This window comes from Vombatus ursinus, unplaced genomic scaffold, assembly GCF_900497805.2.
Source record: "Vombatus ursinus unplaced genomic scaffold, bare-nosed wombat genome assembly UNPS02014802.1, whole genome shotgun sequence".
Lineage (NCBI taxonomy): Eukaryota > Metazoa > Chordata > Mammalia > Diprotodontia > Vombatidae > Vombatus > Vombatus ursinus.
Genome location: NW_020954580.1, coordinates 1,558,288 through 1,702,466, shown reverse-complemented (window position 1 = coordinate 1,702,466; position 144,179 = coordinate 1,558,288). Strand labels below are relative to the sequence as shown.

Genomic DNA, 144,179 nt, shown 5'->3' with positions numbered 1-144,179 from the left:
CCAAAGGTCAGAACTAGTACCAACGGGGTAGAGTTACAAAGCAGATTGACATAAAGGAAAAAAAGAATTAACAATTTGAGCTCTCCAAAATTAAAATAGTTTGCCCCCTGGAGGTAGCAGGGGCCGTTTGAGCAAGGATTGAATGGCTTCTTGTTAAGGATGCTATAAAGGTCAGTCCTTTTATCAGGTATTGGTTGAACCTGATAGCCGCTGAAATCCTTCCAGTTTTTGAGATTCCAGAAAGCAGCCGACCCAGGAGCCAAAGTCCAATCTTCTGACTATGGTTACATTATTCTTCACTATGTACTATGTTGCATCTTGCAGAATGTGAAATTGTGAGTACATTATTTAGGGCAGAGCACACAGAATCAAGTGATCCAAATGGGACCGTATGGACTTTGACAAAAAAAGTCTAGCTGATATGAGTTACATATTTGGAGTCTTCTGTTCTGTCAACCGGCGAAGAACGGTTTTAGTCATTTCATCTTAAACGTTAAAAACTGAACATAAACTCACATGTAATTTTCAACATTGGACTATTACTGTTCTTTGTTACCTTTCTTGGGTTTTATGACATTTTTTATCATGTGAACATCCAGAAAAGAGAGCTGAACTTGGAACCACAGGTTCTGAGTTCAAATCCTGACCCTGCCTCTTACCTTTGTGCCCTTGGGTATGTAATTTAGCCTGTCTGGGCCTTGGTTCTCTCATCTCTAAAATCCCATCAAACTCTCAGTCAATGATGCTATGATTGAGAAAAAGACTGAAATTCAATAACTCTCTCATGCCTGTTGTTTCTGATGCCTAAAGTAATTCCATGAGGTCATTTTCCGAAGATGTTAGAAAATTTATGAAAAACTTCTGTTGAATTTACTTTACTATCCTTTTGATGGGAGCCAGCCTAGGAAACTTAACAGAATGCCGGACTAAATCAGCCCCCAGGTTTTAGTCCCTGTTCTGCACGGTGCCTGGTATATTTTGTTCAGTTGTTTCAGTCGTGTCTGATTCTTTGTGACCCCATCTGGGGTTTTCTTGGCAGAGATCCTGGAGTGATTTGTCATTTCCTTCTCCAGCTCATTTTACAGATGAGGAAACTAAGGTAAATTGGGTTAAATGACTTGCTGTCTTGGCAAAGATACTGGAGTGATTTGTCATTTCCTTCTCCAGCTCATTTTACAGATGAGGAAACTGAGGCAATGGGGTTAAGTGACTTGCCCAGGGTCACACAGCTGGTAAGTGTCTGAGGCCAGATTGGAACTTTAGAAGATGAGTCTTCCTGACTCCAGGCACAGGGCTCTGTGAACTATGGCGCCATCTAGCTACCCTCGTGCCTGGCACATAGTATTTATGTGCTTAATAAATGCTTGATGATTGATTGATTGATTGTTGTATTAAGTAAGTCACATCCTCTTTCCAGACTTCAGGGTTCTCCTCATTTGTCAAATGAACTACATGGTATCAAAGATCTCTTCTAGCCCTAATATTCTAAGATTTTAGGACACTGGATAAAAAACATAGTATGTTGGCATCAAGCCATCCCAGAAAAGAGGATTTGCCAAATGTAGCAACCATACGAGGATTTATTAATATTACATTTGACTCACATTAGCACATTTGGATATACAGTGAAAGGCTTTTATTACCAAGCTGTGAAAACATTCTAGTTTGCTTTCACACATAGAAGGGATTGTCTTAAGTGAATCACTGGAGGGATTCTCTTCCATGGTTCCTTAATTCTTAACCGGGAAAAGACCAATTGGGAGAAATGGACCCAAAGAGCTCAAGAATGAATTTAGTGGTGAGGGCCTTGGTAAGACTAGCTTTTGAAAAGATCACTTTGGGTAATGAGCTTATTTATATTCAGCAATTTTTTTACCTGTCAGCATGAACATTTATTGAATTAAACATTCATATTATACATAAGCATTTATAAATCAAACATTTATGAAGCATTTATTATTACAACATTTATAAGGTGCTTTGCAAACCTTAAAATGCTATATAAATGGTGATGATGATGATGATGATTGCCAGCCCCTTTCCCAAAGGACTTTGAATTGTAATTAATATGGAAACTATATAAGAGAATGAAATAGTTTTTCACACTGGTTTTCACACATGGTAGTCCCCTAACACAAAGGTGTCATATATGGACCAGTGGGCCAACAGAAATGCAAGATTAAAATGGAATTGGGAAGTATTTAACAAGATAAATAAAAATACAATAAAACATAGACAACATGACATTTTACAGCTAAGTCAATGTGCTGCTGACAAGGATCTGTATGTATTGATTAGTGCCCACCCCCTTTCTAATAAAGCTGGATACCACTGCCCTAGTATTCTCACAAACTTAACTAGATTTAAGAACATGGTGAAAATAACCTCCTTGGATACCAATAACATATCGCCTGAGAATTGAATATGTTCCCAGGGGGAAAGAAACTGAATAAATAAAGATACAGGCTAATGCTGCCAGAAAAGATATTCCCTTGCCCAGTTTTGTAATTGAAAAACTCAATATGGATTGTTCTCTTTCCCATTCTCTTTTGAGCTCAGATTTTGGCTTACTTGGGTAAATTTTCCATTTATTCATTTAAAAAAAGAAGTAGCATAGGGATCGACTTTTTAGTAATGACATAAAGATGGAATGAAGGGTAATAATAATATTAGTAGCTAACATTTTTATAGTACCTACTATGTGCCAGGCACTATATGAAGCACTTTATAAATATTATCTCATTTGGTTCTCACAACAACTTTGGTAGGTAAGTGCTATTATTATCCCCATTTTACAGATGAAGAAACTAAGGCAGACCAGGGGTTAAATGACTTGTCCAGGGTCACACAACTAGTAAGTATTTGAGACTGGATTTCAACTCAGGTCTTCCTGACTCTGGTTTCAGCTCTCTAAACAGCACCCTAGCTGCTCCCATACCATATAGGTAAGATGTTTCTGTTTATCCATTTCCCTTCTTTCCTCTCTGTCATACACATTGCTGGCTTCCTTGACCCCAGCTCTCTACAGGTGCAGAAATATAGGAGTAAAGCCGAGGGTAATTTTGAGATGGAAGAGTCTTGAGAGCAGTGACCTGTGATGCTGTCGCCATCTGTTTCTGCCTCAGACTCCCGATCCAGCAAATGAGGTTTCATTTTATAGCCTTAGTAACCATTCTACCCGAGTCAATACTGGATTGCAGGTTGGTAACCTGCAATGGAAACCTTAGGATGGCTACACAGGTTAAGGAATGGAAGGAGACAGGAAGTAAGCTACCTCCCTCACAATTTTGTAGTTGTTGTAGTTGTTCAGTCATTTCAGTTTTGTCTGACTCTTCATGACTCCATCTGGGGTTTTCTTGGCAGAGATATTGGAGTGGTTTGCCATTTCCTTCTCTAACTTAGTTTAAAGATGAGGAAACAGAGGCAAACAGGGTCCAGTGACTCGCCCAGGGTCACATAGCTAATAAGTGTCTGAAGCTAGATTTGAACTCAGTAAGATGAGTTGCCTTGACTCAGTGTAACACTTGTGAATTTGGGGATAAGATTCTTTTCTTCTCTAGACTACAATATTTGAAAATAATTTGAGAAGGTCCTTACACTTTGAGAACAACCTTTTAAATACTGCAGACTAGGTCCTATCAATAAGTACTAGATTTTTATTGTTGTGTCCCTCTTCCAAGTCTCTCAAAGTACTTTTCCTATATCCCCTGAATCTTCATAACAGTGTTAAAGAGAAAGGAGGAATGCAAACAGCATTTTTCTTATGCAACAAACTGGATTTTTAAACTTGAACGTTTTAGGTTACTGCTGTTCAGCTACCACCTGTTTGCAGGGAAGCCCTCTTCCACCTTGTTGAAAGGAGAAGGCACAATTTCTTCTTTCAATATTCAGTCATCTACCAGGAGACCTTGGACTTACCCAGGCTTCTTACTTACTTATCCAGAGGCATCAGTTCTACCAGGACCCCCCTTTTCCCCACCTGGAACATCACCCTTCAGATTGGAGTTCCAGAGCCTTCCCCTTCTCCTCTCACCTGCTTGATAGAGTGCTGATGGCATTAAGAAGACCTGGATTAGACAAAGAAGATCTGCATCCAAAATCCACCCCTAGAAACCTACTGACCGTGTGACTATAGGCAAGTCACTGCCTCAGTTTCCTTATCTGTAAAATGGGAATACTAATACCTGTAGTACCTACCTCTCATGTTATGGGGATCAGAGGAGATAAGTACTCAAATCATTTGACAGACATTAATGTGTTGTGCAAATGTTAGCTAACATCATTTTTTTTTTTTACTAGCAAATGTATAAGCAGCCCTCACATTCATCAGTATCTCCATCAAAAAGTATTTACTAAATGCCTGGTTTCCAGCATGAATAGAGTACTTAATTTGGAGTCAGGAAGGCCTGTGTTCAAACTTCATCCCAGATACCTACTAGCTGTGGGAACCTGGGCAAGATACCCTCTCTGAATCTCATTTTCCTCATCTGTAAAATGGGAATAATAAATGCATCTGCCTAACAGGATTGTTGTGAGGATTAAATGAAAAATTGTATGTAAAGTACCTTATACACTTAACAGTGGTGTGTAAATATGAACTACTATTATTAAGTGAAGGATTAAACAAACCCCAGGTTCAGGCACTTGGATCAGGAGTTCTCTCTACCCCATCGGTTTTGGTTAATCATTTTTGGTGTGCATTTCTCAACTCGATCACCTAAAGACAATAGCAGTGGATTTTTCATGAAAGCCTGTTGTTTTGAAGCATTAAATTTCTGTGTTATATTTCATGTTCTTTTGCTTGTACTGAGTTCACTGAGAGCTCAAGACAAAATTCCCTGTGCTTGATGTATTATCTTAATATGGCTGGACCCCTGGGATAAGAAAACATTCACAGAAAGGCGAATTGTTGCCCATGGTACACAAGGTCCTGCTCTTAAGGAAGCAGTTATCCTTTGTGATCTTGACCTTATGACCCAAGCAGTCCTCAAGTGACTTGTCTGTCCTAATCACTGGCTGTCCAGCCTGGGCTTAATTTGTTCCATGATTATTGAAAATGTTTTGAAATGTCTTGACAGTACATGATCCCACTAAAATTTTCTATGACAGAAATGTTGTCTTGTTTAGAAAATATGTTCATTTATTCCCAACAGTGATAGCCTTGATCTTTCCAGAGACTTTTACAGGAATGGGGGAGGGCATGGTGCAGAGGGAGGCTGACTTAATCTGGTATATGATCAACATATTCAGAAGTCTGGAAAGAGTAGTCTTAAGTTAATTCAACCAGTGGCTGTCGTGTGTAACACACTGTGCCAGACACAAGCTAAAATTAAACAGCCATTGCCCTCAAATAGCTTCCGTTCTGCTGGGGCTTCTGCATAGTGCAGACATGTACTTGAAAAAACAAACAAACAATAAGGGTCACTATTCAAATGAACACTTCAACAATTCTTCAACAATTTGTGATTTCATTGGTTGGGGGTACACCCTCTACCAATGCAGAGCTAAACTCTGCAACCTAGAAAAAGACTTTAAAGAGTTGGTGCAGGGGGAAAAACCCTGCAGCCAAGTATGGTCATCTTGAGGTGACAGGCAAACAACCTCCCACTAAATGCTTGTTCAACTCCTGTAGGTGGACCTGGCAATAATAACATTTGCTGGTACAGCTTTCTGATTTTTACCTCTGTTCCACAATGAGTCATCAGTGTAGGACTTGAGTGGAGTGAAAGAAACTGGGGTCAAGAAAACCCCAGAGCTGGAAGGGACAGGGGGCAGGGATTGTTGATGGAGCATTTAAGATTACTTCGTATTATCCAAGACTAAGGTATGATGAGTTGGAAAACTTGGCAGAGTCTGACCTATACCCTAGGTTTCAGAGAATTCAGAGAAAGGTTAAATAGGATCCCATGACCCCAAATTCTTCAAGAGTTGGGGAGGAGGTGGGGTGGTCAACTTAGGATGGATGAAAAGCTCTCAGAATTAGAGGATTACTTAGAGCCAGTGCAGCTTTGTCAAGAATAGATGAGGTTAAAGTAGCCTTCTTTCCTTTTTTTTTTTTTTTTTGACAAAGTTACTAGTCTAGAAGATTAGGTTCATGCTACTACTATAGTTTACCGTGACTTCAACAAAGCTAACAAAGCTTCTCATGTGTTCCTTGGACAAGATGGACAGATGTGGACTGGGTGATCATACAATTAAATAAATTTGGAACTGCTAGCATAATTGGATGCAGGTTGATATCAACTTGTAGAGAAGTCAGTCATAGAGTACCCAGAGATCTATGGTTGGCTCTGTGTGTGTGTGTGTGTGTGTGTATGTATTTCACATTTTTTCAGTAACTGAGACGAAAGCATGATTGGCATACTTAACTATATTGCAGATGACACAAAGCTGGGAGACATGATTAACTCAAAAATATGTTGCAGACTAGGATATTGGGTCAGATCTAAAAAGATGATCTTTAATAGAAATAAATAGAAAGTCCAGAAAGAATTTCTTCATTCCAAAAAATCGACCTCACAAGGATAAGATGCAGGTGGTGCTCATTTTTAAAAGATTTAGGAGGGGCAGCTAAATGGTGCAGTGGATAGAACACCGGCCCTGAAGTCAGGAGGACCTGAGTTCAAATCCATCCTCAGACCAAACACTTGACACTTACTAGCTGTGTGACCCTGGGCAAGTCACTTAACCCCAATTGCCTTAAAAAAAAAAAAGATTTAGGAGTTTTAGTGAACTACCAGCTTATTACAAGGTATAAAGTGGGAAAAGTTTCCTTTCTTTGTATTTCCAACTAGATGACACAGTGGACAGAGCACTAGGCTTAGTGTCAGTAAGGCCTGAGTTCAAACTTGACCTCAGAAATTTACTAGTTGTTTGACTGACTCTGGGCAAATTACTTAACCTCTGTCTGCCTCAGTTTATCAACTATAAAGTATTGCTATAATAATAGCATCTACTCTATAGGGTTCTTATGAGGATTGAATTAGATAATATATGTAAAGCATTTAGCTCAGGGCCTAGAACAGTAAGTCCTTCATAAATGCTTTGTTGACTGACAGACAAGCCAATGTGATCTTAGGCTTCATTGAGAGAGAGAGATGATGTTCATAATAGGGGAGGTGATAATTTTCTGGACTGCTCAGATAAATACTGCTTTGTGATGTAGTTTGAAATCTGGTAACACTATATCCCTTTCATTAGCACTTTTCCTCATTCCTCTGAGATTTCCAGAATTTTTTTCTTCTAAATGAATATTATTATTGTATTTACTTGGTAATCTGATTAGAATAGCATTAAATCTATAAATTTATTTAGGTAGTATTTTCATTTTTGATATATTGGCATGCTCTAGTCATAAGCAGTAAATACCTCTCTAATAACTAAATCTCTTTTTTCTGCCGAGTGTTTTGTAGTTGTATTTATACAAATCTCTCATGTGCCTTGGTCAGTTAAATTTCAGATATTTTATGCTCTTTGTTATTATTTTGAATGGAATTTCTCTTAAAATGTCTTTCTGATTTTTGACAGCACTGTCAAGAAATGTGGTGATTTTGTGGGTTTATTTTGTATACTGTACCCTTGCTGACATCATTAATCCTTTCACTTAGTTTCTCTGCTCTTTTATGAGGTTGTCCAAGTACATAACCATGTCATCTGAAAACAGGGATGTTTTTATATTTTCTTTACCAACGTTTATACCTTTGCTTTTGTTCTTTTGTCTTATGACTGTTGTTAGCATTAGGTCAAAAATAGTGAGGAAAGAGAGCATCCCTGCTTTACCCCTGATTATACTGGGAAAGTACCTAATAGTTCTCCATTATAAAACTGTTAGCTCTTATTTTAAATATATGCTTTTGATTATGTTAAAAAAGGATCCTTCTGTGCCTACACCTTTTAATGTGTTGTTTTTTTTTTTTAATGTAAATGAATGCTAGATTCTGCCAGAGGTCTTTTCTCTGTATCTATTGAAATAATCATGTGGGTTTTATTCTCATTATGCTTACATGATTAATTGTAGTGTTTTCCTAATGCTGACCCATGCTTACATCCCTGATATAAATTCAACTTAATCATAATGAATTATTTTCTGGGTTTACATAGTCTCCTCGCTAGGATTTTATTTAAAAAATTTTACACCAATATTCATTAGTGAGAGTGGTCTATACTTCCCTTTTTCTTTTTCCTTTTTTCCCTATTTGGGTATCAGTACCTTATTTATCTCATAAAAGGAGTTTAGTTGAGTGTTTTCCCTCACTATTTTTGACATTTTTTTTTAGTTTAGATACTAATTGTTCTTTAAATACTTGATTATATTTTATCTAATGTGGGGTTTTTCCCCACTTTGGCAATGTATTTGTGGCTTGCTCAGTTGTTTGTTTGCCTGAGATTGAGTTAAGTTTTTAAGTTCCTATTTTGTTGGTTTGCCTATTTGCAGTTTTTTTTAAAAGAAGTTCATTAATTCCCTTTTAAGTCTCAGTTTTGCTGATATGTAATTTTGTATAATTCTTTTTATTTCCTCTTTGTTGTGAATGAATGAGCTTGTAATTTGGGTAATTTAATCTTCCTTTGAACAATATTTTAAACTCAGCAGACAGAAATTGATATGACTCTTCAATCAATCAGTGAGCATTTATTAAACACCTAAAGTATGCAGTCTCTGTGATAAACTCTGGGTATACAAACACAATGAATGATGTAATCCCTCTTCTTAAGGAGCTTAAGCTCTAACAGCAAAGACAAGAAGTACATACATAAATCCACACAGAACAAATCCAGTAGGTTCACAGGAAAGATTCAGAAACCTGGAAAAAATAGACACATTAGTATGCCAGAGAAACAGTTCTTGGTCATAAAGAGATGGTAACATGGTCAAAGTTTCCATATCATATTATCCTAGCAAAAGGATTCTATAGGATTTTCACTGAGGTCTTAGGCCCTTGGGGTTATAACCAGCTGAGCACAGTGAGAGGTTGTGGTTTATAGCTCCACAGGAAAATTCCATTACATACAAATAAACATATGCTGCACACTCCAAAGGCTGTTTGGTAAAACTCAAATAATGCTCTATGTTCATGGGAAACTACATGGGTCAATGCAGAGAGAATGCCCAAACCCAGAAAGATCTAAAGGAATATGTTTAATTGATCCAAATGATTCTGAGATTGCCATTACGAGAAATTAAAAATAGGAAACCCTAAGTTGATCTTAGACACAAAACCAAAAAATCTGTAGGCATATTCGTGGAAAGCTAATAATGTTCATGATTAAAAGTGACATATTTAAGAGAAGGAAATAATAAGTAAACAGAGGACTCATCCCTGGCTCATTTCCAGTGTCCTTTGACTCTGCCCTCCTACCAAAATGTCTTTGAAATGCTTGTTCTAGAAAGTATTGACTGAGTAAATTCTTTGTGTTCACAATCTAAGCCACATTTGGAGGGGCGGGGGGCCGGCACGGAGGATTAATCATTCTCCCTGATTTATGTTCTGTCTCCCACTAAAAACAAGGCTTATGTATGACCATTCATAATTCCAGAGGACTGATGCTGAAACGTACTAGAGAGGTAATGGACTGACAGATTTAGGGTACATAATTTTATACATATACATATGTACACACACATACATATATGTGTGTATGCCTGTGTATATACATGTATATATATACACACATAATTTTATGTATAATTTATTAAATTTATATACAAAAATATAAATTTTCCACATCAGTCATTGAGAGAATTTATTTTGCTTGTCCATGTATTTTTGTTTTAAGAAATTTGCTTTTTTTTCTTCTATTAAAAAATGAAGTACAGGGTAGGGGAGAGAGAAAATGGATTTCTGCTGAAGACGTGAAACATTGCATGAACTTTCAAATAAGATCTCTGTATTATTAGTTTTACTTAATTGTTTTATTTTGTTATAAGAGGCCTTGCACAAAGCAGGAATAACCTGTAAACACAATCTTCAATATTTATGTGTTTACTTTTCATGACTTCAAGCATTTGCATGATTTTATTAGTAATTTCATTTTTGTCTTGGCAGCTGCGCATATTCGCAATTATGAGCAGTAGAGAAAAAAATGAGAGGGGCAATGCTTGCAGGTTTGTGGAGTAACTGGTATCCTACTGGGTGCTTCACTTGTCTTGCTTACCCTCCTCTTGTAGAGCAAAGAGCTCCCTATGCATTCAAAGTGTCGTCAGAGGTGATATCCAGGTCTTGCCAGTCTTGACATCTTCTGATAGCAGTGTCCCTTGCTTTTCAGAGGACAGCCAAGGTAGAGAGGTTCAGCAGTATAGTATTATCTGAAGTCAATGTTTTTGTTTTTGTTTTGAAATGTTAGCACAGCAGGTCACAGAATTCTAGGGAATTACTAATAAGAAAAAAATGTTTTGCATGTTACCAATTTTATTTTTTGTACTGCATTTTAAGGGTTGCTTTATGGTTACTTTGTTAGGAAGAGTCATATTCTCAGAATTGGTGTTTTGTTATAAAGAATTGTATGTATTTTCAGCAATCTTTAGTGAAAGATTACAATTTTTGATGTTCATGGGAACTTAACCCCCTATTTCTCATAGGCTCAATGTATCAACATTCATGTTTTTTATTTTTGTGCCATTTTTAGGGAACAATAGCCCCGAGAAAGTTGAGGATTGACTTCATAATGCAAAAACAAAACACATCAATAAAACTGAAAGTGTAAACAATGCTCATGTGTCCTATTTATTTTTCACACTTATTGATTATAGTCAAATGGACTCCAATTGTTCTACTTAACTGCCCTTCTTCCAGAATAATAAACCTCTAGTCATTCTTTGGAATAGGAAATTCTGCTTATTTGAATTATTCTGTTTTGCTTTTTGCCATGCTGGACCATCATTTCTTGTTACAAGCTACTCAGTAGTTCTGAGGCTACAGAAGGCAAGTGCTCCTGAAATATATCCTAACAGCCTACCATGCTTCACAGGTGGGTGGCAACAGCATGGGTGCAGAGTGAGAGGCAGCACCCAGTACTCTTGGACACCGGACATCTCCAAGGTGTGGCTGAGAAACCAGTTTCATTGGTTGAATGTCTAGGTTAAGTCCATTAATTTAAATTTTAGCCCATTCCTTTTATTTTGCAGGTGATTATGTATATAGGCCAGGTCTCCAAAGATATTCTGAAGTGGCCCCGGCCCTCCTCCCCTCCTGTCGTGAAACTAGAAGAGAGGTTAGCTCATGAATTTGGGATGCCATCTACTCATGCCATGGCAGCAACAGCTATCTCTTTCACATTCCTCATCTCTACAATGAACCGATACAAGGTAGGAAGCAGCCCTACTGATGGTCCTTGTGATACTGAGGATAAAATTGCAAGAATCATAGAGTAAATTTAGAACCGAAAAAGACTTTGGAGAATACCTGCTAAGCTTCACAAAAGAAGAAACTGAAGTACAGAGGACTTGCCCTTCACTTTGGGAGAACAGATTTTCATTTCAGAATTTTCCCTTAAAAATGGCTTGAGGCAGCTAGGTGGCAAAGTAGATAGAGCATTGGCCCTGAAGTCAAGAGAACCTGAGTTCAAATCCAGACTCAGACATATACTAGCTATGTCACCCCGGGCAAGTCACTTAACTCCAGTTGCCTCCTCCCCCCCCCAAAAAAATGGCTTGAGTGAATTTGAGATTCATGAAACAGTGACTAAGGGGGATTGAACACCCACTAAAGCACTCAATAAAACTTTATCTTTAAGTATTATTGTTCTCAATCTCCTAGCCAGGTCCACATTTTAGATTCTAGTTCTCTTGGTATTTTTTTTAGAACCACCAGATTTAGGAAGTTTTGTAATCTGAACAAATGGTCCCCAAGGTTTGAACTGAAACCACCGAATTTATTTGGTCATGTCTCTAGCCAGAAGCAGTTAAGCAGCCATCACCCTGAACCAAGGGTTCTCAGGACCCTCCTGCTCTTGGTGAGGGATTGTCCATTCTAGTTGATGGCTTCAAAGCATTGCTGAGGAAGGAACTAAATGGGATTAAGTTTACAACATATTTGCTAAGAGATTAATAAATATGATAGGAAATGTGTTAATTTTTTATGATTATGCAATAGCTTGAATGTTAATTATGCTAAAGCATCCTTTAACAACTTTACAAGATTGCCTCACTTTGATTTTTTTCATTCCTTTTTATTGATATATTTTGTTTTTTACGTAATCTTCATTTCCAAATACACACTCTCTCCTCCCTTACCCATAAACTATTCCTCGTAACAAAGAATAAAAAAAAAGAAAAGTGTGTGTGTGTGTGTGGGGGGAAATGTAGCTCTGAAAAACAAGTCAATATATCATCTGAGTCTATAGATGCAGTATTCCACACCCATAATCTCCCCACTCTTCCCCTCCCCCCATTAAAGGGAGGGAAGTGCCTTTTCTCAGCACTTCTTTGGCTGGGGCGGGGGAGGGGAATCTCTTTAACAGTTATATGACAAAGATAAAACAGCCATTTTCATCCCCCTCCTTTTAGAGAACCATTCCTCTGAACTGTGTAGACTGTCTAGAGATGACATTTTACTCTGCAAATTTTAGACCTCAGTTAAATCTGAATGAGATCCCATTTTAAGAGGATTTTACCCCACCCCCCAAATCTGGGGACACATTTTAGTGCTATTTAACAATTTACTATGCTACTTAAATCGGAGTGGTGGTTTTTTTTTTATTAGAAAACAATAAAACGACCCCCAGGCATATAGGTACATAAATGTTGGAGGTGCCAATGTCTGCAGCTGCTCTCAAACTTCTGACATGAACATTATCTGAGAGAGTTGAGGACAAGAGCTACTCATGGATGAGGCACCAGCATCCTCAGGCTGCTGCTACAAACCAGCCTCCATACTGCTCAGAGTGAGTTTTTGTGAGATTCAAGCAACAAAAAGGAGACTGTTCTCAGGGCACAGAGGATGAGTGGGTCTAACTTAAGACTACACTGATCCTTTTTTTTTTTTTTCAATCAATTTTAGTTCACATGTAGCAAGGGCATTCTGATTCTTTTTTTCTTATATGCACTTTTTTTTATGATAAATAAAATTAGCCATTTAGTTCTTCTAGCTTTTCTCCTAATAAACAGATCTAAACATATGCAGATGACATATCCAATGTCAGCATTAAATGGCTAATTTTAACATTAATGTGGCTAGACATCCAAAGCTCAATTTTAGGAAGACACCTAGCTCCTCTGGAACATTGTCAGCCCTGAGTGAGTGCAATAAAGGCCAGGCAATTATTAGCTCTTTGAGCATGTGGATGATATCTTTTCAGGTACAGTTAATGATCAGACCCTCCTTTTGTTCCTTACATGGACCCATACCTCACTAGTTGGCTAATGTTGAAATTGAATTAAATCTAGGGCAGCTAGGTGGCACAGTGGATAGAGTACCAGACCTGGAGTTAGAAGGACCTGAGTTCACATCTGACCTCAGACACTTACTAGCTGTGTGACCCTGGGCAAGTCACTTAACCCCAACTGCCTCCAAAAAAAAAAAAAACTGAATTGAGTCTGGACTCTCGCCATCCAAGTTGTACACATGTATGTAGTTTCCTGGGTAAGGCCTACTCTTCCTGGATCATCATTATCATCGTGCTTTAAGGTTTGCAAAACACTTTATATTCATTGGTTTGGGGTCTTCTGAGGTAGATGCTATTATTATCCACACTTTACAGATGAGTAATCTGAGGCTGAGACATGTCCAGGTTCACCCAGTTAGCGCATTATTCCAAATCAGAATCCCCAGTCTTCCCATCTCCAATTCCTCACTCCAGTCATTGCATTTCACTGCCATTCCTATCACATTTGGGTGCCACCAAAATATCAGCGAATATTACCAAATATCACCAAAATAACTGCTACTCAGAACTTCTTGGTGGCAGTACTGTCGAATCCCTCATGCCTAACTTCCTGCGAGCCAAGACAATAGGATTGCTCAAAGAAAAAGCAGCCATGGAAATTCCATTTACTTCATCTTGGCAGCTTCAGACTTGAGTCTGTTTTCTACTCTGTACCATTTGCCATTTACCTTACCTTTCCATTTACCATGTACCTGTAGAAGTACAGTGCCATAACTTCACATTTAGACATCCTATCCCTTTACTTTCTTCAGTTTTCTAGTTCTTATCTCTGGGTCTGGATGGAGAGGTTGTTAGTGTGGATAGCGCTAGATGGGGGCCAGGAAGCATAACTCACTGGGATGTATTTGTGTATATAATGTTGAAATATTAATGTGAAATGCCATGCAGAATCTCTTATTTCTTCTCTCTCTCGTTCCACAGTACTCCTTTGCACTGGGACTAATGCTGGCCGTCTTATTTTCTACCATGGTATCCCTTAGCCGGATTTATACTGGCATGCACACAGTACTGGTAAGGATTTGTTCTCGAGACTGGATCTGAATACTGAAATGCTAGATTAGCAGGATGAATTCATCATTGCTATTCAAGCTATTTGTATTTGTAAAATTCTTTTCCAATGTAATTCTTCATCCCATCAGCCCTGTGCTGGGTCATTTTGGAGGACATACATATCCATGATAACTAATTCCTTAGATGATGTTAATCATGTACTATATTATCATCATCTCCATTGGTACTTGAAAAGGAATTTTATTGATTTCCTTTTCTTTTCTTGGCCTCTCCATCACTCTCTACTTGTTAACTTACTCCCGGCCATTACTCCTCCATTTTGAGCGCAATTAGGGTTAGGGTTAGGGTTACGCACATACACGTGCGCGCGCGCACGCACACACACACACACACACACACAGACCGACCTCCTTATAATAAATGAGTACAACCAAGCAAACCAAATCACCACCCAGGCCATGTCTGAAAAATATGTGGAAAAAACAAAAATAATGATACAAACATGGTAATTTTGTTATTGCTCTTTTAAATGTAAATACATTTTTAAAAAGCTAATGGTTCACAGTTTTATATACAACCTTCTTTTTATCTTGAAATGTTTATATTTCTCCACGATTTAAGTTCATAATAACAAAGAAAATTACAGAAAAAAGTTACTTTAAAAAGTTCGTCGCAGCTAAATGTGTTCTTCCCAACTTTGTGAAAAGTGAAAATTGCTTTTGTCAGGTGTCATAAAAGGTGGAGAGAACTCTTTTTCTAATTAATTTTTCTAATTAAAGCCTTTTGTTGATGCCCAGAGTGGGTGGTAGGTAGTTAATTCATATTTGTTGAATTTAATTGCTGACTAGTGCTGGTTATTGTTGTTATTGTTGTTGTTTAGGGGTGGGGGAGGTGGGGAAGGTGGGAGGAGATGGGAAAAGAGACTTTTTATCCAACAGAAGCTGCAGTACTTGAGTGGATTCTGGAAGAAAGGGGTCTGTCCAAAACTCTTAAAGCAGGAACCAAGCAGTGATGGGCATAAAACAGAAAATGACTTGAGTAATATGGGGTGCCTCAGATGAGACAGGTCAAGGATCTTGGTGAATTCAAAATACCAGGAAGAGGTTTTAGAGTCTTTCTTTGTGTGGCTGCTGAACTTAACTTTGAGGGAATCAATAAGGGATGTTGAAACAACTGGAGTCATTTCTGGGGTAAGGGTAGCTCCAGTCATGGGAATGTTGTCTGATCAACACTAGGTCCTAGCATTCTAGATACTGCACAATCCTCTCCTTCCCTCCCAGTCCCATCTCACTTTGAGCTAAACAGGAAGAGGCAGAATCCAGGGGGAAATTGGCGGGGAGCAAATTCTCAATTTGTTACACTGCTGTGTTGGAGCGTAAAGAGGCTGCTCCGAAATGTGTTTCTAGGCTTAAGTATGGAATTAAATGGAATTCTCTTGGGTTTGTTGGCATTTTTTTTTTTTTTTGCATTTTTCCAGGGTGGGGGGAGCTATTTTGAATATCATTGGGTTTAAATTAAAAAACCATCTTATGAATTCAGGTTAAAATTCAACATTAAAGTATATATGAGAGGCTACAAGCCTGAATGAAAGTACATATAAAAAACCAATTCAATAGATTTGCAACAAAATATTTTCCATAATGGGATGGTTTCCTGGAGGGTAGAAATATCGAACTCCTCCCTTGACCTTAATATACCTACTCTGAGGGACAATAGTCTCGAGGAAAGTCTTAGAAGAAGGAGTGAGGGTGAGGGTCTGATTTTCCTGCATTATTTTTCAACCTTGTCCCCATCAATTCCAGGCATAGGCTCAGCTGATACCCAATGATAAGGGCCCAGACTATTGTGATAATGAGTGAACCATATCTTAGAGCAGCAGAAGGGAAAGAGAATTGATTGGAGCAGTGATTGAAAGATTTAAGTCTGGGACTTGTTAACAGGACAGAGTCAAATGTTAGCTCATTACATTTCTATAGGTGGTATGGTCCAAAGAGAACTGAACTTGAAGTCTTGGGACCTGGGCTTGAATTTCAGGTCTGCCATTTTTTACCTGTGTGACCTTGGGCAATTAACCTTCCAATTTCCTGATCTATAAAATTCAGGAGTTGGATTAGAGGGCCTCTGAGTTCCCTTCTAGCTGTACACCTGTAATGCTCTGAATAATTTAAAAAAAAATGAGGAATTAATTATAGTTCTCCATAGACTTCTCTCCCTTTCCCTTCCGCAAAGGGAGGTTTTACTAGAACACCTGACAGTGACTAGGCAAATATAAGGCTATCACCACATCCCATGGTATGTTCTTTGTGAGTACAATAGTAGAAAGAACCCTAGATTTGGAGTCAGAAAATAATAATAGCTAGCATTTATATAGCACTTTAAGGTTGGCAAAGCACTTTATATGTTAACTCACGCTAACTCCTTACAACAACCCTGCAAGGTAGGTGCTTTTATTATCATCCTCATTTTACGGATGAGGAAACTGAGGCAGAGAGGTTAAGTTATTTGTTTATGGTCACACACCTATTAAATGTCTGAGGCAGGATTTGAACTCAGGTCCTCCTGACTCCAGGGCTGGTGCTCTATCTACCAAGCCCCCTAGCTGCCCCCTATATCTTGCTCGTGTATAGTTATTTGCGTGTTGTCTCCACCATTAAACTGAGTTTCTTGAGAGTCAGACTGGTTTGGGCCCTTTTTGGTATCCCCAGAATTTGGCAAAGTGCCTGTCACTTAAGAAATGCTTGTTGACTTGCTGTGATCTGCCAGGGATCACTTATCTAGTGCCTGAGACAAGATTTCAACTCAGGTCTTCCTGATTCCAAGTCCAGCACTCTCTCTGTGTCACCTCCTTGACCATCTTATGTAAAACTGCCTTAAATGCATTCATGGCATTTATCTAACCAACAGCCACATTTTGCAGGCCTTCAAACAGAGGCTGAACCCACTTGTAAGGTATGTTAGAGTGAGGATTTATTTCAGGTATCAGTTCAACAGGATGACTGTTGAGGTCTCCTCCAATTCTAAAAATTTGGTGAAGCTAAAAGGGAGCCAGGGATATTATTTTTCTACTGGATCTTATTAGTGAATAATTGACTGGTAACAGGGAGTCATTATCAATTTATTTTCGACTTGAATTGGCTGAAACCCAGCCATATTTTACTGAATGCCTTCCTTATTCTCTGTAGGTAATTAGAGTTATTGGGCTAGATTATTTGCTGTAAGTTATGTGTGTATGTATATACATGTGTGCCTACAATATACACATGCACAAAATATACGAGCATGTGTCTGTATTAAATTGTGTGTATGCATACACATACATGCATGCATGTGTGTACACATGTACATGTGGATATGTATATATCTGCATACATGCACATGTACATGTGTGTGTGTGTGTGTGTGTGTGTGTATTTGTTTGTCTTGGTTGGAATCAAAGAAAACAAAAAGTTTTCCAAGTACTCAACTACCTATACATTACACAAAGCTTCATTCTAGGTCAAAGTGTAGCATTTTGATGTGTGTGTGTATTTTTTCCCCAATAAGCCTAAACCTACTCAGCCTAAGTTACCAGTCACTACTGACACGTTGAGGGCATGGGGAATGGGCAGGAGAGGGAACAGCGGGCTGTGTACATGCTACCCTATACTTAATTTCCATTTAACTTTTGAACTACTACTCTTTTGAGGGCTGCCAAGATTTTTTAAAATTGTGGTTCCCACCATAAATTATCATCATATTATATGGACTATTTTTCTTTGACCCTGGAGGGAAATGTATTTTTCTTTCTGTTTTTTTCTAAGTTATTGATTTAGCAATTAGTGCTTCCCACACATTCCAGTGACTATTTCTTAGGGAGCATGTTGCTGAAAAAAAAAAAAAAAAAAAGACGGGTCCCATAATTGTTATATCCCTTCCCAACATAAGAAATTGGGAACAACAACTTCCTAAGAGAGAAGTGATGGAACACAGAAGCCTGTTCCTCTGGCTCAACTAGGATTATAGGCTACTTTAAGAGGCTAAGACCTGGGTGTAGTCCAGAGCAGGAGGTGGCAGAGATGGTACAAGGCTGAGCCATGAGTTGATTGTGATTGCAGGCTGCCTGCCGTCCACAACTTGAAGAAACCACTTTGCAAGTCAATAGCAAAGCATAGAGTCAAGCTGAGACATCAGGCTAGAACTGAGACCCAGGGTCTAACCATACAGGAGCCAGAGATCACAAAGAAGTTGAGATCCCAGTCCCGTAAGTAGCCGGGAGACCAGAAACGCACCAGGTATCCAGGACAGAAATTAATCAAAGTTGACCCCAATCAGGGAGCTTCTCATGCTCTTCCAGCTATAGCCGGAATGAGGGAGTTTCCACGGCGTGCCCAACCCAGCCCTGAGATTAGAGAGCTCAAAGGTTGCTTCATTGTAGCAACTTGATACACCTGGCAGATTCTTACTTTTGACCAAGTGTTTATATTGATTCTTCCAAGCATGCTTTAAATGATTTGCTTTTTAAATTTTTTCGGTACTATCTTTTCAGCTTTTCCTTTGTTCAGCATGCCTGCTTATCGGGAGTATTGAATGAATACCTGATGAGTAAATAAATAAACAAAAACAAAGGTAAATAAAGATGACAAAATGCAATGCATTAATAAGTTAACAATAAATAATTGATCAACCCATGATTACCATGTATTATTCATTATTGGTATTCATATTCATCAATTTATTATTCTTATTCTTTTGCTCAGTCATACCAAAAACACACAAATCCAAAAAGCAAAAGCATTTAATTAAGATAAGAAAGAGCATAGATAAGAAGGAAGAGAATCCTGCACTAAAATAGCCTTTGTTCCCATACAAAGGAATGCAGTCTCCTATACACTACAGTCGGAGGCTTCCTAAAGCACAGATCTGACCATGCCATCCCCCTTTCCCCCATTCAATAACATCCAGTGGCTCCCTATCATCTCCAGGGTCAAATATAAAATCCTTTGTTTGTCATTCAGAGACCTTCATAACCTTTCCCCTTCCTCCCTTCCCAATCTCCTTACACCTAACTTCCCTTCAGATTCTTAGCAATCCAGTGACATTGACATTCCTTAGACACTGTTGTGCCTGTAATGCTTTATATCCTGACCCGAGAATTTTCACTGGCTGTCCCCCATTCCAGGGAGGAATGTTCTCCCTCCTTGTCTCTATCTCCTGGCTTTCCCTAGCTTCCTTCCAGGTTCTGCAAAATGCCTTTCCCATTGCCTTCCATCTAAGGCTATCCCAAATCTATCCTGTATATAACTTGTTTGTCCATAATTGTGTGTTGTCTTTCCCATGAGACTGTGAGCTCCTTGAGAGCAAGGCCTGTTTTGGGGTTTTTCTTTTTGTTTCGGGTTTTTTTTCCCCTTTCTTTGTGTTTTTAGCACCTAGCACAGTGCTGGGCACATATTAATAAATACTAGTTGATTGATTGACTGGAGTTAAAATCTAATTCCCCTTTCAATTCCTGTGATGTTTCCTTATAATGGAAATGAAAGGGCATTTCAGAATTTATTCCCGGGGGTGGATACCTAGAATTCAATGCTTTCTATTTTTTGGAATCTTTCCAAGGATTTCCTTGGGCTGGGTGGAGGACAATGGAAAGTTGGAGTCATCGTGGTCCAGATTCAACACGCTGCAGTTTGGGACATGTCACTCTATGGGCCTAGACTCTGTTTCTCTGTTCTGTCTATAGCTCTACCTCTCGCCTTTCCTGTCTTTGCCGTTCTACTATACATTTTTTAAACCTCGTCTTGTAGAGCAATCTCCCAGCTGTCAGAGTCCACATTACCTGATCTTACCATGATAGTGGCTTATGCACAGTCCAAGTATAGGAAGCATATGGAAGACATAGTCCAGAGAACTTCTCCCAATGACCAATGTTAACTCAAATCCAATTATTACGGGAACTGAAATCCTACAGATATGCCCTTTCCTTATGGCAGAATGCTACTACTGGACTGTTAGGCAACCAGGTCAATAGACGTTGTTATTGGATAGCTAACAGCCAAATTGGCCAAAAGCATAACCTCAGACTCTGTGGCACTTCAATAGAGTTTAAATTTTTTTTTTCATTTTGAACTTAACCAATACCAAATAAAATGAGTATTTCCCTATAGATAGAAGAATAGAAAAGAGAACTGTACATGAAATCACAGGTCTCTATTAAGTAGAGCTTACTTGCCTTTTTAAGTATGACAAATTCAATTGTCTTTTTAATCTCCTTTTGGCCTTTGTTCTCTTCTATGCATTTAAAAAAATGGTTCATCTTTTCTTCCTCCCTTCCTTTGTTCTGTTCTTCCTTTCTCTTTCTCTCTTTCCCCCTTCCTACTTTTCTTTTTTTCTCTTCTTCTCTCCTTCCCCCTTTGTTCTTTGATCCTTCCCTTCTTCACTCCCTCCCTTTTCCCCTCCCTCCCTTCCTTTCTTCCTTCCTCCATACCACCTCTCTCTGTACCTCCAGTTAAAAAAGAGAAGAAAAGAAAAACATAACCCTTTAAACAAATATGCGTAGTCAAACAAAACAAATCCCAACATCAGCCATATCCAGAAATGCATGTCTCATTCTCCATCTTGAGTCCATTAAGTCAGGGATAGAATCCTCCATCTCTACTATAGATTGCAAACCTGTCGAGGTCAAGGATTTTTTTCTGTGCTTTTTCTAACCCATTCTCCTCCCACCAGCACCAAGTACATGTTCTGTTCATAGCAGGCTTTCAACAAATGAATGATTTTTACAACCATAGGTATAAAACAAGATTATTTAAAATTATCAAACAAAACGAAGAAAAGAGGGAAGTTATCCATTCTTTTCTCACTTTTAACATCAAGAAAAAATTTCTGTTGTTGTAATCAAAATTTTATATATAGTACGGATCTTAGTTCAAAGTCCCTTAAGACTTAATTATATTTTAATATACAAATGTTTTATTTTCATATTGATTTTAAAATATTGCTAACAATTCCTTGGTCATTTCCAAATGAGTATTTATAAAGCCCTAAGCACAGTGAATGTTTGGCACATAGAAGGTGCTTAATAAACGTCTGTTCCTTTTCCCCTGCTCCCATCTCCAGTCCTCTGTTTTTTCTCCTTTTTTTTCTCTCTATTTTGTCGAGTCAGGTTTTACATGACACCCCCATTGGTGTGCCAAATAGCCATCACCGGAGGAAGCAAGGCACAGATTGTACACAGTTCTTTTTATTTAAAAAATAAAAAAACTTTGTTCTAAAAATGAGAAATAAAAACCCATTTTACTTATTAAATATCCCTAAGCCATTTTGAGCAAGCAGAGTACAAAGTACAGAGCAGTTCTGCAATACATTGTGAATATGAATGACATAATTGAGAACCTGGCTCTTTGTCAGAGAGTGAAGAGTGATAGATTTCCTTTTTGGGAGAAAGCGATGAGAACTCCCTGGTACTCTGCTTCCCCTACCTCCATCTAGTTAGCAGTGGGGAGGGGGTGGTGTTAGATGGTCAGACATGAACCTTTTCTTCTTTCTTTTGATGAGGGAGTAAAGCGGGAGGTTATAGAAGAATCTGTCTTACGAATCAAGAACCATGAGGGCCTATAAAAGGGTGTAAAGAAACAACTTTGTTTTGGTGGAGGAGGGATAGGTATAAGGAAGTGCCTTAGAAAGGAAAGAGAAGTTTAGGGCAGGGATTCTTAACTCGAGATCCACAGGAGGAGCCTGTGGATAAATTCCAGGAAGTTCATGACCTTGGATGGAGAAAAAAGGTAGAATGTTTATTTTCACTAACATTTGGTTTCCTGTGTAATCCTATGTATTTTGTATTACTCATTTAAAACTCTTATTCTGATATGGGGACCATAGGCTTCAATAGACCCCTGTAAGGGGTACATGACAACAAAAATATTAAAAACCTTTGGTTTAGGGAATTAATTAGAAGAGGAATAATTCTGGGGTTCTGGGACATAGGATCCATTAGGTTATTCACATATATTAATGTCTTGAAAAAAGTAAGACAACAAGCATTTATTTAGTGTTTTCTATACGCCATTATGTTGAATTTAGAAGTCAGATTCTTCAAGACTCAGCTCATGTAATTTCTTCCATGAGGTCCTTTCTGATCCTATTCAACAGCAATAGTCTCTTTCCCCTCTCCAAAATTACTTTGTTTTCTATATATATTTATATTTATTATTATTATATCTATGCATATTATTTCCCTCCAGTGAAATATAAACTCCTAGACACAGTGACAGTTTTTGTCTTCTTGCCCCCTTGCCCAGCCCAGTGCCTGGCATATGTATTAGATGCTTAATAAATACTCATCTTCATTTATACTATATCATTTGTTTCTGAATGGTAAGGTTCAGAACACTCTGGGAAACAAAGTAGTTGTTGTTCAGTGATTTTTCAGTCATGTCTGACTCTTTATGATCCTGGAGTTTTCTTGGCAAAGATACTGGAGTGGTTTGCCGTTTCCTTCTCCAGATCATTTTACCACTGAGGAAATTGAGAAACAGGGATAAGTGACTTGCCAAGGATCACACAGCTAGTGTCTGAGGCAGGATCTGATGACGAGTCTTCTAATGCCAGGCCCGACATTCTGTGTACTGTAGCGACACCTTGCTGCCCCAAATGAAGTAGATCTACTTTCTTATTCTTATTCCTAAGGACTTTCCTGATCACTCTTGGAAACCATCCTTGGAAAGAAAATCATGATCCCATTTTTCCACGGATGCTTTGCAGTGAATCTGTACTTATCTTCGTTCTATTCTGCCAGAAAGTAACCTCAACAAATACAGATGCAACAGTGACATTGATTGGATAGTATCAACAAAGTCAGGAACCTGAGGCAGGTGGCTCTCTAACATCCAACACTCCACCTATCACTGACAAATTCAGAGTTCTTAGAAAGGAATGTGTGGCCTATTGTATTCGATAACTTATGTTTCCTCCCACACCTCTTCAACCCACCCACCACCCCCATTCCCTTCCGCCTCAGGGCTGTTATGGTGTTCACTGACTACCATTTAAGACAGGGATTCTTAATCTGGGGTCAGTGGACTTCTCTTTACTGGATCTGTGGATAGATTTCAGGGAGTCTATGAACTTTCATAGGGAGGGCAAAGAATTATACTTTTATTTTCATTAATCTCTAACTGAAATTTAGCATTTCCTTCAATTATTTTTAAATTATTATTCTGAGTAGTAATCCATAGGCTTTGCCAGACTGCCAAATGGGATGAGGACTGTTTGATGGGCCCCTTTGAGGATATAGCATTCTCCATCTACTGTGAGTAACTCTTGGGAGTATGGTAATATAGGATTTTGGATTACTCTGGGATTACCTCTGTTGCATTTGGGATTACATCTGTTGTAGTCGTAGTATTATAGTTAGGTTCTAGCAAGTGGGGAAGATCTCCCCGGGTTTCTGGGTAATTGGTTCAAGTCAGTAGATATATTACACTCTAGCAGAGAGACCTTCACATGTGCCTTCACATATCTCTTCAGATATGTCTTCACATATATCTTCTTTGAAGCAAAGTTGGGCCATTATAGTTTCCATTAATATTGTTGGAGATATTGTGTGTGTTGTTTCCCTGGTTCTGCTTACTTTACTTTCAGTCAGTTCATGTCTTCCTATACTTCTCTGTATCCATCATATTCACTGTATCTTAAAAGACAGTAACATTCTGTTACATTCATGTGTTGCAACTCACCAAGCCAACTGATGTCTACCATTCATTCTTATACCTCTAAGAATGAAGAAGACGAGTTCTTATCTTACAGGTGAGAAAACTAAGACAAAAAAGACTGGCCTATAATCACCCAGTTCTAGAGTTAGAAGGTCATATAATGCAATATGTTCATTTGACACATTTTATTGGAGGAACTTGAGACTGGAAGAGGTAATGAGACCTGCTTGAGACTGCATAACAGAGCTGATTTGAGCCTCTGGTCTCCTTACTCTCAGCAACAGTCTTTCTGCTATATGACATTACTAGGAAAAGGGAACCTTGAAGGTTTCCTCACTTCCGGTATGGTGCTATATTGACAGGTCTCTGGAACAGCTAGAAGTAGAACATGATGGGTATCATTTGAAGAGGAGAGAAGTTTTGTGAATAATGAATACTGGCAATTCTGTAAAAATGTGACTAGGAATTATAGGACTCCAGACAAAAAGTCTTATTTCCTTCCGAGTTCTTTCCCCTCACGTCACCAAACTTTTTCACCTACCTGAAATATCCTCTGGACCAGGCCAGGCTGGACATTAAAGAAGATACATCAATATCTCAGCTCTTTGTATTTTTTTTAAAGCTGATCCCTGAGACTTTACAATCAGAAATTCCTAAAAGTATCATTCAGAGGAAAAAAAAAGGAAAATTCATGGGTTCCACATGTTCAGGAATAACTGCAAACTCATTCTCTATTAGCTTTTGTCATTCCACGTTTCTTCACTTTATAGCCTTATTTTTTATTCACTCAGAGAATTAAGTTGCAGGATTACAAATTGAGCCTTAGGGGACCATCTTTCAGTCAGTCCAGCTCTGCCCCCATTTTGAATCTGATGTGGAAAAGGATTCTCAGATGCCGATCCACTTTCCTTTATTAACATGAAGTTCATCTTTGGAGTTTACAGTCTGTAGAGTCCTGTGATTTTAAAAAAAAATGTTAAACTTATTCTTTAATTTTAAAAATATTTTTATTTAAAGTTTTGAGTTCCAAATTCTATCCCTCCTTCTTTCCCCTCCCCCCTCTTTGAAATGGTAAGCAATCAGATATAGATTATACAGTGTAATTATTTAAAACATTTCCATATTAGTCATTTTGTACAAGAAGACTCAAGAAAAAAATGAAAGAAAGTGAAAAATAGCATGCTTCAGTCTGTATTCAAACAATATCAGTTCTTTCTCTGAGGCAGATAGTATGCTTCATCATTAGTCCTTTGGGATTGTCTGGATGGTCATATTGCTGAGAATAGCCAAATCATTCACAGTTCTTCATCAAACAGTATTGCTGTTACTGTGTGCAATGTTCTGCTGGTTCTGTTCATTTCATTATGCATCAGTTCATGTAAGCTTTTCCAGGTTTTTCTGAAATCATCCTGCATCCATTACAATAATGTATCACAGCTTCTTTAGCCATTCCCCAATTGATGGGCATCCTTTTGATTTCCAATTCTTAGCCACCATAAAAAGAGATGCTATAAATATTTTTGTACATATAGGTTCTGTTCCCTATTTTGGGGTATCTTTGGAATATAGATCTAGCAGTGGTATTGCTGGATCGAAGGATATGCGCAGTTTTACAGCCCTTTGGGCATGGTTCCAGATTGTCTTCAGAATAGTTAGATCATTTTACAACTCCATCAGCAGTGCCTTAGTGTCCCAGTTTTGCCACATCCCCTCCAACATCCACCATGTTCCTTTTTTGTTATATTAACCACTCTGATAGTTGAAGTGGTACCTCAGAGCTATTTTAATTTTCATTTCTTTAATCAATAGTGACTTAGAGCATTTTTTCATATGACTATAGATAGCTTTGATTCCTTCATCTGAAAACTACCTGTTCATATCCTTTGACCATGTATCAATTGGGGAATGACTTGTATTTTTGTAAAGACTCAGTTCTCTATATATTTGAAAAATGAGGCCTTTATCAGAGATACTTGTTGAAAAAAATTTTTTTTCCCAGTTTTTTGGCTTTCCTTATAATTTTAGTTGCATTGGTTTTGTTTGTGCAAAAAAGTTTGTAACTTTATATAATCAAAATTATCTGTTTTACATTTTGTAATGCTCTTTATATTTTCTTTGCTTCTAAATTTTTCCCTCATCCATAGAGACTTGGAATTTTTGTGGCTGGTAGGAATCCATAACAAAAGTCTGATGAAAGGACTAGAGAGGCTAGAGGTCACCAACTCCACCTGGGCTTTGTGGTTTTGCTGAAAGTCGATTTGCTTGGTCACAAGAATCATTGCTGGGGTCAAAGAGAAATTTGTCACCCCAGCTCCACATAGCATCTTTTGCATTTCTGCTGAGTGAATTCCCCAGGATGAGGTGAAGAATGCAGACCAACAGCTCCCAGGTATGCTCCCTCACTAGTTACCACACTACCAGTGGGGAAGATGATACATGTAAGGAACATACTTGTGTTCTTCCATGGTCACACACATAGAGAACACATGTATCTGGAGAGCACGTAAGACAGGAAAGTCATGCCTCTGATGCTTCAGAGCTGCTGATATTCTCTGATGATGGGATCAGGCAAGCCATTTTTTCTACTGTGTTGGGAATCATCTGTTGCTCTGTTCTCTGATGGTGGGATCAGGTAAGCTGGGTTGTTTTTTTTTATTACTGTGTTGAAGTCATCTGTTACTCCGTTCTCCTTGTCCTGCTACTTTCTGTTCGGGTTCTTCACTGAGCTCTGTCTACTGGCTGTCTCTGCTACTCTTTAATACTCTTGCTGCTTCTCTGCTACTATCTGCTGGTCTTCAAATGCCTTATGGCCTCTTTCCCCAAATGGTAAAGGGCTTACCAGCTCTTTAGGTTGATAACCCCCAGGTGTTGTCTTTGGCTTTTTAATGATAGCCAACCAGGGGGAAATGCCTTTGGGCATTAAATATGTCTTTTGAACTACTATTCCTCTAGTTTAATATTTACTTAATGCTTTACATATATTTTCTGATTTGGCCCTCACAACAACCCTATAGATAGATGCTTTTATTATCCCCAATTTACAGATAAGGAAACTGAGGCAGAAATTAAATGACTTGCCTAGGGTCACACAGTTAAGTAAGTATCAGAGGCAGGATCTGAAATCAGGTCTTCAGGACTCCAACACCCACCCTCCATTTTCTACATCACAACTGCTAGGCAGCCCACAAATAACAAGGGCAGAGCAAAGCTTGCTTCAAGAAAACACACAGATTCTATAAAGATTTAAGTGATCTTCTCAAATTTAAGTGGGCACAGGGGACTTTAAGCCAGAATAATCCAAAAGACTGGCATTGCTATGATTTCATTGATTGTGGCCTGTTTAAGAGCTTATTTGATCTAAAGTCAATCCTACAGACTTGTCAAACACTCTGATTCAATAAAGTTATGGCCTGTTGGTATTAATGAGAATCAGGGGTGGGGAAAACCTGCTGCCTATACTTGTTAGACCCTGTTAATGCAGAGTCAACCAGTAATCATTCCCAAATTGCTGCTTGCACAGGATATTTTAGAGTATATGGTGAAGCCTAATATATTTTGAGGATCTATGATTTCGTTGGTGTGAATGCCCCCATCACTCGTGACCGTGTTCACTCTGCCACTTGGTAGATAATCTGGAAGAGTTACTGAGGCCAAAATAATACATCATCCTGTAGCCAACCTGGTGATGGCCCCCTCCTCTTGCAGCTGGTCTTTGGATGACAGACAGAATGTTGCTGGGCCCTTCTCGAAAGCTTTCCAGAAAGATCTATCAGAGCCTGAAGTCTTATAGGTTCTCTGCATGTTGCAACAATGAGGCAACAAAAGAGGGCTTTAGTGGAGGTCATTTGGAATTTACCTTCTAAATCAGACATAAAATTCTTCTTGTTCCCTTCCTTGTTTTATGGGAACTTAATCTGGTCCCATGCCATTTTCCATTTGGCAAGCTTGCACATTTTAGAGAGAGCTTGTAAAAGGTTTAGAAACGTTAAAAGGTTAAAATGCTACTTTTTTTTTTTTTATCAAAGAGAAGTAGGACATGGGAACCCTTCAAGATTATTCCTTTTATGTCATTTATACTTTAGGCTGTATTCACTGGTTAATACAGAAGGAACCAGCTCTGGTTAGAAGAAACGTTTTCTATTTAAAACACACAGAAACACAGGGTTTGAAAGGACCTAGGAAGCCATCAAGTTCAAAAGGTAGCTGAACAAAAGTCTCTACAAAATACTGGATCAGTGGTCATCCTGGCTCTGCTTAAAGACCTCAGGTGAAGGGGAAGCTGCTATCTACTGAGGCAACCCTTCCCACCCTTGGAGGACTCAAATAATTGACATGAAGCTTAGCCTCTTTACAACTCCCACCTTTTGTGACTAGTTTCATCTTCTGGTACAAAATACAACAAATTTTGAGATGCAAATTCTTTCCCTCCCTTTCTCCCCTCCCCATTCATTGATAAGGCAAGCAATTTGATATAGACTAGACATGTGGAGTCATGCAAGACATATTTCCCTATTAGTCATGTTGTGAGAGAAAATACAGACAAAAAACATGAAAAAAATAAAGTAAAAAATAGTATGCTTTCAGCTACATTCAGACTCCGTAAGTTCTTTCTCTGGAGGTAGATAGCGTTTTTCATCATAAGGCCTTCAAAATTGTCTTGGATCTTTGTATTGCTGAAAATAGCTAAGTTATTCACAGTTGATCATCATACAGTATTGCTGTTACTATGTACAATGTTCTCCTGGTTCTGCTCATTTACTTTGTATCAGTTTATGTAAGCCTTTCCGTGTTTTGGGGCATAGTTCCAAATTGCTCTCCAGAGTGGTTGGATCAGTTCACAACTCTACCAACAATGCATGAGTGTTCCAGTTTTCCCATATCCCCTCCATCATTTGTCATTATCTTTTTCTGTCATATTAGCCAATCTGATAGGTGTGAGGTGGTACCTTAGAGTTGTTTTAATTTGCATTTATCTAATCGACAGTGAGTTAGAGCATTTTTTCATATCTCTATAGCTTTGATTTCTTCATCTGACAACTGCCTGTTCATTTTGACATTTTTATCAATTGGAAACTGACTCATGTTCTTATAATTTTGACTCGGTTCTCTGAAAAATGAAGCTTCAATCAGAGAAACTTGCTGTAATTTTTTTTTTTTTTTTACTTTTCTGCTTTCCTCCTAATCTTGGCTGCAATGGCTTTGTTTCTGTAAAAACTTTGTAACTTAATGTAATCAAAATTATCCCTTTTCTATCCTGTAATGCTCTCTATCTCTTATTTGGTCATAAATTCCTCCCTTGTCCACAGATCTGACAGGTAAACTATTATATGCTCTTTTAATTTGCTAATTTGCCATCCTTGCAGATGGACTAAACCAGGAATAGGCCTCAAATCTGTCGGTGAGTTGAGAGAATGTCTATCCCAAGCATGTGATGACGTCTCCCGGCGGAATGGTTGGATGAGAACAATTTGTTCCAAAGGTCATGAAGGTTGCCAACATCATCCACTGCACCCCAGGCCACGCCCCATCACCCTAACTTTTGTCCTGCCACTGGACATTGATGACTCAAGAAGAGAGTGTGAGGCTGACCACTTTGTGCAACTTTGCTTCATTTAAATCCAATTCACTCATAAGTCAAGACATCACTCGTGATGTCATTGGTCCTCTTCAAAAACGAAGGATGAACATCAGAACAATTCTAATGTCTCTTCCACATAACAGCCCCCCAAATAACTAAAAACTGCTATTATGCCTCCCCTCAGTCTTTTCTTCTCCAAGCTAAACAACGCTCATTTTCTTCAACCAATCCTCTTATGTCAAACTCAGTGCCCTTCACCATCCTGGTTATCCTCCCCATTCATACTCGACAGATCATCAATGTCTTTCTTGAACCAGGATACTCAGAACTGAACACACAATACCCCACATGAGAGCAGACAAGAACAAAGAGAAGAAGACTATCAGTTTCCTGTCCTTGGAAGCTATGTCCTTCTTAATGCAGCCCAAGGTTGCATTAGCTTTTTTGACTGTCATATCACACTGCTGTGTGCTCATTGTAGTCCACTAAAACCTCAAGGTGTTCTGAACAATTGCTATCTATTCATGCCTCCTCCATCTTACATTTATGTTTTGTTTCTGTTTTTGCGAAGCAATTGGGATTAAGACACTTGCCCAGAGTCACACAGCTAGTAAGTGTTATGTGTCTGAGGCTGGATTTGAACTCAGGTCCTCCTGACTCCAGGGCCAGTGCTCTATCTGCTGTGCCACCTAACTGCCCACATCTTACATTTCTGGAACTGCTATTTCATACCCAGTACAAGACTTTACGTTCATTCCATTTATATTTCATCATATTAGATTCAGCCCAGTGCTTTAGCTTGTTACTCTTTTTGGATATAATGACAATTGACTGTTAGCTATCCCACCTGACTTTATGTTACCTGCAAATTTTTTAAGCATATCATCTGTGCCTTTATCCAAATCACTAATAAAAATGTTAAACAGCACAGGGCCAAGTATAGCTCACAGAGATAACTCCACTGGAGACCTGTCATGTTGACTCTGAATTATCAACTACTCCTTGAATCTGACCATCCAACTAATTCCAAATCCATTTGATAATATTATTGCCTAATCCAGCTCTCCATCTTCTCTACAAGAATAGAACAAGATGTTTTATCGAACGCTTAAGTAAAATCTAGGTAAATTAAACCCACAGCCTTACCTTTACCTACTAGTTTCGTAATCCTATCAAAAAAAGAAATGAGGTTATTGTGGCACGACTTATTCTTAACAAAACTCCATTGGCTCTTTGTAATTAATGACTGTTCTTCGGTCTAGCCATTTAATGAGGTCATATCCCTACATCTTTCCAAAAATGAAGAGATTTGGTCAAGTGCTAGTTTTCTTCAGTTTTTTTTTGTCTGTGTTTTCTTTCACAACATGACTAAAATGGAAATATGTTTTGCCTGACTACACATGTATAACCTATATCAAATTGCTTGCAATGAGGGGGTAGGAAGGGAAGAAAGGAGAGAATTTAGAACTCAGTTTTAAAAACAAATGCTAAAATTATTTTTACATGTAATGGGATAAAAACAAAAAATAAGAAAAAAAGAAACAATCAAAGTCAAAGGAAAGAAAAAAAAATAGAAGAAAATGGGAAGTATCTCATTGGAAAAACAACTGACCTGGAAAATAGATCCAGGAGAGATAATATAAGAATTATTGGACCTCCTCAAAGCCATGATTAAAGTGCCTAAACATCACATTTCAAATTATTATCAAGTAAAACTGCTGGAAAATCTTAGATCAGGAGGGTAAAATAGAAATTGAAAGAATCCATTGATCACCTCCTGAAAGAGGTCCCAAATGAAAACACCCAGGATTATTATATTCAAATTCCAGAGCTTTCAGGTCGAAGAGAAAATACTTCAAATTGCTAGAAAGAAACAATGCAAATATTGAGTATAGATCAGAGTCAAATTTGTAAAATTAAGAGCTATTTCCCAATTGATAAATTGTCCAAAAAAATAGAAACAGTTTTCAGAAGAAGAACTCAAAATTATCTGTAGTCATATGAAAAAATGCCATAAATCACTATTGATTAGAGAAAGGCAAATTAAAATAACTTTGAGGTACCACTTTATACCTATCAGAAATGACAATGGAGAGGATGAGGTAAAATAGGTACACTGAGGAGAATAGTGAACTGGTCCAACTATTCTGGAGAACAATTTGGAACTAGGCCCAAAGGGCTATCAAATTGTGTGTACTTTTTACCCAGTAGTATCACAAATAGGTCTGCATCCCCAAAGAGAAGAAAGGAAAAGGAAAAAGAAAAGGACCTATATGTACAAAAATATTCAAAGAAGCTCTTTTTATGGTGTCAAAGAATTGGAAATCAATGGGATGCTCATCAATTAAGGAATGACTGAACAAGTTGTGACATATGATTGTGATGAAGTACTATTGTGCTATGGGAAATGACGAGGGGGATGGTTTCAAAAAAAACAACAAACAAACATGGCAAGACCTGTGTTGAACTGATGCTAAGTGAAATGAGAAGAGCTGAAGGTCATTGTGCATGGTAACAGCAATATTATGATGATCAACTATGAAAGACTTGGTTACTCTGATGAATACAATGATCCGAGCCAGTTCCAAAGGACTCATGATGAAAAAATGCTACCTATCTCCAGAGAGAGACTGATGAACTCTGAAGTATAGTTTTCTCACTTTCTTTATTTTTCTTGCTTTTGTGAAATGTGGCTAATATAGAAATATGTTTTACATGACTTCACATGTATAATTGATATGTTACATGCCTTCTCAGTGGATGGAGAGGGGTGAAAGACAGAGAATTTGGAACTTAAATTTTTAAAAATATTAAAAATAATAAAAAATTTAAATGTTTTGAAAATAAAATGAACAGCTTCAAAAATAATTGAAGGAAATGCTAAGTTTCAATTAGATGTTAATGAAAACAGATGTAATTTCTTTCTTCCCCAAGTTTATAAACCTCCTGAAGTATAACCATGGACCCCTTGAGGACATGTGAACCTCAGGTCAAGAATCCCTATTCTATACTGATTCTGTCTTATCAGAAGACTTAAACATAACACCAGTTGACCAAATATATTTCTTATTTCATGACTGCCTTTATGTAATTGATCTCTTGCCATTTGTGGACAACAATAGAATATTAATGTTTCTTGAATTTATGAAGCAATTTCTCTCTTATGCATGCTAACTACACAAAATCTAGGATTCTTACTACAGTTATTTATATTCATACTCCTGAATGTGACTTTCTTTTTCTCTATTCGGCTTTTATTCACTTTATCTGTTTAACAGACAGAAACTGAACTAACTGTAACCCACTATGAAAAATAACATACACAGTCCCTGAATGATTCATAATTTATAAATTATTTCTGGGTATATTCTAGGAATAAAAAAAAAGTTATTAAATGAGCATGATAAAGGCAGTCACTCTGCCAATGAAAGACGCTCCTGTTGGTTTTATCTCTGTTCCTAATTTCAGTTGACTGGTAGAGGCAGCCAAGGGCAGAGAAGACTGTTCACATTCTCAGCAGGGGGCCTGGAAGCAAGGAAGACCAGAATCATTGTATCTTCTGCATAAATAGTTCAACAATCTGAATGCATTCTTTCCTCACAATTGAATGAATAAGTTTTCTCTTTCTCTCCTTTCTAGCCAGCTAACCTTGTGTTATGTTGGGCTGCTCAGTAACATACTCCATTGAAGATGCTTAGAGATAAAATGTAAATTTACCACACTAAACATGCAAACATGGCTAGAATTTGAGTTTCCCAAGGCTCTTCTAGGATAGACTCTGATCTTGAATGAAAATACAACATGCATTTAGGTGATCCTGAAACTTTTCACTCAGAATTTATAATGGTGCTTTGGATTTCTTTATCCATGTGATAATCCCAATACGTAGGCTCCCCTCCCTTGCTCCCTTTGAGAAGGAAACAGAATAAGGCTTGTGTTTTCAAATAAGAATTTTCTAATTAAAGATAGCACATGAGTAAAAGTTCATTAATTCCTTATACTTTTTAACTTTGGGAAATGCTAGGTTCGTCATGATACTCTATCAACTTGAAGGTAATTTTACCTAATATTGTAACATGAATTCAAAGATGACTGATTTTAAGAGCATATTTGCAGTAGTAATTCCAGATTGTTTTTAAACATTATGTAGGTTTTGGTGAAATGGCTTTGTTTTTGATGTCACAAATAGCCTATTTCTGTTTTCTGTTTGTTTGTTTGTTTTTCTAAAAAATTAGAGACTCAGGTACTTCTTTTCATTTTTAACTTTTTCAGATATCTCAATTTTGTTTTAGGCACTATTATTTCTGACTGGGTAAAGATGGATAAAGAATTCTTCATAATTCTACAGAGTGAAGCATATCTTATTCTTAAGTCATTCTTGCTGAAGTATCTGCCCTAATTTCTCCTACTCATCTCCTCTTTCACCATTGTCCTTTCTTCCTTTCTTTGTAAAATGACATTCCTCATGTTTGTTCTCTAAACCCTTTCCCTCCTCATATTTAAAAAACAAACAAACAAGTTTGACCATTAAGACAAGAATTCTAGTCACAATAGCTACGTGCTTCTGCCATGATTATTTGTTCTCCGCCATCCCAGACAGTACCTAACATTCTTTGGAACTATGATCTTTTATGCATCTCACCCAGATTACCTTTCACTCTAATCTCTACACTTCCAGGATTATTCGTCATAATCATGTTGGTGGCAACTCAGAGATGGAAAGAAATATCCTAGTAATTTCCTCTTAGAAAACTAAAATCACAGACATGCTTCAAAAAAAGATTATTTAGTATATCCTTGAATGTATGATTTAAAAGTTTTATGTAAAAAGTAACTCAAGCTTTCAAAAAGTAAGTCTCATTTTTAGAAAGTGCTTTATGTTGTTCTAAGAAATTTCCTGAATTAAATTAATCTATTTATTGGTTGTGGCTTAATTTATTTAACTTACATGTAGAAATATGTATATTACTTTACTGTGGCCTCATTTGTTTTGATAGAAGCAATAAAATGAAGGTTCACTGTAGGCTTATTTAAGTAATCACCTCTGATCATCATAGCCCAACCCACTACCAATGTAGTATTCTCTATTTACATAATTCTGTTCTCTATAAGAAACAAATCTAATAGCAAAAACATTTAATTATAATATAAAAATAATGCAAACAATGAGATAAGCTGTGAAATCATTCTCTGCCCCCTTACTTAGAGGGTTAACTGCTTTATAGACTCTGAAGAAATTAGAATCTGATTCTCTCACTAATCCCCTCGGCATAGGAAGAGGGAGACAGTCATCTGAGTTTTATTTTTCTTTTTCATTGTGAATTTAACAATCATCAGTAAATATAAGAAACTATCATTACATTGTTAGTTTTGAAGAAATGTGTTAAATTTAACAGGCTAAATTAAAATTAACTAAACTGTTTTATTTGCCTGCGTCCCTTATGTCTGTACTACTTTTTGGTGGGGTTTTTTTTTCTGTGTAGTTTTTTAAATGTTTTGTTGGTGGCTGTTAGGGGGAGGGGCATAGCTATTACTACCCATTGACCTGCTACCAGTACTCCAAATAGAAATTCTTTTTTTTTTCTTTTGGCTAGGCTATGGGGTTAAGTGACTTGCCCATGGTTACACAGCTAGTAAGTGTTAAGTGTCTAAGGCCAGATTTGAATTTAGGTCCTCCTGACTTCAGGGCCGGTACTCTAACCACTGTGCCACCTCGCTGCCCTTAGAAATTCTTTCTTATAAGAAATAAGTATAGTCTGTCAAAGTGCCTTCTATGTGCCAGACACTGGAATAGGCACTAGATACAGAGACAAGAGTGAAACAGTCTTTGCCCTCAAAGATCTACGTTTTTTCAACACATCGGTCATGGCTGAGGAAGTTGGGGATTGAGGGAAAGGACCCATGGGTACCAAGTTATTTATAGCAGCACATTTTGTTGTAGCGAAGGACTGAGAGGGAAGGGAGAGAGGAAAACAAGGAAGAAGAGAAAGACAGAAGCAAAGAAGAAAAGATTGATTTAAATGGCTACTATGTATCAGGCACCTGGTAAGCTCTTTACAAATATCTCATTTGAGATCTACAACAACCATGAGAGGTCAATGCTATTATTACCCCCATTTCATAGATGAGAAAACTCAGGCAGACAAAGGTTAATTGACTTGTCCAAAGTCATACAGTAAACTGTCTGGGGCTAGATTTGAACTTAGGTCTTCCTGACTTCAGGCCCAGCACTCCATTCACTGTGTCACCTAGCTGCCACTAAAACAGCATCTAAATTAGGAGAGGAAGCAATTGTGATATGTGAATGCAAGGAGATATTATTGTGGTATAAAGAGTTATATATATGATTAATTAGAAGAAACATGGAAAGACTTGTATGAACTGTCACTTTAGAATTTATATTCCAGTGGTAAAAGCATAGGGTTCAGTGCCCTTTCCCTCATGAAATTCTACAGAAGTTTCTAGGGGCAAGTTGGAAGATGAGGACTAATAGTAATTAATAATAATAGCTGTACTGTGCTATAAGAAGTGATGAGCAGATAGATTTCAGAAAAACTTGGAAAGACTTATCTGAACTGATGCTGAGTGAAGTGAGCAGAACCTGGAGAACATTGTACATAGTAACAGCAGCATTGTGAGATGATCAACTATGATTGACTTAGCTCTTCTCAGCAATACAATGATCCAAGACAATTCCAAAAGACTTATGATGGAAAATGCTATCCACATCCAGAGAAAGAACTATGGTGTCTGAATGCAGATCAAAGCATACTATTTTCACTTTTTTGTTGTTTTTTTTTTGTTTGTTTGTTTTACATGGCTGTTCCCTTTTGTTGTGTTTCTTCTTTCACAACATGACTGATATGGAAATATGTTTTTAAAAAATAGAAAAAAAACAAAAAATAATAATAGCTATCAATTATATAGTGCTTTAAGGAACTGTATAAATATTATCTTATTTGATCTTCACAACAACCCTGGAAGGTAGGTACTATTATCCCCATTTTACAGATGATGAAACTGAGGCAGATAGAAGTTGTGACTTGCCCAGGGTCACATATGTAGCAAGGAGCTGAGGCCAGATTTGGACTCAAGTCTTTTTGACTCCAGATCGAGAATTCTATCCACTGTACCACCTAGCTACCAGAAGCCTCTCAGCTTTGCTCTGGGTTCATCAAGATTCCACTAGCACTCTTGGATTCAAGGACAATCAATCAATAAGCATTTATTAAGCACTTACTCTTTGCCAGACATGGTGGTGAGCGCCAGAGATATCAAGAAATACATTAACAATCTCTGCCTTCAAGCAGCTCCCTCTTTAATGGAGGAGAAGGCATGTCTATATGCTAGTCTATACAAGATACACATGGAGTAGATGGGAAGTAATTCTAGAGGGGAAGGCTGTGGTAGGTAGGACAATATGGTAGCATAGTTTCATTCATCTATCTTCTGGTTCCCTATTTCAGCCAACCACAGCCAAACCGATCCTTGATTTTCTTCCCTGACTCTGGTAGCCCTGCTTCTTTTGTGTTTTGTTTGTTTGTTTGTTTTGTTTTGTTTTGTTTTTTAGCCTTTTCCTTTTCACATACAGTTTCTCATCTTGATTTTCCAAGTTTTGGTCTTCTGACACAGTCCTCATTCAAACGCAAGTCTCCCAGGACTCTGACATTTTGGATCTTCCATCACTGAGCTCTATTCACTATTCCTTTATCTTAGTGTATGTGTGTGTATACTATATATACACACATACACCTATTTTATATATGTATATCATATTTTATGTATATCTATATGTCTCTATCTCATCCATCTATCCATCCATCTATCCATCCACCTATCCATCTATCTGTCTGTCTATATCTTTTCATACACACACACCCTTGAAACTTCACTGTAAAGCTCACTCCACTGAAAAGCTCACTCATTGTACATTTATTATATAAAGAATAAATTTTATTAAATTTTCCTCAATGTGGCATGCATAATGCAAAAAAACCTTATTATCTGTGAAGAGTTTTTTTTTTTGTGAAGAATTTTTTAGCAGGGAGTCCCATAGTGAGACCTGTGATTTAGAAAAAGGATGAGTTGGTGAGGGGAAAGGATGGATGGGTGGAGACCAACTAGGAAGCTATAGCAGCAATCCAGATGAAAAGTTATGAGGACCATGTGAGTAGAGAAAAAGGAACAGAGGCAAGAGATTACATGGAGGCTGAATTGATGAGTTGGCCAATGAATAGATATGGGAGATAAGGAAAAAAGTGAAGTTTACAAAACTAAGTGAGTGAAAATATGGTGCCACCCTCCACAGAAGTAGGGAAATTTGGACTAGGGTTGGCTTATTGGAGAAAGATAATGAGTTTCATTTTGAACGTGGTAAGTTTAAGGTGCCTAGGATCATCTAATTTGAGATATCCAGCGGGCACTTAATTGGTAATATAGGACTGGGTTGTAAGGAGACATTAAAGCTAAATGTATAGGTTTGGGAGTCACCTGCAAAGATTTGACCATTGAAGCCAATAACATTGGGAAGAGAGAAGGCTTAGAGAGAGAAAAGGGCCCAAGACAAAACCTTGGGGTAAGGGAAACCTAGTTATGATGCAGTACGTGGGTGACTGAAGAGCAATCACATAGGTAGAGGAAGTGGAAGAGAACAGTATCATGAAAAGCCAAAAAAGGAGAGAGGACTCAGTGAGAGGGGTTGTCAATAGTGTCAAAAGCTGTGGAGAGATCAGGAGGGCTAAGAACTGAGAAAAAACCACAGGTAAAGGATTTAGCTTTGAAGATGAGCAGAAGACACTCTTCCTCTGAGTCAGGAAGAAAGGAAGAGAGGATGGGTGAAGATACTGAAGAATTTGAAGGGATAGAGATACTCTAAGGCAAGAGTTCTTAACCTGGAGTTTGTGGACTTCTTTTTAATGCGAAAACTATTTCAGTATAATTGGTTTTCTTTATAATCCAAAAGGGGCCATGACACAAAATGGTTAATAACCCCTGCTCTAAGGTAAAGAGTAGATAATATAAGGGAGTCTAAGTTAGGGAGCGGAAGGGGTGGAGGGAGAGGAGGTTAGAGGGGAAATACAGACACACCAGTTAGGAAATTATTACCTATAAGGACTATGCTGGGAAATAAATAAGAGATAAATAATAGACTTGTTAAGGCAATGTAAAATGAAAGTATGAAGAAATAGTATATTAATAGCAGGCAACTGTATGTTCTGGGGCAAGGATAGAGATTAAAAAGACGGTAAAAGCAAAAAATATTATTTTGTTGGTAACGGATGTCAAACTAATATCCAGCTAGCTCAGGACTCTGTAATCTTTTTCTGATAAGGACTCACTTTGATTGCCTTACAGTCGTGATAACCTATGGCAGTGAGGCTCATGGTATAAGTCACTAACAGAAGTGAGGGATGTAGTAGAGGCTTGGTCAAGTAAAGCTCTAAGAACAGCCTCATTTGTTACATTTAAATTATTGGGGATCTCTGAGGTGACCTCTCTTCTCTCTTCCTGAATGGTTCCTTAATCACTTTTTCTGCAATTTGTGAAACCAGATGGTTAGTGCCTGTTTTTGCAAGCCAATGTTTGCCAAGTGTGTGTCCAGGCCTGTCATGATGTGCGTAACCTTATTACTAACAAAGCGAACATGTAAAGGGAAGGACTGAGCTTTAAATCTCAGTGTATGGTCACTTAAACAACCTGGAATGATTTCAGGACTTGGTTTTGCAGCAAAGGATGAAATCACGCAGATTCTTTTCTATGTGGTTTATATTTATGCATGCATTAGACACATCAGGACATTGTCCTCTCCCTAAATTATACAACGAAGAGACAGAAAAACCTGTATATCAGAAGCGTAACTATATTACACATGCCTGCTAATTCACTTCTATTTTTTTTTTCCTATTTGCTTTAGGATGTGATTGGCGGCATTCTGATTAGTGGATTGTTCATTGCTGTCTCTTATCCAGCATGGGACTTCATCGATCACCTGGAGTCTGCCAGTCTACTCTTCCCTATATGTATTCTCGTGGTGCCTTTCTTCTTATGTTACAACTACCCAGTATCGGATAACTATACTCCTACCAGAGCAGACACCACCACAATTCTAGCAGCTGGAGCTGGAGGAACCATTGGATTCTGGGTCAGTCCTTTTTTTAAATTGGTATCTGAGCCCACAGAGTCTGCCATACAAAGCATCCCACCACTCACAACCAAAATGTTAGGCTTGGGACTAACCAAATTTATGGTTGGAATTGTGGTGGTTTTCTTGGTTCGTCAACTGATGCAAAATCTTTCACTCCAAGTGCTTTACTCTTGGTTCAAGGTGGTCACCAGGAATAAGGAGGCCAGACGAAGACTGGAAATTGAAGTACCATACAAATTTGTAACATATTCTTCTGTTGGCATCTGTGCTACGGTATTTGTGCCAATGCTCCACCAGTTTTTGGGATTACTTTGAGCAATGTATCCTTGAAAGAAAGCCCATAGAGACAATGCCATCCTAGAAAGGCTATGCAATGAAGAAGACCCATCACAGTCACCATCCTTGCCGCCATCACCATCGCCACCATTGCCACCATCATCACCATCATCAGAGCCAGCCTGCCACCCTCTTCTTTCCTCTATGTCCACCACTCCCAAGAAAAGAAAAGCAAAAAAAAAAAAAGATATTTGTATGGCATGTGCCTTTCTTTTCTGGGTAATAATCAAAGTAAATGATGATGTGGCATGAGAAAAATATAATTCCTAGGATTTCTAGCTCATAAGTTCCATTACAGATTCATTCCAAAGTTAAACCTAGAATATATAGACTATAATCTTAGCTTTTTAGAATCCTTTGCTATTTTTCAGAAGAAATTATCTTATGACCTAACATGGTATAATATACCATCTTGTATAGTTGGGAAAGATTACACAAGCCTTGATTAGCTCCTGGAAAAGTCAGCTGGCATAGGGGAAGTCTAGGGGATATTCCTTCAGTCTTCATGTCTTCCAGAAAGACTGACCTGGATTCTCCAAATAGAATGGGAACTTCAGCTAGGGTGAAATAGTGGTGCCCCTTCCAAAGGCACTCTGTGGACAAAGTGGCATTAGTTGTCATTCCAAAGAAATTATAATAGCCTCGTATGACATTTCCTAAAGTTCACCACAAGATCATCATGATTAAACCTGGCTTTGAAGAAATTAAGTCTGTGGCAGGGTGTGAAGTCATGGGCAAGATCCGTATCTAGACAGTAAAAGTACAGATTTTTTTTTTTTAATGATTCCATACATTGTGACTTTGTTTAATCCTTAGGAATCCATTCTGAAGTAGAGCTTGGGCATCCATCTTCACATATCTCTTCCAAAGAATTCCAGAGAACAATCCTTCAGTTGATTGATGAATGTAATTAACTAGTTATTCCCTCCCAATTAGCAAAATGTAGGTTTACGATATCTATGCATGGAGCAGAAGCCTGACTACCACTGGACAGAACCTCAAGTCCTGGTGAGGCTGGGATAAATGACTGGGGTGAATATCCTTCTTTTTTCACCGTATTCCCTTATCTCAGGACTATTTTCAGGACCACATAGGAAAGACTTCAGACTATTTTGCAGAAAAGCAACACACAAACGTTAAAAGTGTTATTAGTATCGCTAAGTCAACACACAAACAAAAATCCTTTTCACCTGCTAGAAGTTCCTTAGCTCTTGAAGAGGAGATAAGATTGGATCAATTAAAAAAAGTTTACTCTTAAAAAAAAAAGTGTGCATGCATGCATGGATGGGGTGGGGGGAGTGTACAGTGAAAAAAAAAACAAAACAAAACACAGGCTATGGAGTATCTGGATTTAAATCCTGCCTTTGATTCTAATGCTACCTGTGTGACCCCTCTGAGACTGTTTCATCATCTCTAAAATAAGAGAGTTGGTCTAGATGTGCTCTGAGGAACCTTCCAGTTCTGGATCTGTGATCACATATGTACATATTTCATATATAATATGCATTTATATATGTGATATAGTTGTTTTTTTAATGAGGAAATGCCTGCTTTGCAGGGGCCATAGTGCCTCTCCCCACTCTTCTACCCACAAGCTTTTACCCAGCCTACCACATGGTAATACAAACATTTCTTGCTAGAAGCGAGCCCCACTCTCCTGTTTAAACATTTAGACAGTCTTGACTACACATGTATGATCTATGTCAAATTGATTGACTTCTCAATGTGGGGGGGGAGTGGAAGGGAGTAGAGAACTCAGAACTCAAAACTGGGAAAAAGAATGTTAAAATTGTTTTTAGTGTAAATGGGAAAAATAAAATATTAAATTAAAAAAACACTTAGACAAGCCTTCTGCTGCACAGGGTCTTAGGGATCCTATTGATCTGGCATAGGGCACACTTTATTCCCAAGCCTGGCTTCTAGAAAACCTGAGTGAAGCCTTTAACACTATTATTTTTCAGTGTTTACATAAACACATGCAAATTTTTTTCTTTAAAAAAAATACTTTGGGATATAGCCTGTGTTTAAGTTCCAGTCTTATTTAAACTCATTATAAAGCACTTAATCTGAAAACTGACAATCGCCTTTTCCTAATTTGAGTACCCTCAACCTTTTAGGGGGGACATTTTTTGGGGTTGTATGGAATACATTGATTTAAGCCAAAAAGGGTAGGGAAAATCCCTAACATCTTTCCGTGAATTGTTTTCTATGTATTTCTGGTAATCAGAAGGGAAGGAGCAAATGAGTTGCCACTTACCTATTTCAATAATCAATCATATGTTGAAATAGAACCGGTGGCAGCCACAGAGAGCACAGGAATCCTAATTCCCATGTGCTTCTGTCCTAAGATCTAATTGTTGTGTGACTTGATTGCAGCTGAATTTCTTTGGCTAAAAAAAAGTAGAAGATAATATTATGTAATATTTATTTAGATTTGTGAGAGTGCCCAAAGCTAATTAGTAGAAAGTAAACGTGTTTTGCTACCAAAGTGTTTCCCCCGCCCCCCACTTGCAGCTTTCTAAAATGTATTTGACAAAAGATGGCAATAAATTCAATTCAACCAAATAATATATGCAGGGCATTTGGCTAGACATTGGGAAAACAAAGACAAACATGATGTGAGATAATATATGCAAATATTATGCAAACCTTAAAGTGCTCTAATAAATGTTAAATATTAGAAAAAAAAAAGTCCCTGCCCTCAGGGAGCTTCTGTTGAGGGGCTACAAAGACACACAGGTAAGTAAATGCGAAGTGTATAAACAAATCGATGTGCATTCTCACTTTCATTAAACTTTTTTGTTTTTAGTTGCTATAATGTGAAAAATCTAAAGGTAACTGCTTGCTTTATGTACATTGTGCTTAATAAATGGGTCATATTTTATTTGACACGGTTAGGGCTTTCAGTAATCCAAGGGGTTAGCTATGGTTATCCCTATAAAAAGTTTGTTGCTCCAAAGATTGCTTTTAATAAATGGTATTCCCTTCCTCCTCTTAATATTTAATCTCTTCTCCCAGTTGCCTAGAATTGGATACTGAAGGGATTGAAAAGGACCCCTCAGGTCATCTGATCCACTCTGCTGTGGGGGTGCTAGATAGAGCCTTTTAAGCCCTCCAACTAATCTCTTCTGTGAGTGGTTTTACCTCTTTAAAACAACAACAAAACCCTCTCCATTGGGGGTGGGGAATCTAAGGCCTCCTTCTTTGGAATGCTACCATTTTCTCTCTGATAGCAGTGTGCCCCCTACTGGTGAGTCTTATTTAGCTTTCCCACTGGGTTTCTGTCCAGCCTTGGCTGAGTTTGTCCTCTAAAATTTAACCACCTTTTTGCAGCACTTGAATACTACAAATCCCTTGCAAATCTATCTCCCTTCTACAGTTTTCTCCCCCTATCTCCTCTTCCTTTCCCTGAGCAGGGGCGCCCTCCAATCCATCTCCTCCAAGTTCTGGGAACCTCCCAGAATCCTTAGCACATGTCACTTCTTGTCACTTTTACTCAACGTCCTGACACAAGACAGAATCCTAGGAAGTGAATAAACAGAGCAGGCATATGACCTTCAAAGGGTCGCTTGAGTAGGCCCAGAAGAAGCTGCACCACACTGAGCCCCAAAGCAACGTGGAGGCTCTCTACTTAGGGCTGAGGCAGTGAATTTGATTTGAAAATGACAGGCGTGCTTCCATAAATATAACCAGAACATGTGGTATTTACAAGTCAATCTGCTTTGCCTCTGTCTTTGGAGGACGTTCATCTGGTTGTTTATATACTGTATGTAAATTGTATTTTTTTTTTCCCCAAGAAAAAAAAGAGTCTTGCTGGTTTGACCCTTGACTGCATATTAAATGTTTTTGAAAGCCTGTGTTCTGCCTACTTAATTTCTCTCTAGACTGACTTCTCTGGGAGATCTTTAGAGCTGAGTAGAGAGGCTGAGATAAAAACAACTTTGGGACTCTAATTACTCCAGGATATCACACCTGAAGCTCTTATTTGAATTGGTCATAGTAGCTACAAGTTCACTTAACTGTTAAGTGAGTCAGTTAAGAGGGGAAAGGGAGGAAGGAGTGACAAACCCTTTCCTTCCTTCCCACCTCCTCAAGGACCATGATTTAGAATCTTAGATTTAGAGTTACAGGCAATTGCAGTTGAGGCAAACAGGGTGAAGTGACTTGCCCAGGGTCACGCATATAGTAATATGATAGCTCCATTTGAACACAGTGGATAGAGTACCTTGCTGACTCATCTTCCTGAGTTCAGATCTAGCCTCGGACACTTCCCAGCTGTGTGATCCTGGGCAAGTCACTTCACCTTGTTTGCCTCAGTTTCCTCATCTGTAAAATGAGCTGGAGAAGGAAATGGCAAACCACTCCAGTATCTTTGCCAAGAAAACCCCAACACAGAGTCAGGGAAAGTCAGACACAATTGAACAAATGACTGCAAAGATGATTTTTGCAAAGTGTAGGTCTGATCATATGACATTCTATTTCTTCCTCCCACCCCTCACCCCAGATGCTTTCTATTACCTTCAGAATCAAACCCTTCGTTTGGCATTTAAAACTCCTTGTAACCAGACCCCTTCCAAACTTTCCAATCTTTTAATGCTTTACTCCTCTCCATTCACTCTAGGGTCTAGCCACACTGGCCACCTAATACTCCATCTCTAGTCTCTGTCCCTCACACCTAGAATACTGGGCCCCTTCACCTTCACCTCTTAGTTTCTCTGGCTTCTTCCAGACTCCACTCAAATCCCACCTTCTGCAAGAAGCCAGGACCCCTGCTAGTATCTTTGCCTCTGAGAGCACCCTCCACCTACTCTCTCTCTGTGTCTTGAATATCTCCTAGTTACTTACATCATTAGAATGTGAGTTGTTAAGGTCAGGGAGCTTTGCCTTTCTTTGCATCTCCAGTACTTAGCACAGTGCCTGGCATGTAGTGCTTAATAAATGCTTGTTGAGCAGCTGATGACTAATCACACTATGTTAAAGCATGTAGAATGTACTCCGTCATGTTCCTGCTCCAAAAATGATCACTCTTGTCCTCGGGGAGGTAACACCACCACCAAGACTACTGTATCAACTCCCTCTGCACTAGGAGGGAAATCACTGGGGGTTGAGGAATGGTGTGCACACATTTTGAAAGTGAGAAAAGAGGACAGCATGGAGATTAGAGAAAGAAAAGAAAAAGGCTTGATAAGAATCACAGAATAAAATGTAGTTGGAAGAGATTGAGACATTAGTCTATCCCTTTGTCTTCAAGAAGGACCACACAACTGTCCCCAATAGATGATACTCTACCAGGTAGAACAGAATAATTAAGCATATTAATAAAAAGATTTGTTCTATAAAACTTGGACTCAGTCAAAAGGCTGCACTCAAGGACCTAGAAGGCCACATGTGGCCTCGAGGCCGTAAGTTCCCCACCCCTGCTCTACCCTGTTTCTGAAGACTTCTGGAAAACACTCCATAAACATCCAGCCCCCCCCCCCCCATATTTAGTAATCTACACTGTTGGGAATTTTGTCTCCATGTTGAATATAAAGCCCTAATATTATATCTTAATGTTACTTCCTCATCTTCTCTCAGAGATGGAGAGCTACCTAAGTAAGTCCTCATATATGAAGGCCACTATCATTAATCTTCTATTTGCCAGACTGAATAATTCCAGATTCCATAACTTTTCTTGCTAAATCTTATTTTTGAAAGATTTCATCCCCTCTGTGACTTTTTTTGAGCCTTCCTCAAATTTTCAGTGCACCTCCTTTAAGAAATATATGAAGCCAAAATTATCAATAGGTTCTAATTAAAGCCCTATGTATTATTGGTAAAGATTTACCCAGTGCTCATTTACAGAATGTATTCCTGAATAGTAACATGCAAATCATGCTGAATTTTAATTTATCTGTAGAGGTTAGGGAGGAAGGGAGGAATGGGCTGGCTCTTTAAAAGACATTGTGGCAAATTTCCACTTCTGTAAATGATGCTATTTTTTATGGGAACAACCCCCTGTTAACCTAGCCATTTCATATTTGTATCTAATGGATTTTCTTAGCACACCTATTTTACAAAATAAGTACATAATGGATGTGAATTAGGGTGATTAAAGTTGAATATAGCATGCAGAGAGACAGCAAGAATTTATATAGCACCTACTATGTGCCAGGCACAGTGCTAAGTGTGAGGTAGGTGCTATTATTATCTCCATTTACAGTTGAGGAAACTGAGGCAAACAGCAGTTAAGACACTTGCCCAGGGTCACATAGGTAGTATCTGAGGCTGGATTTAACTCACTTTCCTGGCTCCAGTGCTTGACCAATTGCCTAAGTTCTAAATCTACGACCCTATGAACGATTAGATTTAGGCCAGGGGTTGCCAAGCTTGGCCTATTTTTTTTTTTTTTTTTTTGGTATCTCGGCAAGAATGGTTTTTCCATTTTAAAATAAAGCTTTAGTGTATTTTAAAATGTAAAAACCACCCTTAGCTTAGGAGCCCTACAAAAGAAGCAGGTGAAATTCGGCTATCAAGTTGTAGTTTGCCTGCCCCTGCCTCTTAGATTATAACCACACGAGCAAATTGTGTCCAAGTATATTATTGTATTGTCACATTTGTTTTTCCTTCCCTTCTCTACACTTGGCATGCCAAAAAACCGGCAGAAAAAACCAACAGCTCGGGCTGTAGCATCGTACATCATAGGTCCATTGGGCTCACCCTTGCTCTCTTGTGGTATTAATGGACTTGGAAGTACATGCAAGCGCAAGAGGGCTTCAGTATCCTTTCTGTAAATTGGGTAGAAGAGGGGTGTGAAAATGATGACCTCTAAGGTCATTTCCAAGCTCTAAAATGAGGATTTTTGGAACCTATGTCTAATAAGCTCTCAGTCAAATTCTCAGTCTCCCATAGCAAGAACAACTTGGTCACTGAGTAAAAAAAGAGTTGGGATAGTCACTGGTGGGATAAGCAACTACCCCATGAGTTAATTAAGATTCTTTGGCCAGAGGAACTTTGTCTGTGACAAATGACAGTGGTTAGACAAGACAGACAAGTTACTATAAGGTACAATGAACTTGAGGAAGGCACCAGGAGGGGATTTCTAGCTGTCTTTGATTGAATACTTCTATAAACTCATTTGTAGAAGAACAAGTCAGTCAAATGCAAATATTTTTAGCAAATCTTTTCAGTTCTGCTGAGAAAAAAAAAACCACAATAGTGGTACCTGTTTGTATCAGCTTTTATTCCATTTTAAAATTCTTTTTCACCTCTATCCTCAGGACCTTTGGTGTCAATGCAACCATTGAAAGTAATCCAGCAGGGGAGGACCTTCTTACTAGGCTCTGGGCTTCCATATTGTATACTTAGGAACTCCATACTGAAGCATTTAGGAAGAAACTTCTTTGAGATAGAGAGAGAACATGGGTGGTTCCGCTATGATCAGTATGCAGAAACTTGTATATTTACTGCTAAGCAGGAAGAACATGAATACCATTTGAAGGGGACCATGTGTAAATATCACTGATTTCTACGGAAGCCTAAGAGAGCCTAACAATGAAACCAGCACCAGCTAATTATGAAACATTCTGTCATTGAGACCACTGGGACTTTCTGATATTCTATAGTACCTCTTTAGCTAAAATTTTTCCCTGCCTTATTTCTTACCTAGCCTTAATCACTGATTGGGCATTGCCTCAATCAGACTGAGACCTGTTAAAGACCTTAGCTTGAAAAGGTCAAGGTCTCCCACTGCATCCTGGACCACCTCCAGTCATCCTGATCTATATCTCCTCACTGGACCCAGGCTGGTGACTCTGCACAGCCCTCCCTCACTTAAATCCAATTCACTTGCATGTCATGGCATCACCTCCCTGATGTCACGGTCCTCTTCAAGATCAAAGGACATCTTGAAATGTGAATTTTTTTTTCTTTTGCAAACTTTAAAGCACTATAGAAATGTGAGTTAAAAACCCATTACTTATTGTAGATAAACTTTCTGAGTTTCTCCATAGGCATCAATGGAAATACTACTCTCCCAGTTCCTTCCTCAAGTTGAAAATTTTGGAACAGTTTTTTTTTTTAACTTTTTAACTTCCTGCCCCAAATGTCCAATATTTCACCTCACCTCAATGGAGTCTTAATGCCTTTATTTCCTTGAATGTCCCTTGAACCTGACTCCTTCTTCCCATTTCCACAAATGCCACCCTAGTCACCTCATACCTACTTGTCTTTGTCCAATGCCTCCCCTCTCCAATTCATCCTCCACAGAGTTGGCAGAATAATCTTCCTTAACACTGATTTCATAAAGCTGGTCCCCTACTCAAACATCTGTAGTGGTTCTCTCTGGTCTAAAACTGAATCCAAACTCAAGAAGCCTCCAAGACATTTCACCAGTAAGCTTCTTCTTCATTTGTGTTATTTCTCATAACATAAATCTCCAGTCACATAAATGTTCACACCTTCCCCCATACATATAACAATTTCCTCCCAATTCCCAGGAACTCTCTACTACCTCTAAAAGAAAATGTAAACATTTTAGCCTGACCCTCCATAATTTGGCTCTAATCTACCTTTCCAGCCTTATTTCACAGTATTCTAGCCAAACTGATCTACTTAATGCCTATCATCTGAACATGACCACCCATGTCTAGCCATGCATTCCTATACACCATCTCTTATGTTTAGAATATACTTCTTCCTCACCACCATCTTTCAGAATCTTTATCTTCTTTCAACGTTGATTTCAGGTTTGCTTTTCCTGATGCTCCTCCACTCTCAGCTCAATGTGATCTCTCCCACTTCAAATATGCCTAGAACACATTGTCTGGATTTCTACTTTCTCCCTATCCCTCCTTAGCTTGCATTATATGGATCCATGTATGTCTAATCTGTCCACCTCCACATAAAGTCTAAATTCATGATCAAAGAGATTATTTCAGTTTTGTCTCTCTATCCCTAGTACTATTCACAGGGCTTTGCATGAGGCAAATATTTGATCAATGTTTCTTGAATTGTTGCTGGCCTGGGCTCTGATCCTTATCCATTCTTCCCTTCTCAAAATACCCTTCTTCCCAGCTGCCACTCTACATTCTTTTTCTTTCCACACAAAGGTCACCCTGTTCAGAAAACTTTGTCCAGTTGACCCTATCCAATTCTGATTATCTTTAAGCTGTGTCTGTCTATAAGCACCAAGATATTTGGATGATTCCACATATTGATTTTCATTAGTCCTTGAGCCAGGGCTTGTTTGTATGATCTATTTATAGCTCCATTTTCATTCTTTGAGAAACAAACTTATGATGCTGGCCATGGGGGAGGCTTTCCAAAATTAAAGGAGTTGCATTAAACAGGCAAAGAACAGGGTTGCATCTTCTGCTTACTCTGTTAGATATCCAGGTTTGGCAAGTTTTAAGATCTCAATACTGTAGATGCTACGTCAGCCTCTTTCTGACAACTCTGGTTGACTTTTGGGGAAGATTAAGAGGAGGAGAATGCTTTTTAACAGTAAAAAAAAAAGAGGCAAACTCTTATGTCCCTGAATTCCATAAAATTGGTGAAAATAAAGTTAAAAGCTCATCTGCTGGAGATGACAAACATGGATTTTGTTTTGTACAGTCTCATTTTATGCAAGTAGAAGGAAAAAAAAAAACAATGCTATAAGCACACTCCCCTTCTGAGACACCTTTTCCAGCAATAGAATGTTAAGTATCCTGTGTAAGGACTCTTTCATTTTTGCCTTTGTGCTGCCATTGCCAAGTAGAGTGCCTGCCATATAAGTAATTTCTTAAGAAATGTGTCCAGACTGTTCATTGATCAAGCTTTTTCAGATGATCACTTCTGCGTATTAGAAAGCAAAATGTGAATCTGAAACACAACACAACCCTTAACTGAAGTCAAGGCAAACTTACAAGACTGTTGTGCCATTTTCCTTTAGCTTCTGATTATTGATTCAGTAACAGAAGCCCGTCACCTGGCTTTCTCCTTCTGTCTTTTCTCATCGAGGGCAGCTATTCTCAGCCCTAATTGTGATCATGTGCCTCAGGGCATTGTTCCCATAAGTAGTCATGGCAGTAAGCTCAGCACCCTTCAATTTTGATATGAATGCCAATTGACTTGGCACTCAACCCACTTGTCACTTACCAGCTTCATGTACAAATGTAGACGAGTGAGTCTTGTTAAGGAACTGCTTTCTAGTACAGCCTATGGCTGGCTTTGGAGTTCTGTAGCTAGCTTACTGTGACTGTCATTAAGTTATATTACAGGTAAACCCCTACTTTTTCAAGAGTTAGATTTTTTTTTTCAATTAACTAGCATTTATTTATTCTCTTTCCCTTCTATCTTCCTCCATTGTAAAAAAAAAAAAAAAAGGAGGGGGGAAACTCTTGTAACAAATATGCATAGTCAAGCAAAATAGATCACCATATTGGCTATGTCCAAAAATATATGTCTTTCTGTTCATTATGAATCCATCACCTCTGTCAGGAAGTAAGCAGCATGTTTCATCATGAGTCCTCCACAACTGTAGTTGGTCATGCATTGATCAGTTCTTAAGAATTGTCTTTCAAAGCTATTTCTCTTTGCAAAGCTATCAGTTCCATTCAAGCTTTTCCAAGTTTCTCTGAAATATCTTTCCTCATTTCTTACAATAGAATAATGTTCCATTACATTCATATACCATAATTTACTCAGCTATTTCCCAATTATGGGCATCCCCTTAGTTTCCAGTTGTTTGTCACTACAAAGAGCTGCTATAAATATTTTTTGGAGGTATACACTGGTCATTTCCTTTGTTCTTTGATCTATTTGGTGTATATGCCTACTAGGTGGTATGGCTGGGTCAAAGGGATGCACATTTGAGTGACTGTGGGGTCATAGTTTCAGATGCCAGAATGGCTGGACCAGTTCCCAGCTCCATCAATAGTGCACCAATGTCCTTATTTCTCCACCAGCCCCTTCAACCAGTCATTTCCCCCTTTTGTCATCTTTGTCAATCTAATGTGTGTGTGAGGTGGGACCTCAGGATTGCTTTGATTTGCATTTCTCCAATTACATTTCTAGACGATGCAATTAGAAGAATGCTGAACATGGAGTCAGGAAGACATAAGTTAAAATTCAGTATCAAACATATTAGGGTTTCTTCAACTGTAAAATGGGAATAATACACCTACCAGGGTGGTTGTGAGAATAAAATATTTTAGAAGTGCTTTACCAACCTTAAAGTGCTATATGCATTTTAACTTGCTAATTATTCATTATTAAAGATTTGGTATATCTTTATGACTGTTGATAGTTTGAATTTCTTCCTTTGAAAATTACCTGTTCAAATTTTTTGACCGTTTAGTAATTAGGGAATGGCTCTCATTTCCAATTTCTTCATGAGGGTTTCCATTCATAAAATGATTTGAGATCTTTACAGATTAGTATGTGATTGTAAAACTGAGGATTTCATATTTGTCCAATGCTTTAGTAGTTCAGGACATTTTTGCTCAGCTGATGTGCCTGTTTTTCTTGGTCAAATCCATCTCAGGGCACCAAGGGGCTAACAGGTTGGATGGAAACAGAGAGGCAGCGGCATTAGTGGCATTTATACCATACAAGTACCCACAGAGGTCTGAGGAGAGACATTGGGTAAATAAGCCAGGGCAGCAGAGCCTTCGTTCCTTTGTAACTAATGACTTCAAGATCAAGGAAAGTATTACACTAGCTGTGTGTCATTGGACAAATCATTTAGCCTGTCTGCCTCAGTTTCCTCAACTGTAAAATAAGGATCATACTAGCACCTACTTCCCAGGGTTGTTATGAGGATCAAATGAGAGATTTGTAAAATGTTTAGCACAGTGCCTGGCACACACAGTAGGTGCTTAATATTGTTAGAAAATTCCTAATTATCTTATTCCCCAACTCTCATTAAAGAGCCAAATAACTAGTCATTTGAGATATTTTAAAAGTTTGAACAAAAATCCATTCTTAATCATTTTTGTGTTAAGTTCATATATCTCAGAGCTGAAAGTGACCACAGTAGCCATCTTGTCTAGTTTCATGCTACAAATGAGGAAAAGGAAGCCCCAAATGACTTTCCCAAAGCGACATAGTAACTGAAAGGTTTAGGGTTTGAATGCAGGTGCTCTTTCCAGTGTACCAGGCTGTCTCAAATTTGAGGTTCTAATTTCCCTCAAGGGCACTTCCATTCACTCAAAAAGCATGTGATTTTGTTTCTTTGCTTACCTACTCTGTAAAAAGTGGTTTTCAATAATGAAGATGCTTGGGTTAAGATGATCACCCTATGGAGACCTAAGAGCTCAAGAGTCCCTTCGTTTCTTGTTCGGATGTATCAATGTTATTTTTCCTCCTACTACTTCCTTTGTGAAGGACTAAAAAGATGTCCATGATGGATATTCTGATCTTCCTTCCTGCATGCTAGGACAGCCACTCAGGTAGCAAGATCATCTTCATTAGACACTGATTTCTAAACATGAATAAAGCCAGATGACCAGCAACCAATATGATCTTAATACCAGAGAACCTCATAGTACCATATTGTAGGTGGCACATAAGCCACTTCATTAGCACAGAGCCATTTTCATGTTCCTATTTATAGATCGTGAGATTTAGACCTGTTAGGGATCCTCTCCCTCATTTTACAACTGAGTTTACTGAAGCCCAGAGAGACTAAGTCTTGGATTGAAGACTAAGCCAAAGGTTACATAGGTTGCAAAGTCAACATTTAAACCCAGATCCTCTGACTCCAGATTTTTGAGTTTTTTCACGTACCACACTACCTATGTAACATTATTTGACAACCAGTATCTTTTAGTTTATTGTTGTTCATTTATTTCAGTCGTGTCTGACTCTTCACGACCCCATTTGGGGTTTTCTTGGCAAAGATCCTGGAGTGGTTTGCCATTTCCTTCTCCAGCTCATTTTACAGATGAGGGAACTGAGATACTGGGTTAAGTGATTTGCCCAGGGTCACATAGTTAGTAAATGTCTGAGGCTGGACCTGAAACTCATGTCTTTCTGAATCCAGGCATGGTGCTCTACCCAGTGTGTCACCTAAATGTCCCAGTTAATACTGCAAATTGCGGAACTAAATTAAAATAAATGCTTATTGAATTAGACTGAGGAGACAGGGCTCAATCACCTCAACTTTATGCTCCAAATGCCTAGTTACTTTCTTTTCAAGGTGGGACAGGTTAATTAATCCATAAACATTGAAGAAGTACTTTCTATGTGCTAGGTGGTAGGTAGGAGATCAGCTTCAACATTGTTCTTGTCTCGAGAAGTTAGGAGTTTATGCTCCTGTCTATTCATTCGTCTTGCTAAGTTTGCCACAATTACTCTTGGCCTGGGAAGGCTGGTTCTGTTCTCAGTTCTAGGTTCAGTGGAGTCTTTAGAAATACAACATATTTTACCCTTTCAGGATGCTCCTTTTGCAGGTGTCTTATGAATTCTGTTTTTCTATGTGAATTTCGTGTCAACTAGGTGAGGTGAGGCTCTCTAAAAGGGTCACTCACCTCCTTCATTCAGGAGAGGCAAAGTTCACATTATGAACTTGAATCCAAGAGTAAAGCAAATTCAAGAATAAGGGAAGGAGAGAGAAGAGGGATGGGGGAAAAGGTGTATGCTATTTCCCAGTGAGAGGAGCAAAGGGTTAATTCCTGCCCTGGAAAGAAGGAAAAATTCAATTGTTTAATTATATATCCGACTTCATATAAATTTATTTCTTCCTATCTCAGCTGGTTATAACCCTAAGTCCACCTAGAAGGGCAAGAGGACAATTCCAAATGTTTTGTAATGTTTAAATACGTTTAAGGCCACTCATTTCAAACTTCTCCAGGCTGAACCCTTCCAGCAAAGCCTGGCTTTGGCCTTGCAGTGGTGTATGTACCCAACTTGATGGTTTCAGGAAACCCTTGGTATGGTACAATAAAACACATTGTATGCAAAAACAAATAGTTCTAAGATTTTCTTTCACTTCAAAGGCAGTAATTACCACACAGCAAATGAGTAGAAAATCCAGATACAAATCTTGATTACCTAATGCTCAAGGTCTTCAAGAAATGAGTATACTTTATTTTTTTCCCCATGATGAGCACATGACAAATGGACAAAACACAAGCGAAGCCCCTCAGTTATGCTCACATTCGTTCAACATTTGCTCTAATCAATTATCTTGTTTCATGCAATAAGAAAAGAATGAGATTCCTGTTATGCAGAGTAATCAGTTACAGTGTGAGGCTCTGATGTGTGCGGAACATTTCTGATTTTCAGAACTGATCATGCGCTCCGCTATTACATTTCTCTGGTAACATGCTGGGCTTTTACCCAACAATGAAACTTTACACATTGATGGCCGAGCTATCCCCGGATACCACATTCTTATATTGCACAAGCTGCCCTAATTGCAGTAGAGGGAAGATATTTACTCATGGAGCCAGACAATATTGTTCTACTTTATTAAACATTAAAGCACAAATGGATGCTCCCTATGGGGGACTAAAGGACACTGGGGAAGAGAAAGGGGAGCCTTTTGGGGAGGCTCACACTACATAGTCCTATTTTCACAAGAAGGGTTCAACATTGATTTCTAGAGCAGAGCACGGCATGGTCAGCTCAAATTTGGTAATAACGTCAGGATGAAGGACTCCTAGCTTCCCAACACTTTGACCCTTTACAAAAACCTCAGCACATCGTCCAGGGAAGAAAGCAGAGCCTGAAAAACAAAGAGTGAGAGAAAAATCAATGTTTCTCCAGGCAAAAGTGTCATTAGACATTTAACATCGAGAACATATTTAATGATGAGATTTTGAGTTTGCTTTAAAAAAAAAAAAAACTATTTTTCTTCAAGCTATTCACCTTGAGAAGATTTCTAACACTAAAAAAAAAAAGCAATGGTTTTGATTTTACCCAGCAGCCCCTATAAGGAATAGTGAGAAAGAAAAGGGGTAAGAAAACCAGAGATCCATGTTTCAGTTCAATGGGACCCTGGAAAGAATGAAGAGGGGATAGATGGAAGACTATAGTCAAAAGATTATCTCACCTATGCCCAGATTTATCTAAAAGGGGTGGAAAACAGTGGCTATTTCTTACTAAAAAAAGGAAGAAATCAGCTGTGTAATTATATAAAAAATTACATAAACATGCTGCTTTCTCTCTTGGTTAGTCATAATTATATTAGGAAAAAAAAAAAGGAAAGGAAAAGTGAAGAATTCCTATCTTGAAAACACTAGAGATTTTGAAATAGGTTTTTCTATACTGTCTTTACTGTCTAAAACTTAACTGTTTTCTACCTTAAGACATTTACAAAGATAAATCACACTGTCATCGGGACTGAAGGGAACTGTCATGTCTGATTACATGGTTACTGGGAACGTGACCAACATTCCTTGTCTGGAAAAGAGCTTTCAGAGAAGTTTGGGGGGTGGAAAGGAGACATCTACTATGAGACCACTGCAAAAAACAACCCCAACGTAGTCTGGGTTCCCTCTATCATTTACCTTAAAAAGAGGAAGAAAGCTGTCTCTTCCTTCGGGTTTTCATAAACCAGTTTCTTGACAGTACCTAACAAAACTAACAGTTCTTGGGAATTTTAACAGCAGTTTCTTTTTTTTAACTTACCAGAACAGTCTACAATCACCAGATAACTAATCGTATTTTGGAATTTTGTCATCACATTTCTTTAACTATCTACTGAAATGGAGAAGTATTCCTCATGTTGTCTCATCTTAGAAAGGCAGAGTCAGGCCAATAGTTCGTGACTATTATTAGCATGAAATTTTAAAATTCAGTATACATTGTGACATCAATCCACATATAGCTGCTTTTTAGTCAACGAGTGGTTTACAAAATACAAATGAGATAATATTTGTAAAGCACTTACCAGTGCCTGGCAGACAGTGGGCACTTAATAAATATTTGTTCCCTTCACTTATGAAATAAAAATTGAAGTTTTCAAATAATAATCCTAAGCTCAGTGTTATCTGGGAAATTAGCTTTACAAGAAAACTTGCTAATAGGATTCAGAAACAGAAGTAACCTTTGAGATGATCTAGTCAAACTCACACACTTACAAATGAGCAACTGAGCCTTAAGAGAGAAAATGATTTGTCCAAGGTCACCCATCTAGTCAAAGGCAGAACAAAGAGAAGAACTTTGGTCCTTTTATCTCGCCAAAACAATCCAACAGGAAAACCGTAACCAAGTATAACCAACCTTGGTATATAAACTCTACCAAGATGAAGATGGTATTTCCAGTTTAGCAGTAGAAGATTAATATTTCTAGGGAAATCAAGAGAGGAAAAACACATTTTTGAAACACTCCTAATGCAATCTGAAATAAGATTTTTTTTCACTTCCTAAAACCAAATAAGACAATTTTGTTGTTTATTAAACAGAAACTTTTTTGTACTTTGAATGAACTTCATCTTAAATTGATTAAATTTGTTAAAAAACTACACTTTAGAGGGTCCTATTTATATATGTATGCTAATCCACACTGAAAAATAAAATAAAAAGCAAACGCTATTCTACCAGAAAATAAATAACTAGGAACATGGAATTCATTACGGGGAGACTTGCTGGTTGTTGTAAAACTCGAATGTTACTTAATTGGTTAAATGAATGAATGAAGCATTATGGTGTGTTACTTCTTTCGATGAAAGGCCAAATTAAAAAGCAGACAACTTCCAACAAAGCAAAAAATGTCCACACTAAATTGGTAAATGAAGTCTGTGTACAGTCACATTAGCCAGTGAAATCACAGAATCACAGAGCTGGGAGGGCTCATGTGAGTCTCTATCTTGTTGGCTCCTTTAGACAGGCCCACAAAGTGAACACTTCTCACAGGTTTCTTATTGACTTTAGTGTGTAATTAAATAACAGAGCGGTGCTCTCTTCTCTCTCTCTCTCTCTCTCTCTCACACACACACACACACACACACACACACACACACACACACACACACACAAAGTGAGATGCACACAAGCATTACTTTTGAACGGTCTGCCTCCATTCTCAAGAAAAAAAGCCTCAAGACAAACAGAGAGGGCACCTTTCGCCTAGAGCATTCAAACTAGAAATGCAATGCTAGAAACTGAAGCAAAGTCAAAACAATCTACACAGCCACATTATTTGTTAAAAAAAAAAAAACAACTATGACAGTCCAAATAAAACATAAGCTTAGCTTTCTGGGAATTTACCATTTCACAGGAGAGGCAAGAGCCTGGCTTCACCAGCACAAAGGAAGCACATGTAGCAGTCATTTCCAGGAGAAGAACCATTCAGGATGTGAGAATCATGACTCATTAATGGCAACAGAAAGAATGCCAGGTAGCATGGCAGCATAAGCTACCTCACAGCCTGATTAATACTGTAATAAAGCTATAACTGGATTGAGACACATAAACTGAAGACTTTACACAAAAAAGAATGCTATGACTGTTAGAAATGCTTTAAATATGGGATTAGGCTTTTGAAATGCAGATGGGAAGGAGCTGAAGGTTTAGGGAAAGCTTTCCTACCATAATATAAGAAATATGCCCTGTAAAACTCAAGGGAGAACAGAAGCATATTAGTGTAATAAAATTGCCAATTAATGATTTAAGCAAAATAGCATTATCTTGTGGATAAGACTTCAAAATTTCAAATACCAGAATAAAGATAAGTTTGGTTTTCTTTGTGTTCAGGCTTTGTTTGTTACCCATCACATGGGAGCCTGAGAATTTCTGGGGTATGAAGATATAAAAGAAATTATCGTCTTCCCTCCTATTCCCCTCAAACTCCTCTCTCTTTTGAAAAAGACAGCTAGCTCACAGTCTCTTTTCCTTCCAATTTCCAGTACTGTATTTAATTGTCAGCTTTCCTGGTATCCATTACAGTACAATGGCTTACCACATAAAACAGATTTCAGAAAGACTGTATTCTGTGTTGAAACCCTACATGGGATCCCAGAGCAAAGCCATGTAGTTTAGCACAAATAAGAATTTAATTTCTAAGACTTAGTGGGGTGTAAATAAGTCCCTTAATTAAAGCTTTTGTAGCATCTCCTCAACATCTATAATTGTCTTTCTTTGCTCAGACAGTAGGACCACTTTGATGACCTTGGGGGTAATTCTTTGGCCAGTAATCCAACACAGTACCTAGTCTTTAGCACATTTTCTGGCTAATTGACCTTCAAAGAGCTTGGTGAGCTCCCTATCCTGCTGGTTGCCAAACACCTTTCACAGTTTCTTTTTGCTCCCTTCTTTCTTTTAAAGTTATACTATAGGCCCAGAGTTAGGATAAAGCTTTACACATGCTCATTCCTATAATTCCATGAAGCATCGGAAGTTGAGGCTTAAGGAAGTAACTGAGCAGGCCCCTAATTCTCAAAGCATCAGAGCAGGGTTATCAAGCATGATGTTATGAATTCCTTAATCTTAAACCCCTTGCCACTGGCTATTAAATTAATTCCCTTGGCAATTTTTGGCTCATCTGAGCAAATGGACTACTTGGTATATAATTTGTTTAGTCATTTCTTCATATTAATACCAGTACCACAAGTTGTTTTTACATTCAATTAGGCATAATATAAATATCTATCACTAAGATGCTCAATACCTTAGAAAAAAATGAACTAAATCTGCACTTGAAAAGATAAAATATATATTACATCCATAACCATCCAGGGTCTTATGGTAGCACAAAGATCAGAATGGTTCATGAGAAACTTGCCAAATTAATTGGATCTACTATAAGGTAGATGAACAGAATCTACCATCTACCATTAAGGAGATTAACAGAAACATGCACAGATATATAAGTGCACTGCTCTCCCTCTCCAGCCTACCACCCCACCATATACACATGTCAGGAGCACAAAATCTTGGGATCCATTTTGGGAACTGACTTATTTCAAATCTTTGCTTTGAATTATCCTTTCAACCTGTCATGATATAAGAGAAAGACAATAATTATTTAATTTCCTGTCAATGGATTGGACCTATCAAAAGGAAAATCCAAATTATCCCCTTCTAGTTCTGCAGGAGCTAATAACTCATCTTCAGAAGACTCATAGAGAAAAAATCCTTACTAATTAACCCCAAAGAAGGAGCTGAATTCTTCCATATCTACATCAAGATATAGAGGTCTTCTCTACTGTTTTCTCTCATTTTTTTTTCTAGGTAAGTAATGTTTGAAAAAAAAAATTACTTATCTAATTGTGCATTAGTATCCACATATGCTATTAACACACCAAAATGAACATCCTTTTTCTATAATGTCTCTGAGAAACAAAAAAGATAAAGTAAAATTCACTAAACCAAACAGATTACCACCCATTCAAACCTAGGTCTGAGTATGATATGCATCTTTTAAGGGTGGCTTTTCTCAGAGCAGGAGTTTATGGTCTCAGTTGAGAATAACTAAGGTTGCAAAAAGGGAAAGAAGGAAAAACATGAGAAACAGAAGTAGAGGGAAAGCAGTCGTTTACAGAGGAGCAAAACCCTGGGAATACAGTAAAGGAAAAGCAGAATTGGCTATTAAGATATATCCTCAAAATAGGGTGTATTAAATTTGCTCAGATTTCAGAACAACTTTGTGTGGGGAGAAAAATGCTTCTGTATAGATTATTTAAATTTGTAAGTGGAGACTGAATTCCAACAATATAAAGCACCATTTTTTTTTTCCAGACTTACATCTGAAGTGAAATATTTATGGTCCCTTAAGACTTTAAAGGGTAGTAGACCTAATCCCTTGAGCTCAATGGCTATCTTTCATCCTTTTTTGAACATCAAAAGAAAGAAAAAGCCTTTACAAAACTTTACAGTGCTAATCCGAACACACCTGCAGATGTCATTAACTCTTAAAGCAAAGGCCAATGGAACAGAGAAAAGGAGTACCTCCTTAACCCCATGGCATTGAATTGGGATAGGAGTGCTGTGCCAGTGGCCACATTTAATAATGTGGCAGCATGCAGTAAAATTCCCATTAAATACAGTAACCTGGCAAAACTTCCTCTCAAAATAAAGAGAGCTTACTTGCTCTGACTGAGTACACTTCCACCTTTATATAAGCACACTGAAATACCCAACAATCCATGCTGTGAAATAAATCATCTCCTTGCAACCAGGGGAAAATAACTCCAGCATTTCTTCATCTTGAAATGTGTGAAGAAATCTGTAATATTCATGACTGTCACTTTTCACATTACTTAAAACAGAAAATTAGTTAATTAACAGTGCAAATACTAAACAATTAAACAAAAATACTAGAGTTAGACATCCCAAGCTGTCACTGTCAAGATTATTCAGTAAAAAACTGGATTTTAAAAGTGAGCCAACAGGTTATAAAGGTCGGCACCCCACAATCAGTGTTATACTCCACTGCCTCCATTCTACCCCCAATATTCCCAACTTCAAAAGGAAAACAAAGTATCCTAGAATGACTTCTCCATGAATGTGCCATTGTCAATCTACTTTCTTTTAACCTCCACCAAACTTTGCTTCCTACCCTACCACAGTACACCATACTCACGGGCACTCGTACTGGCTCTCCCTTGTAAGGAGTACAAATACATCCTTAACACTTCCACTAATCAAACTACCTTTTTACACACTTCTAAAAACTTTTCAATGACATTTCACAACCCGTTGGTACTCAACGGATCATGGAACCAAAGAATACTAGGGCTGGAAAGGTGACCAATCTAACCCCTCAATCCACAGAAAAAGGGGGTAGTGGCAAGGCAGTGCCCAGCATCTCAGCCCTGGACTCTTTCTACCTACTATACTTCCTTTCGTAGGCAAAGTTTTTTTTAAATTTCAAAATAAAAGTGACAGAATTATCCTCCATTCCTAGGTCAATAGATATTTCCCAGATTCACTAGATTTAAGCCTTTGGGAATTATATTAGTTAACAAAAGCAATTTACTATTTGTACCCCTACAGCGAAGGTAATGAATAAAAATGAAATAATTCAACACACTGGGTAAAGGATAGAAATTCAGAGTATGAGAAACAATACTACACCAGATTGGGTTTTTCTTGCTTATTACATCAGAATTTTAATTTTACACATAAGAAGCTTATTATAAAAAAAATTTTAATTTGAGAACAGGGTCTATATGAAAATTAGTGTATGAAGAGAAAAAAGGGTAGCATCATAAAAAGAAAAGATTATTATTCAATAAGCTTCACCAGACCATTGTTAAGTAGCTAAATTAGAAATGGGAAAAAACTAATGCACAAAGAGATTTCTTAGGCGACTTCTTGCCCCAGGTTACTGATGAAACTAGTGGTGACAACAGATAACTGAACCCACAATGCTGGCCTAGAAACAGGGATGACCAATTTGAGGTATGCAAAATGATGAATAAGGCTCTCAGATATCACTAATGTCTACAGGCCCATTTCTGATATGAAAAATAAATTAACTAAAAATCTACACATAAAAAACCTCAAATAAAGCTTAGAACACCGACACAATATCACAATATTAGTTAAAGCTAGATCACTTGGGGCAGAATCGGGGTGGGAGGGAGGCACAACTCTAACAGTGTTTTCATACAACAGAGGCTCTTCTCAAGAACAACTTCCCCACTCTAAAAACAAAGGAATAAACTGCTTAATTGACTTGGGCGGATAAATTAGTAGGCCTGCGGCCACAGACTTGAGTGCCTAGTTTCCATTCAAAACATAGAATATTAGAGCTAGAAATAATCTTGAAGAAGATCATCTGGTCCAATATACACAGATGAAGAAACAGAAGCCCGAAGAGAAAAATTAATTGGCCAAAAGGAACAACAAGTCGCAGGATCATGAGATTCTGGTTGTCTTATTCCCAGTACAGTAGTGTGGCACAGAGGAGACTGGAGCATAACACTGCCTCAGATACTTACTAGCCGTGTGACCTTGGGCAAGTCAATTGACTAACTGTTAGTCTCAGTTTCCTCATCTGGAAAACAACATCTGTAATAACAATATCTACTTAACAAGGTTGCTGTGAAGATAAACTGACATCTGTAAGTATACACATATGTACGTATATATGTGTATGTGTATGTATACACATACACATACACACATAAATAATCAGAGTGACAGATTTAGAGTTGGAAGGAGCCTTAGAAGTGATAAGGTCCAACTCCCTAATTTTACAGATGAGAAAAATGAGTCCCAGACGGCTAGTAAATGTCTGAAGTAGCACATGAACCTATGTTTCTGTCAATTCTAACATACACCAAAATGAAATTAAGGCTATTTCTGAAACAGAGTCAGCATTTCCCATTATATGCATCCTCATGAAGTTCCATATTTTCTTGTACAACAAGAATTCATGTGTTTTGTTATCTTTGTAGTCAGTGAAATATAAGACTCATCTCCAGGAAAGAGTTCCTTTTGTAACACATAAGAACCTGAGATAGTTTGGGGACGTTTTTCTACGAGCAAAGGGTTTCTTTCCAGACTTTACTAAAGGGAAGTCTGAGGCATATTTCCTCATGAATTAGGATTTTTTAAAAATGTATTTGCTATTGGGTGTGACTGAATTTCTGTCCTTGTTTTGGAAGATTGACAGAACTCCAAGGCAAGCCTTCTTTATACCACACCACCCTGCTTCTCACCCTTAAAGTGCTATAAAAATGTTAGCTATTCTTATTTTAAATAAATTTTTGATACTGCTTTAATCATCTATATTTACCACTGTATTCTTCTCCTTACTGTCTCTCAGAGAGCCATTCCTTAAAATATATTTTAAAAATAAAAAAAAGTTCCCAAAACTAAAATAAACCTATTAGAAGGTCTGATGTTATAGGCAATCTTCCACATCCACAGATCCCCATTTCTGCAGTACAGCAGATACAGGCATTTTCTCATATCTCTTCTTTGGCGCTATGGTTGGTTATATAATCTGGTGTAATTTAGGTATGATTCTGTTGCTGTTCTTTCCATTTACACTGTGTACTACTGTGTAAATTAGTGTTTTGATTTTGCTTACTTCCCTTTTCATCAGTTCATAGGTATTTATGATGTTTATTTTTTTACAGCACAGTAATATCCCTGGTCATGAAGCACAAATTGTTTAGGCATGCCCCAATCAATGGGCCTAGTTCTTTGCTACAACACAAAGTGATGCTACAAATATTTTGGTTTACTTGAGGCCTTTATTTTTGTCATTGACGTCCTTGGCCTCAGACATGTTTTGATTTGTGTTTCTCTTAATATTAGCAACATGGAACATTCTTTTTCACATGGTTGTTAATGGTTTGAGAGTCTTCTTCTGAGAACTTTGTTCATAGCCTAAACGTTAGCTATTATCATTGTGATTTCCATTACACTTCTACTTCTTTAATGGCTGGACGTGGCACCCAATTTCTGTTCATCTTGAACATGAAATCTTAAAATGTTAGCAAGCAGTAGTTTTTTATTAGCAATAATGTTAGCAACAAACACACCAAAAGATTTGCTGATCACATCTTCCAAGACAAGGACAGAAATTCAGTCACACCCAATAGCAAATACATTTTTAAAAAATCCTAATTCATGAGGAAATATGCCTCAGACTTACTTTTAGTAAAGTCTGGAAAGAAACCCTTTGCTCATAGAAAAAAGTCCCCAAACTATCTCAAGTTCTTACATGTTACAAGAGGAACTCTTTCCTGGAGATGAGTCTTATACTTTGCTGACTACAAAGTTAACAAAACACATGAATTCTTGTTGTACAAGAAAATATGGAACTACATGAGGATGCATATAATGGGAAATGCTGGCTCTGTTTCAGAAATAGCCTTAATTTCATTTTGGTGTATGTTAGAATTGACAGAACAAAAATGATCAGAAGGGAATCAACACTCAGAAAAAGTGAGATGACAGTAAGAGAGCCTGTGATGAATTTAAGTCACCTGGCCCAGGTGAAGCCCACCCTTGTGTCCTCAAAGAAATGATGGATGCCATGCTAAGCCACTCACAGTGATATTTAAGAATTCATAAGGGCAGCTAGGTGGCACAGTGGATAGAGTACTGGCCCTGGAGTCAGGAGACCTGAGTTCAAATTTGGTCTCAGACCAGACACCTGACACTTACTAGCTGTGTGATCCTGGGCAAGTCACTTAACCCCAATTGCCTTGCCAAACAAAGAAGAAGAAGAAGAAGAAGAATTCATGGAAAATAGTAAAGGGGCTGCAAATGAGAAAAGGCCAACTATCCCAGTTTTCAAAAAAGGGGAAGAGAACAGAGTCTGCCAACTATAGGCCAGTGAGCTTGACTTTGATTCCTGGAAAAATGCTAAAACTGATTATTAAAGAGACAGTCAGTGAACATCTAGAAGAAGAAGCAGTAATTACCAAGAGTCAAGAAGGCTTCATCAAAACAGATTATGACAAATAATGACTAACTTCATTTCCTTTCTTGATAGCACTATTAAATTAGCAAGTGAAGGGCATTCTGTGGATAGAGTTTAAATAGATTTTAGCAAAGCTTCTGACCAAATATTCTTATAGAGAAAATGGAGAAACTTAGATTAGAAGACCAGAAGCTTCCAAACTGGTTGGATGGTCAGACTCAAAGAGTATTTGTTGATGGTTGAGAGTCAGCAGGTGTGAGAGGTATCCAGTGAAATACCACAGGAATTTTCACTTGGTCCTGTAATGTTTTAATATTTTTATCAGCGACTTGGATAAAGACATAGATGTCATAGACTCATCAAACTTGCAGTTGACACAAAGATAGGAGGGATAGCTAACACAGTAGATGACAGAGTCAGAATACAAAAGGATCTAGAGCATTGGGCTATATCTATTAAGATGGAACTCAAAAAATAAAAAAAAGTAAAATCTTGCATTTGGGAACAAAAAAAAAATCAACTCCACAAATATTAGAAGGGGGAGGCATAGATAGATGGGAATTGATCAAAGCATCTGAGAGTGTTAGTGTATTGCCAGCTCAATGAGTCAGTAGTAAAATGTGGTAACCAAAAATGGTAATGTAATCCTGGGCTAAATTAAGAGGGTTATGGCTTCTAGAGATAGAGAGGTGATAATATCAAGGTACTCTGCCCTTGTCAGATCTCATCTAGAGTATTATGCTCAGTTCTGGACACCTTTGTCTAAAAAGCATATTGATAATCTGGAAGGCATCCACAGGAGGGCAAGTAGGATTGAGAATACTTCATGACAGATGAAAACTGTCTGAAGGAACTGGATATGTATAGCCTGGAGAAGAAAAAAAATACTCTAGAAGGACATGATAGCTGTCTTCAAGTATTTTAAAAGCTGTTCATGTAGTGAATGGATTAGATTTGTTCTGTTTGGCCCAAAAAGGCAGAGCCAAGAGCAAAGTGCAGGAATTTCAAAGAGACAAATCTAGGCCAGACATGAGGAAAAACTTCCTAACAATCTGAATTACCCCAAAGTAAAATGGTTGCTTCAAGAAGGGCTTGTTTCCTCTCTCTGGAGATCTTCATGCACAGGCTGGATGACCCCTGGTTGAGTTACATTGTAATGGAGATTCCTTTGGTGTATGAGTTGGACCGGATGGCCGTTGAGGTTATCTCTCTCAAATTCTGAGTTATCATGGGGTCACAAGAGTCAAACATGACTGAACAACAACAACAAACATTTTTCTCCCAATTTTTTGTTATCTCCTTCCTTTTCTTGATTACTGAGCCTCAAAACCCTTTGTGTATGCTGGGTCTAGTCCACGTGACCTTCCGATTTTTGTTTTCTTTTGTGTCATATATATTGTTTCATATAGCACCCTGAGGAATGGGATAATACAGTTCAAGTGTAATGTGCCATTGGAGAAAACAGTTTACTGTGGTTTGTTATCATCCTTCCAATTTCAACTTTAAATGTTCTTGGATGATCAAATTTAATTAGTTCTCTCACTAAGTTTTGTATAAGCCCATTTTTCCTCCTAGTGTTCATAATCTTTCCCCATCTTACTCAGTAAGAATTAACAAATAAGTTCATCATCTTCTAAAATAATGTTGCTTCTGTTTGCTGTAACCCTTGCTTTCCACTTAGCAAGGACATAAACTATTTTCTGGTTGAGAAAGTTTCTAGGCTCTTTTGACCTCCAAGTGGCAACTGCTTTACACTATTTTTTTTAAAAGCTTTTTTGATGCTATTTTTTATATTGCTGTCACTTCCTGGTTACCAACCCCTAAAGAACGCTTTCTTGTAAAAAAAAAATTACTACCAATGCTTTGATCATGTCTGACAGCACATGCCTCATTTTGTACTAATTGTGAACTACCTCTTTGCCAAGAAGAGGGATGTATAGTTCATCATCAAACTTCTGGAGTCAACAGTGGTCCATGGAATGACCTGAATCCTGTTGGCATTTAGAGTTGTTTTCCTTTAAATTACTGTGGCCATTATATGTATTATTCTTTTGGTTCTGCTTACTTGGCTCTGTATCAATTCATGCAAGTATCCTTGAGTTTCTCTGAATACTTCATATTATCATTCTTTAAAGAATACATTCCATTTAGTTCATATCAAAATTTGATCAGCCATTCTTCAATCAAGAGACCCAACTTGTTTCCATTTTCTTGCTATGTTGGTTAAACTTCCATAGGAAATGGTGACAGTCCATGTGGACATCTGTTCTTTTATCCATTTCCAATTTTCAGCATCAGTAACTTGTTCAAGTAAGTTAAGTTTAAATTGTTTTAAATGCTTGGTATATATCCGCATTTAAAAATTCTTTCTTCTAACTTAGTGTTGATTTTGATTTCTGAACTAAGAAATTGATAGTTTGGAAATGAGTCCAACAAAGTTAAGTAGTTGGTTACTATCTATTAAGATAAAGTCAGAGTCATTTTGTGTGTGGGTGATATTATTCACTGCCTACTACTCAGTGATTGCCTCCTTACTCTCCTCTTGAAGAAAGTATTCATGATAAATAGGCTTATGGATTCTAGTCATCTATAAGCCTTTGGCTTCTTCTATTTCCTGAAGAAATCTTCCAACATGTTTTTCATTGTCCTCCCCCACACTCAATTTTCAATTAACACTGCCAAGTACTAAAGCATATGTTAACTTAATGTGGAGGGGCTTTATCAAGTTCTTCACAGACTTTCTCTATCTCCTCATTCTTTGCAACTAAAATTGGCACATAAACTGTAATTATCATCATGGTGGTCTTTTTTGCTTATGTTCATCATGAGCAGTGTGATGTGTGATGGCTAAGTGTCTCATTAAATGATGTTTCTTATTACCTCTGGATGCATGGTAACAATTCATTTGTAAAAATGGAGAACTGGGCATAGTGATAAAGTTTGTGGCATTGTGAAGGAAACAGAGATATTAAAGACCAGAGAGTCTATAAGGAGGTTGTTGCAATAGTCTAGAAGGGTAGTAATAAAGGCTTGTACTAGAGTAGTGGTAAAGGGAACAGGAAGAAGAGGACACATTTGAGAGCAACTTAATGGCAGAAGAAACAATACTTTTGTGACTGACTGGATGCATGAAGTGAGGGAGTCAGAAGAATAAAAAATAGTGAATTCTTCACAGGAATATTAAAGACTGACATCTAAAGGTTTAAGGTTTGCAAAGTCTTTTATGTATATAATCTCATCGGAGATGTTTAAGTAGGAAAATTTGAGAGAAAAGCTAATAAAATTAGGTTTCTGATATGTTGAGTTTGAAGGAGGTACTATTACATTCAAGGGAGATGAGCAGCTAGAAGCAGAGGCTTGAGTGAAGATCAATTCTGGTCTGAAGATGGAGATAAAAGGGTCAGCTCTACAGGAATGAAAATGAAGTCTGTGGAAATTGATGAATTTCCCCAAGAAAAGAGCAAAGAGAGACTTAAAAAAAGTATAAAGGAAAGAACCTCGCAGATCAACCAAATTAAGGGCATAAGAAAAATTAGGAAGAAAAAGAGGAGTGGGATATTATGGAAGCCAAGGGAGAACAGAGCATCAAGGAGGAATTTTCTCCAACATGCAAAAAAGAATCAAAACTATGAAATGACCTCAACTAAGCTAATCATCTTGGACTATTCTCAGCTATAGGGCTTCTTAATCTTTTTTGTATAATGTATTTCTTTGGCAATCAGGTGAAGCCTATAGACTTCTCAGAATAATGTTTTAAAATGAATAAAATAAAATAAAAAGCATTACAAAGGAAACCAATCGTGTTGAAATAAATATCTAATTTTCTCTTCATCCAAGTTCGTGGACCCCCTGAAATCTTCCACATCCACAGATCCCTGGTTAAGAACCCCCACTCTCCTATAAAGTGGTCTGAATAAGAGAAATATGTCCTAACTTTCCAGACTCCTAGAACAGTAGCAACTCACCTTTATATAGCATTTGAGAGTTTCCTCACAATTCTGTGATGGAGGCAGGGCAAGTGTTTTAAATTAAGCCCATTTTATAGATGAGGGAACTGATTCTCAAAGAAGCTAAGTGACCTGTCCATGGTCAGAACCACTGAGTGTCAAAAGTCAGGGTTAAGTTCAACTCTAATGCTACATATTTAATAGGTTCAGAGAACAACAACTAATGAGAGCAGAAAAAAATGATTTTTACTAGGCAAACTTCAATTTAAAATTAGTAATGTTCTTTTATAGAGAAAAACAATTTCCTTAATATTTTGATATTAAAATTTCCCAATTTTCCTGGAATATTAACTGCCAGAAAGTGATGTAAGAAAATAACTATAATTTTACAAATTTTAATAGATGACAAGCTATTAGCTGAGTGATGGTATAACATGAAGATTTGCTACACCTTCAGCCACACCTTTCATTTAATTAAGTAGGGAGTGGAATAGAAGGGAAGGAAGAAGGCACTTAAGTTTTTAGGAGGCAATGGAATTATTACACAACCATGCCAAGCTGATTAATGAGAGAAGAGATTTTCTTTTAACAAGCTATCTGTGATTTTCTTCAGTAAAACTCTTGTTACTGAGGCAGGGATCCAAGGCAATTAAGTTATTACACATTTTAAAAGAATGAAGGTCAGATTTGTTACAGCCATGTGAAAACAAAATCACAAACTTTTCAGGGCCTCTAAAACTAACCCAAAATTCTGACGATCCGTTATTACTTATAGGAGCTATTCAACTGAATTACCTGTAAATATGCCTTTTGTTCAAAGAAGGAGTTGTTGGTTTTTTTCCTGGGTTAGCATAATTAGCCTTTTAAAACGTTTCACCTAAGAACCCAAAACACTCAGACCTCAGCTAACTTCCCCATACAGTGCTCTACCTTGCACAAAAACTGCTTTGTGATATTCAAAAGTCTGACTCTGAAGACAGTGAAGACGTCCTCTTCCAAGACTGAGAATCCCTGCTTTCTATTGTTTCTCTCTCTCTCTTTTGTTTTTTTAGTGAGGCAATTGAGGTCTGCCCAGGGTCACTCAGCTAGTACATACGTCAAGTGTCTGAGATGGGATTTGAACTCAGGTTCTCCTCACTCCAAGGCCAGAGCTCTATCCACTGTGCCACCTAGCTGCCCCTGTTTGTCTTGTAAGTATGATTTATTCTGCTGTTTTCTAGTATTGAGCAACTCATGCATTCTTGATGTAAATCCAATTTGGTCATGATCAGTGTGTGTGTGTGTGTGTGTGTGTGTGTGTGTGTGTGTACTGTTACATATATTACCAAATGCTCAGAAAAAAAAATCACAGACCTATTATTTAAAAAAGAGAGAGTATCAATTACTCCTGAGCCAGCCTCAGAATCAGAGTTGGCTTCAATTCCTGCATCTAACACACACTGGCTGTGTGACCCTGACCAAGTCACTTATGCTATCAGTGTCCTAGGAAATTGTCTAATACTCTAAGTTGCGAAGCAGGTGTGGACCTGTATTAAAATCACAGATCTAGTTCCCCCCCAAAAAAATCTTTATGGGAATAATATACAAATATACTGAAGAGATCCTTGTCAATAAAAAATAATTTGGAATTACAAAATTACAAAATTATTCAAATCCTTTGATGTAGCACTAGCTCTATCCAATGATAACAAAGAGCAACCCTTTCACACCCAAGGATAGGGTTTTCATGAATGACCAAAAGAATTTCATTTTCTGGTAGCCAATCTTCTGATGATAAACCTCTCCAAACTTAACTACGTTGTTCTTCAGATGAAAACTCAATTCAATAAAATGAACATTCATCACTTAATTAGGTACAAGATACAGTGCATACAAAGTAAAAAATATAAACAGCCCAAGACTTCATGAAATTACATTCTACTGAGGAACACAATATGGAATCACAGAATCTCAGTTCAAATCTGATATCAGACATATAACACTCACTAGTTGTGTGACTCTGGATGAGTCACTTAACCCCAATTGCCTCACCAAAAAAAAAATTAAAAAAAAAAAGAAGCAAAGAAAAGAGGTTGCACAAACTTCAAAATTCTTTTCAGAACTTGATTCCTTGATATAGAAATAAATACATTCCTGAAAGACTGTACAGCAATCAATACTATTTTAAATATGGTAGAGGAGGGGAAGGAGCTGGTTCTTTAAAAGAACCCAAGGGAAAATTCTCTTTATCCAATCATCCCACATATCATTGATTTGTGTGCTAAGGTCTTTTTTTTTTTTTAAATGAGGCACTTTTAAATGAGGCACACCTATAAAAAAATCATAACTACCCCTTAATTAAGTTCATCAGCTAAAATGGTATTCGTTGAGAGTACTAAGTATTTGAAACTCAATGGTGACAAGTCTTATTTGACACATTCTTTTCTTTACTGCCCTTGTTTACAAAATCTATTTGCAGGGTATAAGCAATCTTGATATTTTCTATCACACATTTTCCTAAATGTAATGTGAAAAAAATCAATCAACTTGCAACAAGACAGTTTTGTGAATGGGAGGCAGACCACCCAGCTCCCTCACACCTATTCCAGCTGTTACATTTGAAAATTAAAGTAAACTGAGAGACAATGGTCTGAGCACTATCGATTAGGCTAGCATTAACCTATAAACTGGGTCAGTGGCCTCTTTCTATGATCAAAGAGCCCAAGGTCAGGCTCACCAGCTTTAATAAAGTTTTGGGCAGTACAGAGTCGGGAAGACAATGTGATTGGCTACAGAGTGGACAGCATCATGGGGTAGGGACAATATGATTGGTCACATCAAAGAAAGTGTGCTAGTACCCGCTTGGGGATAGTAACTACCCCTTTCTGTCATTAAGGAATGCTTGATTGATTTATCTGACCCATCTGCATCCTGAGGACATTGTTGGTGGACCAGTGACAACAGACTCTCTGGCTCCTAGGAGGGCTTGTTAGGGAGATTACAACCCTCCTTAGCTATACAAGGACAGGCAAGGTCAGACAATGTACCTGGGAGAAATATACCAGATCAGCTACTGGTCTTTAAAGATAAGGTGTGGGAGATAACAGTTCTCCTTTTAATTATACCTTTAAATTAACTCAGAGGGAAAGCTAAATTCCTGAGCTAAATTCAAGGACACACATTGTAGAATCAATACAGTACAAATCCATACAGTGGAAACTAGAAGTAATATTCATTTTGATATTTTCACAACAAAACCCTTAAGTTCCTATCAGACCAAATAAATGATTAGAAAATCCAATCCATTAAACGACTTCTGCCAACCCAAAATTGTGCAAAAAGTTAGCTAGAAGCCCACATGTAATTTGGAAGGAGGCCCTCTCCAACAAAGCTGGTGGCAACACAGTCACAAATAGGATATGTGTAAGAATTTGTGTCTAGGGGCAGCAAAAGTTGGCCCAGGGTGGGGACCATGGACACCCTAGGGAGTGACGGCATGTAATGACTAGCATGGTGCTGAACAGACCAACATGGTGCCAGAGCCCTCAGAACAAGTCAACTACCATTTATTAAGCACCTACTGTGTGATATGAACTATGCTATGTGCTGGTGACACAAAGGAAGGCAAAACAGTAGCTGTTATCAAGGAGAAGTCAAATGGGAGAGGTAATATGTAAACTATATACCATCAAGATACAAAAAGGAAAAACTGGGGGTAGTCTCAGACACTAAGGCAGTCAGATTAAAGAGGCCTGGGAAAGGCTTCTTGCAAAAGGTAAGACTTTAGCTGAGACTTGAGGAAATCCAGAAGGTGAGAACAAGGAAAGAGAGCATCTCAAGTATGACAGACAAGGAGTGAAAACATGCTCAGTCAGGAGACAGAGGAACAGCCAGGATGCCAGTGTCACCAGATCAAGGAGAGGAAGGTAGAAAGGTAGGAAAGGACCAGGTTACATAGGGCTTTGACAGCCAAATGGATTTTGTGTTTGATCCAGGAGGTAACAGGAAGCCACTTGAGTTTACTGAAAATGGTGTAATAAGATCAGACCTATCTTTTGGAAAACCAATATGGCAGCTCAGTGAGAAACATATTGGAATGGGGAGACACCTGAGGCAGGAAGTCCAGGTCTGAGGTGATGAAGCCCTTCACCAGGGTGGTCAGAAGAGGGAAGGGGGAACACATGAGAGATGTTATGAAGGCAGGAATAACAGGACTGGAAAACTGATTGAATTAGGGGCAAGAGGAATGAGAGAAAGTAAGGAATCAAGGATGACACCTAGGTTGTAAACCTCTGGGAGGCCAGTGGTACCTTCAACAATAATAGGGAATTTAGGAAGTGGGAAGAGTTTGGGGAGAAATATAATGATAATTATATATAATGATAGTCAATTTTCATTCATGTCTGACTCTTCATGACCCTATTTGGTGTTTTCTTGGCAAAGATACTAGAGTGATTTGCCATTTCCTTCTCCAGCTCATTTTACACTGATGAGGAAAGTAAAGCAAACCGGGTGAAGTGATTTATTTGCCCAGAGTCACACAGCTAGTAAATGTCTGAGGCCAGATTTGGACTCGTGAAGATTAGTCTTCCTGACTATAGGCCTGGCACTCAATCATTAAACTACCTAGCAGCCGCTAGAATCTAAGGGGGTATCTTAAGTAGCCTCCCAGACAATTGGGGAATGGCTGAATAAATTGTGGCATGTGAATGTGATGGACTTTTATGGTACTATTAAAAATGATGAAAAAAATGATTTCAGCAAATCCTAGCTGGTACAAACTAATGTAGGATAAAGTAAAAAGAACCAGAAGGACAATTTATATTAGGACAATAACACTATCAAGAAAAATAGCTTTAAAAGACTTAAGAATTCTGATCAAAGCAATGACCAATCTTTTCTTTAGAGGACCTATGATGAAGGCCATTCCTTACTCTCTTCCAACAAGAAGTGATGGACATAAGGTGCAGAAGACATACATTTTTGGACCTGCCCAATATAAGAACAGTTTTACTTGACTACACGAATTCAAATTTTTTTTCTCTTTCTTTGGGGGAAGGGTTCACAATAGTGATATTTTTTAAAAAAAGACTGCTTTTTTTTTTTAACACTTTTTACAATGCACAAAAATTCAGAAGAAAGCATAGACAAGCAAGACAATTGTGAAAGTGTGTAAAATTTATTACATACTTTTAAAAAAGCAAGCAATGCGAAATGGAGATTAATAGCTTCATAAAGAATTTCCTTTGGTATTTAAGTTTAGAATAATTTTTCTAAAACAAATTCTTTAAAAAAAGAAAAAAAACCAATAGACAATTATTGTGTTTGCTTTGTGCGAGGCATGGGGCTAAGTACTTTGGATGCAAAGAAAACTCAAAACCAGTCCCTGCCTTCAAAGAGTTCACATTGTAATGGGGGAGACAACATGTAAATAATGAGGTACATAAGAGATATATACAGAGTAGATGGAAAGTACCCTTAGAGAGGAAGGTACCAGCAAGTAGAGAGACCAGGAAAGGCTTCTTTACTTGAAGTAAACCAGAGATTCTAAGAGGCTGAGGTGAGGTGGCAGAGCATGGCAGGGTCCAGTTTGTGAAGGGCTTTAAACGCCAAACAAAGGACTTTATATTTAATCATGAGGGAGGGGAATTACTTGGTCAGACCTATGCTTTGGGAAGACCACTTCTATAGCTGTGTGGAAGATGGACTGGAGCAGGGGAAAGCAGGTCAACCAATTAGAAACCTACTCTAAGAGTCTAGGCAAGAAGTGATTAGTCCTGGGGGCTTCTAGGCGACACAGTGAATAGAGCTTTGGCCTTGGAGTCAGGAGGACCTGAGTTTAAATCTGGCCTCAGACACTTGATGCTTACTAGCTGTGTGACTCTGGGCAAGTCACTTAACCCCGACTACCTCACCAAAAAGAAAAAAAAAAGATTACTTAGGGGTAGCTAGGTGGGGCTGTGGATAGAGCACTGGCCCTGAAGTCAGGAGGGCCTGAGTTCAAATTCAGCCTCAGACCAAAACCCTGGGCAAGTCACTTAACCCTAATTGCTTAAAAAAAAAAGAAAGAAAGAAAGAAAAAAAGAAGTGATTAGTCCCTGAGCTAGGGTAGTTACTGTGTAAGGAAAGAGAAGCGACTGTTATAAAGGTAAAAATGACTAGATTTAGCAAATAATTGGACACGTGAGATGAGCAAGAGTGAGGAAGATGTCCATGAAAAAAATTAAAGGTAAATCTAAATCCCCTAAAAAACATTAGGATGGCTCACTATACATGAAACTAATACCTAATAATGAAGGTTATCTGCTAAATAAAATTTCAGTGGCATGAGAGTAAGAAAAAAATCCAAGAAATTACAATCCAAACACAATTAGGTGGATTTGCATTAAGACATGCAATAATAATATTTACACATCTCCTTAAGGTTTACAAAGTGCTTTACATGTATTATTTCATTTGATTTCACAACTGCCTTGTTTAAGAAAAAGCAAAATGGCCTCCAGCCCAGTGCTTCAACAACTCTACTTACTGATGAGTGAATTGTATTTTTCAGGCCAAACTTTCACTTACTCTCTAATTTTCTCATCTTTCTGTATTTATATACCCATACCTACATCACCTACATATGTCCTACATCTATACACACATGCACGTGGTAACAACAGCCCTCACTACAGAAAACATGAACAGCCGGCCGTAGTCTTTCATCCTCTCTTTAGAAAATATCGTCAAGGCTGCTGATCAGCTCATCACCTTCACTGCTGTACTCGACCCAAAGCATGTTTTCCCATACACTTGTAAGCTCAGATTACACTAAAAACCAGTGTGAAGGCCAGGGGAACATCACAATTTCACCCCTATTTTCTAGCATCTTGAAATCTTTCACAGGTGTCCTTAGAGGGGGAAAAGGCCATGACCTGGAGGTCAGGTCAATGGCCATTTAGGTGTTAGTGTAACAGAAGGTGCTTAAATACCATGGTTTGTACATATGGCAAGGGCTCAATGTGTGAACAGACTAAAATATATAAGCATATTTTCTATTTCATAGGATGAATTCTGAGTCAAAGCAGCATGGAAAGGGACGTAGTCAACCCCAAAGACACCCTGAATTCAGCCTTCTTGGTTTAAATTGTCTCAAGTTAACTGGCACTTGCAGAAGAAATATGTTATGCTCAAAATTGAACTACATAAGAATTTTTGTAAAGAAAAGACATATCCAACTCAGTGTAAGGGATCACACACAAAATCCACTCCATTATGCTAGAACTGACTTCTTTCCACTGATTTATCCAACCACCACCTAACTTTTAAACACAAAAATGTTAAGAATTTTCCCTACCCAGAAATGATTTTTGAAAAGGATAAGTGCATTTTAACATACATAATTTAGTTTTCAAAAACCCACAAAAATGAAGGGGAAAAAGAAAATACATGAGCTATAATAATCTGATCAAAACCAACTACAGCACTGAGAGAACTGGACCTCTCTCCAAACCCTTAAAGGTTCTGCAGTCTGTTAAGATGTTAGAGGATCTATTTCTTCCACCCACCAATTGACCTTAGTCTATCATCTGCTTGACATTCTATCTCACTTATGTTTTTCATTGGCAGAGTACGCAGCAAACAAAAAATAAGCATAAGCTACGATGACTTCCAAGTTTTGCTGTAGCCAAGGGCTTTGCGAGTAGCTTGCTGCAGTGATTGCAGGATAGGGAGCGCCGCCGGCTGCGGCATAAGCAAGGTTAGACTCCAAGGTCAATGGAACTGTTTGGAAGCAATGAAGTGATCAATACAACGAATTTCTGGATTTCTCTTGCGACAGGCAAGGGACAATTTTCTCAAAGCAGGAAAGTACCTTTCCAGCCCCCAAATCCCACAGAACATAAGAGGAGCTCAAACAGAGCCCTGCACAAACAACCTGGCAGTGCTCATTAGACAGAAGGTAGGAAATGAAAAGACCTGCCACGAGGCAGTCCCTAGAGCTGCTGTTAGCAGGGATTCACATTGGCGAGCAGGTCTTACTCTATTCTAATCAGCAAAACCACCAGAGATCTTTAATTATTAAGAAGCATGCCATGTGCCAGGGCAATATAAGACAACTTAATAATCAAGGATGTCAGGAAACTGGAGCTCTTCATCTGTTCCTAACCTATTTTTTGATACAGTGCAGACCTCTCCTTAGAGGAACAGGATCTCTGCAAACAGCCAAACAAATGATAACAGCAGCAGACAGGCATCAAGAAGAATCCCGCAAACACAAGATGCAACAAAACACACTCCCCAGCTGCTAAATTCCACAAGAATCTCCACACTGACTCAGGCTTCGAGGGACCAGTTTTCTTCCTTGATTTTAAGACAACAGAGATTCAGACTAAAGCAAGGACTCCAGTACTGGCTCTTCTACAGAATTGCTTTTTGACAAGTCACCTCACCTCTCCAAGGCTTTGGTTTCTTGAACTACACAAAGCAGAAATAATAATACATGTGATGCACATAATCAAAATGCAATTAGAATCCCCAGTCCCTTGTACCATTCCCCACTAGCAGCTGAGAAGTGAGTTGTTACACTCAATGACATTAATTCTCTCTGGCTTGAGGCCTCTCACCAAACGCATTCTAACAAAAAGCACTTAGGATAAGACACAAGCCTGGTTCTTCAGGGAAAAGGATATACCTAAATATGCTAATCATGCTGATGGAAAAAAAACACCCTGTCCTTTTTATTTTTTTATTTTTGTGAGGCAGTGAGATTAGGTGACTTGCCCAGGGTCACACAGCTAATAAGTGTCAAGTGTCTGGGGCCACATTTGAACTCAGGTCCTCCTAACTGCAGGGCTGATGCTCTATCCACTGTGCCACCTAGCTGACCATACCAAAAAGGCCACTTTGTGTAAACTGTAGCATCAGATGACCCCTAGACCAAGTAATAATATTAAGAGATTCTACTCGGACTGACCTCAATTAAAATACCTGGCAAATAAAGACACAAGACAAACATAAAATGTGAATTATAAAACTATTCTTAAAATGAGATTCAAAGTACGTTTCAAAGGAAACTAAAGAATGAGTGTAGCAATATTCTTGTTAAATAAATTTATATATGCATATATATATATATGTATACTGTGACATTATTATTACTAAAAATGTAGCTCACAAGTCATTCAACAATTGTCACAAGTAACTTGACTGTCTGTATGCTTCCCAACCTGTGGTTGGTGAGCAGAAAGGACAATGGATTTAGAAGATCTGATTTTGTGTCCACCTACCAGTCTTGAGACTAAGGACAAATCAAATGCTACCAGATTATTAAAGTAGTTCCTAAAATGAGAAATGCCAGAGAACTCAGAAGCAGCAAAAGAGTAGGGAGAAAGAATGCTGGGTGTGGTGCCACAGCACCTGGGTCCAGATAACAATTCTCTTCTCAGTGTAACCTTACTCCAGTCACTTCTATCATGGCCTCAAACAGCTCAGCTAAAAAATGAGGGTGGAATAGGGCCATGTGATCTATAGAAGGTACCTTCTAGCTTTGAATCCCATATAAATTTCTGCTATCAACTATACAAATCAAAAATTCAATCCAAGGTAATGTTTATAGTGGGCAGCTAGGTGGTACAGTGGATAGAGTGCCAGATGCTTCCTAGTTTTTAATACAAAAACACTATTACTGCCTACACTACCAGAAGGTTCTGACTCAAGTTATGTTTCAGATTTGGTGGCTACAAAATTACAATAAGCTTTTTTTCCCCATTTTTCTGGCACATCTATGAAGAAAGGGGAAAGTAAATTTAAATATTTACAATTTTTTAATTTACTATTTTTGTTCATCTATAGTATGAGGAGGGTCAGATTTCTAATACCCCTTCTATGGAAACGAAACATGTTTAAAAATCTAAATGACGCTTCTTTTGAATGAGTGGTCAGAGTACGAAGATGCTCATTTTTAGCTACCAGAAATACTATCATCATAAAGGTTATGGCTTTTTACTATCTCAAATAAGAATAAATGCACGGTTATACCTCAGTTAAACAGCACGGCTGAGGAATCTGATGTTTTTGTTAACTAACTGCTCCAGTTAACCTGCCTGCATCGCTCTCTCAATTTCCATTTTTACAGATACAGTACCTTTGTCAAACACAAATCTTCACTAATGAACAGACCCACAAACTTCATTTTCAGCATACTTATAAAGAGGATCCACAAACAAAGAAAGTCATGGCTGTCTCTTAAGGACAAAGCAGGAAACCTGAGGGAAAATAGAACCTTTCCCAAAAAATTTTACACTAGGAGAAGATGCGACAAATATTTCAGTAATAAAATTTGATTAGAAATACAAGGAGGCACAAAATGATTCCAAAAATAGAAAAATAACTGGAAATTACTTGAAAAGCTCTAATTAAAATAACTAGTGGCAAAAATATTTGTTTCAGGTTTCCTCTGGATCTCATAGTCGTCAGAAGAAAACTAGACTTGTCTAAGGTAAAAAGCCAGAAGTTTCAGAAGTTTTTAAAGAAGTGGCAAACAGATTAAGCATAGAGTTCTCAGCTACTTTAGTTAGCCGTGCCCCCATAACAAAGATTTTGTTGTAACTGGGCTTCAGATCACAAGCTGCCCATCCCTACCTAGCTTATTTTATAACTCTAGACTAATATATACATAAAGTCTTTCTGAACAACTTGTGAAGCTTTCCCCAAGGATTCAGACAGGCAACTTCGGAGTACATAGCTTTTGTGTAGATTTTCCTTGGCTTCCAGCTTGGACTTATGGGTCCACCATGATGCTGGTGTGTTCAGGGTACATGTAAACTAGGGATGCCCCTATCTCATCTCAGCTAGGACAGAAATACATCACACAATGCTTGTGAGAAATCTGAAAGGAGCTTTGTTGAAATATTTTATTTTCTGGAAAACTCTAACAACTGAAATAAAGCAAAAATCTTCACCACAATGGGAAATGAATTCATCTCTTCATTGTTTTATTATAAGCATTGTGGCTTCAGCTGGTAGCTTACCTTCAGCTGCTTTGATCACATAGCCCTTGTCTTCACCAAACGGCACGTCCAGTAGCTGCATAATTCTATCCAGCAGTCCATGGATAACCTCAAACCCAGGGTTCTTGTTGTAATAAACAGCACAGAGATGCCTGTGGTTTCTTGCACCTACATCTGGAGAAGGCATAAGAGAGTTTGTTTCATTTCTTCTTTGCCAAGAAGTTACATGAGTTTCTACTTTAGAAATTATTTTGAACTTTTATCATACCTTTTTTCTCTTAGTCTAGTTTCTACTACTACATTCTCATAGAAATCACTTCTATATTCACCTCCCACATATTAAACAATGGGTATTAGCCACAGGTGAAGTGAACTATCCATCTTTTATTTTGCAAATACTACGTTGTTCTTGGTCAGTCATTTCAGTCATCTCTGTGGCCTATTTGGGGCTTTCTTGGCACAGATCCTGGAGTAGTTTGCCATTTCCTTCTCCAGCTCATTTTACAAATGAGGAAACTGAGGAAAAGAGGATTAAGTGACTTGCCCAGGGTCCCACAGCTAGTAACTGTCTGAGGCCAGAGTTCCAGATTTGAACTTATGAAGATGAGTCTTCCTGACTGAAGGGCCAGTGCTCTACCCACTGCACCACCTAGCTGCCCCTTGCAAATATACTATAAAAGAAAACACATGTATAGAGAGCATACAAACAAAAACTATAGAACTTAGATGGCTACAAATATCTAAATTATTGCCCATATTAAGCAATATTTACATACAAATATATGTATATAAGTGTGGATATGTTTAGTTCATTTAAAGAGAAAGCCATATTCTTAATACCTAAGATTTGTATTTAAATAATCACAGCCTCCCCCCTCCTGGCAAGAAGGTAGGGGACAAGCCGGGCAGAATGCTACATATACTATAAGATACAAAGGTTCAGATGTCTGTACTTAATTGTTGTTCTCTGTTACAAAGTAGTGTTTGATTTTGGGGGAAAGATTTTTTTTTCCTCCCAGAAACAATCAGGACAAAATGCACCATTAAATGCATTTTAAAAATAAAAAGGTTAAGTGTCTGATAAAAAAAAAAAAAAATTGACCAGGACAATGGACTCTTAGAAGACATGGATCTTTAGATCACAGTTTAAATTTAAATCAGTAAATAATTATAACTGTCTAACCCGTTTTGTAATTCAGTCAAAAGAGATTCTTAAGTTCCTTATGAAACCAGCATCAAACTTAACATATACAAGCAGAGATAACAAAGAATGAACACAGCATAAGAATTTACCCCCTTTTTCTTTAGAGGAAATACGTTTTATAAATTAGCACAAGAGACACCTCATGTGGACAAGTAAATAGAGTACTGTTGTTTCTATGAAAAAAGTTTAGTACTAATGTCTATAATTTTCACTAGAGTTTTATGTTACAACATTTGTGAGCATAAAAAGCTCACTAAAGCAACTACATGCATATTCCAAATGAGGAGCCTAATTTTTATGGAAAGACAGACAGACAGACAGACAGACACAGAGTCCCTGAAGCAAAAAGAATAGAATAAAACAGAACCCAGCTTTCTCTTTTCTATTCCTGATTTGCTTCTGGGTATCTTCACCATGTGTTCCCCATTTTTTGGTGTCACATGCTTCTACTTTAACACAGACATGTACTGAAAACACTTTGTAGTTCCATTTTTGCTAGGAGAGGGCACCACTACAAGTAATGAAAGGACTTCACATTATAAACTAGAAGCATTATTTTGGTAACCTTTGCCTTTGATCACTTCTCTAGGATCTCAAAATCACCTGAAAGTTACCTCGCTTGATCAGTGAGTGATGCTTTGAATTCAAGACTTCTATTTTTCTTCAGCTAAAGTAAATCACATTTCATATGGGCTTAGGCACAACGCAGTCATAAAGATAATCAAAGAAAATGTTTTTTTATCAAGTTAGGAGGCTACGTATCTCAAGAAACCATAAGAACCACTTCATTCTCATCAACTAGATTTCCCACCTATTTGATTGTAAAAATGCATAGAAACTTGCCAAAGAGGTATCATCCCAATTTTGTTTGGAAAAAAAAGGGGGGGGAGGGGCTTGAATTATCCAAGTTTAGTGGTTTGTCACATCCCTTCCAGTGCTACAAGAATTTCCATCTAGATTAATTTATTTGTGTTTCTTTTTTACATGTTTCATGTATTCAATGAAACTAAAAACAAACCAACAAAAAACTCCAAGGACTTAGATCTCCCACAAATCCTTCCTCCCCTGACAATCTGCCAGGTAAAACTCCCATTCTGTAGTGTTTGACACCGAGAACATATTACATCACAGGAAACTCACTGACTGCACATCCCAAAAGAAGAACTGTTTAGACTTTTTGGATCAGATGAAAATGCCTCCATTCTTTCTCATTCACTTAACAGGCCCCTCTTCCTTGTGCTACACCATCAAACGATTCTGCTTTTAAAACAGGCCTGCCAAGTATGGCAGCCTAAATTACACATGCATTTCACAGACTTCAAAGCACTGCCTGGAGAGGCTGCTCTAAACAACCCAAAGACAGACAGCTGGCTAAGGGTCTGCAGAACTAAAATAATGAAGCTAATGGAAGTGACGCCCTCTAGCACCCAAAAGTGGCACTAATCACAAGATTCAGAATGGGCACCTGCTCAGGAAAAAACTTCAGCAATCCTCTTTCACTCAAATACTAATAGTGGGGTGAGAAAGCAGCTTGTCAAGGGGACTGCCCAGCTGCTCTTGGGGTCAAGGGGTTTCTAGCTCAAGCCCTACTTCTGATACCACCTCTCAGTGTTCCCAGACAACTCTTTAAGGCTGTAAATTACAAATGAGCTGATGATGTGCATGTGCATCAGTGGAGGGAGTCTCCAGACCAAGAGTTCCCTAGGTTGATGGAATCTCAGGGCTGCCTGGCTTCCCCCTTTCTCTGCCCTCTTCCCCAAAAAAAGATCCACTAATACAAAAAAGCCATGGCATCATAGACTAGAAAGGCACAGATCAAGGGAAATATTTTCTTACCTGTACCCTACTCAGACACTTGTAAGGAAATCAAAATACTAGCCTTATTTGCCAGCCTAGGCCTTGAATATCAGGAGGGCAATACTGCTAGTGGACTTGAATAGCATAGTCTTGCTTAGGAAATATCAACAACATATCACTTAAACCTGGCATCGTATCACTTTATTTGATGTGGATGGGACCAAGGATCCTTATCTTGATCAAAAGGGTTACAGATGCTATTATAATGTTCATCATTCTTCTGCAGAGTTCAATCAAAGCATAACCTGACCAGTGCTGCAGAAGCTCTGTGTAGCAACTACCTTCTAAAAATACAGTCCAAAAGTTTTAAAATGAAATTGCAATTAATTTAAACTTTAAAAACCAAAGGAGAATGGTGCTAATAATAGAATTAAAGATGTTTTTACCCCTTTGTAATCCTCATAATTGTAGGCAATATGGTTGAACAAAGCTGAAAAGTTATGGAATAACTGATATAAAAAAGAGCTATGACCTTTTAAATATATGAATGAGAAAATTATATCCTCACGGGTTCATTTTTATTTAGCAAAAGTAAACCTGGCATGAATTTAATCTGTTTTAAAAATTACAATATTCAATGCATGACAGAGCATGTTATGGTCACGTCAGTAGAGCTTAACAATGTGGAACCAAATACAGTAAAAATAACTGTCTTTATAAAAATGATGTAGCTATACAGTTAGATGCCATCACACAGACAAACGAATGCAGGATGCTACCTCACATACTGTTAATGTTAATGTTCTTTACACTCATCTTTTTTATATTATTAATTGGAAATTCTGCATGCCAAAAAAATGAAATAGTGAAATTAAATCAAGCCAGGCTGATGACATAAGGCATCTTTTAAGAATTGTGTTCCACATGTGAACCCTGGACAATCTTGCATTTGTTGCTTATCATCTAAAGCACTGACAGATAATTTCTTAGAAGTAGAAAGCTGAAGTAATTCATTATCATCAGAAAGCATTTGACACCCTTGTTGCACAAAAAAACTGTATTTAAAAAAAAAAAAACCATATACCTGGAACTTGCTCTCTGGGGGCTTATAATCTAAGAGAAGCCACACAAATAGGTGGCTTACATACATTAAAAACATTAAACACATAAGCAAAGGGCCACTGAATTTATTTATATTCTATGCATATCATCAGTGAGCACTTCTGACAAGGAGCAGAAGAGCAGAGACATTAGGTACACAATTAGGGCAAAGAGCATTCCATCTCCATGTACACTGAGAAGAAATGGACAACACAAGTCAGCAATACGATGGGGCGGCCAAAAAAAGCTACAGTGGTAGGAGAATTAGCCTGGGGCAAAGTAAAATAACTACATTTACTGACTTGTACGATAAGTCTTCCTCATTCTTAGGACTTTAAAAGCTGTTATTTTGCAGTTATCCCTCCCTTCTCTACCATCAGCTGTTTTACACAATTTGGCACTGAGTTCATAAAATGGTGACAGATGTCCTTTTCATTCTTTATCATTCAACTATAGTTTTGTCACACTGAATATTAACTTGCATCTCTGATGAAAAGTCGTCTTTTCCAAGTCTAGCCTTTGTTATGCTATTATGAGGTTCTCAATTGTGTTTAAAACAGCTAGGTTCCCTACCCATTGAAGCATTTTTATCTTCATCTTTTAGGTACATTTCATAACCTTTTGTGACATATGGCATGATGCAAGATTGTCTGGAGAATGATATCTCCATCTAAGAATTTCTATAATTCTAGAATAATTTTTTTCTCAGTATGTTGATATATTTATTAGAATCCAACATTACCTCAACGAAGACATGACTTCTAGGACCAGAGATAGTAAAAAAAAAAAAAAAAAAAAAAAAGTCCTCCAAACTTTTTTGGGTAGATATCTTAAAATCTGATAAAGATGCCTAGATCTTCGAGGATCACCTGGACTTCAGATATCAGTTTTGGTATAACCTTAGAAGAAAAAGTGAGTTTCCTTAGTAAAAATTATCTTCTTCCAATCTTCAGTACGTGTGGTCTTGCCCATGACAAGCATTTTTTTCTTCATAATGACAGTAGCTTTTTTTAAATTAGTCTTCTCGTGCTGTCTTTCCAATGTCAAGAAGTCTATGTCTCACCACGGTGGATTCAATAACAATCCTTCCAGTTGCCAGGTCTCTCTCAAGGTCTACATTAAAATTCTGTGATTCCTTTGATTATATGAGAAAAGCTTTAATAGAATAGGATTCAAAAGCTAAAAATGAAGAGAGACGGTTTAGAGGGCTGGGGAAAAGGATCAAGTTCTAGAAACATGGCACTATTTTCCAGAAACCTAGTAGGAATGATATGGGTAGAGAAAAGGGATATAGAGTGACTGTGTCTGAGAGCAACAATAAGGATAATCAAAGGTATAGAAAAAGAAAGGGAGTCAACTTAGGGCTATGCTGAGTATTTAGTATAATAATATAATTTAAAATCCAAATTTTAAATGTATTCTTTTAAAATTGAGGTGTTTTCTATTAAGGGCAGAGGTTTTGGGGAGGGGGAGAAGCCAACCCAACAATGGGACAACCACTGGACAACTTGGATTTGAAATCTAATAAATCTCTGTAACCAATATTTTACAAAGCCAGAAAATGTCTTCCTTCCTCTCAACATAAATAGCTTCACCCCAGTTAAGTGTTTTCTCTTGCCATTTATGTCAGATTTTGGATATGTTGGCAGTCTTACTGCCCACCAAGGAAAAAACTGAGATCATCAAGCCAGTCTGCATAGAGCTGTCATGCTTGACTTTTCAAAAGCTGCTTGTTTTTCTTGGCATATTACTTAGCAATTCACAAATTAAGCCCTTCAATGTACATTCCCATTCCCAACCTCTAAGTAATTTGCTTACCACTTTGTTTATGTTTTAGGTATTTTATATACCCAACAGGTTAAACTGATGTATCAAAGAATGAAACCAATTAGTAATTCATGGTTTGGTCCTGTTTGGTCAGCTACAGTGAAAGCTATGCTGGCTTTCCCATTTTATAAAGGGAGACAAATTTGCCCCAGAGTGAAAGCCTGCATTCAGCCTCTCGGTCTAAGAACAAAGTTTCCATATATATGTTACTGCCCATTAGGAGGAGAAAAAAAACAGCTTAGCCCTTTGAGTCATGTGTACTGTTTAAAACAACAGCAAAACCAAAAGCTATAGCAACAGCCTCAGCAAAGGCAATTTGGTTATTATCCTTGGTAACTACAAATTCCAGGATCAAAAATGGGAGTGGTGGCCCTTGAGAAGCATACCCTAGATGCTAACCCCTGATAGAATATCAAACTATTCCCTGGCGAGGTGTGGGTACAAAATCATTCCAGAGTGTTAGTGAATAATTGGTTTGATGTGGGTTTCATGAGGGAAATTTTAAGGAATTTACTTGCCAATGCTGAACATAAGATGAGTAGAGAATCATCCCAATGATAATCCCCAAGTATGACTTAAAACCACAATAACTGTGAATATAAGCATGTTTCTCTTTAATTTTAAAAATCTAGTTTAATTACTGGCACCATTTAAGAGCAGAATCAATGGTCAGAAATTAGCTGTGTTCATTTTAGCTTGTTAGAAGAGGCCTAGAGCTTCACAATCAAATAGATCTTTGCTCTCATCAGTGCATATGTTCTCTCCAATAACAGAGATCACAGCCCATTCATGCCTGCCATGTGCAACTCTTGTGTGTGCCCCTCCCCCGCAATTAGTCCACTCTCCCTCAACAAGCCAGAAATACTTCCTTCTTCCTGACATCGTGAGATTACCAGTGGGTCATATGGGCTGTCTACTAGTTATCCCACACTCTTGTCATGTGGACAGTCTGTATTCTTTAATTGCCCATTTCTTGTATGACATTGGTGAATCTGGTTCTCCTTCAAAATTCCTTATCTGTTACATGCTGCAGCCTGCTTACCTCCATCATACACTTTCTCCATTGTCATCATCTGATACTCATTTTTAAATCTTTGGCAATACAATAACACTGGTAGAATATAAGTGATATGGGATTTTCTTTCTGGGAGAAGTTTGGATTAAAAGACTTCTGCAATTTTCCAAAGGCAATCCACCTTTGTTTCCTCCTTTTTAATTCTTGGTCCAATTGGTTGTCTATTTGCCGGTTTTATACAAGATGTATTTATACAAGCTCTATAGGTTGTCCATGTAACTGTACGTCATAGTCTGGACAATAGATATTCTTTATCCTCTTGGTTTTCCTAGTATGAATAGTTAATAGAAACTTAACTTCTCTTCTCTTCCAGAGGGCTCAGCAATGTTCTGGGGCTTGATGCAATCTGCAATTCCAACACCTTGCTTTCTGAAATACAGGAGCATCTACAGAAACTCACCACCCATAGGAGATGCTTCAAATTTCACTCATTGCCGGACCTCTTCCACAAGAGCGGTAAATACCTCTGGAGAGCAGACACCTCACTCTTCTATGCCTCTCCTGATGTTAATGATCACAGGGGGATTTTAAAGGTTATCTCTGTTGTATCTTTCAAAACATCATGAAAAATTTTCATTGATAGATAGAAAACACTTTGTTGAAAGAGAAATGTTAAGGTAGTGGTTAATTTAAAAATAAGGATACTGGTAATCTTGCATTCTCTATATTTTCCAGTCAATTTTGTTACAGCAAAGACGTGGTCTGCCATGGAATATACTTTCACCAAGGATGCCTTTGATGTGAAAAGAGATTATTCTCATTAAAAACCTTATATAGATGGAGAAAGTAGTACCGAGATCTGTAACTGTAAATGTTCTCTCAGTCACCTTTTTCAAGTCATCAGCAAGAATTTTAGTATTTACTATGTGGCAGACATTGCACTAAGCAACTGAGATAAAAATGAAGACAAAAACATTCCCATTTTGCAAGGAACTTATAGTCCAATGGGGGAAACTACATGCAAATATCTATGCACAAACAAGACACCAGCATTAAGGGAAATAGGAAGAGTTTCTTGCAGAAGGTGGATTTTAGCTGAGACCTGAAGGAAGCTGAGAGACCGATGAGAAGGGAGAGAATCCATGAGTCAGGCCGGTGAAAAACGCCCAGAGGTGGGATATGGAGCGACATGTTTCAGAAACAGCAATAAGGCCAGCCTCAATGGACCACAGAGCATATGGAGGGGAGCCAGGAGAAGAAAATTGGAAAGGTAGGAAGGGGCCAGCTTACAATGGGCTTAAAAAGCCAAACAGAAGTATTATAAAGTCTGAGTTTTTTCCCTTGCTTTCTCCTCCTACAAACCTAAAAATTATTTTCAAAATGTTAATAAAAGCAAGTAGAATTTGATTTAGCAACAACAAAAAAAGGAGCTACTTTTATTCTTCTGCGCAATTTTACATATGGTAAAGGAGACTGAAACTAATTAGAACCTAATCATATATTGGATTAGTCAGTTCTCTTTATGAGTGAAGTGTCAGACTTCAAGCAACGCCCTAATGTAGAATGATGGTGCGGCAAATCTGAGATGGAGGGACACAGCATGTGGTTTACACTTAGACCATACTCAATTAGTCACTACTGATCTAGCATATCAAGCAGTAAAGCAAAAAGATTCACCTAAGCTTCTGACAGAGCCTCTCAAAGAACTCCATTAAAACCTTAAATATATGAAACAAGCAACAGCACATGCACCCATAACAATTTGTATTATACACAGTCAATAAGAGCTTGCTGAAATTAATTGTGGAGTTGCAGATCTACTTCCATTTAGAAAGACGCATTTTTTGATAGAAGCCTCAATTTTTTCGGCTCTCACAAAATAATTCTCCAACTTATCAATAAATGATCCCTCAATCTTCTAGACATTCCCCACACTCCCATTCCTTGCTTTAAACATCAAATGAGTAGGCTGGCTATTTAACTTCCTGGAAAAAATATTTTTATTTCTCTCTCTTTTTAAAGAGGTTTCCATCTTGAATGGCAAGCTGCTTTCTCATTTGTCTACTGATGATTTGGACTTTATTTTTATCTCATCAATTGGTGGGGGAAAAGACAAATAAAATAAGTATGACCATTGGCCTGAGAAATTGGTGCCTTTGTTAGTAAAAACATAAAAACAAACATGCTGAGTTCACTTGGAAAAAAGGAGGGAATCACTCAAAAAGGCACTCCACCTATTTTCTTAACTACTTAAGTGCTTTTAATTCTCTTCTACAAAGTGAAAGGAAAAAAAGAGGAAATTCTATGGTAGGTCTGAGACGTGTATGCAAATGGACTTAATTATGATATATTTTTGTATTTCTAGACAAAAAAATACCAAACTTCAACTTCTAGGACTTAGGAGAGAATGATTCTAACAAAGTCCATTGATGTGAATATTCATCAATGAATAAAATCAGGCTTAATAGGAAAATCTACACTGAGAATAGAGTTAATTTTCAATTATCTACATCAGTGATCTTCAAAATGGAGCTATAGGCCCCTGGTCAGTAATGGCTTGGTCCTAAGGGATGTATAACCATTCCCTTGAGCCCCGATACAGGCAATCATGGGGCTTGTCTCCAACACAATCATACTTTTCCTTATCTTCCAGTTCCCATTCAAACCCTTCCCCTCTGCCATTGCAAGATCCAAACTTACTTTGGCCGGGCCATAGTTCTCCAGGGAGGTTAGAACCTAACAATACCCAGGCAGCCAAAGTAGCAGGTATCACTGGAAAAATCCCCTCCCTCTTCCAGAATAGCTACTGCTTATCACCTAGACCAACTGAAGGTGCCCTCAGAGGGCAAGTTCTGTGTCCTGGCACAGTGACTAGTAAGAGCCCTGCCTCTCCCATTTACATTGGGAGGCAAGGAATAAGTTACACAGAATAAGCAAGAATGTCCAAGAATGGGATAAATTATAAAAAATAACATTATCTATAGGTAGTATATACATGGCAGGTCTTCCATGTTAGGCTGGCTTATTCTTGAGACTCAGCAAACAACCTAACATTAAGTAATAGCACCTTGAATTTGTAGGGTGCTTTCTATGTTTCTAAATGCATTCATGTCCATTCACTTTCTATCCTCCCAATAATATTATGAGATAAGTAGGGCAAAGATTCTTATCTTCATCTTATATAGAGCCTGAGAATTAAAGAAATTGACAACTTTCCCCAGGTCATTAGTTTAGTCAAGCCTGGAACCTAAATTCTACTCCTAGCCCAATGTATGCAATTCATTGTTCATATCACCCTTGGCAAGACGTATTTTGGAAGGCAGACTGATAAAAGACAAGCTTACCGATGGGATGTCTCATGATGTTACCTTACCCCTAACCTTGCCTCTCTTCCAAATGTCCCTATTATTGCTGAGGACAAACTATCCTTCTGGTTACCCAGGCTCTACAACCTCAAGGCCATCTTTGAATCATTACTCTCTCTCACTCTAAAGATCAATCAGTTTGCTGTTTCTAACTTTACACATCTAAAGCACGTTACCTTCTCTCTAACACAGTTACTATTCTCACTTCCTCAGGACTGCTGCAAAAGTTTCCCAACTGGTTAAGCCATTCTCCCTCCAACTTGCCAGAATAGTTTACTTAAAGAGTAGTTCTGACAAGCATTCCTCAGAGTAGTTTACTTAAAGAGTAGTTCTGACAAGCATTCCTCTGCTCAGTCAAGTCTACAAGGGTGGGGAACCTGTGGCCTCGAGGCCACATGTGGCCCTCTGCTCCTCAAGTGTGGTCATTTGACTGAATTCAAAAACATGGACCAAACACAAGGACTGCACCTGAGGACCAAGAGGGCCACCTGTGGCCTTGAGGTCAAAAGTTCCCCACTTCTGAGGGCTCCCTATTGGCTCTAGGATCAAATAAGATTTCTTCTTTAGCTAATCTTTTTAAATTTCTAACAGTAAGCCTGCTCAATACAGAAAACCTGCCATGTATATTCTACCTACAGATAACATTACTGATTATAATAATGAGCAACTATTCCTGGAGATGTACAACATTCAGGTTTGGATCTCTTCAACTGGACACAAGTGATGTCAAATAAATGTTTTAGGATGATACTGGGGAAAAAAAAAGATGTCTTTCTCCAAGCTTTTCTAACACACACACACACACACACACACTCCCCAAAGAGTCTGAAAGGATGAATGGCCGATTAAACAATACTGGGATTTAAGTTGTTAGTTCCAGGGATCCTAGGAAACACTGGCAGTAGCTTCATCATTTGAAGGCACTGTATACTGAGGGATAGCTGCGTATACAGCTTGAAACAATCACTTTCTGACTCACCCCACCAAAGAGTGCCCAGGGGCATCTGTCTGGAATAGATTTCACTAGCAACTTGGTACAGGTACCTACTAAACATACTATATATTTATTAAGCACCCACAGTGAGTCAAATGTCACACAAAGTACCAAGTGACAATCTTTGCCCTCATAATTACCAGACCATGCACAAATAAGCAAAACTTGATACAACACACACACTCACTGTGAATGCAATTATTGTTTCCATTTCTGAGTGAGAATGACAAGTATTACAAGCAAAAAGAATATGAATATAACCATGGAATATAAGAGAAAATGTTAAATGTCCTAGAACAGGGATTCTTAACTTTTTTTGTTTCATGGACCCCTTTGGCAGTCTAGTGAATTCTGTGGACGGACCCCTTCTCAGAATAATGGTTTTAGATACAGAAAATAAAATATATAAGATTCAAAAGAAACCAATTATATTTACATACAGCTTTCAAAATATTTAATAAGAAAATTCATAGACCCCAGGTTAAGAACTCCTTAGGTTAAGATTTTAATAGGCCAACTTTTCTAGTATTATTACTTTTTTTTCTTGCAAGTTGTCTAGAAGAATCAGTGTCAAAAAAAGTTCTTACCTCTGCTGGAATCCTTTAATACAATGTCAGAAATTTCAAACAGTTTCAGTGGTAGGGGCATCTTCCTATTAGCAACAACTGTCTTCAGGAGCCCAGGAAGAAGAGTTGTACGTGCTACCTGCAGGTCAAGCATAAATCGATACCTGTGAAACTTAACTTCAAAAAGTACCATTTCCCCTCACTCTTATTTTATTATTCATTTTAGTGTATTATCGCTCAAATTTTAAGTGCACTCTCCAGCAACACTATAGTTTTAAAACAACTGTTACCAGGATATTATGTATAAGAAAAAAAAACAGGGTTCCTGCTGAAAACAAAACCACATTAAAAATTGATCTGATTCCACTGCTTAGAATATGTCCTAAAGTCAAAGACAGAAAGGTCCCATATATAGACAAACTTTCATAACAGCACTTTTTGTGGTAGCAAAGAACTGGAAACAAAGTAGATGCCCATCAACTAGGGAATGGCTACATAAACTGTGGTATATGAATGTAATGGAATATTACTGTGTCAAAAGAATAAGACAAACATGAACAATTCAGAGAAACGTGGGAAGATCCATATGAATTTAAAGTAAAGAAAGCAGAGCTGAAAGAATAATATATTTAATGACCACAATAACCAAATGCAGACAAAAGAACTTAAGTTAAATACAGTGGCCAGTCGGGTTTCCAGAGGAGTGATATTAAGATACAGAATTTTCCTTTTTGCTAAGAAATTGTAAATTATAAGAACCAAAAGCTAAATATGCTATCAGTTGCAAGTGCTATGTTAAACAGCTATTTTTAAAGGAAGGAGGGGACTTGTAAGTATTAGGGCAACCGTTAGTATTATAGCTACGTAAACCACCACTTATAATAGGTTTGTTGGAAAAATGTATTCTGAGTAGAGTAATGCAAACACCTCTCGCCTCAGCAAGAATAGGAATCATGGAATCTATAGGAGTATGTTTGGGCTTCACTAATTTGGTAGCTCTCCATATGTCCATACCTGCATTAAGAAAACGTATCTTTCATAACCTCAAACATCTCCTCAAAACAAAGGCACTTCTCTCGGCCATTCGAACCTTAGTCAAATGTGAAATAAAAGGCAATTGCACCCGTGGAATTGGAGACAGAGACTCAGGTACCAGGCTCCCTAACTATAGGTTATTCAAAAGTCAGAGTTTTATAAATTACGGAGGGTTTGTATTATTTTATCTTCAAATGTTATTTACACTCAGACGATTTATACGGTGACACAAACTAAGCTTTGGTAACCCTAAGAGGGTAACAAGATGGTTTCAGTCTTTTAGGAAAAGAATTGGGATGGCATCCTAATTCATTTCAAGTAAAAGAATATCATACAGGGTATGTTACACTCTCTCTTTTTATTAGTGTACATACTAACCACTAGCCTCACGGAATTCAGGAAGGTGCTTAGCCACCAAAATTCTTACCTGAAATTCTGCTGTCTTGGGGTTGGCTATGTGAACTGCCTTCGTTGCAGAAATATCCATGCCAAGTTTATCAGCAATATCCTCTTGTGAGCACTGAGAAAAAACACATTTAGAACAGATTACCATAGAAATGGCTAAACTTAAAATAAAGATTGTGTAATTCTCCATAAGTCACCTGACTATCTTCTCCTAAGTAAGGCATCTTTATTCTATGTTCAAGTCAGTGTGCTAAAAACAGTCTCTCTGTATCCATAAAAACAGTCTGGAGCAGATGCTATTTATCAGTTACTACTGCTATGGTGCTTATAGTTCCTTGCCACCATATGAAACCAAACAGAATACATTCTGGAGATGCTGACAGATGCTGTACTCAAGCCCTCCATGATCTAGCCGTAACCTGCTTTTCCATTCTCATTTCCTCTCCTCCTTTCTACGAACTCCTATAGTAATGTTTTCAGAGCACTATCATGGTCACTCAACATAGATCACCTAGTAGAGAGGCAGCACGATAGCGCAAACTAGGCGAGATTTGGCATCAGAGCATCTGTGTTCAAATCTAGGATCTGCCACTTCCTAGCTATGTGACTTTGGACAAGTCATTTAAACTCTATGGCCTGTTTCCTCGTCTGTAAAATGAGGGGGCTCGGACAAGATGGTATCTACGGTCCCTTCCAGCTCTAAATATCTGCTTTATGTACAGGTGGCCTCTTCATGAAGAGTGGTGAGACAAGCCCAATGCCATCGCAAAAAAGGGGTTTCAATCTGAGGCTATGAAAATGACACATCAAAAACAGTAATTCATCACTGGGAGTAAGCAATATTTGATGCAAAAATTAATGCTAACCTTTTAGAGGAGGGAACCTAGCCTTAACTTGGAAATGACTGTAGCATTATACTTATATACTCATTTCTAATAAACAGAGCTAGGGGATTATTGTTCACTGCAGTGCCTTATGAAGTCCCTTTTAGTGGGATACTCTGTTTTATTTAGGCAAAGAAATTGACATATCCTCATGAAATCTATTTATTGAGATTAAATAACCATCAGAATGAGGGTTATCAATGAAAAGACCCAAATTCACAATGTACGACTGAGTGCAACATTTGGGGCCTTTGTTACTGACAAAAGCAATGGTAAATACCGGCCTACTGAATCCCACACCAGGACAGGCTACACTGTGGAACCTAAGGACTGAAAAACTGAAATGAAAAATTGTTCTCTTACCATACTCCATAAGCTCAATGACTCATTTGCCACTGTAATATGTCATCGTTAAAAAGAACAAACTAAAGATTTAGATGTAGGAAGGTGACTAGGCTCCTCTCCCCTCGACTTCTGTGAGGGTGTAACATGTCTGAAGACTCAAACACTAAGAGGACAGGCAACACAGAAATGCGAGACTTTATAGAAAAGTCAGGGAACGGCAATTCACAGATATATTTTTAAATGGTCAATGTGTCTGTTCCGTCGAATTCTGTAAATAATCCACTTCCTCGTTTAAGCCTTTCATGTTAACTTCTGAACTCAAAGCAAATGTCTGAAGATGAGGACAAATCCCCGAAAGTAGGTAATAATGCAGAACAGCTGTCAAGTCTGTAGCTAGGGCGGCATCTAGTGGGCACTGCCACAATGAAATCCAGACTAGAAACTGCTAACATAATTCAGTTGTGAAACCCACCACGAGCCCATGAGCTTTTCATAGCACTGCAGAATGCTAGAGTTTAACACATGAGATGCTAGTTCAAGTACTTTGCTTCAGCCTTTTCTACCTGTAGCAGGGAATCAAAGCAAGCATCCACATCTACATTCCACAAACAACAGCAGTTCATGCAGAGAGGTGTTGCTAGTAGCATCGGCAAATGCCGACTTGCCAAGAGTACTGTAAATTTCTTAATATTTGTATTACATTATGATAAAATAATGAAATGTATGTTTAACGTTCAAAAATTAAAGTAAGGCATCAATCAGAAAATGCTAGCCGGTAAGACGTACCAAAGCAAAGGTAAGAGCCTCGGTGAATCCCGCTGCTGCCAGGTCATGCCTCAGGAGTTCTGTAAGCTTATTCAGAGGTAACTGCAAGACAAAATCATATTCGTACTACTTAACCTTAAAAAAGTTCCCATTTTTCTCAGGAAAGGGCACATTATTGTGAAGGTAAAGCTTCTTTCCTTCACTGATGAGCATACTAACACTCACACACAAACACACACAGTGTCTGTCTTTGGACCCAACTTGAGAAAACAAATTTCCCCATTAGAGAGTCAGCTAGGGCTCCAAGCCTGAAACCTGTCTTTTTTCAAAAAACTAGCCACCATAGGTCTCCAACTTGCTCTAATCAGCTGGGCATCTGTTTTGTATCCTATCCACTGCAAATGCCTCTCATAGCAAAGCATGTCAAAATATTGTTTAATTCTTATGCTCTGTTTTTCCCAAAGCCCTCCTGGCATTCAATAGTCAGTTACTAACAATAAGGGGTGTTTATTTAAGGGTGCAATCTTACTTGATTAGCTACGGTGTACGTTTTCGGTATAGTCATCTGAATGTTGTTATAACCATAAGCAATAGCTGCATCTTCTACAATATCACAGGCATGGATAATGTCAGCTCTGGTTGGAGGGATTTCAATCTCTATCTGGTTCCCATCCCCTATGACTTCTGACTTTAAATACATCCTGGTCAGAAGCTTTGCAAGATTTGCTGGAGTTTCACTGAAATGGGAAAATGAAAATTTCATTACATTTTTTGAAGCATTATTACATTTTGAAAAAAAAAATTGTAACTACATGACAAGCTTCCTTATGAATTTATTTTAAAATGAGAGATATAATATTTTGTATTATATTGCCATCTTAATTCCAGATGGATTGAAAAGCCTTTCCAAACATTCCTTGAGATAAGATAAAATATAATTTGCTCCTCATTCCTGTATATCTTTAAAATGAATATGAATGAGTTTTCCATAGCATACCTGATTCCAATTTGCTTGTTAATTAAATCAGCTTTTACCATCTCCTTTCGGTAAGCTAATTCCTATGGAGAAGGAAAAGATTTTATAAAACATACAAGAATATTAAATCATTCTACATTAGGATATAGATTTAAAAGCTTCCTAATCCCATTTTTAAAAAATTTCATCACCATCTTAGATAGATTTTTTTTAAAAGGCAGATGAACTAGGATTAGTTCAGTATTTCAGAACATTATACTTTATATGAAAAAACTAATTTTTAAAAGATTCCTTGACAGACAGATTTATGAATGTATATTACAAAGATTCCCTTAAGCAAACCTCTGAATAAGGAATAAAACACTGAACAATGTTTTCTGAAGACTTAACCAGTCTTTCCAAAAGCAAAGCACTGGTACATTATATCACCTCCTGAGTTTTTGAACTGGGCTTGAGATTTTGGCAAGCCTGACCTGACAGGTCAAATTATGGTGAAAAGAAAACCACACTTAAAGATAACATTATTTTTATAGTAGTCCCAGAATTCTTCTCAAATTTAGATGGCCTACTAGCCAATGATCATAGATGTAAGAAAATCAAAAACCAAAGAATGAAATGTGGTAGCAGAATATTAAAAGTGTGTTAAACACTAGGGAATAAAAACTCACACATTTACATAACTCTTCAAGGATTATAAAGTTCTTTCCTTACAATAATCCTTTGAGAAAGGTTGTACAAATATTATATACTGTCCCCATTTTACAGAGGGGAAAAACTGAGGTTCTGAGAGGCTAATGGTCACACAGATGGTAACTGTTTGAAGAAGTTTTCAAATCCAGGACTTTGACTACAAGTTGGGCACTCTTTCACTTCAGAGGCAGGTAGGTGGCACACTGGATAGAGCACTGGATCTGGAGTCAGGAAGAATGGAGTTTAAATCAGGTTTCAGACACTTACTAGCTATTCAACCCTGTGTAAGTCATTTAATTTCTTTCTGTCTCAGTTTCCTCTACTATAAAATGGGGATCATAATCACCTGGCAGGGTTGTTGTTAGGATCAAACGAGATAATACTGGTAAAGTGTTCAGCACAGTGCCTAGCACATAGAAGATGCTTAATAAATGCTTATCCCTTCTTCTTCCCTACGCACACTGCTATTCAATTTAAAAAGCCAATACGTTGTCTTAAGTCACTCTAGTTTACTTAAAGAATTTTCTTTTAAAAATGCTTAGTAAGCACATTTTTACCTAAAACAGTAAGACTTTTGCCATATATTAGGGTTTAAGTTTTCAGTTGTGGAATGGGCCTATTTGCCCATTATACCTATTTGTGTCTTCCCTCACTCCTCCATCTGCCTATCCCTGTGGTACCGCTGGGAAGGATCAGTCTTGTGTCCTGCATCAAAGGGTTAAAAGGCTCTGTTCTTAGTACTTTCCTCTTGTCTAAAGTGGAGCTTATTAACTTGGGGTCTGTCAATTTTTAAAAATAGTTTGATAACTATCTCAATTTAATTGGCTTCCTCTACAATCCTTCCTATGTGATTTTATGCATTTAAAAACATTCTTCTCAGCAGGGGTCCATAGATAACCTTCCTTCCCCAGAATTCCAAAGCAGTTCATGACACAAAAGAGTAAGAACCCCTGTCCTAAAGGGATGCTTTTCCTTCCAACCCAGGAACTCCATTAGACTTGTCTCCCAGAGCAGAGCTACAAAACACTCCTCTGGTACTATCGGAGAGGCTGGGCATTCTATCACACTAATGCCATGACTCTCAGCACGCTCTGGCGGGTACCGCCAGTGTGCAGCTGTAGAGGAGAATTCTGGCAGTAACAATGCACTAAATAGCACATCTCTGCTGAGAAAGGAAAGGATATGCTCCAGAAAGAGGGAGATCTAAAAGCTTACGTTTTTCCATCTACTTTGGGCATCTTAATCATATAAAATGGCATACCCTTGATCAATTTCTGAATTCCTTTCAAATTTCTAATTGTCACTGACATATATAAACATAAAAGCTTTATACGAATATAAGCTATGCTACATCCTTACATTTCAAAGTCTTGCTTCAAAGTGGAGCAATGGACTAAATAACTTACTAAGATTCTACTTCTTCTACAGAAGAGGTTTCTCTCTACACACTCCTAGCATCACAAACACATTTTAAAAATAATTGTCTTTAAAAACTACATAGCATTTGGAAAAAATCATACTATTTCACTTGTATAAGAATATTGATTTAGACCTAAGGGACCTTTTTAACCATCTCAAAATGAATAACAATATGTAAGAAAAAAATGAACCAAATTTTAAAATGTATTTCTCTACCCCCTCCTGAATGTTTAACACCACATTTGTATTAACATCTGAATACTACAAAGATTTTTAAAAAACCTATTGCTTAGGTTAAACAGCATGCTGTTGCGTTTTTTTAAAGACAATTCTTCTGTACCAAAACTATGATCCCAAAGAATTTCAGAGTTGAAAGGACTTTCAGAAATCATCTAGTTCAACCCTGTCACAAGAATCCTTTCTATAACATTCCTGACAAATGGAGGCCTCCAGTGATGTCAGCTCTAAGTGAGGAAGTTCCTCATATTAAGCTAAACATAAAGTTTACTTATATAAAGCTAGCATTTACTTCTTTGTAACTTCCACCCCTTGAAGTAACCTAACTAGGCTATTGCTAGTCATTTTCTCATTCAAACCAAGAATTTACTACAACAGGGTTAAGAATCCCCCAACCATGACTGACTTCCACCACTTCTGTAGTTACACAAATATTCTATCTTTATATTGTTATGAACAGTACCATTCCTGATAGTGAACCCTACTTCACTCAGGAGGCAGGAGTTCTGGCTTCTGTTTACAGATTCTACACCATTAAAATGGTGGGTGTGAAGACTAAGAGTGGCCTTCCAGGCTCTCGGGTTCTCCTCACTAGCTGCTAGTAAGGGTCTGACTGAACAGGGACAAAAACCAATGTGGTAACATCCTTACTAAGCCAGAATTATCACCCCAAACAGTCTCAACAGTGTCACCTGCTGCACTGGTCACACTAAGTTACCCTGGGGACTTAGAGGCGTGGACTTTTTATTGAGATTTTAGACCCCTACCACAGCTGCACTAACTACTGAATTAGGCCTGATGATACATTTGAAATGATTTATTAGTTGCAGCAATGGCCTTTAGCAACTTCTGATTTCAGATGACTGAACAAGATTAATTAAGTCTGGGGTGTTGAGTGTGTATCCTTGCCAGAGGTGGAACTGCAAATTACCCAGTTAAAAAGTTAAGTCAAAGAGGTTATGCACGCTGTGCTTTTCAGAGCCTTTTCCCTACACAAGGGTTCTTCTTCCCAGTCAATGAAGTAATGCATTGGATAGAGCACTAGCCTTGGAGTCAGGAAGATCTGAGTTCCAATCTGGCCTCAGACACAAACCGTGTGATCCTAGGTGGGTCACTTCACCTTTGCCTCAGTTTCTTTATCTGTAAAATGGAAATAATAATAGCACCTACCTCCCAGGATTATTGTGCGGATCAAATAAGACAATATTTATAAGGCAGTTGGCAAACCTTCAAACGCTGCAGAACGTTAGCTGTTACTATTGTTGTTATTATTAATACTTACTGGATATGTATAGGATTTCCCATCAGGATAAATTACTTCAGCAGCTTCAACCCTGAAAGAGAAAACCACCAGCTGATTTCTTAGTTCAGCCATTCACAATAGGAAAGCCTGCAGTAATTTGTGTGACAGTACTTGTTCTACTTACGTAAACTGCTTTTCACAATATTCACTGAACATTGTGACGATGACATCAAGGACTATTTTTGCCTGGAGAAAGAAGAACACCATTGTGACCATCTGTACTCCACAGCTAAGATGGGAAATGACTAATGACAGGGCAGCATTCAGCAGTCCCCTTTCTAGCTTCCCAGAGCTGGAATTCACAATGTACTTTCTAAGGATGGAGGTGAGAGACAAGATCATGGGCCGTGATCGTCCAGTTCCTGTCTTTGTGCTCTCTGATTCTGGAGTCACCAAAGTCTCAGTTTTGTATCTGTGGCAGATACAAATCCACGCTCTATTTGGATTCTTCCTTCAAAGACAACTGAAAACACTAAGAAAATTTCAACTATCTTTATAGTTACAACACAAGGACAGGTTTTTTTTTTAAATACAAATTGCTTTGGTAAGCTACAAATCACATAAAGCAGGTAGCAGAGCCAAGATGGGGGAGAAAAGGCAGGGACTTGCCCAAACTCTCCCAAATTTCCCTCCAAACAACTTCAAATAACATCTCAAAACAAATTCTGGAGCAACGGGACCCACAAAAGGTCTGAGTGAAACAATTTTCCAACCCAAGACAATACAGAAGGTTGGCAAGAAAGGTCTATCCCACCAGGGTGAGAGTGAAGCCCAGGCTGCACCCCAGCAAACCAGCAGCAGGCTTTGGGAGCCACTCAATCACTGGCTGCAGAGGCTACATTTGTGGGCTACTCTCAGCCCACAAATGGCAAAGGGGTGAGAAGGAGTTATGGGGGTCCCTTTGCTGGCACTGGATGCAGGACTCTGTTGCATTGCCCATATGGGGATCTGGGTCACAGGCTGAGGTTGCAGTTCCAGGGCAAGGAGGAGCACTAGTACACCAGAACGTGCAACCCCAGGTGAGCGGGAACCCTGGGCACAGGGAGGAAAAGAGTACTTGTGGTGGCTCACAGACCAAAGGACAGGCCACAAGAGTAGTAAACACATCTCTCCTTAGATCATACCACTTCAGAAGAACTGAAAGTTTATAAACCCCGAGAGCTAGTTTCACAAAAATCCTGATGATAGACATAATGCCCCCTCTACTCCAGGAACAGAGCCCAACTTAAACATAAAGTTAAAAGTCAAGAAATAGGCTGGAAAAATAAGTCAACAACAAAAAAGATCCTGACTACAGAAAGTTACTATGATGACAGGGACGATCAAAATACAAACTCAGAAGACAACAAAAGTCAAAACTGCTACATCCAAAGCCTCAAAGAAAAATGTGAATTGTTCTCACGCCCCCAAAAAACTCCTGAAAGAGCTCAAAAAGGATTTTAAAAATCAAATAAAAGATATAGCAAATCATACAAAGTTTTAGGAAATACATGCTATATAAAGTGTTGCAGACAATATAGCTTGAAATTATTTAATCCTTTAAGGAAATTATCTAAGGTCTTTTGAAAGGCAGAAAACAAATCTTTAAGAGTTATGACAGTATTTCTAAAGGTAAATATGAATTTTAATTGGGATATCTTTTTACTAGTCTCTAGGACAACGAGGCTTCTATGAATGCCAATTATCTCTCCCTTCACAATCATTAATTCACATTCCCTTAACTTGCTTAGTTGTCTGCTTCCTTCTTTTGCCTTACTCAACACAATTAAAAAAAAAAACTAAGAAGGAGAGCTCATGCAGTAATTAAGACTCCACAGTAATCCAATCAAAGAACTGGAAGGATGGAAAACAAGTGAAATGGGGACCACAGGCAAGAATGAGGCCATCATGTAACAGTCCAGATTCTTCTATAGAAGTCATCTTTACGTCTACAGCAAATCCAAAATTATTTACCAAGCACTTAAGAAGGCATCCCTTTCTAGTAAATATTTGATCTGGCCCATATGAAAGAAGCACTACAACCAAGGAATGGACTATTCTTACCTCCCTGTGCCTACCATGAATGTTAATTATTTTTAAATTTAAATATTTGGTCCAAGAATATAAGTAAAAACATAAAGGTCTTACAGCACATGAAATAGAATTCAATCTCCATTTACCTTAGTAAGATCAGTTCCTGTGCATTCAATAAACACATTCCTGGTTTTTAATGTGATTCTTGAATGATCACCTATAATAAGTATAAAACAAAATTCCAAAAGATCAATTTTAGAAAGACAAAGAATTTTCATTATACAAGAACATGAGTGCCTTTTTATTGCATGGACAGTCAAACAAAAGAGAAATTAAAATTTATTTGAACCTAGAATCTTCTGGCTCAGAGACAAAGCCTACAGTTAAATTCTGGGGCCTTTGCAAAACAGAGGGCTTTATAGGGAGAGGCCCACTTCTTTGAGAGACAACTTAACCCCTTCCAAAAGAAGCTGTCTGAATCCTATTTACAATCAATATTTGGGAATCAATATTTCCAAATACAATAAACTTCAGCTAATTAGAATGACTGAATAGTTTTCCAGTTAGTTGAGGTGTAATCCTTTAAGTGACAGGTCATTAAAATCGTAACCTTCTTCACGAAAAATCCCGTTAAAAGGTACTGTACACTTTCTTGTTTTCTAAAATAGAGTATGTTAAGCCTTTTATTTATTTTTATTAACTTCAACAGATATTTCTGTGCCTACTATGTGCAAGGCACAATGGTACCAGCTGAGGATACCAAGATAGATGGGGTGCTACTCTCAGAAGCTTGTATTTCAACCCGGGGAGAGAAGAGGAAAGGTAGCAAAGGCTTGTGGAATGAGCACAGAATTGCCAGTTTGAGGATCTGTATTTGAATATTATCTCGGGCACTGATCATAAGCTATGACTCCAAATTACAAGAAATTTACAATCTGTTAGTAACAGGCAATATTTTCTTTACATTCTCCTTAATATATGAATTATCAGAATTCTAGACATAGAACAAAACAAAGTAACAGCATAAACTGCACCTTTAATGTTAGGAGTTTGAAAGGCCTGTATGGGGCCTGTGTGATATATGGGTTTTTTCCTAAAATCTATTCTGTCTTACTGTCATAACCTAAATAGCACAAACGACTTCATAAGGTGAAATCACGAAATTAAATACAAGCAGGAAGATCTTGAAAACATTTCCACACACTAACCCTCCTTCTTCAGAGTGTCTGTAATAGCCTAGCAATAAAGAGCTGTCCCATGGCTGAGGTCCCCTTACTAGGGTATAGGGAGGTCCTAAAGAGCCACTGATACGTGAATGGAGTGTTGTGGAAATAGTGCTGCTGTTGTTCAATATCGTACTGGAAACATTAGCTTTAGCAATAAGAGAAAAAAAAGACATTGAAGGCATTAGAATAGGCAAAGAAGAAACAAAGCTATCACTCTTTGCAGATGACATGATGATATACTTAGAAAATCCTAGAGACTCAAGTAAAAACTACTTGAAATAATAAACAACTTTAGCAAAGTTGCAGGCTATAAAACAAACACACATAAATCATCAGCATTTCCATATATTACCAACAAAGCCCAACAGCAAGAGATAGAGAAATTCCATTTAAACTCACTGTAGACATTATAAAATATTTAGAAGTCTACCTCCCAAAACAAACCCAGGAACTATATGAACACAATTACAAAACACTTTTCACACAAATAAAGTCAGATTTAAATAATTGGAAAAACATCAGTTGCTCATGGGTAGGCCGAGCTAATATAATAAAAATGACAATTCTACCTAAGCTAATTTACCTATTCAGTGCCATACCAATCAAACTACCAAAAAATTATTTTATACTTAGAAAAAATAATAACAAGATTCATTTGGAAGAACAAAAGGCCCAGCATATCAAGAGAACTAATGAAAAGAAATGCAGGGGAAGGTGGCCTAGCCATTCCAAATCTTAAATTGTATTATAAAGCAGCAATCATCAAAACTGCTCGGTACTGGCTAAGAAACAGAGTGGTAGATCAGTGGAATAGGTTAAGTATGCAAGACACAGTAGTCGATGACTATAGTAATCTATTGTTTGATAAACCCAAAGACCCCAGCTTCTGGGATAAGAACTCACTCTTTGACAGAAACTGCTGGGAAAACTGGAAAAGAGTATGGCAGAAACTAGGCATTGATCAAAATCTCACACCACATACCAAAATAAAGTCAAAATGGGTTCATGATTTAGATATAAAGGCTGATGCTATAGGCAAACTGGGAGAGCAAGAAATAGTTTACCTATCAGATCTATGGAGAATAGAAGAATTCATGACCAAACAGGAGGTACAGAACATTACGAAATACAAAATGGATAACTTTGATTACACTGAATCGAAAAGTTTTTGCACAAACAAAACCAATGCAACCAAGATTAGGAGGAAGGTAGAAAATTGGGAAAGAATTTTTACAACCAGTCTCTCTGAAAAGGGCCTCATTTCTAAAACATAATCAGAATTAAGTCAAATTTATAAGAATACAAGTCATTCCCCAATTGATAAATGGTCAAAAGATATGAACAGGCAGTTCTCAGATGAAGAAATTAAAGCCATCTGTAGTCATATGAAAAAATGCTCTAAATCACTATTGATTAGAGAAATGCAAATCAAACAACTCTGAGGTACAATATCACATCTATCAGATAGGCCAAGATAACAAAACAAGAAAATGATAAATGGTGGAGAAGATGTGGGAAAATCAGAACACTAATGCATTATTGGTGGAGTTGTGAAATGATCCAACCATTCTGGAGAGCAATTTGGAACTATACCCAAAGGGCTATAAAAATGTGCATACCCTTTGACCCAGCAATAACACTTCTAGGGCTATATCCCAAAGAGATCATACAAATGGGAAAGGGACCCACATGTACAAAAATATTCATAGCAGCTCTTTTTGTGGTGGCAAAGAATTGGAAACTGAGAGGATGTCCATCAATTGGGGAATGGCTGAGCAAGTTGTGGTATGAATGTAATGGAATACTATTGTGCTATAAGAAATGATGAACAGGCTGACTTCAGAAAAACCTGGAAAGACCTGTATGGTCTGATGCTGAGTGAAGTGAGCAGAACCAAGAGAACATTGGACACAATAACAGCCACGCTGGACAATGACTAATATTGATAAACTTACCCCTTCCCAGCAATACAAGAATCTAAGACATCTCCACAGGCCTCATGATGGAAAATGCTATCCACATCCAAAGAAAGAACTATGGAATTTGAATGCAGATCAAAGCATGCTATTTGCTATTTTTTTGTCTTCTGTTGAGTTTTGTTTCCTCTTTCTGATAGTTCCTCCTATTGGTTCTAATTCTTACTTACAACATCACTTTTGTGAAAATATGTTTAATAGGAATGTATATGTATAGCCTATGTCAGATTGTGCGCCATCTTGGGGAGAGTGGTGGGGAGGAAAGGGGAGAAAAATTTTAAGCTCAAAAGCATATGGAAGTGATTGTTGATAAATCAAAATAAATTAATAAAAAATTTAAAAAAAGAAGATCTTGAAAACATTTCCACACACTAACCCTCCTTCTTCAGGGTGTCTGTAATGGCCTAGCAATAAAGAGCTGTCCCATGGCTGAGGTCCCCTTTCTAGGGTACAGGGAGGCCCTAAAGAGCCACTGATATGTAAATGGAGTGTTGTGGAAACAGTGCTGCAGACCATAAAGTTTGAAGTTATTGAGCTCTTCAGGGAAGAAATCTAAGGTCTTTTAATCTACAAACAACAAATTTTTGTTGTCAGTGGGAAGGGTAGAAATTAACCAAATTGCTCTTTCTCCTATCCCTCCGAAAACTTCAAAGACCTTTACCCACTGGTGCCTCCCAAGCCCTACGGTCACTCCTAATTATTACTGACCTCTAGCTTTTCTTCTGTGTCATATGGTTTACCCCAAAATTATCCCCTTTTGCATTTAACAACTGACATTTTAGAGAAATCACCAGCCGGGGCTTCTTTTCCTTATGCTAGGCAATCTGAAGGCTCTGAATGTAGCTCTTCATGAGAGGACTCACTCACTGATGGTTACTCAGGGTTGCTTCTTAGATGACAAAGAGAAGTGTTGTTTCTTTTTTTGGGGGGGGTGGAGCCTGGGTTTTGGACTGGGGGAAGGGGAACCCTACCCAGACTCACTTTATCAATCTTCTCACTGTACATAGTAGGTGTACTCCTTGCCTGATTTGCCTGCCTGTCCTGAAGTTCATTCCCTGGAAGCCACGATGTTCTCAGAACAGACAATGATTAGACCTTCTGTTCTTTCGGTCCAAAGCCAACAGGTGGCATGGTCTCTGACCCCACCTCTCCCTGGGTTCTCAAAGGCTATGCCAATGAAGAATGAAAATTTCTCCTTAAAAGGAATACAAAATGGACTTAGGATCTGCTCACTGGAAGTGATGGTGCTCAGAAACTATTAAGTTTCCTCACCAACTGTAGTATTTTGGCCCTCAAGAACATTAAACTAGAAAGGAGAATTTAAAAAAAAAAAATGGGAGGAAATGGGCTAGAGAAAGTATGGAACAAATCAAGACAAAAAGTTTTTAAGGAAACCAGCAAATAATGAACTGAATTACTTTCTAAATAAATCTTACAATAATGGATAAGTTAATAGGTTCAAAGGATCTAATTTAAAATATTAGACAGGACCACCAGAGAGAAGTTAAGCCATTTCGCTACAAGAAAATCTGTATTAAACGATTAGTTATAACATCATTGAATGTCAGAGCTAAACGGGACTTTGGAAATCATCTGTTCTAATCCTCTCACTTTATACGGTGTCTCTCCTGATCACTCACATTCCACACCAAGGGCATGTATCAAGAACATTTATTGCCACAGGCATGCTTCAGTCATCTGACATGAAGCCAGATATAACACACAACTAAGGCACCACTGAAATGTCAAAACATTAACACTGAGTACGCTTTGGCAAGGATAGAGAGGACAGAGGGACCCAGGCAGAGCATGGAGGAGAATGCCAGTGAATACAACCCAGACTCATTATCTTAGTCTTCTCACTGTGCATACAGTAGGTGCTTACTAAATGCTCCTTGCCTGACTCAACTGCCTGTCCTGAAGTTCATTCCCTGAAAGTTGTGATGCTCTCAGAACAGATGGCAGTGGGATCTCCTGCTCTTTCAGTCCAGAGCCAGCAGGTGCTGTGGCCTCTGACACCTCCTCTCCTTGACTGACATGCAGGATGATTCTCTTCCTCTTCCTTAGACTGGAAGTTCTTTGTCCTACACACTACTTTGCTGGAATTTTTAGCTCACTCCCTTTAAGTCTGTACAAATCCTCATATTTTAAATTAAAAGATGAAATATGCCTAAAATAAGAGGCAAAAGGCAGTCCTCAATCTGAATAAAGTGTGAGAAGTACCACACTATAAAATTTCAAGACAATAAAAATCCTTCCCAGAGCAATCCAGAATGGATAGTTGGGAGTTTGCTTCAAGAACTGTGTGAAGTTTAATTCTGCCTTGGAATCTGGTTAAGTTTGCCAAGTAAAAGAAATTTCCTTTTAGACTTTTGAATTCTACTCAAACTGCAAACAACCCAAATATTTACAGAAAGAACAATCTGAACTGAGAACATCACCAAAAGAGTAGGAGATAATAACTGACATCACCCTCAAATTTAGAACAGGTGTTGAACATCAGGAAAGAAAATTAAAATACGTATAATGCTTAGTGAAATTCAGTTCAGCTGTTTAACATTAGAAAGAAGGAAAAAGAAGAAATCCAGCCAAGCTCAGTCATTTCACATTACATTGCAATCTCTTCTGAGCCAGAGTCTGATCACTCAATGTTTAGTTACTCAATATTAGTAAGAATCAAACTAAGCTCAAATTTCATGATTATGCAAGGCAACTGATTTTTATTTTTTTTTTACTATTGAAGAAATGCACCTCCCTCCTTTAGCTGGAGAAGTGGGGCACTGCAGGTATGGAATGCTGCCTACACTTTCAGATGGTCAAATGCTTTGTGTTAGTTGGCTTGACTTAAATTTTGTTTTTCTTTGTTACAAAAAAAAGCTTATTGGATACGTTGGGGAAGTAACATCTGAAAATGACTACAATGTGAAAACTTCAATAAAACATTTTTTAAAGCAGAGAAATAATACAATTCAGTAATAATAGCAACAACAACAACTACTACTAATATTTACGTAACACCTACACTGTGCCGGGCACTGTGCTTGGTGCTTTACAATCATTGTCTCATTTGGTCCTCACAGCAGCCCTGGGAGGTGGGTGCTACTATTGTCCTCATTTTACAGATGAGGAAAATGAGGTAAACAGAGGTTAGACTTGCCCAGGGTCACACACCTAGGAAGTGTCTGAGGCTACATTTTAATTCAGGTCCTCCTGGCACTCTATCCACTAAGCCAGCTAGCAGTAAATAAGGAGCTGTCCTCAACACCAGGCAGACCTGGGTTCAAGTCCTGCTTCTGATACAAACTGTCTGTACCCTATGCAATTCAAAGACTCTAAGCTGCAGAGAAGGTGCTGGCCTGAATCGTTAACCAGGAGTTCCCTCTATCAGTGAAATTACAGCTCCAGGCCCTAACACTATCCCTATTTAAAATAGATGTGTGTGTGTGTATAATATAATACACACATATTATTTTTACTATTATTAGAAACTATTTTTGATGATGAGTGGGGATACTTTTTGATCAATAGTAATTATAAAAAAATCACTCTCCCAGTTATCATTATTTGGGAGGAAAAAGCTGGTCCTTTCTGTGCTTTAAAGACTCCCTATTCTTAAAGCAGGTATTAGAATGATTTATTAAGTCAGGAAGAGGCCTAGTAAGTTAGCCTTTCCTATTTAGATGATGTCCCAAGGGCGTTTTCTCCTCCATTCTACCTACTGCTGGAAAGCTTCCCCTCTCTCCTAACCCTAGTTAGTGGGTCTCCCAATCTTGCCCAGCCTGGAAGTGCAGCACTGGCTGACACCACCACTGATGGCAGCTTGGTCCTCCTGGGCCAGGTCACGTTTCCTTGGGCAGTCTAGCGACCCCCCCCTTCCTACTTCTGGAGATTCACCATTCTGGGGTTGAACTTGGTGTGGATACCTGAAGAACTCAGCCTTCCTGCAGCTCAGAGATCCTGAACTCAAGTGAGCCACAAGCCTCAGACTCCCAAGAAGCAGAGACTACAAGTGTGTGTCACCACACCCAGCCTCCAAGTCACTTCCTCACACCTTACCAAATCTTGTTAAACTGAAAAATTTCAGTAAAGAAAAAACAGGTTATAACAAACCTTAGTAACAAAAATATCAAATATATTTATAAGCTACATTTGTGAAGGATTAAAAAAACAAACAACCAGAAAAGGGAAGAGAACAGATACTAGAATTCTTGTGAAAATGGTAGAAGGATGGGTAATTTAAGAAATTTTGGAGGCCTTTCCCTAACAGTTCTTGAAGTCTTTATCCACATGTAGAGGAAAATGACACATTTAAAGAGCGATCATCTCATTATTTATAAGCAAGCTCTGAATGGCATGTATATACAATCCACACCTTCTGAGAATGAGCAAAGTCTGAATTCAGGACATTTGCCAATAGCTCCTGAGTTCTACCCCGCTCCATGCCCATGCTATTTCCCTTTCCACCGCAGAATATTTTCATCTCCACTCACACAAAACTAGGCCTCTCCTTCTTTCAACCGTAAGCTTTACACTTCCTCCCCCTCTACTATGCTATAGCCCTAAAAGGAACGTAAACGACATGAGTTAGGGCCACAAGATTGTGGATCTATTAATGGGACTGCAGGCCCTCCACTGAGGTCCAGAAGCAATGCCTCACTGTGGGGGTGTCCTGCCTGTGCAATGAATGAATGAAAAGCATCCATGACGTGTATACTGTGTGCAAGGCACTGTGCTAAGTGCTGGGGATACACATATATACAAGCAAGACAGTCCCTGCTCCCGAGGAGCCATAGAGAGGAGTGATGGCCAGGGAGGAGTCAGGGTTGCTTGAAGTTAGAGCTGAAAGAGGGAGTGGCTGTTGGTGGCATGGCACAAATAGATGGTTAGAAGGGTGGAACAATGGGCCTGGATAAGGTAGGGGGGAAGAAGGAGGAGGAGGAGGGACAGAAAGGAAGGAAAGGAAGACAAAGAGGAGGAGGAGGGGAAGGAAGGAGCAAGAAAGGAGAAGAGAAGAGGGAAGATGGGAAAAGGGCGGAGGAGGAAGAAAATAAAGAGAAGAGGAGGGGGAGCTCGAAGTGCAGATGGAATAAAAGCTCAGCCAAGCTGGAGTTTTCTACTGCAGGCCCAGTGACAACTCTAAGTCAGTTGTCCTGTTTTCCAAAGCCAAGACTGTCTAAGTTTGGAGAAGCCCATGGCCCAAGTTTATTATTTCTCTTACTCTGACTTACCCTTTGTTCCTCCTCCTTTGCTATTTCTAATGTCCCAAAACTAAAGAAAAACTCCAAACTAAAATGAGAACACAGTTCAAAGATTTGCGTTAAAAACTTTAAAAAAACAATTTGTATTGACAAAAACTCAGGGTTGGGATTTGGGTAACTGTCCCAGCCTCAGCTCAGCCACCACCTTGGTAGGTACTTTGGTTCCTTCACCTCTCTGGGCCTCAGTTTTCCCATGGGTAAAATAAATGTATTGAACCACATGGCCTTGGAGGTCTGCTCTAGCTCTGAACAATGTATGTCCAATGAGCCATCTACACTACAATCCTTCCTAATTCAGACACTGCGGAATACTCAGCATACACGATCTCTTCAGAACGGAAGGTACCTTAAGTATGCAAAAGAATCAGTATATAAATATAATAAACCTATTTTTAAAAACTATCCTAAAATTGTTCAAGAGGGCTTTGCATGCATTCTCCTACTGTTCTTCAAAAAGATGGTCTAAGTAGCAAAATGATAATGATGACCACTACCTGGAACTGATCTGTGACACGAAGTTTGCCAAACTGCTGTAGAGAGTAAGTAGACCAACCCCTAATGGAACCACAGAGGAGTCTCATGAGAGACCAACTGGTGACAAACTGTCTTCAATTTTTTTATTTGCCGCAGATGACACCCCTTAGTTCCTATTAAACTGCACAAATCCAAAGGACAGAAAACACTGCAGGCACAGCTTCCATGGGGATTGTAGCTAGCAAAGCCCACTCCTATTATATTGTCATCACTGGTCCAGCACCCAGGAGTTGGTATATCTTACTCCCTATAATACCTCCAGTCCATTTCCTTTAGTCTAAAAGTACCAAGTAGAGCAAGGCAGAGGTAGGGAAGAGTTAGGGTGAAGATAAGGGGAGGATGGGGAAGAGATCTGGCAAGAGTTAAATAACAACTTCCTTAGCCTCTTGGAGGAAAAGAAGTACCACCCAGAGACAAACTGCTCTGGGAATTCAATTGACAAGTTCTCCTAGCCCCAAGGATTAGAAACTGGGTCAAGGAAGACAACTACATAAAAATCAGCAAAACCGTTCCTCTATTAAATGAGGTTTTCCAAGCAAGCACCTTGATCATGTTTTGATTCAGATTACATGTGAAAATGTTGGTTCACAACTGGATTCTCACGTTGCTTATTTAGAAAACCTCATTAAATTACATTTGCATAAAAAACTTTTGAAAAATATGAAAGAATGTAATAATTCCCTTTCCATGTCATTAAACTATATTTCCTTGCAGTTTATATCTTAAAAAATTTTTTTTAAAAATGCCAAACAACAATTTTGGTTTGGTTCTGTATACATGCATTATGGGGAAAGTGTAATGACTTTTTTTACACTGCACATATTTTCTCTATTATCCATGATCATTTATGGTCTAAAAGGGACCTAAAGTGACCTCTGACCTTCTACTAAAAAAGATTCCTTACCATTAAACTGGAGATGCCTGACAAATATGGCAGCTTGGTATGTTGACAGAGCTCTGCTCTCCTTATTGTAAACACTTCCTCTGCTGTTAAAGAGCACAACCCCTTCACATTTCATAAGAAGCCAGGGCTGAAAAACTGATCACGTGTTAACCTATTCAGCTAGGGCAGCCCTCAGGTAGTTGTCTATTAGTAGACCCCTACGCAAAGATTTTCTGGCACCGTAAGACTCACCAGACCCTACTGTGTTACCCATTGTCTACTCTGTGACATGATGGTGCACTGGAGGGCTTTAGCAGAGAACAAATGTAGCAAATTAAGTAACGGAGAGATGAAAGAACTGGCAACAGTTAGATGAACAGTACAGTCAGTAAGTAGCTCTGGTACTAACAAGAACGATTTATATAGCTTAAGCAATTGCACTGCTGGTCAAGTTCAAGAAAGAAATATTTGTACTCGGAAACAACTGTTCTCTAGATAGGCCTCCCCCATCATACATTTGTGGAATTGATTTTTTTGTACCCAAAGTCAAGACTTTACTTTCAATCTCTTTTGAATTTCATCTGATTAGATTCAGCTCAATGTGCTTAGCTTTCCTTTCCAGTTTTGTGTCATCTGCAAATTTGGTGAGCACACCATCTACATCTTTATCCAAAGCAATGATCACAACACCAAAGAGCAGTAGGCCAAGCACAGCTCTGCGAGCTGCTCCACTCCTGCCATACAAGCTGACTTCTGAACCACCAGGAACTGCTTGGTGAGTCTGACCCTCCACCAAGTTCTAAACCCACCCAATCAGATGGACTATCTTATAGTCTCGAGCACATCTCCCACCACCTTCTCCACACCTACAGTATGAGATACGTCATCAAAAACTAGGTAAACTACGTCCACAGAATTCCCCTCAGCTACTAGGATAGTGATGCTGTCCAAAAAGGAAGTGAGGTTAGTCTGGCCTGACATGTTGCTGAGGAAGCCTTCCTGGCTCTCAGTAATCACCACTTCTTAAATTTCACTAACCAATTCTCTAATGACCAACTCTTGAATTCTCCCAGGAGTCAAAGTCAAGCTCATTGGATGGCTTATAATTTGCAGCCTCTATTCTTTTCCTTTTTTTTTCTAAAGCTTACACATCTGTCGCTCTCGAGTCTATTATCAGTCAGCATCATCCCACCCACACAAAGCAGAGGCAATGCCATCATCCTTTCCTTGAGCATCCATTTTATCCCAACATGGCAAAAACAAAACAAAAAACCAACCATCTTTAAAAACCTCCTTTTTGTTGTCCTTTGATTCCCTTGCCAGCCTCAACTCATTCCAATCTTTAGCCCTACTAATTTTATAGGACTATTCCACTCGTGTTTATCCTCTATTACCTAACCTTACATGTCTTCTTTGTACATCTTTAATCCGAGATGACAAAATTCAGCAATCTTATTTTTTCTCCTCCTTGAAACTGTTTTCTTTTGAATCTTCAGAATTTCATCCTCGAATATTTCCCATCCCTCCCATGCTCACTTCCCCTGTAGCATTTTAGTCCATGGAATTCTACTTATCTGCTGCAAACTTTTTAACATCTGCTTTCACATAATCTAGGGTGAATGTAAGATTATAACTTGATTTCTTCTCTTTGTCTATTACAAACACGGGGAGACGCTGATCACTTCTCCCCAGGGCTCCCATAACATGATAGATAGTGCCAGACCTGGAATCAGGAAGGCTTGAGTTCAAATGTGACCTCAGACACTTATTAGCTATGTAATCCTGCCCAAGTCACTAAAACTCTGTCTGCCTTAGTTTCTTCAACTATAAAATGGGGATAACAATAGCACCTACCTCCTAGGGTTGTTATGAAGATAAAATGAGATAATATTTGTAAATTACTTTGCAAAACTGAAAGCGCCACATAAATTCTGATGATTATTATTATTCTACCCCCAAAACCATTTCCTGTTAGAGAAAATCAGATCCAGAATGGAATATCCCCTTGTTGTTTCCTCTGTCTTTTGAAGGATGAAACTATCCGTAAGGTAACTCAAGTAGTTATCAGCTGATCTGCTTTTGGCAGAGAAAGCATTCTAGTACAGAGCTTCTTAAACTGCGGGGGGTGGGTCACAGCCCTACGTGGACCCGAAAAAAAATTTAGCAACACTAAAAGGTTTCTGAATGTGCAACAACCAAAAATTAATTAAAAATCAGACCCATAATGAATCTGAGGGTTTCTGGCAGCACTTGCCCAAGCTGCATCACTTTGCACGATGCACACCCTCAGGCCACTCAACGCCTGAAAAGGGGTCAGGAGTGGAAAAAGTTTAAGAGGCCCTGTAGTAGATAACTGACTAAGTGAGGTCTTCCACCACTACCATGTCATGTTTCTGTGCCAGGCTTATGATTTGTTTCTCAAATTCCTCATCTTTGTCCTCTTTCTGTCCAGGTGGTCTCTGGTATATTCTATCAATAATACCACTTCTGTTTCTCCCTTCACTGACCTTCCCCCACATACTCTCCACTTGTGGTGCTTGCCCCTCTGGTTTGTGAATCTCCTCACACAATTCCACCCCTGATTTCATCTAGTGTGAAATCCTCTTTTGACTAAGGTATACCCATCTAAACCCATAATCCAGTTATGGGCTTCCTCCCACAAAGTCTCCATGACCCCAGTGAGGCCAAGTTGGTCTCCGTGAATTAGGACCTCCAGTTCTTCCTGCTTGTTGCCTAAATTTGGGGCATCTGTGTTACAGACATTTGGGGCCACAGGTTTTTAATACTGACTCCTTTCCTGGATTTTGTTTCTTGTGCATTTCTGGGTGTCCCAACTGCTACTCTTCTTTCATCATTATAGTTCTTCTCTATGGCATCTCAGTAGGGAGATACATATCAGCAGTCTTCTCCCTTCCCCCCCCCCTTTTTTTTTAGTTTAAATAATGCTTTTTCTTAGATTTGCAAATATAGTCGTACCACCCTTTATCTATTTCTGGCCAGGAATCTGCCATCTCCTTATTTTAAGCTAAGGTCCAAAAACACAGACCCCCTTCTCAGACACCACCTTCTTAGGCAGCTGTTCCATTTGCAATTAATTTTTCTCTTCTGCATCCCTTGCCTTCAATGGGCATCAGTGAGAAAAACACAACTTGTATCCCTCTGGTCTTGAGTTTCTTGCCCAAGATGTCATAATTAACCACTGGCAATATTGTTTAGGTTCCTTCTGGTACTGTCATTAGTGCTCACATTAATTCCCAGAATTAGGCAGATGTCATACACTTTGATAAAGGATTATCAGGGTTAATGTTCACCTCCATTGGAGAAGATAAATGAGAGTTCATTATATCAGTAAAAGCTTCCAGAATTAGCTGATTCAAATTAGTTTATTTCATCAAATAAGACTGAATTCGGGTTTTCTGGAAAACGATACCAAATGAAGGACCTTTGGGATGACAACAAATGAAACAATCTATGATAATCTAACCACCATTTCTGGTTACTGCAGTGATACTCACTTCAATTATAGCTTTATTTACCATAAACTGAAATGGCCTTGCTAGGCTATGAATAATCTTGTTAAACCCAATACTGCCAAGCAGCACCTTTCATGACAACAGGTCATAATCCTACAATCAAATATCAGAACAAATAGAAGTAAACAACTAGTTACTGCAGAGGAAAAATATCATCCAGTTGTCTTCAAGAGAAGGAAAATAAAGGTTAACATCAGGAAGACAAAAAGCTGCCTTTGGGCCACCAAGGAACCAAGTGACTAAAGAATGGGGAGGGTGAAGATGACCAAATCACACTGATGAGAAGCTAGGAGAGAAAAGAAAAAAATGCAGAACAAACTCACCATTGATGATGGGAGGCATTGAAAGGACCACGCCATTGCTGTCATAGATAACTGGGTACAGGGGCTTATTTTCAATAATGTGCAAGAAATGTTTCAGGTGGTTATCCGTCTGAAAAATAAAGGGACAATGTCATTTGCCCATTATTTATATTACTTTAAGAAGTTCACTAGTCTAGTTATTTAGGAGTGAGACAAGAAGTGGGAAAAGCAATTATAAAAGCCATAAGTTACAGAAAGTCCCAATTTATATTTAACTTACACTAAATGCATTATATTCCTTATACACAGTTCCTCCATCAGGAGGTTTTGAGAATGCTTTTCCAGCAGGGAAAATAAATTTGCATTAATTCAGCAACACTCTTTTCCCCGATCTTTTTCGTAATTCAAAAATGAATTTTCAACACTGCTGCCAGGGGGAAGGAGACAGAGATCACCTCTCCCATTTCCTTCATTTTGCAGATGTGCAACAAGCTCAGAGAGATGAAGTAATTTGCCAAAGGTCAGAGAGCTATTCCCTGGTAGAACCAGGACTAGACTCAGGCTTCTGGCTCCAGGTTCTACAGCTATAAAATAGAATGATGCTAAATGATCAAAATTAAGACTGAACTTGAGACCTCAGCCTCATTTGCCCAGTGTTTTAACTAATTGGGCTAACCAGACACAACTAACATTAAGAGACGTATCAGATAAATTTTCTTATATCACTCGGCAGTTTCAAACTACCACGTCTACTGCTCAGCACAGGTGATTCAATAGGCCATAGGATGATTTTTTTTTTATTTGTGAAACTGAGTAACTTTAGGCTCAGAGCCACACTTCCTCTCATAGCAAATGGAACAGTGAGAAACAATGTGACCAGGTGAATAGAGGCTGGCCCCAGAGACAGAAAGACATGGGTTCAAGTCCCACTTCTGACACATACTGTGTGACCTGTTGTTTCACAGGTAAACACACAGGTAACACCATTTGTTGGGCAAGAGAACATAGATGGGCTCCTAATACTAACAGGTGTTCTAGCACTGGTTCACTTTTGATCTGCTCAGACAGGAAGACAGCATTTAAGGGGTCAAATAAGCTTCCTTTATAGTCTTCTCAAAGGGAGTGTGCTGCTAACGGCAGCACCAATTCCTACAGCATACCCTAATCATACTTCTTGCAGGGGAGGGCCAGAATGGTAGGAGCTATGACTCCTACCAGTCCCCTAAACCTCAATGGGGGCTGATTGAGGCAAACACACAGATTCCCCTAAGGCTTCATGGGGGCCAATCAAGGCAGGTATGTGCATTTCTCTATGTATTACCCAAATCCCAAAATGAGTTACTGACCAGTGCCCACTTGCTTTATAGGGCAACAGACAAAGAAGCACATAGCCAACAATGGCCTCACAGGTTAACTTTAGTAATATTGTCATTCAGCCCAAGCACAGTAAATATCACTTATGTCATCCCTATATCTCACTGTACAAGCATGGTGGAGATGTTTTCAACTATAATTCACGGGAAATATTAGCTAGGATCCTGGAGCTATCATCTAAAAAGGAATAACAAAATCTGCCTTACACACACTAAAATCTCCCTTACACCTGGGGTGAGTCATTTAATGTTACATTTAATGTCATCTAAGTGGCAGAGCAGGTACTGATTTGCACTGGCACTGGGTGGAAACCAGGGGTCTAAGTAAGGAAAAAAAAAAAGAGCTTAGTAATGAATATCAAATGTTATTTTTTTCATGAACTTAAGACTCGAAATGATCATTTCAGTGCAAAAATAAAACTGATCTGAAAATTTAATTTGTTAAAGTTAAGGAATTTTTAATTGAACTAAAGAATAATGACTTTTTTTTTTGGAAAGGGTAGAAGAAGCAATATCTACCCACTTAAAACGTGAGGCAAGGAATGTGGATGATGAATAGTTCAGTGAAGGCTCTTCGCAGATAAAATGATATGACCAATTCACATTCTTCATTTTACAGATGAGGAAGCCAAAAATGGACAAGGACATGTGACTACCCCCCCACCCCCTGTAAGAATGTGTGCTCCTTAAGAGCACAGGCTAGTTTCTGCCTTCCTATGGATTCCAAGCACTTCACACAATGTGTGGCATGGAGAAAATACTTAATAAATTTCTGTATGATTGACAGAATAAAGATCACAACTTTGGTGTATATCTAAATAGATTCTCATCCGTTGATAGCCAACACTGACCTCTCTGATACCAGAGGGTTAGGAGGGTGTTCCTACTGGTATTTTTCACCTAAAGCTGTTTCTATACCTGCCAACTTTATCATCTCTAAATTTTTGAATGGTATAATATAAATTTACTTAAGGCTGACCTTGAAGATTAAATAGCAATTAACACAGTAATTGTGCTGAAGAATAAACGATGACTAATAAAATAGATTTTATTTAAACCAATGATTTAAATGAGAAAAGCTTTTTTTTTTTTTTTTGGAAAAGATAAGTGGCCAAAGGAAATGACCGGTTTTCAAAATAAATACAATAAATAACCAATTTTTTAAATGTTCAAAAAAACTAAGAATCAAATAAACACAAATTAAAACAACTTTGGGGTATGACCTCCTACCCAACAGGCTAACAAAGATGCCAAAATATGGGAAAATTCATTGTTCCAGGAACATTAATTCACTCATGGTAGAAACATGAACTGATTCAATCATTCTGGGAAATAACGTGGAATAGCATAAGACGGATTCCACCATTACATGGTACCAAAATGCTTGTTGACTGACTATATGCCAAGGAGGTTAATGACAGCAAGAACAGATTCAAATATACAGAAATGTTTATAGCACTATTTGTGATAACAAAAAGCTGGAAAAAAATATTGGGGAATGGCTTAACAAATTACAGTATATGGTGTATATATAGTATATGACATGGTATGCAGTCACATGGAATTACAAATATGAAGAATTCCAAGAAACAAAAGAAGACCCACAGGATGTGATTCAAAGTGAAGAAGGCAAAGCCGAGAGAATAATATACACAATGACTACAAAGTCAACACGGAGAAGCAACGACAAAACTCTGGTCAAATATAATGGTCCCATGATAGGATCATGTCAAAGTTAAAGGAGACATCCCATCCTTTCCATTAACAATCAATAAACTAACTTCTTCAGGGAATATATTTTGCAGTAGTGTCTGCTGAGAAGGAAGAAAGGAAAGAAGGAAAGAAAAAAGCACTTACACAGCGCTTACTATGTGCGAGGCACTGTGTTAAGTGCTTTACAAATGTTATCTCATTTGGTTCTCAAAACAACACTGGGAGGTAGGTGCTATTATAATCCCCATTTTACAGTTGAGGAAACTAAGTCAAACAGAAGTTAAGAGACTTGCCTGAGGTCACACAGCTAGTGTCTAAGGCTGGATTTGAACTCAGGTTTTCCTGACTCTATCCAAAGCACCACCTACCTGCCCATAAAATCTGTTGTGTCAAAAACAAAATTAAGTAGTACAGTTTTGTTTTGTTTTTTAAGAAATGAAAAACATTACACCTCATTATTTTCCTTGAAGCCTACTTTCATTAGTCAGATTTCATAACAGTTTTTGTGGAGGTATTAATAGTCAGAAAGATGACACTTACCTTATATAAATCCATCAGTTCACAAGCCGTGTGCTCCTTTTTCTGGTTTAGTGCCTTGAATTTAATATCTGAAGGAGGCCTAGCTGTATAAGAAAATGGTCCTGAAATAGTATCCAGATCGTGAGTACCAATAGCGACCAAGGCTCTTCTCCTAAAAATCACAAATTAAATAAGATGATTAGAGATGGTACCAATCTAACTCAAGTTATTCTGTAGTTGTATTTCTAATGAAGTTACAATTCATGAAAGAATATTCTAAAGCTAGGAACAGAATGCAAAAAGTAAAAAAAGCAACACTAGAATCAATTGTCTGGAATAACCACCTGATACTTTTCAGTTGCTGGAAAGTATGAATCCTAACATCTCATGGCTTCCAAATGTAATGACACAAATAACTGATCTGCTCCCAAGGCAATCTCCACAGATTTCCTATTTCTTTGTGTAATTGTGGTACTTTTCTTTTCTACTATGACTTCTAAAATGCCATATTAATATATGATATGTTCTATTTGCCCATTTTCATGCACTTAAGTGTTTTATCTCCCCCACAGGTCAGTCAGTCAGTTAACTAGAATTAAAAGGGATTAGGAAAGGCTTCCTGTAGATTAAGTTAGGACTTAAAGAAAACCAGGAAAGCCCAGAGGTGGAGATGAGGAGGGGAAGCACTCCAGGTATGAGAGAATGCCCGGAGCTGAGCGATGGAGTGTCTCGTGCACGAAACAAGGACTGAAGAGCACATGGCGGGGATTTGGGGAAGCTGCATAAAGTGAAACAAGACTGGAAAGATAGGCTAGGTTTGGCTATGAAGGGCTCTGAATACTAAACAGATTTTGTATTGATTCTGGAGGTGAAAGGGAGAAAGAAATGTGCTCTAGGAAGATTAACCTAACAGCTGAGTGGAAGATGGGCTGGAGTGGGAGATATCAGGTACAAGGCGATAACCTGCAGCAGGGGGGGCAGTGGCAGGGGAGAGGAGGAAGAGAACACAAGAAACAGTACAAAGGCAGAATCGACAAGACTTGGCCACAGCCTGGATAGGGTAGGTGAGGGTGACACCTAGGTTGTAAGCCTGGAGGACTGAGAGGATAGTGGCACCCTCAACTGTAATATGGAAGTTTGGAAGGGGGGAGGTCTGAGATACTATCTCTTCTTGAGGTTTTCTTAACACTACTCTTTTCAGCTTCTCTTTCTGGCTCTCTAACCCTCTTTGTCCCCTTTGCTATCTCATCATCCATTATCAGACCGCCTAACTGTAGATCTACCCAAGGCTTCCTCCTAGGTCCTCCTCTCCATACTCTCTCACTTGGTAATCTCATTAGCCCCAACAGGTTTGACTTTCTCTAAGCAAATGATTCCCAGATCTAAATGAACAAACCCAATCTCTTTCCTGAGCTCCAGTCCCACATCACCAACTGCCCTCCAGACATTTCAAACTGGATGTCTCATAAATATCTCAAACTCAACGTATCTAAAACAGAACTCACTATCTTCCAGCAAATTCACCCCATTCCCAAACTTATGCATGGTGATTGTGGGTACCACCGTCCTTCTAGTCTGCCAGGTTTGTAACCCTGGGGTTACCCTTGCCTCTTCTCTATCCCTTACCCCACATACCCAATCGTTGCCAAACCCTGCCCTTTCTGGGTATACTCCACTTTTCACTTCTGGCCCCTTATTATCATTCACAGTCACCACCTCAGTTCAGGACCAAATCACTTCTCACCTTGTCTATTTCAATGGCCTCCTAATTGGTCTCCTTGCCTCAAGTCACTTCCCAACTCCCATCTGTCTTCCACATAGTAGCTGAAATGACTTTAAGTATATACATATATACATAGTATATATGAGTCCCCCACTCAATAAACTCCAGTGGCTCCCTATTGCCTCTATGATAAACTATAAACTCCTCTATTTGGCTTTAAAATCCCCTCACAACCTGGCTCCAACCTTCTTTTCCAGCCTCAGTAGAGATTACTCCCCTGGACACACCCTACAGCCTAACCAAACTGGCCTTCCTGCTGTTCCTCACATATGGCTCTCCAAGCCCCATCTTCATGGCTCCACCCTACTCATCCCCCAAACATGGAGCATACTTCCTCCTCACCTCTGCCCACCCCCCACCCCCACCCCGAAGAGAATCTCTAGTGCCCCTCCTTCCTGAATTACCTTGTGTTTATTTTAAATGTGCGTGTATATAGTAAATGTGTATATGAAAATGTGTTGTATCTGTAAAATGTATATATATAAATGACTATGTATATATAAACGTGTGTATTAAACGTACATGCAAATGGATATGTATGTATGTAAATGTAAGCTCCCTGAGAACACAGTTTCATTTTTATACCAGTGCCTTGAACATAAATATGCAACTAAATGCTTTTTGAATGACTGATTAAACAGATCCACAAAAACATGCCTAATAAATGAGGACAGCAAGGGGGCGTAGTAGTAGTAGCACAGTGGGCCTAAAGTCAGGAAGATCTGAGTCCAAATCTAGCCTGAGACACTTACTAGCCATGGGACCTTGGGCTAGTACTTCACTGGTGCCTGACTCAGTTTGCTCAACTGAAAAATGGGGATCATAATAGTATCTACCTCCCACAGCTTTTGTGAGGATAAAATTTGTAAAGCATTCTGGAAAACCTAAAAGTGCTATGTAAACACTACCTAGTATTACTATTATAAATGATCAGAAGTAGAACTGTGCCAAAGATTAGCCTTTAAAGTAGTGTATGTATGTATATATGTAGGAGATTACATTCCTTTTTATGCTTTAAAATTAACTTTTAAAGTTCTCATTGTTTTACCTAACTAGGATTCTGCAAATTAATAAAAAGCTTCTATTTTTATGTAAAGTAACTCTGTTTGACTATTATCTGGAATCTCAAAAGTGTATTACACACAAAAGATATAATTCTATTATTCTTCGATGGTATAAAAGATATTTTGCTGAAGACAGAACGACTTAGGGGAGAATAACCCTATGTAAGAAGTAAGAGTAATCCTATGGGCAACAGGTCACTGCTGACAGTGGCATCCCCTAATAATTAAAACTATCCAGTATGTGAAGTCATTCATTAAAAAGTTTCCTGGCCTCTACTGTCCATGGGTGCCACGTATGAGGAAGAGCAGAAGGCGAGTTTGGCTAGAGTGTAGAGTACAGGGAGGGAAGTAAGCTTGGAAAGACGCTCACAGAGCACAATATTTAATATAGTTATAGATATTAGATTTAAGGGAATCTGTGATTTTTTTGTAAAATAAAAATAAAGGTTAACTTAAATTTCTTTTAATATCTTCTGCTATAACTCAAGCCTAAAATGACTCAAACACATATAAATTCTAAGTATCAGATGTTAGTAAAGTCTGTAATAAAATTTTTAAATAGTAATCTCTAACGTTCAAAGACACCATTCTTAATTTCTTCACGCCTATGCCATACATAACAGCATTTGTACTTACTGGATGTAACACAATTTAAAGCCTAGTTACTGCCATATGCTCCTACTCAGATGCTCATCAAAGTGTGGAAATAAGCTGGCTTCTAAAAAATTCTGCCAGCAAAGCACAAATGAACTCTAGTAGATCTGACAAAGCTGGAAAGACACTGTGTCAGAGCCCAGCAATCTCCTGTATTTATGTAATCCAACAACTGTCCCATCTAAATTGGAAAATGTGCATTAGCAGAAGGCTGACCACTAAATGGGGGATTTCTTTCAGCCTCAACAATTCAAAAGGACAGCAACAAAGGAAAAAAGGGATTGAAATTTGCATCTGTGGAGCAAGAACTAAGACAGAAAAAAAAATCACAAATCCTTAAAGCACTGAAGTAATCATTACCATCTATTCTACAGTTTGCTTTTGGAAACAAACCTGCAGATGTTCTGATGTAATTTCTCCTGAAGGTCAATGAAGCTGTCATAGCGAGCTCTGGAAAATTTTATGTTTCGAAGAACTGCTGCTACAGCATAAGGACGGACTTGGGCAGTCTGAAATTTATGAAATCAGAAGAGATGATACAAAATGCTTTGTGGTAAAAATTCACAGTAGAGGCCTGTTTGTATTCTTAAGCTTTATAAATTCACATTTCAATCAAATCAAGCAATTAACCTAAAAGTACTCAATGCCCACTAAACGACACTGAAATTTTAAAAAAAAAAACTGTTCTAGATCAAAAAATACGAGTATTTTCATCACTGAAGATCTGGAAAGAAGGCATGCTGCCAATAGTTAATGGTTTTTAGAAACACAACAATGTTAATAAAAAACACTCATGTTTCAGTTCTTTTCAGTTTTATGTATGGTTCACGTTTGGGGTGCTGTGCCTCAAATTTTTTTCTGAAACACTGTAATTCTAAAATCAATTTTGGAGAAAGGGCTCATCAATTACATTCTGTTTATGGACATAGCAATATGTTAACTTTAAACATATAGATTATAATGAATGATTAGCAAACATCCACATTCGATAGAATAAGAAAGGTAGGTTCTTATTCTTTTCTTCTTTCCACCAGGTATATCAAACATGAAAGAAAGGTACTTGATGAACTGAGAAACAAGAAGCAAGCCTTGATACCTCTTCCGTGATAATCAACCTCTGGATCTGTCCATTATTAGGTTTTATCCGTTTGTATCTTGGAGCTTTTATCCTACAATAAAATAGAAGCAAATTCATTTACAATAGATCTAAACATGTCAGTACATAGGAATATATCATATTGTATATGGAAATATTTTAGAATTGGAAGTGACTTTAGATAAGGATATGAAAACTATAAATATCTCATCTATAAAGCTCCATTTCTAAGTTTCCTTTGCTGATTATTTTACAACTTGTATTCTCCTAATCCATAAACTTTTACGTACATATGCTATGTTACATTATATGTATTATATAATATATAACTTTAGGCCACATACATAATCTAAATATCCTATAAAAGATCCCCAAGTTCTATTTTTTTTTTTATTATTAAGCTAGGCCAGGGGTAGGGGACCTGAGACCTAGAGGCCATATGTGACCCTCCAGGTCCTCAAGAACGGCCCCTTGCCTGAATTCAAACTTCACAGAACAAGTCCCCTTAATAAAAGAATTTGTTCTATAAAACTTGGACTCAATCAAAAGGCCACATCCAAGAACCTAGAGGGCTACATGTGTCCTCGAGGCCCTAGGGTCCTCACCCTAAGCTAGGCTATAGGGAAAGCCTATCTCATTTTTTTCTCAGGCCATTCCATACCAAAGAAAGGGCAATGGATGTGGAGTAGTTTTAGATTCTAGTATGGTCTTGTTCTCACCTGGGATTTGATTTTGTTAAATCACTTCACTTCTCTGCATCTTAATTTCTCCATCTGCTATAAAGCTAATCCCCTATTAACTGAAATTTGGTAATATCTGCCCCAAAGACATGTCTTTCTGCAGTACTGTGAGAATAAACTAGGGTTAGAAGACAAAAACAAAAAAAGTCTTTGTCCTGAAGGACCCTATAGTCTACTGGAGATTCCACATATGTACACAGATAAATAGGATCCAATTTAATGAAAGAACACTATCAAATGGCTAGATCAGGAAAGAGACTTGAAGGAAGCTAAGGCTTCTAAGAGACAAAGGAAAGACTAACCACTAAAAATGTGAGAGACCACCCTGGCAATGGCATGGGGCCGAGAAATGTGAAGCTGATTTCAGGGAAGAGCAGGTCAGTTTGGCTAGAAGACAGTGGGTAAAAGGAAGTGATACGAAATAAATCCTGTAGGTGAGAACAAGATTGGGAAGGCTTTCAATGACAGGTTGAGGAGTTTATATTCCATTCTAGAGATAACAGGGAGCCAATGAAGTTCATTGATTTTTTAAAAATGGGGTCAGACATGGTAAGATCTGCCTGTGCCTTAGAAATATTAATTTGGTGTATACATGGAGAATGGGTTGGAAAGGAGAGAGCCCACAATCACGAGGCTCAATTAAGCAGCTACGGTAACAGACCACACAATGGCCATCAATGAAGGAAGAATCTTGGTAAGATCAACTGGCTATGGCAGGGGAGGGAAAGGGAAAAAGAGATCAAAGATGATGCTAGGTTGTGGGACCAGAGGTATACCAATACCCACAACAGAACATGCACGTTGGGGGCAGAGCAGGTTGAGAGGAGAAGAGAATGAGCTCCATTTTAGACAGGGTGAGTTTGAGAAGTTGATGACACAGTCAACTGGAGACATCCAACAATTCACTTATATCCCACAATCATTTAGTCAGCACCGACAGGCAACTGGCAATGGGAGACGATAGTTCAGGAGACAGATTAGGGTTGAATACATGGCTATAGCCATCATCTGCATAAAGATAATAATTGAATCTATGGGATCAGATGAGATCCAGGGCCTAAGACTGAGACTGGGAGAACATCATGAATGAAAAATATATTTACATAGTATAAAAGATGTGCAAGGAGTATACATGTCTTTACAAAAAATAGTGCTCTACTCCATGTATTAAAATACAAAAATCCCCAAACTAAAAATATTTGCCTTAAAAAGAAATGTTTCACTTGAACTATTAATGTAAATTATATGTATCTTTTAAGGAAAAATTATGTTTTTAAACTATATTTTCATTAACTATAATCATTTAAAAAGATACTCAACACATTTATGACATCAGTAGGACAAATTTTCAAAAGGCTATAACCAGACCAGCCTCTAATACATAGAGAGAATGTGTATGTATATTAATCTAAATTCTACTCACCAAAAGCTTCTGAATACACAAAAAACTAATATTTTTAAATGTTCACATGATTTTTCTAAAGCATAAATCCAGTCGCTAATAATGACAAATCGACATATCTACCAACAAAGAGGAAAGAACATTTTAGAACACTGAGTGATAAAAATGTTTACCTTACCTCTCTTTAAAAACCTGAAGCCCTCGAACCAATCCTTCCAGACAAAGGAGATCATATCTGTTGGCAGGGACATCAATTTTGTAGAGAATTACATCAGAGGCACCCTCTGCCCTTTCATCTCCTTGTTCTTTACTTATAATTTCCTTTTCAGAAGTCTAAAAACACACAACACAAAAACTGCATCCATTATAACGTGACTGAAAAAAATCTAAGATCCGTCACAGAGAACTATGTCAAGTCTCCCAGAAAAGGAATTAATGTCAGTCTCTGTTCAATATAGCACCTAACATTTCATGGGTATTCAAATATTAAACACTATTCCCCACTAAATCAATATATACACACTCCCTTATCCACATCAACAAATTTACTTCAACAAACACATTGTGCAAGGATATCCTGGCAGGCACTGGGGGAATACAAAGTTTAAGTAAAAAAAGATCTCTGCCTCACGAAACACAGTACAGTAGACTGTACTAGACATCTACCCAGACAATTATAGTACATAAATAGATCATTTAGTTATGAACAACATTCTATTCAAGGCACTATGTGAGGACCATTGCCCACTGAGTGGATCAGGAAGGCTTTTTTTGAATTGGACTTTAAAGTACGGTAAGGAATTCAACAAATATAGAGGAGGAAGGAGGGTATTCTAGGTATAGATAACAGGTTTGGAGGCAGAAAAACACAAGGTACGTTTGTTGGGGAGTGAGTTGTCCAATTTAATTGAAGTGTTGAGTATGTAGAGGATAGTAATAATAAGACTGGAAGAGTAGAGTCATAGCCAGGCCGTGGAGCACTTTGAATGGCAGGCAAAGGAGTTTAAAATTTATTTATGTTAAAAAAGGACCTGTGAAGGTGTTACACTATAACTAGAACCATGCATGAAAAATACTAGCCTGGTGACAATATTAAGCATGCAATAAAAGGACAAAGTAGAAGTGGGAAGATCTGTTAGAGATTATTATAACATAGATTGGTATCTATGAGGTCTTACTTTTGGATAGTGGTAGCAGACTAGAAAAATGGAGAGATTCGAGAGATATTGTGGTATCCAGCAATTCAACTAATCAGAATAGCCACAAATTCACAAATCCCTGAAAAAGTCTTCAAAGATGAGTATCAATAAAAATGGCCAAGAATATCCATTAGTTTACTGACCAGATCAAAACATTATCACTGGCTGACAATGACGATAAAAAACCAAGGCAGGTGGGCACCAAGGTGAGAATCAGCAAGGGCATGGGTGAGTTAAAAAAACAAAACAAAAAGAGAATGTGGAAAATAGCAGACTGAAGATAGGGCAGTGATTTACAAACTATGAGCTGGTAGCTAGAAGCAGCATCAGTGGAAGGGAAGGAGCATCCTAAAAACAACCCCCGACATGGGGCGAGAGAGAGAAGTAATACCAACTGGAAGAATACAGAGAGCAGTGAGGAAACCCTCAGAGCAGGGGCAAAAAGCCCTGTCCAACTCCACAGCTGAGAGTGACACTGCATTACCATGAATCAGAAGAAGTTTATATCAACGGGCCTACATTATCACAAAAGATTCAATTACATTCAGTATATTTTCTGTTTAGTGAGGCAATGAAGCATGTACTGCATTTAAGAAAAACTGTCACCAAAAGCAACTAAAAGAAAAAGTTTTGACAGAAAGTTTTAACTTTCAATTGGCTGGAAACCTTGGGTATCCATTCGTGAAACTTACTGGTTGAGGTACAGTATAAACACAAACAATACAATGCTTTGTACCTACAAGATGAATCCCACACAAAATTTTCAGAGCCTCATCAATGACGATTTTTGATCCCCAGATTTAATAAGCAGTTAAGAATTTAGACTCTATTGTTAGATAATAGAGCAGTACCATCACATGTGGACAGACAGCCAGGAAGCCCAGGGTTCAAGTCCCATCTCGGATACATCCAGGCTGGCCTGAGCAAGTTATCTGAGGCAATTCTAGAGCATGGCAAAGCAAGTGCTCTTGGCCAGTGGGCTCAAATTCCCTACAGCTGCATACTGACTTTGAAAACAACAAATTAACATTATATATGTTGCACTGTATTTTTTAATACTGTACTTAATCTGTTAAACATTTCCCAATCACATAATAGAAATAACCTATTACATAATATGGGAATCGAGTGTCATTTGTTTTTCCTTTAAGCAAAGAGTTGCTAATCCACCCTAATTGGGCTCAAAAAAGTCAACACAATGTTGGGCCTGGGGCTTTTGAAAGCAGAACTCCAGAGTTTATTATAATCATTTACAGACAAGGATGCAGACTGATATGCTAAAAATAGTGAAAAATAAAAACAAATAAATTAAAGGAGTAAAATAGTTACTTAAGTAATGAATAAAAGAATATTTTAACCATTCCCAAGCAGAGGTGGGATTTCAAGACATATTTTAATGAAAGAAGGGATTTAAAGAAAGGGCACCCTAGGAAAGATGGGAATTTGAACTTATAAATTTGAAAAAGTGACGAGTGAAGTTGAATAACTAATCCTTTGTATCCAAAGACACAAGTATCAAAAATGTCTGATAGCAATTTTGCTTCCTGAAAAGTCCAAGACAATATAAGTTCTTCTGTTGGGCAGTTAAAGTTCTTCCTCACCTGCCCCTTGCTCCTTTCTGGTCTTCTTTCACTTTCCTCTCCTCTAAGCACTCTACATCGCTGCAATACTGGCCTACTTGCAGTATCTTCCTCCTATGCCAATGCACTAGCCGTCCCCCATAACTCGAAAGCTTTCCCCTCCCCGTCTGAGTTCTGCTGACTTCAAGAATGAGTTCAACCCAACCACCACCTCCAGGAGGTCTCTCCCTGTCTCCCCAGCTGGTGAGGATATTCCCTTTCTGAAGGCCTTCCATTCACTATCTAGACATCTTGTATCTGCCTAGTGGTCTAGTCTACACGTGGTTTCCTCCATTCATATGTAAACTACTTGAAGGGAGAGGCTGTTTTTGTCTTTCTTTGTATTCCCACCACTTAGCACAGGCCTGGCACTTTGTAAACTTTCAATAAATTTGTTGACTTGCCTTGACTAGCTATTAAAAAATGGTGTAATACTTTTAAACTGTAACCAGATAAAGTATCCACAGTAACATACAACACTTCAAGTTTTCAGAATACTTATCTTCTATTTTCTCATCGGTTCTTATAACTCTGTTAGACAATTTCTATTTTATAGAGGAGGCAGCTGAGGCTCATGGAGGTCAAATGACTTGCCCAAGGTCACAGGGATGGTGTCAAATGGGAGGTGAACCAGGTATCTCCCAAACCAGCCCTCTTTCCATTACACCATACGGTCTCTCATACAAGCATAATATATTATTAATAACATTAATATATTACACAGATATGTCACACTTCAGGCATATTGTTATTGTCATCATACTGTCAAAAGAACATAAAATATTTTCATGAATTACACATCCAAAACTCTTAAAATCATTTTACAAAGAGAACACTGCATAAATGGATTAAGACATTTGATATTTAAGTTATCTTAGTTAATGACAATAATAGCAAAGAGAGACAAAAAGCTATTAAGACTCATCACTCTGAATTATATCATCTGAATGGGTCAAAGTGGTAAATCTATAATCTACACCAGAGGTGATAAAGATGAAGTACATCATACCCCTCAAAATAAGTGTTTTTTAAGGAGACAAAATAGAAGATAAAGAATTCCTAATACATACGATTTCATCAAGCTCCAGACCAAATTCGAAACACAGTTCATCAAATTCTTCATCAGCTAAAAGGAAAGAAAAAATGGTTGATCAATTTTGGCCAGTTTAAAACAAATTAAAATATTAACAAATTATTTCATTGCCTTGAACCTAGGAAAATATTATATATACACATATTATACACACACACATACATAGACCATGCACATATGTACACCTTTTGAAATGAGAGTAATATAAAAATAAAAAATTGATAAGAAAAATGTTTAAGAAACAATGGATTTGCTGTCCAAAACCCAACATGTAAAGATGTTAACAACTAAATTGAGAGAGAGTTTATAGGTTCTCCTCAGAAAAGTAAAGGAGTTGATGTACCATGTACCCAGAGTCAACAAAAAACATTTCATTGGTTACATGGTCATTCCATCATAATATCCCAATGAGCACAAGCAGAAAGTTATGAAGAAAATTAACATCTTGTGCAGGGGACAAAAAAATGACTTATTAGTCATATAACAAAATCCTCCAAAGTAAATTGATACTTATTTTTGATACTCATTGACATCAGAGAGAAAGTGTGCTCAGGGAAGTATGGCAAAAATTATATAGTTTGGGAAGGATAAATGAAGGAAGCCAAAGACAGAAGCCTTACACTTGCATGCCATAAACATGTTTTTGAATAAAAGAACTGAAAGGTGGACACAGCAAACAGCAAATGACTTCATTTTTAACAGGCATCGACTGACTAGTTAAAGATGAAGTAATCACTTCAAAATCAGCAATATGTAATGCAGTCAGACTATCAGCTAAGAGCAAAAGTCAAAAAGGTAAAACACCAATCAAAAGAAAGGATAAAGCTAGGAGGACAATATTATTTAGCATTACAGCAGCTTCAACCAGTTCTATCTGAACCCTCTCCCCAAAATGAGAAATGGATAAATGGAATACCATTAACTTTTATTATTTCCTCAAGATATTTAATCAAAATGTCTCATGAAACAGCCAAACACAACTGAAGAAAAGGATCATCAAATCATGGATTTAAAACTAGAAGGGACCTTAGAGGAAACATTTAACCCAAACATTTCATTATGGATAAGGAAACTCAAGGTCAGAGCCCATGACTTGGCCAGGTCACACAAGCAATAAGCATTAAAAGGCAGGATCCGAATCTAGGCTCTGGGATTCTAAACCCAGTACTCTTTCCCCTGTGCCACACAGCCTTCACAGAGCCTTCAGAAGAAAGCTTGGCATGACCTAAACTAGGTCATTACGAGGACACATGTAGAGGAAACCAGGAGCCACAAATTGGAAAAGCTTTGTCAGAATTTTCAGTGACCTCTTTATACAAACAAAAATGGTGGGACCAGCGTATTTGAATTTTACTAGCATCTGTACCTGATGTACATGAAACCAGGAACGAAAAGTCAGGAAAAGTGGTGGGACCTGGCTAAATCTGTGCTTGAGGCACTCCAATTTTAAAAGTATCCGGGGCTAATTCTCAAGACACACTGAGAAAGGAAAAATTACCTCCCAAATTGACAATATCATGGAAAGTGTTTTAGAAAAGTAAAAAGAGGGCAGCTAGGTGGCACAGTGGATAGGGCACTGGCCCTGAAGTCAGGAGGGCCTGAGTTCAAACCCGGCGTCAGACCAAACACTTGACACTTACTAGCTGTGTGACCCTGGGCAAGTCACTTAACCCCAACTGCCTTAAAAAAAAAAGAAAGAAAGAAAGAAAGAAACAAGATGCCTGAGAAGACAGCAGCAACAACTAACCCAAATGCCAGATTCCTCATTTCTATACATCTTCATGAGAACGGTCAAGGGACACATCCTCCATGAAAGGAGGACAAAGAAACAGATTTTGGGGGGAGGCTACTTTCTACAGCAGATCACATCTATGATAACACATCTAACTGAGAGATGACAAAAACAGAAAACACGACTATGCTGAAAGACTTCAAGAAAGTATTTGCCAGTGGAGAAAAATGGAAGCTTAAAGACTATCAGACAAGATACCTATCACAAACAGTAAGTAGTGATTAGGGCACTGGGCTTGGAGTTAGGAGGACTATAAGTTCAAATTTGGTATCAGGCAACTACTAGCTGTATGAGTCTGGGTAAGTCACTTAACCTCAGTTTCCTCATCTGGAAAATGGAAACAATCATAAGCACCCCCTCCTCATGGGGCTGTTTTGAAGATAAAATTTGAGAAGCACTCAGAGAACATCAAAGTGCTATTATCATTGCAATTATTATAATAATTATTCAAATCTTAGCAACCATAAATCTATTGTTCAACAATTCATTGAGTAAGAAATCAAGGGAGGTTTCAAGTAAGTGATTCAAAAGGAAGATACATATTCACCAAAGATATTCATCATTTGTTAAGGAAGTTGTCTTGCAAATCAACTCCAAACAAAAAAAAAAGATTTCCAGGTGAGAGTCTCCAAACATTCCAATTTATAGATAACAGTGCCTTCACAGCATTTGAAACAACAACAAAAATGAATGAATGAATAAGTAAACAACAACAAAAAAATACCACATCCTTCTGCCAACAAAACCCAAAGTAGATTAAAAAAATAAATAATAACATGCAGTAAAATGAGTAACATCAAACGTATCCATCAAGACATACAACTGATAATGACCTGGGCCCTGAATTGACTAGATTAGACTGGAGCACACTGGGAAAACTGAGAGCGTTTTCAAGAATCCCAAATTGTACGCCACTAGAAAAGTCAACCTCTTTAATATCAATGTTCTCCCAATAATGTTATGACCAATATTCTCTCCATGATGAAGATCCATTTGAATACTGGTATATTCTCCCAGTGATGCTCTATGGGAATGAATTATGAACTACATAGTCATGAAAGAATTAAAGTTACATATATCGCCAAAAGGAATGGGGGGCGCAAGCAGGCAGCACTCTGCGGGGGGTCCTCCTTGACATCCAAGAATTCATTTTCAGAGGCATGAATGACCAAAAAAGAGGAAGAATAAAGGGAAATGGATGGGCAGGCCAAATGTCACCCCATCCTCAAAAAAAAAACAAGAGGAAGAGCATTCTTAAAGGACACTCACTAGATCTTCCAAAGAGAACTTTTAGGAAAATATTGGGCAAAAATTATAGCGACACGACCCCCGCCTCGCCGCCCCCCTTCCCCGGGCCAGCCAAGGCCACGGCTTCTTCCTCTCCCCATCCCAGGGAGGGGGGACGGGCTTAGAAACTCCCCCTCGGCGTGGCCGCCCCGATTGCTGCCATGACACGACTGCTCATCGTGTCACAGAGCGGACCGGGCCGCTGGGCCTCGGAGGCCGCACTCACTGTAGGTCCGGCCCAGGGCTCGGAAGAGCAGATCCCGCTTCACACTGACAGTCGGCATGGCTCCTCCGGGCACAATGCGCCTGCGCGCTCGTCCTCATCGGCCCGGTTCCGCGGTCCTGAGCGCAAAGACCCCGCCCCTCGTGATGGGGTCGACCGTGGTAGCTCCTGATCCGTTCTCTTTTCTCCCGCTCTGTTTTGGTCCTCCACGTGCCCTGAGAACAGTGGTTCAAGGTATCAGTAGACTTTTATATCTGGAGCAAAAGGTCTGGTGGGGAGGGTGGCCAAAAGGAAGGGGAGGCAAGGTCTTGAGAAGCTGCGGAACAGGCAGTATTGTAGGCAGCCCAAATTGCAGGTCGATTTCATCAGCGCAGAGTGAAGGACCAGAAGCAGGATAGGGGCGGGGCCTAGGAGGTGAGGGACAGAGTTGGAGGCGGAGCAAAGCGATGAGAAGGGGACGGAGAAGCCCTTTAGGGGCGGGGCCAGAGTGGGCGGAGCCTGGGAGAGGAACCTGTAGATTGGACCAGAAAGGCGGGGCGGGGACCTCGTGGGCCGGGCTAAAAGGGGCAGGAGCCGGTACCTAAGTGGGATGGAGGCTGGTGGAGGGGAGGTATTTGGACTAAAGTTACTAAAACAAGCTCAGGTAGAGGGAAAGGTGTGTTGTCTGCTGGGAAGAAGGGTTGTCAATATCCCGGTTACCCTGGACGAGGGACTAGACCTGGAGTCAGGAAACCTAGGTTCTGTGCATCAGCCATAAATCCGTAAAATGGGGCGTCCAGTTCAACAAACTTTAATTCATCAATAAATCAATCAAAAAGCATTTAGTAAGTGCCTACTGTGCCCGGCACTGTACTGGGCACTGGAGACACAAGTGCAAAGAAGCAAGCAATTCCTACTTTCAAATGGCGAAGGAGATTGGCAAATTATCTATGATTTTGATCGTGGGTAACTCTCTCCACCTACACCTAAATTTGGGGATGGAGAGCTCATTTGTACTCTGTAGGGAGGGGGTGGAGAGGTCAAAGAGATTCAGAGTGGAAGAACTATGGGAGATAGGCCTTGAACAGAGGCTTCCATGAGTAGGGAAATCTATTCCAGAAATAAAGGACAACATATGAGCAAAGGCACTGGGACAGAAGAGGGTTAGGATGGAAATGGGGGTTGCTACCATTTAAGGCATTTACAAAAGCATTTTCTTCACAACATTGTCCTTCATGCTTGGAATAGATTTTCCTACTCATAGCAGTCTGGTCAAGGCCCATCTCCCATGGTTCCTGAACCCTTCTTTGATCCCTGCACCCCACTCCCTACAGAGTAACAAATGAGCTCTCCTTCCCAAATTCTCATAGTGTTTTGCCTAAACTACTTTGTGCTTATCTCTCTTACTGATATATGGAGATGGGGCATAAAGTTATAGTTTAAATGAGTGACTCAGTCAGTCATGAGTTTTTATTTATTAATTATATTATATTTATCATATTATATCACATTATATCATTTATTATATTGTGATATAACTTCAAGAGAGTTTGCCCCAAGATTAAAGACCCCAACTAAGGCAGAAGTATTGGTACATTTTTCTGGGTCTGGGAGTCTGAATCTCTGATTTCACTAGCACAGAAAACTGTGTGTGAAATTCCATCAATATAGAACGTCAACTCCTCTGTAACTTTATAGTTAGTCTTAGAGTATTATTACCTGGGGTCCTAAGAGATGAAGTATGTTACCCATGATCACATGGAAGACAGGACTGGGATGGCCCAAAATTCATGATTCCAAACTGCCTTCTGTTTGGAAATTACTAAAATATATTGTTACATCTTTGCTTTCTTATTATACTCCTGAGTTTTGTAGAAGGCCTCACTGTGTACAAAGATTACATGTGAGTGTTAGATAAGACCTTCTGCAAAGCCCACACAGACCTCGTAAATGTGGAGTATGTGATAACCTTCAAGGCTGATACAAACTAGGCCACTCAGAGGTGGAGGGGAGGGTGGAGCAGGGGGAGGGAAGGACCCACCTCAATTATGAAGCTCTGTGTTTTGTGTGAAAGCCTGCACATAGGCCCAAGGCCTTTCATCTAAACTGTAGTTTTATGGGGGAACTGAATAAACACCAATGGGGTGGGATTGGAGATGCTGGCAAAGGTAACTATGTTCCATCCTAGACAGCACCTAAAATAGGGTCTCCTTGAGAGCAGCCTGCACCATATTTCTTCTTGTGTCCTGAGCACCCAACATGAATGCCTTGCACACAGCTGCGTCATTAATTTCTTGACCTATATTAAAGTTGTTAAATATTTTAGATCTGAACCCAGCAGAAATTAGTTAGAATCAGACCAGTTTGTCACCATTCAAACATCTTCTCTAGGACAATGTTCTCCTCTCACAACAGCTGAATGAGTTGGGGAAGGACAAGGAAAGAAGACTGGAAAAACTGTGGCAAGGCAAATGGAATGAATGAAAAAGCATTTATTAAGCGCTGACTGTATGAAAAGCACTGTGCTAAGTGCTAGGGATACAAATAGAAAAGTACATATCAGAGGCAACGTGGGGCAGGCTCTGAATCCATGACTCCATGCTGCCCTTCGTTTGTACCTTATTGAGTAGAATATATGATAACATCTTTGCTTTCTTATTCTATTCCTGAACTTTTAAAAAGGCATCCCTGTAACAATCACGGGAGTGGAACAGGTGACAGGCAGAGGCAGGAAGAACATCTGGAGAGAATTGGAAGCTATTGGTCAAGGCAAAGCGTGGAGTCTAGAACTAGGGAAAGAGTCTAGAGTGAGAGTCTACTGAGAACAGCCAGATAACAAAAATCTAAGCAAGATCATGAGTCTCAGGTTCACAGGCTTTAGAGCTGGACACAAACCTTGGAGAGCACCTAGTTAAACCCACACACAAATTTGAGGCAAAGCATACAGGAAGGCAGTGGTCACAAGCCATACAATAACAACGATAATAATAACATTTATATGGGTACAGTTTTAAAAGTCCTTATAAAGAAGACAAGTTGGGGTAATGAAAAGAGCACTTGACATGGAATCAGAGGACCTGAATTTGAATTCTAGATTTACTATTTCCACTAGTGAGATCTTCACCTTTCTGGATCTCAGTTGCTTTGTCTGTAAAACCAGGAGTTAGGCAAGATCCCTTCTAGTATGAAATCCTCAGGTTCCTCTTTGGTATGGCTGTCTCCAGACATTTGCCATCTAGCCAGGACTCACTCATCTTATACCAAGGAAGTTAATTTTTTAATCCTTTTATGCAACTTTACATTCATGCCTATTTAATTTCATCATATTCAATTCAGGCTAACATTCTAACCTGATTCTGTCAGGATCCAAAACCCGTAATCAGAATAGCAGATAAGGTTTGGGTAGAAAGACAGGAAGCAGGAAAAGTATTAGGGTCAAGGAAAGAAGAGAATAATAATCTTTCCTACTGGGAGGTTCCAGGCTTTTATATTGTTCCAATGGAGGCAGGAATCAATCCCAGCATGACTACCGTAGACTGAGCAGGTAATTGAGAATGCCACATACCTGGGGAAGGTACTCAGGGACAGGCATACAATGTACTCCAGAAACAGATATTAACATGGGCTTGGCCTCTGTTTCCATTATAACAGGCCCCTCACCACCACCACTTTCATCACTTTCTTCACATCCTTTCTTCATTCTCCATTCATATCTTTTTTTTTTCATTCTAGAGTAGAATTTCTTAAGAGTCTATGAACTGAAAATTTTATTTTGATAAATATATTCAATATAGTTGATTTCCTTTGTAATCCTATGTATTTTATTTTATGTATTTAAAAATATTCTTCTGAGGAATCCATAGACTTCACCAGACTGCCACAGGGGTCCATGACCCATGACCCACGGCATGGGTCCATGATCCACTGTTCTAGAGGTTGCCAAAATATCAGTGACTCTTTAAATGCTAAGCTCTTATTACTATTAACCTGTGTGTGTATGTAATAATCTCATTTCTTTCATTAAGGCTTGCAAAGTACTTTTCTCACAACTCTACATAGGTGACATACTTAGTTGAGTACATGCTATTTCATTCACTCAAAATGCATTGACCCATCTGGGAGGAAAGAAGCTATTTGTTCTTGCCAACAGAGTCACTGATGCAGTTGCACCCTACTCCCACCAAAAGTGTGGCCTCACTCCTTGTGGGACATTGCCTTGACACCCAGGATGAAAGCATAACCACTTGCCAGCTGGATATAAGGGAGATCTGGTAGCTCAGATGACCTGATAAGTTTGATCAAGGATGTTGTGAGGCTCAAATGTGATAATGGATGTAAAGCATTTTATAAACCTTAAAGTGCCATATAAATGCCAGTTATTGTTATTATTATTATTATCATTATCCTATAACCTCCAGTCTGGTGATGATTGAAACTTCTACTGTGCTGCTGAACTCAAGCAATGTTTATAGAGCAATTACAAGAGAGAGCTGGTAAATTTAATCTGCACTATCAACACTGTTTTAGGTTTAGACAATCAACAAGATAATTAAGCCCAGATTTTAGCAACTGCCAATTTCAGTGTGAATGTTCACACTGAAAATTTAACAATGGAGTCTCAAAACAGTGTATCTGCAACACAGTGGAGAATAATTACTGAACTACATAGATTATCTCCAGTATGAGCATTTTGCACCTGGGTAGTCAGGAAATGATTTGTATGCTATGAAAGAAAGTCTTAACTCTAGCAAAATATAAAAAGGATCACATTCATGATTTAATCTGAGAAAGAAACTCTGTGTTAGTGATATTAGATAGCTGATATAAAAATCTGTTTTTTTAATGTTGATGATTTCTAGGTGATTTTCAGAATTGATATTTGTCCTGCATTACTTATGTTTACTATATGGTAAGCTTATGTGGCTAATGTTATATATAGACTTTACATGGAATATTGACATTTATGTGAATTTAACTGCCTACCCCTAATGAAAATAAAGAAGGTAAACTTTTCCCTTAATAAATTATTCGATATTTTATTTTCCTTTATGTTTCCTGGGAGAGGTAAGAAGAATGATGAAATAAGAACTTTTGACAGTTACATGTAAGATAACTTTAATAAAGTCAATAAAGACATAGGTGAAGGCATTATTAACTTTAGCCTCTTGAGTGAAAACTTTATGCACCTGCTTCCTGTAACATAGGAGCTGTTGCACCTACTGGAAAGACAATTCAATTTAATTTTTTTTCAGAATCAAAATATTTATTATGTGTTCTTTTGCACATGGCACTGTTAGGCACTCTACAGCAATGTGTAACATGCTGTATAACAGCAAAATTGCCCTCTAAGAAGTTACAATCTAAAATGGACAATATCAATGTAGACACACTGAATAAGGCATTTTGTAAAATGAAGAATTTTTTTTTTGCTCCAGTTGATACATCTGACTGAAGAAAGCATGAGGGAGGACAGGATCAAAATTAAAGGAGGGAAAGGTGGCTATATCTTCAGGTCGCCATACACTCAACGGGAAACCCTTTGGTAGCTGGAGGTACCGCTAAAATGAGTGGCTCTCCAACATAAGCAGGGGACAAAAGGAATCCCACACTAGCACCCCTAAATGAAAAGGGAACCTAATACTCCGATAGCCACGATGAGAAAACCTTAATCTGTAAGACTGTAGATGACAATTTCAATTCAATTTTAAAAGCACCTGTTAGGTACAAGGCCCTGTGTTTAGTGCTGGAGATAAAAAGACTGTTTGGAGTCTTGGCCTCAAGGAGCTTGCATTTTTTGAGGGGAATGATGTACACATTGGGCAGGTACCCCTTCAAGTCTTAATTCAGCGAATGGGAAATAGTTCTCTTTCTCTGCAACACATATCATGTTTTAAGATGAACAAAAAAAATCTTACAATGCCTACATTTTCCTTATCAATTCATTCATAAAAATATGCTAATTTAAATGATCCACTTCTTTTATGTGGCAAATCAATTAGCAAATATTGGGAAAATAACAATGCTACTTTCTTGATCCAGAAGCCAATTATGGTTCCTTGAACCAGGAAAAGTAATGATCTCCTAATTGAAGGAAGTGATTTTTAATTACTCATGCCTAAAAGCAATCTTTTATAATCCATGAAGAAATGTTAACAGTCACTTTCCTCTATCCTTAATTGTAAGAGAACCCAGGATCAAATAGGTCTATGGCATCTTGGGGTCTGTGGGCAAGAATGATCATTGGCAAAATTGTGAAACAGATAAGTTTGCCTTCAATTCAATTCAATAAGCACTTATTGAGTACCTACTATGTTCTAGACCAAAAAAAAATGACTACTGTCAAGAAATTACCATTCTGGGAGGAAATGAAATCTATAAAACAGGAAATCAGTATAAAATATATACATAATAAATACAAACTCTCACCAGGGAACCCTCTTACAAAGTAATTGGGGGAAGCACTAATAACTGGAGAACTCAGAAAAAGTCTTTTGTAGGTAAGTTGAACCTTCAAGAGATCAAGGGCTTTCAAGAGGCAAAGACTGGTAAAGAGGAAGAGCCTTACAAGTATGGGGTACAGCTTGGGCAAAGGCACCAGGAAGGAATATCAAGCATCATGTACAAGAAGTATCAACTAGCCCAGTCTGGTTGCAGGACTGAAAGCTTGAGGGAGAACAATGTATAATTAGCCTGGAAACAGAGGTGAGAGCTAGATTATAAAGGGTTTTAAATACCAGCAAGAGGAGGTTTTATTTTATCTAAGAAGCACCAGGGAGCCACTGGGCTTAGAGCCCCTCTAAATACTTTTCTGTAATTGCCCTTCCCTCTTCCTTTGCTCCCTTCACCATCTCTCACATACACCAAGTCTACACAAGTTGCCCTTGGCTGCTCAAGGAAGCCTATGTGGTACCCCATCCTACCTACTCCCTCAGAGCTGCATCCTTCAGACTTTCCTTCTCTCTTCTCCCAGGCTTCAACTCCTTCTACCATCACAATTTACCAATCCATTGTCATATTTCTTAAGAATAAATCTTATTAGGTGACAAGTTAAATTAATAAACTAGGTCCAACAGGCATTAATGATTTAATATGTCATTCTTCCCAAATGATGCTTGCATTTTAACAAGTTCCACAAAGTTTCCCATGATCCCCATAGCTAGAAGTGATTCCTCCCTCCATGAATCTCTTGTGCCTTTCTGTCTGATCTCTCCTACGTACCTATCAAAGGGTAGCTAGGTGTCACAGTGAATAGAGTGGCAGGCCTGAAGTCAAGAAGACCTGAGTTCAAGGACTTCAGACACTAGCTATGTGACCCTGAGTAAGTCACTTAACCCTGTTTGCCTCAGTTTCCTCATCTGTAAAATGAGCTGGAAAAGGAAATGGCAAATCACTTCAGTATCTTTGCCAAGAGAACTTCAAACAGGTTCATAAACAGTTGGACACGACTGAAAAATGAATGAATAACAACATACACTTATCACATTGTAATTTGCATTCTAGATATCTGGGACCGGGTCTTGTCTCCCAACTAGAGTATAAACTACTTAAGAACAAGGATGGTATCATTTCATCTTTCTATTCCCAGAACCTAGCACTAGCAAAGCCAATAGGGAATTTTTTTTAAAATTATTCTTTTTGGTGGGGATGGTATGACTTTCACATTTGGGTGTGGGAACTCCCTCTGCTAATTTATGTCACACTCCATTCATAACTTAGTATATAAGCCTTAGAGAGTGGCCAAAGGTCTAGAGAGGTTGTGACCCTGCTCATGGATGTCCTGGTAGCAAATATCATAGGCAGAATTTGATCCTAGGTGTTCCTGATTCCATGTCCAGCACCCTGTCAACCACACCACACTTGGCATTCTCTCTACTTTGGTATGGTGCCTCTCCCTTGAACATGCTTGCGACTCAACTCTGCAAATTGTTCAATTAATTAAATTAGTCAATGTAACAGTAAAACCAGAATAAACCCATTAATTTACCACCAGGTCAGTGGTCATGAAAGAATCATATTGAAACAAAAGCTCTGCTGTACATAGAATGTTAGTAGTAACAATAACTCAAATTTATAAGACAACCCTTGAGATTACAATGTTCTTTAATCTACAATACCTTATATGATTCTCCCAACAACCCTGTGCAACAGGTAGAGTAAATATTATTAACTCATTTCACAGATGAGGAAGCTGAGGCTATGGAATTGAAGTGACTGGCCCAAAGTCACAAAGCCTAGCCAGGGCAGAGCTAGGATTCTGAACAAATGACTTCAACTCTGGAAGGCTAAGTTCCCTCATCTGTAAAAAGGGAATGATAATGATTCCAAGTCTAGAGTTCTTGAAGGAAATTAAGGGCTGTCGTCAGTTGTGTCCTGACTCTACGACCCCATTTGGGGTTTCGTGGCAGAGATACAGGGGTGGTTTTCCATTTCCTTCTCCAGTTCATTTTTTAGATGAGGAAACTGTGGCAAACAGGTTAAGTGATTTGCCCAGGGTCACACAGCTAACTACTAAGTGTCTAAGACTGGATTTGAACTCAAGAAGATGAATCTTCCTGACTCCAGGCCCAGCAGTTTATCCACTTTTCACCACAATTAGCAGATAAAATAATACCTTATATTTACATAGTGGTAGAATCCCTTCCAACTCTAAACCTATGAGCTTTTGGGCTCACAAGAAAAGGGATTTAATCAGGTCTTCGGTTAGTAGCACATATAGAACTTCAATCATATCTTTTAGTCCCAGAATAAATAAAGTGAGATATGGTTCCAGGGTTGACATTTTCCACTAACTTACAGTCAGTTTTTTTTTTTTAACAGTATTAGAATCTTCTTTTTTATTTTGTCTGTTGCATAGAGTGAGAAAGGTGGGGATTGACCATGATTTGCCACCTTAAAAAAAAAAAACAAACCGGAGAGTTGCCCCTAGGTCCCAATGGCTCTTAGGAATAGCCCTGAGCTATTGTTAACTTGTTTCAACCCTGATAAATCTTAGCATGCTATTTTAATTGCCCACAAGATAACAGGTGTCTTTCAGAGGCACCCAAGAACCAGCCCTGCTCTTCAGGATTTGAAAATCAATTTAATCATACACCTGAATTTTCTTCCCTACCAAGTGGGGTTGGGGGAGGCAGTTGTTAGTGGAGGGGTATGAGGTGGGCCTCGTTTGTTTTCCTTTCCTTTGTTACATCACTATTAATGCCAGGGAGCCTCTACTGCCTTATCTTCACTTCGGATCTTCTTAAAGGGAGCGTCCTAGGGTCGAGTTCGTCACTTTTTTTGCAAAATGTTAGGCTCCCCAAGTTGTGTAAACCACAGAATCCACCCGAGCATAGTACTCATAAAGTAATTCTGCTCCGCTTTCACCTATTGATTCTTATAACCACCGCTTCCCATATTTCTATTCCATCAGTTGGCTTGGGGTTCTATGATTGAGACCTGAAATGAGTCACAAATACACATCACACAAGCGCGCGCACACACACACACACACACACACAAATGGTTGGGAGGAGGGAATAGTTAATGAAGTAAATGACAGCTGTTTATGTCTAGGTGATAAGCCACATTTAGCCTGTAATAAACGATTCCGCTCTCTCAATCAATCTGGTTCGCTTCTGCGGGTCAGATTACCCGCTCTGCTCTCGCTACAGTCCTGGCTGTCCTCGGTCTTCGGGGGAGGGATAGTGGGCAGACTAGCTGGACAATGGATCCTCCCTTAGCAGCTGTCACCCTGACCCCATACGGAAACCTTTGGATGCCCGCCCGGGAACTATTGGGCAGCCCCCAAAGCCAGGGTAGGGTCAAGGCTGCGGCCCCTCCCACCCGCAGGGCAGTGGCCAGTTCAAGGTGTCCTCAGGCTGCAGCCTGGGTAGTGGCCGAGGGCTCCCCGAGAGGCTCCCCAAATGCGTGGAGTGGGAGCAGCGCGGGCGCACCGGGGCTGGGGGCGGAGGCGGGGGCGGAGGCACCAGGCTTCTGACTTCCTGAAGGTATAGGAAAGGAGCACCAGCAGTCAGCACCCAAGATCAGGCCAGCTCCGCTGCCCTCCTACCTGCCCCTGCGGCAGTCACGGTTCAGTGGCATCAAGTGTGCATCTACCCGACTGACTGACCCGACTCATCGAGTGACGGACGCACGTGTCCCGCGCAGGCCATGAAGGTCCAGTTTGCCCCCATAAACATCCCCTTGGAGAGGAGGCTGCAGACCGCTGCCGTGCTCCAGTGGGTCTTGTCGTTCCTTCTACTGGGTAAGAGCTGCAGCTGGCTGGTGGGTTGGGAATGCCCCCTGCCTTACCGCTCCCGCCCCGTCCTTCGCTCTCTCCCGCCCCAGGGAGCACCCTCCCAGGGTCAACAATCCCGTGTCCAGAAATTTGGCTACTGCCCCATCCCCTCCGCTCCCCACTGCCCCCATCCCCAAGCCAGATCGTTGCTAAGCGGAAATTTGGAGAGCTATGGTTCACCCACCCACCCCGCTATAGGCAGGGCTGTTGACCATCGTTTAAATGGAAATATAGGCGCCCCTCTTTCTTTGGGTCAGGCATAAAAAAAAAAATACACCAGGGCTTCACAGCAGCCTTGCGGCCCGCCCCCAAAACAAATACTTGCCCTGGTTTTTTCCTCCATTTGTGGTGCAGAAAGCGGGGAACGCTGGATTCGCATGCTTCAGGGAATTGGATTTTTGAAATCGTTGGACCCAGAAGCATTTTCCAGGCGTGTTTTAAGTTCAGCTCACTGCTTACACATCTAATCAGACCCAACTGTAGAGGGCAAAGACAGACTTCATGAAAGAAGGTTGCCCGATGGGCTAAGACATCTTCCCCAAAGGCCCTTTCTTCTGCAAGCTTGTTTTGCCATTGATGAAAATGGGAAAGCTGAGTTCTGGGGGGTTGGGGTTTCTCTGGACCAAAGCTGTCTGCGGAAACCTTTTAATTACTTTTTAAATTCTGATTTTTTTTTAATGTGAATTTCCATATAGAGATCAGAACACAGAAAGAAGATTATGTTTGAAACTGAATGTCCATTTCATATGGCTTACTTTTGTGGAAATCATTTTGTGTTCTGTTTTCTGTGGTCTTATATGCCTCCTGGGGACTGAAGTGTAAATACAAGCAAAGGTGTTGTTTGCCTGCAGTTTACAGAGTCCTGTCCTGGAAACTAGGGAGATACAAAGTTTAAAGAAAACTAGGACCTTATCTTCAAAAAGCTTAAGGTGTAGGAGACAGAAGAAACACAAACACAGCCACAAAAGCCAAGATAACTGCTTTAGAGGTCTAAAACCAAGTTGTTTGAAGACCTAAAGAATATAAAACAGAGCTGCTTGAGAGGAGGCCTGGGTAAATCCAGGAAAGATTCCTTAAAGAAGTAGGTTTTTTTGAGTTGGATTCTACAGGATGAGTAGAAATTAAAAAGGATGGGTTCCTCATCCTCAAGCCCCCCCGATCTGTTCCATCACCAGTCATTTTCCTGAAGGACAAGTGTGATTGTGTCACTTGTGATCACACCACTGAGGGAGCTCCAGTGGTTCTGAGTTACAAGTAGGGTACTGGCCACACGTCACTTCCTATGTACTGGCTGGGCATCCTGCTTCAAATGTGCCCCTTCCTAAAACTACTTTCGCTATATTATGAATATACCTACCTGGGTACACGCT

The 144,179-nt window shown here is 38.5% G+C and overlaps 3 protein-coding genes across 5 annotated transcripts in view; 2 read left to right on the top strand and 1 right to left on the bottom strand.

Annotated features, from left to right (window-relative positions):
* SGPP2 (sphingosine-1-phosphate phosphatase 2) overlaps positions 1 to 41,430 on the top strand; it is a 131,439-nt gene extending 90,009 nt beyond the window's left edge. Inside the window, exons 3-5 of the mRNA XM_027873437.1 lie at positions 11,123 to 11,302; positions 14,302 to 14,391; positions 39,566 to 41,430. Coding sequence (XP_027729238.1) covers positions 11,123 to 11,302; positions 14,302 to 14,391; positions 39,566 to 40,111 — 816 coding nt within the window. The 3' untranslated portion in view covers positions 40,112 to 41,430. The remainder of the gene's footprint in view (positions 1 to 11,122; positions 11,303 to 14,301; positions 14,392 to 39,565) is intronic.
* A 12,725-nt stretch (positions 41,431 to 54,155) lies between these two features.
* On the bottom strand, positions 54,156 to 132,656 carry FARSB (phenylalanyl-tRNA synthetase subunit beta). Of its 2 annotated transcripts, none has more exons than XM_027873861.1 (17): positions 132,558 to 132,656; positions 129,230 to 129,285; positions 125,520 to 125,674; positions 123,200 to 123,272; positions 122,497 to 122,612; positions 118,624 to 118,774; positions 115,019 to 115,127; positions 101,432 to 101,502; positions 99,397 to 99,458; positions 99,252 to 99,303; positions 95,645 to 95,706; positions 95,177 to 95,384; positions 94,669 to 94,749; positions 92,676 to 92,768; positions 91,235 to 91,352; positions 79,366 to 79,518; positions 54,156 to 54,824 (listed from the first exon to the last, which is right to left on the bottom strand). In XM_027873861.1, exons 1-17 carry the CDS (start codon positions 132,613 to 132,615, stop codon positions 54,673 to 54,675), a joined length of 1,770 nt encoding a protein of 589 aa, XP_027729662.1. In that variant the 5' UTR covers positions 132,616 to 132,656; the 3' UTR covers positions 54,156 to 54,672. The 2 variants fall into 2 exon arrangements, with proteins under 2 accessions (XP_027729662.1, XP_027729663.1); XM_027873862.1 differs by having other exon boundaries at positions 125,520 to 125,576; positions 132,558 to 132,638.
* A 9,885-nt stretch (positions 132,657 to 142,541) lies between these two features.
* Positions 142,542 to 144,179, top strand: part of MOGAT1 (monoacylglycerol O-acyltransferase 1) — a 35,297-nt gene continuing 33,659 nt past the window's right edge. For both annotated transcript variants that reach the window (XM_027873832.1, XM_027873831.1), the window contains exon 1: positions 142,542 to 142,776. In XM_027873832.1, the coding sequence (XP_027729633.1) occupies positions 142,683 to 142,776 (94 nt within the window). In that variant the 5' untranslated portion in view covers positions 142,542 to 142,682. The remainder of the gene's footprint in view (positions 142,777 to 144,179) is intronic.

Coding starts and splice junctions, on each gene's coding strand:
- FARSB (XM_027873861.1), bottom strand. CDS start 132,615: ATGCCGACTGTCAGTGTGAAGCGGGATCTGCTCTTCCGAGCCCTGGGC. Junction 123,273..125,519: donor CTTCAGGTTTTTAAAGAGAG/GTAAGGTAAACA, acceptor ATTTTATTGTAG/GATAAAAGCTCCAAGATACA. Junction 122,613..123,199: donor GGTTGATTATCACGGAAGAG/GTATCAAGGCTT, acceptor CATAAATTTCAG/ACTGCCCAAGTCCGTCCTTA.